The 105,062-nt window shown below is 39.0% G+C and overlaps 3 protein-coding genes and 1 long non-coding RNA gene across 8 annotated transcripts; 3 read left to right on the forward strand and 1 right to left on the reverse strand.

The window, feature by feature from the left end:
* Nucleotides 1-1,910: 1,910 nt before the first annotated feature.
* Nucleotides 1,911-53,523, forward strand: pkn1b (protein kinase N1b). 4 transcript variants are annotated; one of them, XM_055005365.1, is made up of 23 exons: nt 1,911-2,136; nt 2,261-2,407; nt 31,024-31,324; nt 33,778-33,923; nt 34,035-34,155; nt 35,384-35,529; nt 36,275-36,488; nt 36,576-36,770; nt 37,631-37,740; nt 38,286-38,429; nt 38,973-39,048; nt 40,660-40,795; nt 42,549-42,639; nt 45,333-45,424; nt 45,814-45,886; nt 46,930-47,021; nt 47,157-47,333; nt 47,474-47,536; nt 48,561-48,637; nt 48,818-48,960; nt 50,768-50,875; nt 51,771-51,851; nt 52,451-53,523. In XM_055005365.1, the coding sequence occupies exons 2-23, from the start codon at nt 2,381-2,383 to the stop codon at nt 52,652-52,654; spliced, it is 2,817 nt and encodes a 938-aa protein (XP_054861340.1). In that variant the 5' UTR covers nt 1,911-2,136; nt 2,261-2,380; the 3' UTR covers nt 52,655-53,523. The 4 variants fall into 4 exon arrangements, with proteins under 4 accessions (XP_054861340.1, XP_054861339.1, XP_054861338.1 ...); XM_055005364.1 differs by having other exon boundaries at nt 1,911-2,407; XM_055005363.1 differs by lacking the exons at nt 1,911-2,136; nt 2,261-2,407 and adding an exon at nt 22,607-22,766.
* A 4,072-nt stretch (nt 53,524-57,595) lies between these two features.
* engl (endoglin, like) lies at nt 57,596-74,826 on the forward strand. 2 transcript variants are annotated; one of them, XM_023293861.3, is made up of 17 exons: nt 57,597-57,946; nt 59,536-59,656; nt 60,117-60,289; nt 60,821-60,958; nt 62,087-62,261; nt 63,894-64,056; nt 65,302-65,446; nt 66,169-66,361; nt 66,570-66,757; nt 68,705-68,860; nt 70,198-70,278; nt 70,371-70,625; nt 70,746-71,228; nt 72,202-72,343; nt 72,414-72,515; nt 73,082-73,193; nt 74,257-74,826. In XM_023293861.3, exons 2-16 carry the CDS (start codon nt 59,587-59,589, stop codon nt 73,189-73,191), a joined length of 2,574 nt encoding a protein of 857 aa, XP_023149629.2. In that variant the 5' UTR covers nt 57,597-57,946; nt 59,536-59,586; the 3' UTR covers nt 73,192-73,193; nt 74,257-74,826. The 2 variants fall into 2 exon arrangements, with proteins under 2 accessions (XP_023149630.2, XP_023149629.2); XM_023293862.3 differs by lacking the exon at nt 70,198-70,278 and having other exon boundaries at nt 57,596-57,946.
* Nucleotides 74,827-76,982: 2,156 nt separating this feature from the next.
* Nucleotides 76,983-82,237, reverse strand: LOC111584668 (zinc finger protein Gfi-1b-like). Its single transcript, XM_035940811.2, has 5 exons — nt 81,851-82,237; nt 80,476-80,645; nt 78,627-78,776; nt 77,827-77,992; nt 76,983-77,740 (listed from the first exon to the last, which is right to left on the reverse strand). Exons 1-5 carry the CDS (start codon nt 82,092-82,094, stop codon nt 77,544-77,546), a joined length of 927 nt encoding a protein of 308 aa, XP_035796704.1. The 5' UTR covers nt 82,095-82,237; the 3' UTR covers nt 76,983-77,543.
* A 10,934-nt stretch (nt 82,238-93,171) lies between these two features.
* Nucleotides 93,172-98,003, forward strand: LOC129347535 (uncharacterized). The gene is made up of 3 exons (XR_008599675.1): nt 93,172-93,219; nt 94,107-94,207; nt 95,972-98,003. It is a non-coding gene; the product is annotated as an uncharacterized LOC129347535 (long non-coding RNA).
* Nucleotides 98,004-105,062: the final 7,059 nt, after the last annotated feature.

A 105,062-nucleotide genomic window follows, 5' to 3' on the forward strand; every position in this document is an offset into this window, starting at 1 on the left:
AGAAGTGAAATAGAAGGTCTGTGATGAAGACACAGTAGCTCAGTTTATGACAACTGAATACATTAATTTTATACGGATGATTACAGTTTATTTAACCACAAGGGCCTCAAAGTGGGTGGTGCTATTGACCATCTGCTAATTAATATTTAAAAAAGAGGAGTATTAGAGTTGATCTTACTGGTACAATGTGGGATTCGAAGCCTGAACTCCTTCTAAAGCATAATCTGCATGAATGAGCTGCACATGACTGGAATCTACACACATAATAATGAATAAATGATAGACTCCACCTCAGTGAAGCTGCCACTTCTCCCAGCAGGAATAAATACACTGACATGAGTCAGGGTGACCAACAGGTCTCAGCTTGGAGCAGGAGGGCGCTCAGCTGCCGCAGCGATCTGCGCCTGTTTCCAGCTGCGTCAAGATGCCTGAAGAAACCCGCAATAAGCTCACAGGAAGGACATGGTGGTTTCAAAATAAAAGCGCAGTATAGTTTATTGGACTAACACAGGCGTCATCAGTGACCATGTTCTCAAAATAAATACATACAAATCCGGATAAACTGAATACAAAAATACTGGTAGTTTTTGCATTAATTTGCTGATTTTATTTGAAACCCAGAAGAACTTGTTTAGTAGCTACCCGCATTTCAATAATGTGAGGCTACATAACAATGCAGACGCTTAAATTGAGCACCAGTCAAATAAGAATGCCTCTTTATGGGCATCCTGGTAGTGTCCTTTTGCTGCAGGTCCTCCCCCCATTCTTCTCCCCACTTTCCTGTCTCCCTCCTCTGCCCTATATAATAAAGCAGAAAACAGGCCAAAATATTAATAAAAATTATTTAAAAAAAAAAAAAAAAAAGAATGCTTCACTCTCAGACAAAAAGATAAAACCTGAATTTAGCAAAAACTATAGTAATTAATGACACATTTTTTCCCCCAGATATCCAATTCAGACTTTGAAAGTCCATAAATCTAATGTTTTCCAGGAACAAATGTGGTCTGATATATATATATATATATATATATATATATATATATATATATATATATATATATATATATGCACACACACTCTCTCATGGGTGTAAAAATTACAGATGAACCATGATAAGTTGTTTTGATCATGAAGAAAAATACTAGGTTATTCAGTTCCAGATACCTGCGACTAAATGTTTTATGCCTTTGTAGATAAACTGTGATCTGTAAATTGTAATGTTTAAGTGATCAACTGAGGCACAATGTTGTTGAAATTGAACTTATTTTTCTTCAGAAATTTCAGGATGATCATAATGTTTTGTATAAACATAGTTCATTAAATGTGATCATTTTCAGAATTTACATTTTGAACTAAAACAAAGGGGAAAAGTTGAAGTTGTGGTTATTTATAGGTTATTATGCTGTGATTTTACTGGTCACGAGTTCAAATTGGACTGAATGTGGCCGCCTATCTATCTATCTATCTATCTATCTATCTATCTATCTATCTATCTATCTATCTATCTATCTATCTATCTATCTATCTATCTATCTATCTATCTATCTATCTATCTATCTATCTATCTATCTATAAACTTTGTATATATACAAAGTTACTGGGGGCACGGATACTTTTGTCCTTCGAAGGGGGGTCTGACAGAAAAAGTTTGAGAGCCAGTCTTCTGGGACAATGTTTATTTGAGTGTCTAAGTCCCATCAACACTGATGCCAAAATCCAGAGTTTTCCCATCAGAACACCACATAGAACCATGATCAATAACATTCACTCCACCTGTCAGTGCTCCTCATGCTGTGGCTGATCGGTCCAAGTACAATCTGAATATGCTCGATCCATGTTTTATTGTGAAGGGCCGAAGCTGGAAGTGTGTATTTTCCCTCTGTGTGTGACTTGTCTCCTCCTCCTCCTCCCAGCAGCATCACTCCCCGGCTCTCCGCTCCTCCGCAGAGCCGAGCAGGAGCGCAGCGCCGCGGGGAGGATGGCCTCAGAGCCGCGCACTCAGCTCCCTCTGCTGCGGTGAATCTCTCTCCCCGCCGTCCTGCCTGGCGATGAGCGGCCGGCAGCTCCCTCCGTGCTACCGGACAGCCTGCACCGCGGGATGCAGACCACAGTCCCAGAGTTGACATCCTGCAGCCGGTAGGTGACGGTCCGCTCCGTCCTCTGATCACCTGCTGCTCCAGACGGCTCCATGGTAGCGCTGCTCCCCGCACCCCACTGCGCCTTTCCTCGGGCTGTTGACTCTATCTGTTGCATTTCACAGGACACCCAGCATTGGACTGTTAGTATTTACACACCGGAGCTGACATTTCTACAATGATCCGACGGCTGTGAGAGAGACCAACACTGACAGAAGTCGTATGATTGGCTGCCCGCGCTACGCATGATGGCCAACAACAACGAGCTACAAGTGAGTTCCCAACTTTTTTATTACTGTCAAAGCTGCTGTGTTCAGGTGGATGTGGATGCAAAGATCTAAGGTGGCTTTTTTTAGCTGCTGTCTAGTGGTGAGAGGGTGTCTGTGATGGAAACACTCTTACAACTTGCCCTCCTTGGATGTCTGATGAGGTTGTGTTCCTTAAAGGGCTCCTCCATTCATTTAGTGTGTGCGTCTGGGAAAATTTGGAAGAAGATAGATTGAAAATAGGTTGCAGAGGCTGATATCCTGTCATTTAGATCCTGCAGTGAGTCCAAAATGATAGATAATTCCCATTACACCTCAAACTCATATCAGTTTAACCCTTTTATGCACAACGTGCGTCAAGAGATACACGTTTTCCATTGATTGTGGGTCACTTTTGACCCATATTCTAACTCATCCAATCTGATCTCAATTGACCAGTAAAATCACAGAATAATAGCCTATAAAAAACCACAACTCCAAATATTTTAGTACAAATAAGTACATTCTGAGAATGTTCACGTTTAAGGAATTATCTTTTTACAAAACATTATGAACAACATGAAATTTCTTAAGAAAAATAAGTTCAGTTTCAACATTATGCCTCAGTTTATCATTTACACATTACAACTTCCAGATCACATTGTTTCTACAAAGGAACACAACATTCAGTCACAGTTATCTGGAAGTGAATGATGTAGTATTTTATTTTATGATCAAAATGACAAAAACCAGACAAAAAAAGATGAAAAACAAGACTAAATACTACAAAAATGAGACGCAAAGCGACAAAAAATGAGACTAACAACACGAAACAACCAACAAAGAGACAAAAATTTGACAAAAAAATTAGAAAACAACAAAGAATGGACAAATGGCAAAAAGTAGACAAAAAAATGGCAAAACCAAGAAACAAAAGACAAAAAAAATAGACAACACAAGTAAGACAAAAAAATTAATAAAGAAAAACACAAAATATCAAAAACAAGACAAAAAACACAAGTCAGAGAAAAAGGAAACACAAAACAACAAAGACAAGAAACAAAATGACAAAAGTCAAACAAAAAACAAGACAAAATATGACAAAAAAATGAGACAAAATTACAAACAAGACACAAAACGACAAAAAATGAGACAAATGACACGAAACAAAACAAAAAAGTGACAAAAAACGGACAAATGACAAAAATTTGACAACAAACAAAAACAAGACAAAATATTACAAAAACAAGACACAAAGTGACAAAAGAACAATGAACAATCTAGTATTTTACTTTAAGATCAAAACAACTTGTCATGGTCTAGAAAATATTTTAAATTTATAGTTTTACAAATTTACTAATTGCAGTCAATGTCTTCTGTGTAATTTTTACATTTTACAAAGTCGTCCCATTTCCTAATATTTAAAAGAATGTTGCCATGTGGTGTTCAGTTATACGCTGCGATATTGAAACGTCCTGCAATTATATATTGACTCAAATCATCAAAATGATATTTTCAGGACAGAAACCTGAGCTTCTACATTTTTACTGAGACTTTACAACAACTCTTTTCCAGATAAAATAACCCTGACTGCTACTGTTTCTGCTCCACTCTTGACCTACATCAGGTTTTCCAAAGTGCATGGCATGAATTCCCCTTTGTGACACAGGTTTTGAGTCAGGGCTGAGTCATGAAGGGTGTCGTGGTGTCTAATTTAGCGGCTTGGCTTACAGTCACCCAGGTGTCAGTTCAGCACAGGACCTGGTGGAGGGAAATGTTAAAAATTAAAGGCAGAGCGAGTGCAGGTTGGGCTCAGCTCCTGCCATCAGTCCGTACGGTACTTTGTGGTTAGCAGCTCCTCCTGTCATGAGGTTAAACTGCCACAGAGAGCAAGCGCAGTTTGTTTTTTAAATGTGAAATACTGTAACTCGGTACGGGTTGACACAGATGAAATAGTTACGAGAAAGACGTGTGACTGATGAGTGACAGCATGTAATCACAACCACTCATGGTTCCTGTTTGAACCTGTGTGGGTTCACTTCCACATCATTCCTGTGACCAGCAAGAAGCAAAGAAGTTTCAAAAATAGCAGAAGGTTTTCCCCAGAAATCAGCTCAGTTAGACCATTCTGTTGCACTCTGACGCTGCTGAATCATTTGTTTTGACTTAAACTTGATTCTTTCCTGGTATTTGGTCGTTTCTCTGAACAGGGCAGGTCCTTCCAGTGTTTCTTGGAAAGCTGCGCTGCTGATGTGGGCATGAGGGTCAAAAGAAACGCTACCAGGGGCATCAATCTCATTTTAGATCAGTCCAATTTGAACTCAAGTGGGCCGAACCAATTAAATCACACCAAAATAACCTATAAATCTCTTCAAATTTTTCCCTTGTTTTAGTGCAAAAAGGCACATTTTGAAAATGTTCACATTTAAGGAATTCTCTTTTTACAAAACATTATGAACAACCTGAAATTTCTTAAGAAAAATAAGTTCACTTTCAACAATATTAAGCCTCAGTTTATCATTTATACATTACAACTTCCAGATCACAGTGTCTACAAAGGAACACAACATTTAGTCACAGTTATCTGGAACTGAACGATGTAGTATTTTACTGTATGATCTAAATGACAAATGACAAAAAAAAGACAAAAGAACAACAAAAACAAGACAAAATACTACAAAAATGAGACATAAAATGAGACAAATGACACGAAACAAAATGAAAAAGAGACAAACTAACAGACAAAAGAGTTACAAAGCGACAAAAAAATGGACAAATGACACAAGAGAGACAAAAAAAACACAAAATGACAAAAACGATTCACAAAACAACTATTAAAGCGAATCAAAAAATTACAAAAATAAAACAAAAAACACAAGAGAGACGAAAAGGAAACACAAAACGACAAAAACGAGAAACACAACGCCAAAAAAAGACACAAAAATCAGACAAAAAAAAAGACCAAAAACAAGACAAAATATTACAAAAATGAGACACAAAATCACAACAGAACAATGAACGATCTAGTATTTTACTTTATGATCAAAACAACTTATCATGGTCTAGAAATTATTTGAAATTTACAGTTTTACTAATTTACAATTTGCTGTTTATGTCTTCTGTGTAACTTTTATACTCTACAAAGTCCTGGACCGGATTGGACCCTCTGGAGGGCCGGTTTTGGCCCGTGGGCCACATGTTTGACACCGCTGGGTTAAAGTAAACCATCGAGACCTGGACTGTACCAACTGGTCTGTTAGAGCAGCAGAAGACGGCTCAGAATCAGCCATTAATGTCTACCATCAGATAATTAATTGGAATTAAACTACAGACCATATAAAATAGTATTTTCTCTCATTTTTATTGTGGCCAAAAGAATTCACTATAACAACATTAATACGATATCTATCAAGTTGCTTTTCATTCTAGAGTGCATTGGGAAGCTTGCAAAGGGTAAATAACCCTGATAATGCCATTTGTGCAAATGTATAATAGATAACTTGCATTTCAGGCTGAGGCACGATGGCCTGACCCATTTTAGAGATTAGGAATCCCCATGCTGCTTCTTTTCCAATTATTATTTTAAAACATGTCCTCAACAATAAATCACTGAAGTACCACTTCAGCAACTTTTTAAAGCAAGGATCAGCCTGCTGGGGTTGTAAATGTTACATATATTCCAAGTCTAAGTTGAACTAATTTGTGGTCGTGCATGAGGATATTTGGAAACCTGAAAGTAAAATGCTGTTTAGTATTACTTCTACTGCTAGCTGTAGAGTAACAGCAGGTAAACTCTTCTGAGAAATAAAATCTCACATGGTGGAAATGCAAAGAAAGTAAAACTATCCAGATCAGCTGAAATTACTAAGTTAAACCACTAAACCACTAATCCTGCAATAAGCTCAAATCACACACAAAAAGTATTGGTTGAAAGTGTGGACTAACAGTGAGTATTACTATACTGAGATGTAGACTAATGTTGACAATAACTGAGATATTGACCTGCTCCACATGATGTCATTTCCTCCTGAAGAAAAGACTGGCCAGACTCCAAGGCTTTCTGAGTTATTTAATATAAAGTAGTCAACAGGTTTACTATAATATCTTTAGAAATAACTTTACATTTCAATTTTACTCAATTGTATATATAATATTTAGTATATAATATTTAGAAGAATCTATCGATCTCTAATAGCTCTATAGCTGGTAAATGCTGCAGTATATTCCTCATTGTCATATGTAATTTAAGTGCATCTTTTTATCTTTACATTTCATTCATCTGTGCTTGTTTTTGCTACAAACCTGTGGTCTAAACTGTTGGAATCTTGAACTTTGTTTGCTGAACAACAGAGGAGTTCAGTGCAACAACCTGATGTGTTTCTGACTGACACACTCAGACATAAGGACAGATACACAATACCACATAATAGCCTGGGATCAGGTTTAGGGTTGATTCATGTCCTGTTGCAGACAGAAGGCGTTTTGCTTTATTCGTTGTTTTGCGTGCCGTTTTGTGTTTTTTTTGTCCCGTTTTTTCGTTTATCCATTTTTTTGTTGCTTTGTAACTTGTCTGCCTAATTTTTTGTTTCATTTCGTGTCATTTTTCTCAATTTTGTAACGTTTTGTGTCTTATTCTTGCAATGTTTTGTCTTGTTTTTGTTGGTTTTTTGTCTTTTTTTTATCTGACTTTTGTCGTTTTGATCGTATAGGGTGTGGCCCACTTGAGATCAAACTGGGCTGAATGTGACCCCTGAACTAAAATGAGTCTGACACCCCTGGTTTGAACTTTTATGGCCACCACTCCTTGCTGACAGCCTGAACAGTTTCTACCCACTGTGAAGACTTCAGTGTCATTGTGTGACAGGCGGGAACTCGTCGTCATCCCTGCAGGCCTGCAGACTGGCGGGGCTGATTGAGATCAAGGGGGCAGCGCTGGTCATGATGATGGGCTGGACCTGTCACAGTGAGCCGAGGCGCATCGGTGTGATGATTGTGCTCGCTGGGTCGTGCTCTTTTTCCTTTATTTCTCTGCAATACATCATCAGGGCTGTACTCGTGCTGACACTCTTCCTGTTCAAGGTCACGTCTGCTCGTCTCACCGAGGGAAACCAGCGAAATGAATCCGTTTTCACTCCATCAGTGTAAAATGTAGCCCAACTACCAGTGCTTCTCGGCCATCTCTCATCTCGTTGCCACTCCTAATGTCATTGATTTGCAGCCTGTTGATCTGCCGTCCCGCCTCCTTCCTCGAACGGCTGTAAGGAATGCAAATCAAGCCTCCCTGCTGAGGGTGTGAGCTCTGCACCGAGCCGAGAACACGACGTACACTTTGAGGTAGCTGCACACTCTGCAGCCACCCTCTCATGAATTCTTTATTTCTGTTGGTTTCCTGTAGTTATTATCTGTAAGAGGGGAGGTCAGAGGAGTTGCTTCTTCTCTCAGTGTCGAAGGGTAAATGACTTTTCTATCGATCATCCGAGAGAGTGGAGGCAACTTCTTTAATGGCATCTGAGGACTCTGAGAACACAGTGGTCCCTCGTAATATCGCGGTCTCACTGTATTGTGGATTTTTAAATTGCATTTGGTGTCACGGATTTTTCGCTATATCGCGGGATTTTGCAGTAAATAAGTATTTTTATATATTTATTATTGTAGCAATCTGCGTTGAATGACACTAGAGAATGATATCTGGCTTTTCTGCACTCTGCAACTGGCCAGTGCTTTTATTTTGACACTACATAGCAGCAGGAAGTCATCAAACACACTCCACTTCACACTCACGGTCCTGACAACATAACACTTAACCAAACTGAAACCAACTTGGAATCTGAATATTCGGATCTCAAAATAAATATTGGGATACCACCGTAACGACCGGATATTCCAGATATTCCGGATATTCGGGTCCAGCCCCTGACCACTGACTCACAAACACATCCGGCCGAGGTAGTGTTATCATAGCCAGCGATGTGTTGCATCACACTCGCAATATGTGTGTCTCCAGCTGCCACTGCTATGGATAATAGGATTAGGAAGACTGCGGACCTCACTCTGTCTCTGACCTCCTTGGAGGAGGGTAGCATTAGTGCCCTCAGTCACCAACACAGGCTCAAAAACACATGCGACAACCCCCCCGACATCCACGGCCTCCTGCCTCAATCCAGGATTACACTGTGTATGCAGGAAAAAATGTGCCTGTCTGCAGACACATCAGTAGACGAGCTTACGACGGCAGCTTTGATGTGTTGATGGGACACCTCAATGGAAACCACTGCTAAAACCGTTGGGTGCACTAAGATCTCTCATTAGGGTGCACTCGAGCCGTCCAAAATACATTGATATCTTAAATGCCACTGCAGGAGAAAAAAAAATAAGAACGTGAAATATTCAATCAGGCTTGGATTGTGTGTTTCAGTGCAATAGCTGCCCTTCCTGACCATTCAACAGCCCAATCTCTATTCAGCTGACCAGTCTAAACACCAGCTGTTGTTGCTATATGCCACCAGCCTCTCAGAGGATTAGTTATCACTGACACCAGGCCAAAAGATAGAGAAAACAACTGCAGGCTAAAGGGAGACCGTAAACATCCTCTAGCTGCTGGTTGTATTGCTTCTGTGTGTGTTTCTAAGCTGGTTGTGTGAGTATTTTAGAGCTTTAAGGGATTGTGGTATTACATGATTGAAGAATGTGCTGCTAAGAACAAGTCAGAGAAACAGTGCGGCATGTTTTCAGAGCAGAATATCATAGTTTTCATCTGGAAATGATAATTCTGTCAGGATTGTGTGTGAATAGGAAGGTCACAAAGGAAGGGAGGCATTTAGGAGACGTGTGTTCCTCTGAGAAGTGAGCACTGATTGGTGGCTAAAGTAGTTTTGTAATGCCAGAAAGCAGTGAGGCTCAGCGGTGCTTGTGAAATGGCTTAGACTGTGATTTTTGGCCTCTGAACGAGCATTAAAGGACAAACAGAATGAGTGGAGCTGAAGCTGATGAAGACGCACGTGATATTTTGATTTAGTGAGTTCCATAATTGACTAATAAACAATAAAAAAATGAATGGATTAAGAAAGCAACTCCATTTAGTAGCTCTTCTGTAACTTTTGAGCATTTTACATTATTTCCATCAACACAGATCATGCAAATTGAATTTTTTTCCTGAGGAGTTTGAGGTTTTGTGCTGACTTGAGCTGTTTTCTCAGCTGCTGTTTCCAAAGTATAGATTTTCCTTGATTCTCACATATTTAACCCTCCTGTTGTCCTCATTTACTGGCACCAAAAATATAGTTTCCTTGTCTGAAAAAAATCCAACAATTCAGCAAAGAAATTCCCCAAATTTCTGAAAATTTGCAAAACCTTCAGGAAGAAAATTCTAATAATTCCTCAAAAGTTTCCCTTAAAAGTTTTATTTTTAAAAAATCCCCCAAATGTGGCAAGAAAATTCTTGTAAATATTTTCAAAAAATGAGTAAAAATCTTGCAAAAAATCCTAAAAATATCTAAAATGATTACATATATATCAGTAAAACTTCTATTATTTTTTTAAGAACATTCACAAAAAATCTTTGTCCTGCAGGTCAAAATTGACCCATTTTAAAGTTTGAAAATGTGGAAAAAAATATATTTTCACGGTGAAACTTGTGATGTCCACATTTTCAACATTTTTGGGAAATCTTTGAACATTTTTTGTGGAAAAAAAAAGAAATGTTAAAAAATGTTTCTTTAAGAAAATTCACAAAAAAATCAACCAAAATCCAGTGAATTTCACTGGATTTTGGTTGGTTTTTATGTGAATGTTCTTCAAGAAAATATTAGAAGTCTTACTGATATATATGGAATCACTTTAGATATTTTTACAAATTTTTTGGAAGATTTTTACTCATTTTTTGAAAATATTTACAAGAATTTTCTTGCCAAATTTGGGGGATTTTTTTTTTTTTTAAATAAAACATTTAAGGGAAACTTTTAAGGATTTGTTGGAATTTTCTTCCTGAAGGTTTTGCAAGTTTTCAGAAATTTGTGGAATTTTTTTTTGCTGAATTTTTGGATTTTTTTCAGACGAGGAAACAATATTTTTTGGTGCCCATAAATGAGGACAACAGGAGGGTTAAATAGACTTTGATGATACTGAAGGAGACCACAAAACCTGAAAAACCCACAAATACAAACTACTGTGTGTAACTACTCTGGTCTGATCAATAGAAGGCCACACATCATCCAGATGTCTTTTAACATTTATTTGCTCTTCGGTCAGCCGACACCGTGAAAACTATGAAAATTAACGACATACAAACATTTCAGAAATATACAAAGTCTCACAAAAATGTCTCTAATTAGATGGATTCCAGAAAGTCTTTCAAGCTAGTTTTCTGTAATTAGACGGATCCTGCACACTAGCTTGCGACAACACTGTATTAAACCGTCCAAACAACGCACTTCAACAAATAATGGCAACAAATATGAAACTAAATAAAACTTAGAAGTCACGGTTACTGTGTGCGCCTCTCAGACCAGGCAGAATAGTTAGGTTTTTTTATTAGTTAGGTGTCTTTTCCTCTCCTCTCTGGAAATGTTGGCGTTTTCCTCCCACAATCCCACATGTGTGGCCCTGAACTAAACCACGGTCATGTGACTTGTTTCATATTACATCATATGAACATTGCAAAACAGTGTTAGATCTTAAGTCAAACATCAGTTTTTAAAAGTGTACATTTACCTTTCTTACCATCCTATTTATTGCGTTTTTAATTAGTTTTAATTAACCTTATGAACTCAAACATTTATGAAATGAAAAACAACCAACTTGAAATCAGAAATTCCAAAATTGCTGTCTTTTGGACTGCTACACTTGTTCTGATCCCTGCTCCTGCCCCTATACTGCTTCTTCTTCCAGTCTGTCTTCTGTCTTCCTGTCTCCTGTGTCTCTCTGCTTCCTCAGTCTTCCACCTGCCTGCAGTCTGATTGCAGTAATATGAATCAGCTGCCATAATCAGCTCATTCACCTCACCTGTTCCCAGTTCCACCTCACAGTATGAAAGCCTGGTTCTTTCAGTCACACTCTACCAGATCATACACTGTTAGATCCCTGCTTCCCGCCACACTCAGATCTCTTTACGTGGACTCTATTCCCTGCTTCACCTTCAGGTGACAATACCACCCATACCTAGCTCTTCCCCCTGCATATTCCACTGTTCTCATCTTTGTCTCCAAGTCTGCTGTACCTGTTTTGTCTTCTGGTTTGCTCCCTGTTAGTCTAGTTTTCCCCCGTTGTTGTGAGTACCCTGTCTTGTTTCCTTGATTAATTATTCATGCTTTATATAGTATTATGCTGATAATATATATATATATATATACGGTTTGTCCTAATTGAATATGTCTCTGATGTGACTGTCTGAGACGAAGAAATGTTGTTTTTTATTAGCACACATCACATGCTGATGACTTCTATTCATGCCATCATGTTATACACACATGGTGAAACACAAATGCTAACACATTTTGACTCATCATGACTGTTAGAAAAGGAACGCGACCAGCCAGACAGTGCTGTAAGAAATCAGTGGACGTTTGTGAATTCTGTTAGGTGAAGTCTTCATTTCTTTAAACCATGGCAATATTTCCATCTTTGATGTGTCTAATCTCCACAAAAAATGACACATTCCCATTTCTACTGCAGACCTGCAGTCAAAAATGCTGAATTATAGAGTCAGAGCCCTTCTCTGATGCTGCAGGTCAGTATGTTTTTATAAAACGTGCATTGCACTGTTTTGCAACTAGTTGGAGATGAAAGTGATTGAATGTGTATAGAATAAAGATATGTGTCTGATATTTATATATTTTATCTAATTTTCATAACGGCTATAATGTTCAGTTTGTGTTGTAACAGTCTTAGAGACTTTTCCATTCATTTGTATGATCATTTTATTGTAATTTACTGACTGGTAGGCTGAGCTGTAAAGCAACTTTTTGAGGTCAATCAATAGATATTTAAACAACAGACAGAATAAGACGCCTTCACTCTCCTGCACTGCAAGTTCTTCTGAAACGTGGAGGGAGAGCCCAGCAATAAATTAGATCTCAGAGTCTGAATGTATATAATAACTTAATGTTGTTTGAAATGTGGACACAAAGAACTATAAAGCGACCGAACATTAAGCCCACTTCATAGAAAATATAAGTATATGTAGTCTGGATCATCATTCAGAGAGAAAATACCAGCTGAGTTTTTCTATTTTGTCAATGTGATTTAATTCAGTGAACAGAAAGACTTCACACAGTTCAACGGCACCACAGACTGCCTCTAATATGATCATAAAGTGAAATCCACACTTCTCTCTGGCAGGTACAGCAAAAAATTGAGCAGCAAAGCCTTTATGAAGGTAGGAGTTATTGCAGGAGACACAATAAATAGCTGTTTGGTTTCTGACAAACTGTCACCCGAGTGCTCAAGTTGTCTTCCTTCCACTGCAGGGTTTGATCTCATAGCTTTGGTTGACCTTTTGGTACCAACATTTTGCAGAAAAGTTAGTAACGGCTGCAACCAGTCAATCATTCAATCCATAATCTTGATTGGTGGTGTAAACTCCAGGATTTAGCACTGGGCAGCTGTGGACCACTAGTTTTAATAATGTGTCACAACCTGAGATACAGAGGAGCAGCGGTGAGGATGACATGCTGTTTGTAGAGACTGAAGTAGAGTAGAGAAACCTGGGCTGTATGACCTGATTGTGGTTCCACCTGAGGCACCGACATGAGTTATCCTGCCGCCGTTCAGAGGTCATGTGATAGCCTGCACAGAGCTGAGGCTTCATGGGAACGACGACGCACTCGGCCATGATGCCTCCCGAGACACTGGGCTATCTGTTCTTTCAGCCTAGAGGCCATAAAAGTGAGACAGACGGGAGGAAAACAGCTATTATTACCTGCTCAAGACAGAGAGACAGAAGTAGTCACAGAGTAGCCCAACGACAAGCCCTGCCTTCAAAATGTAACCTACACTGCAGCTATTGTTGTTATTAAAGTCTCTGAGGCTGGATTGCTGGAACAGTGAGAGAATAAAGCACAAATAGCAGCCAGGTGCCATTGTTAGTTTGGCTTTTTTTCACCCGGCATTAACAATGCACGGGGTACGGTGAGGGTTGTAACTGGAGGAGTATAAATAGTTGTTAATGAATAGAATGAAGCGTCTGCAGAGGGGAAATCCAGAGAAGGGAGAGTTCCAAGGAGGTGTATGGCTGCTAGTTTTGGTACTGAGGCAGTTGATGGTGACAGTTGAAGTGAAGAGCATTGATCTTCTTGTTACAATGCAGCGTTCTCCTGGGAAACTTCATGTGAAAGTTGCTGTGACACGTACCACCCACTCAGACGATGTTGCAGAACCAGCACTAGCCATGTCCCGATCCTAGTCTTTTAACCTTCGTGTCGTCCTGTGGGTCAAAATTGATCCGGTTTAAAGTTTGAAAATGTGGGAAAAAAATAAAAAAATTTCACAGTGAAACTTCTGATGTCCACATTTTCAACATTTTTGGGAAATCTTTGAACATTTTTTGGTGGAAAAAACAAATGTTAAAAATGTTTCTTAAGAACATTCACAAAAAAATCAACCAAAATCTGGCGAATTTCGCTGGATTTTGGTAGATTTTTTTTGTGAATGTTCTTAAAGAAAATATTAGAAGTTTTACTGATATATATGGAACCACTTTCGATATTTTTAGGACTTTTTGGCAGATTTTTACTCTTTGAAAATATTTACAAGAATTTTCTTGCCAAATTTGGGGGATTTTTTTTTTTTTTTTAATAAAACTTTTAAGGGAAACTTTTAAGGAACTATTTGAATTTTCTTCCTGAAGGTTTTGCAAATTTTCAGAAATTTTTAAAACTTTACAGCAAAATATGGAATGAAGCACATTTTTAAATCATAAAATCAACAGTATCAAGACATTTCTTTACCGTAAATGAAGAAAATGTTTTACCGTGATTTTATGGGAAAGTTCTGGCAACCACACCGGCCGGAATTTTATAGAAATAACAATTTTTTTCCAGTGCAGCAACCCCAGGAGGCGGTCCGTCTAACTACGGGTAGTTACGTGTTAGCAAGCATAGAGTATTGTAGGAGTTTAGCTAGCAACAGGCACCATGACAAAGACTACTGTGATGCTTAATATCATCCAGCCAGAGCTTGTGTAATTTATGGCAAATGTCCCAAAACAATTTGTGATTGATGTAAAAGATTGGCTTAGATTAGTGCTGATATTGATCACCTAAGAATGCAATGATTGATCCTGATCCCTGACATTGGCTTGGTGCACCCCTACCAAGAATACACCACACCACCCCCAGTCATAAACTGCAAAAACTGCTCAGAAACGGCTCGAGGAACACAACAAACAGGCCAAGGTATTCACCCAGTCTCCAAACTCCCCAGATTCTAATCTAATCAAGCATTGGTGGGATGTGGAGGAATAATACCAATCAATGGAGGCCCAAAGGACCACTTCCATTTCTAGTGTCCTGATCCCAGCCCAGAGGAACCCCCAGAGGTCTTGTGTCCATTTTCTGGTGGTTCAGAGCTGTTGTGACTGATCAGTGTAGCTTCTAGCTGCTGCCTCTGATCCAGCAAACTAGATTACATAGCACAGTTGCTTTCACGTCTCTAATTTTGTGCTGATTACAAAATACAGCTTGGTATTTTTTCTGTCTAAATACACAGCGACTTTCACATCAACACATATCCCTTTTTATGTTTTTCTTACCTTCAACAACTGCACAAAAATACCAACAATGAATTGATCCTGCAAATGGGCATTATGTGTGTGTCCAAAGCTTCTTTCACAAAGACCGCCGTCATTGTCCAGACTGTTGCACTGCGTGACATTCTCCTTCATTACCATGAACAAACATGCTGTCGTTTACTTTGAGTTCTACCCACGACACACATTGTGCATTAATCCACTGCTGGAAATACTCCCCAACAGATGCATTATTAACTCCTGTTTGAGCCATTTTTTCAAAATGAAATTTGTGAAATGCACCTAAGTACATTAAATAAAAGGACAGCACAGTTGCATAAATGTGTATAAGCAGCTGGACAAATCAAAAAAATCTAAAAACTCCTGGCTCTGTGCAGATGAGCAGCTTCTCTCCGTGTACTCCTATGACCTTACTAATTGTTCTCAATAGCCATTATACTGTAATTAAGGTAATGCAAACATGTAAACATGTGTGCTGCTTGCGTGTTTTTATTCCTCTTGTGAGTGCAATGCTGTCGTAATCATCAGCATCAGTAAAGAGGGATAATCATCGACATTATAGAATGGACCTCTTATCCCCCTCAGCCCTTCTGCCATAATCATTTTTAATCTTCCTCGTCCATTACCATCATGCCTGCTCAACCATTCCATCACATAGTGGGTTGTTTCCGCTCCCCGAGTCCCCTCCTAATATGCTAAGGTGACTGGTTAGCATACTGTACAGAGTGTCTGCCATCAGGCCTGTCAGAGAGATGACATCCTAATAACCACAGATTTAAACACATGGGTTTGATTTTCTGGTGAAATCTCCAGCGGACATCCGTGCATGATTTACACAACATCAGAGTTTGGATTTGTCCCAGACAGTGGGGGGAGATAGTAACGGATAAAATCCTGCTGCAGCTGTAACTCATTCATGTTTTAGGCTGTTGGGTTTTTGGTGAGATTTCTGGGCTGTAAGATGCTCAGTTATAGCATCCAAGAAGTGACACAACACTGAAACTCTTTAAAACACTCTGTCTTCAAAAAGTCATCAGAGTCTGATAAGAATCATGTTTATTCAATACAGAGGCTGTAAGAACAAACATGAGCAAAATCTCGGGATTTTAACTGAATACACAAAGCGTTAAATCGTCTTATATACTCATACAGACTTCTTCTAAACACTCCTCTTCCGTTCTGGAAGGCCACAACCCACCCTCTTATGACCAAATCAGGATGTACATGATTTATCAAAAGTTAAAGCACCTCCTCTTTTTTATTTCTGCTAGCTTAGCATTATTTCTGCTTACCTCAGTGTTACCTAGGTTTCAATTCACAAGTGCAGATGAAGAGAGGGCATACACTTCAGGTCCCATGCCTTATACGGCCTCCATGGGTTTCCGTTTGGGTTACCATTTTCCACAGGAATATTCAGTGTTCTCATAACTTCAGTTGACACGTTAGGTCTTCCAATCTTATCATTGTTAGCTCTTAAATTTGTTTCACACATCCTTTGTCTAATTTTATCATTTGTTCAATCTTAAAATGCCACAACAGCATGTGAATATAGTGAGGCTGCACAAATGCCTCAAACTGATTAAAAGTCAGTTTCTATACGTCCACATCTGCTGTCATCTGGATCAAACAGTCATTACATACAAATACACATAACTTGTAACTATGTCTGTTCATAGTAACACTAAAGTCTCTGGGCAAAGATTGGACATGAGGCTCTGGCTGAAGAATATTAGATACCAGAGTACAATGATGCAGTACATCCTGGTAACCGGAGGAGTCATACTGGCATCATTGCAAGCAGTGTGGGCTGCATGTAACTGCCATCAAAACTGACCCCTAGATAGACATAGATGCTGGCACCTTTTCACCCTATGAGCATGAAAGGTGTTTGTGCTTGATGATGGGGGTGAGGTGGATTTACGAACGATTCCTTGACATCAGGCTGACAAGAGATACCAACCTGATCACTGGCAAGATCTATCAGTCAGTCATGAATAAGGAGAGAAGGGAGATTACCTGGTCAAGACCGTGCAGGTAGTGTCCCACATCACAGATGCTATCCAGGAATGGGTTGTGAAACAGGCCTAAGGGCCAGTTGATGATGATGATGATGATGTAGAACCTCAAGTCTGTGTAATAGATCTATTACTAATTAGTAATAATATTAATATCTTTGTAGACTTTGACGTCTGCTCTGCTATTTGACCTGAAATTTTTACAAGTGTAGCAATAATATGGCACAGTTTTTGCAGGAATATTCTGTTTTCAGTCAGTGAATGACAAAACAAGCACTTTCCCCCTCTGTGTAGATAAGTCAGGTATTTATTTAGACACAACTGCACAGATTCTTCTTTGCAGTTGTTGTCCAGCAGTTTTTGGTGTTGCGGGAGTGAGCTGGTGGTTTGAGACGATCAAATTTGAATGGCATCATTTTGTCAGGAGTCTGCTGTGGGGGCTGGTTTTGACTATGACCTCCATAAACATTATCCATGTATCTTGTCCATATTTTGACCAAACGCTAGTAGATTTAAGCTGTCCAGCAGCAGTCAGAGGCACCCAACTGCACAATTACAGTCACCGTTTTACATTTTGTGTGATAGTGAGACAACAAAACAGTGCTCTCAGCAGAAGTTCCCACTAACCACTCACGATTAAATAGTGCTGAATGTTAAACTGTGGGTGTAATGGCTTCTTTTTCACCTCTGTAGAACTGGGCCTCTATGTAAAAAACGTCATTTTCAGCATCAATCCTTCAGAGATCTGTTTTCATACAGCTCAGACTACTAGGACTGGACTCCCATTAGTTCACTTCCTACCTCTGACCTTCCCGTATGTCTTTACTTTAAATTACTTTTTTATTTTTATTGCATTGCTCCTAATCTTGCATATACTCTCCATGTTTTTGCATGTACTCTATCTTGCTTTCCAACACCCACTTTCCCAATCTGGAAACACAAAGTCTGGAGCATGACAGAGGTTAAAGCAACTGCTGCCTGGAAAGCCATGAAGTGCCTCATTGGTTCTCCCCTGAGTAACACCCTTATGCAGGTTGACTGTTGTAGGTCAACAACTTTGTTTTCTACCTTTTTTATATGCAGGTGGTGCTCCGTGGAGCATTCACAGAAAAGTGGGTTATGTCTGTTGCATTCAAATCCAAAGACTTTATACACCTGAGCTGGTCAGTATCTGCTCTTCTGCCTGAATAGATGAACTTCAGATGCTCTTTTTCCCCATTTTACCAAATTGTATTTTTTTGGTTGTTTCATAATCTTTCAATCGTCTCATTTAGTTTTTTTAAAGCTTCTGCTGCGTGAATGATGAAGGCAGATTAAATGTGAGGACCGTAGAGCTTTTCTCGTTGGGGGTTTGTGTTGTCCAATTCCTCAGAAACCTGAACAGAGCCGCTGTTTGTTGCAGGAGAGTTCACAACGGACAAAGCCGGGAACACAAACACACAAGCATTTACCGAAGTCTCTTGAAAAGATAGACTCTTCTACAAAGATGCCATTCATGCTGATTTGCTCCTCCCCAGCTGTGGAGTGGACATCGCTGCAACACACACTCACACAGACAGATGTGCACTCAAGCACACACAAGACACTCTTTCTCACCTCACTTTCAGTACAGTTTCTCTCCTGTTTGCTCAGACTTGGAGAATCGTCTTTCCTTGTGCACGTGATGTTTTCGCTGAGCTCTTGTGGTGCAGCACATATACGCTACATACAGCAATGCTGCACTTTGTAAAACGGCAAAAGGAGATTTGGCAACAGAATTTCCCTGGAATATGAGGGATTTTAGGGATTAACAGGCAGCACACACACAGTCCAAGGTACATTTTCTAAGCTGTTAACTCATTCATAGAGGGCATGAGTTTGTATTGTAATACAGAACATGATAATAGCAGGGAATTTGGCTGCAATATTTTTACATTTTATTTAATTTGTCAACTCCTAATGTTAAAGTATAACTGCAGTGATTTAATATTTCAATGGACTGAGATTCCTGACTTCAGTACTACACTTCCCATAATACTTCAGGTATATTATGTGCTTGGATTGTATATAAACGATGTACAAAGCCATTGTGACAACACCCATTAGTTTTGGACTGAATCATGAGTGAGCATACAGTGCAACCTGTCAACTACAAGGTAGCCACACCCTAAAACATATCCTGCTTTATCATCCATTTAATTCTAAATGAGATCAGATCATCTGTAAAAAACATCTTGCAGTATTGAAGAAGACTTGAAACTAGCAAGTCAAACTATAAATCATTTTGGAAAATGTTTACTGAGCTTACTAATCAAATGAGAAGTCGGGTCATTTAGGACTTGTTTTTGCAACCATAGGAGTCGCCCCCTACTGACTGTCAGAAATTACCACAACTTTTGGACAAAGCAAAGTTAGCCAATTCCAATGTTGGTGTGAAGATAAGCTAATGTCAATTTTATATTTTCAATGCCTGTGGGTAAGCAAGGACCTGCTAAATTCCATATGATGTTTGTCCTCTTCCCAAGTCCCAAGAGTTCATGTGGACTCCTCCGTGTCGAACCCAAAAATTGTGTAGCGACTACACCAAACGGCAATACGTGGATACGACCTGCCGTGTATGTATGGAATGGAGCCCTCTCAGTTGACCAGTCTTATAATAGCATCAACTATGCTCTGTTGGTGACTGCAGCTGCCCATTGGTGCATCCGCAAGAAAGTATGATCAAGGCTAAACCAGTTGTTGACTGTCACCTGACATGTGAATGCTGTCAGTTGCTCAATAACAAAGCGAATAAGCTATGTCTCCAAACTCCCTAACTGTGGCTTTAACCCTCCTGTTGTCCTCATTTATGGGCACCAAAAAATATTGTTTCCTTGTCTGAAAAAAATCCAAAAATTCAGCAAAAAAATAAAATTCCCCCAATTTCAGAAAATTCGCAAAACCTTTAGGAAGAAAATTCCAATAATTCCTTAAAAGTTTCTTGTAAAAGTTTTTTTTTTTTTTTAAATCCCCCAAATTTGGCAAGAAAATTCTTGTAAATATTTTCAAAAAATGAGTAAAAATCTTCCAAAAAATGAGTAAAAATATCTAAAGTAATTACATATAAATCAGTAAAACTTCTAATATTTTCTTTAAGAACATTCACAAAAAATCAACAAAAATCCAGCGAAATTCGCTGGATTTTGATTGATTTTTTGTGAATGTTCTTAGGAAACATTTTTGACACTTCTTTTTTTCCACCAAAAAATGTTCAAAGATTTCCCAAAAATGTTGAAAATGTGGACATCAGAAGTTTCACTGTGAAAATATATATTTTTTCCCACATTTTCAAACTTTAAACCGGGTCAATTTTGACCTGCAGGACGACACGAGGGTTAAATGTAGCATTAAAGCTAATTCTTGGTAATATTCTGCTCCAGCAAGTGATGTGACCAACATCATCCTCACCCCTGCTGCTCTGGAGTGAAACTGGCCCACATGAGTCAGCTTGGTCTGCTCGCGGAGCGTAACATTGTCCTGAAGTTAACTCTGAATGCAGGTTTGATGAACTGCGTTGACATAATGAGGAGCAGCATTTTCTCCTGTTAGTACACTCAACATCCAGCTGACATTGCTTTACAATGCTGTTTTATTCATTACCGACCAGTTCCAGTACATTAGGCCTGTGTGTTTGTGTTGTGTGTGTGTGTGTGTGTGTGTGTGTGTATACATGTACGATATGAGTGTTAGTGTCTCTTCAAGCTTTTCCTCCTTTAGAGTGTATTATTTATGCCTTTCATTTGGCATCCATCTCTTTGTTTTATCTGTTTGGCAGCAGTGTGTGTGGTTGTGTGTGTGTGTGTGTGTTTGTGCATCGAGAGATTAATTGGAATCCACTGTTCACCACCACCCACCCACCCCTCCACCTCAACCACTAAACAAATCCCCCCACCCTCCCTCTTAACCCAAATCCCTGAATGAGGCTGTGTGCAGACATCAGGATGTGAGGGGAATTTAAAGTTGCGGTTCTTCTCCCAAATTCCGGCTGGTCTCGCTCTCTCTTTTACAATCTGTTTCCCCGTGTAACACACACATCATTAAAAGGATCAATGGCACTACGAGGAGAAATCTGACCTCTTAGCTGTACTTCCTCTTTTCTTTTCCTGCTCTCTCTGTCTGAGCTCAACTTTTCTGTCCTAAAAGTCATAATTAACACACAACTAAGATTCGTCGCTTCCATGAACGACCTCAGTCCAGTTCTGAACACCATTTGACACCTGCGGCATCTTTAAAACCATAAATTGCCCACGTTCACTCATATTAAAGCTCATGTCATGCCCTTGTGTTACACTGTTAGATCCACATCTTGCAGATAATAAACATATTTTCATCACCAGCAGCTTCCCCGCAAATCCCAATCCCCCTTTCACACACAAAAACACCTCTCCAGGGTGCATTTGTGAAATGATTATGATTTGTAATATGATTACAACAATCAGGTTGAAAGTCCCAGGACCTGTCGTTGTTGTGTGTGAGTTGCAGGTGTTGGTGAATGAATGAAGTTAGGGCTCACAGCTGAAGCATTCCCCCCACTGCCTGCAACAAAAAGGACTAAATCTCTATTTTTAGACGCTGCGGAGTCAAGATGAGCTGACAGGCCATTAAAACTTAATCAAAGGGATGGCTTTCTATCACCCAGCACCAGCACCGGGCCGCCATCTGTTAACCTGAAATGTGTGACAGTGGACAGTGCATGACGGACCGGCGATAAAATGTAGAAAAATAGGAAAGAGAGGGCAAAATACAAAAATATAAAGGTCTGAAGAGATGCAGGGAAAGATGGACATGGTGGCAGTTAGAGAAGACTGCAGACAGGAACAGACAGAAAATGGTTTTGTTTGTCCAACAGCACGGTGTCATCTAAAAATAGAAAGTGAGCTGACTATGGTCTGAAGATGGATAAACAGCAGACCACAATCCTAAGGACAGTATTGCTGCCTGGTGTCACATAAAGACTGTGACTAACAAGGCTACTACAGCTACCACCCATTCTTAGGCGTTTTAAACATGAATTTGGTTGATTTTTTTGTGAATGTTCTGAAGAAATATTTTTAACATTTCTTTTTTCCACCAAAAAATGTTCAAAGATTTCCCAAAAATGTTGAAAATGTGGACATCAGAAGTTGCACTGTGAAATTTTTTTTTTTTTTTTCCACATTTTCAAACTTTAAATCGGGTCGATTTTTTTCAGGCAAGGAAACAGTATTTTTTGGTGCCCGTAAATGAGGACAACAGGAGGGTTAAAGGGTGTAGCTCGATGTTAGAGAGCTTCTGTGTCCCAGTTGAATCCTAACCAGGTAAACAGGGTTACAGAGACTGTGACTTTAAGAGCTGTATGTATAAAGTGAAGTGAGCTTAGTTCCTGATAATGTGGTCAGCTTAGTTTTAGCAACTGCATCCATTTCACAGACACGGTTTCTAAGTACGGGCATCACAGCAGTTTGTGAAGAGTTTTCAGATTGAAAGTCTTTAACTCTCCTTACTTTGGAGTTAACAATGGCAGCTCAGTGACATCAGTGAAGGGGAGAGACAGTATGGATGCATGGGGGCTGCTATCTCTGCAGCCACCAGAACACATCACACAGCAAGCACTGAGAGCCACAGCTGCTCGGTAAGGACACCGTTTATCACCTGCTCACAGATAAGGGCCTCAGAGCGTTTGTGTGTTTTATGATCACAATGATTCTAAGCACGAGCGACTGCCCGTGTTTTGCATATGTTGGCTTAACTTCATGATGTTTCACTTCCTATTGCCCAACAGCAGAGTGGGTGAAGAACTGGATGTGCTTTGGTTCCACTCTGACTGTCAGGCTGTTGGTGCTCTTCTGTTGCCTGCTCTCTCTGCAAGCGTTTCTGTGGAAGCGTACGTGGTACAATAGATAGAGATGGGGAGCCAGAGAAGGCCATCTGCTGCACAGTGAGGGTTGGGAGGGTCAGTGACCCTGCACTGCTGAGTGTCTGAGTCAGATAAACCCATGACCTGCTTGTCTGTCCCTGACAGGAAGAGCACAGAAGTTAGACAGTGACGAGGCTGTCTATAGACGTCAGAGAGCCTGAGGGCTGCGTGGTCAGCCAGTGCTGCCGACTGGTGAGCTCTGCTTGTTTAGGTCTCAGAAGTGGCTTCTCAACTTGTAATCCTGCGTTTGCTGTGAATGCTGATTTTGTCCAAGCTTCCAGTTGACCTGCAGGCGAACGTCCATCTCTGTGTGCAGTTTGTCCCTGTATGGTGTTGTGTTACATCAAGAACAGAACTCACTTTTTGCAGAGATTAGCCTGTATATTTGTTATATTAAAATGCATTAATAATTATCAGGGAGACTAAAAAGTGATCTTTGGAACCAATGTACACTAACAGTCAGAAGTTTATTACTGAAGACATCAAAACTATAAAAGAATACATATGGAATTATGTTGTGAACAAAAAAGTGTTAATCATCTGTATTTATCTACAATGTAGAAGATAATACAAATAAATAAAAAGCATTGAATGAGAAGGTGTGTCCAAACTTTTGACTGGTATTGTACATTTGCAGTAAAAATGAAGATTCATGTAGAAGATAAATTTAGAAAAGCACAAATTCCCACTGTGGACTGCACAGTGGCTTGGAGGTTAGCACTTTCTCCTTGTAGCTAGAAGATCCCTGGTTCACGTCCCAGCCTTCCTGGGATCTTTCTGCATGGAGTTTCTATGTTCTCCCTGTGCATGCGTGGGTTTTCTCCAGGTTCTCCAGCTTCCTCCCACAGTCCAAAAACATGCTGAGGTTAGTTGGTGATTCTAAATCGTCCGTAGGTGTGAACGCGAGTGTGATTGTTTGTCTCTAAGTGTAGCCCTGTGATAGACTGGTGACCTGTCCTGGGTGTCCTTCGCCCTCAGCTGGGATAGACTCCAGCTTCCTGCACGACTCTTAGAAGGATTCAGCGGTTTATAGATAATAAATGGACAAATTCCAAAACAAGACTTCAGCAAAATGTTAGATTTAATTAAAAGAGAAACTCACAATATTAATTCTTCAGCTGATTATCTGTTACCAGTGATATGAATAGAATAGAATAGAATAGAATAGAATAGAATAGAATAGAATAGAATAGAATAGAATAGAATAGAATAGAATAGAATAGAATAGAATAGAACAGAATAGGCATGGTGAAAATATAAATAGCTTCAGCAGAACAGTGCATTGATAACAAGCAATAAGAAATATTAATATTAAATAATAAAATCAAATGTATATATAAAACAAGACAATATTAAAAATGACAACTTATGCAGAGGAGGCCAGATATATACAATACGTTAGGTGAATGAAATGAAATAAAAACCAATAAAATAGAATAAATATGGTCAGGAAATTGCATGTAAGCAGCATTTGAACCATCAAAAGTGACATTGTGCATTCAGGTGGACAGGTGTTTTGAGTTCAGGAGTCTGATGGATCATGGGTAGAAACTGTTTTTCAGCCTGTTTGTCCTGCAATTCAAGGATCTGTAACCAGACAGAATTACTTACCGATGATTGAAAAAAATGCTTATTATTAAATACAATAATTGGCCAGGCTAATATTCAGTTCCTCCCTAAGTTTGTGTAAAAAGCAGATAATTTATCATTTCTCAAGGATCTTTGTTAGTCGTGACTTTGCGTCCATGTGAGGAAAGTTTGTCTGGTTCACTTGTTACGAATCCTCGTCCTTGGAGCCCCATTTAAATATCAAGTACCCTCCAGTAGTAGCTCTGTGTGGCGCTTCACAATGAGAATGATTTGCATTTTGACTCCTTCTTTCAGGTTTATTTTCATAATTTAGCACTTTTTCTCACAGTTTGTTCTCATATACACACAAATGTTAGCCTGCAAGTAAATACACAGTGCTGTGCATGTATGCAGACGTGTTCAATGATGTACTTCTTTACACACACGTCCATTTATTATGACCACATTCTGTCAGAACAGCCTGTCTTGCAGCTTTGGAGCCCCAGTAGCAGGAAGCAGAGTGACTGTGAGCTCTCTCACTTACAAAACCACCCAAATGTGAGTGTGTGTGCGTGTGCATGTGCATGTGTGTGTTTCTGTGTGTGCGCGTGTGTGTGTGTCTGTACAAAGTGCATGACGCCTCAGCCTCTATCTGGCAAAGAGCAGAACAGGAAGCAGCGAGGTGGGGCTCAGTCTCTGCCGTTTTCTCTTCCTCTCCTCCGCTTCGTTCACTCGCTCCAGATTTAGACTGGCTTTTGATTCCTGGCGGGAAGGACATCCTGGACTTGGAGGAGGCAGGAATAGCGCTCGGTGTGGCCTGATTGGTGCTGCTGTCAGTGCTGAGTTGTGTGTGATAGTAGTGGGACAGAGTGGAGGGAGGGGGCCCGGGAGCGAAGCCAGAGGGAGGCCAAAGATGGCCAGTGAGGACGCAGTAGAGGACCTAGCGGGGGATCAGCAGGTCGACTGCCCGCTGCCCACCGAGCACAGTGACACAGAGTCTTCGGTAGGCAACCGCGGCCGGAGCAGGCCTCAACGCTGCCGCCCTTCTCGCTGCTTTCCTTCCATCTATCACTGTGGCCCTTCTCTTTTCTGCCAGCTTCCTCGTTCACTTCCTATAAAAACATGTCCTATCTGCCAGCGAGTCACATGCGGGTTTTCATTCCTGTCTGCTGTGGGGATTTCGCCCCGCTGTGTGAGCTGTCTTACACCTCGCTCCAGAGGTTCTTTGTTGTAAAACACCAGGGATTAAATTGTATTGTGTCAAACAGGAGTGCGTCAGTGTACAAACTCTCCCTTCCTGACGTTGGTGGCGTGTTACTGCCTCTTGCTTTCTCTTCTGCTGCTCACGCCGAGACTTCTCAGGCCTACCGCACCAAGAACGATGCACACGATGATCAAAGTTTGTCAAAATAATCACGCACTTCATGACCTTGTTCCACTGACAGTTTGTTCGATTGCGTTGCTTCATGTTCGTGCAATGATGTAACGTTGCATTAAACCTCGTGTCGTCCTGCAGGTCAAAATTGACCCGGTTTAAAGTTTGAAAATATGGGAAAAAATATATATTTTCACAGTGAAACTTCTGATGTCCACATTTTCAACATTTTTGGGAAATCTTTGAACATTTTTTGGTGGAAAAAAGAAAAAAATGTTTCTTAAGAACATTCACAAAAAAAATCAACCAAAATCCAGCAAATTTTGCTGGATTTCGGTTGATTTTTATGTGAATGTTCTTAAAGAAAATATTAGAAGTTTTACTGATATATATGTAATCACTTTAGATATTTCTAGGAATTTTCTTTGGAAGATTTTTGCTAATTTTTAAAAAATATTTACAAGAATTTTCTTGCCAAATTTGGGGGATTTTTTAAAAATAAAACTTTTAAGGGAAAATTTTAAGGAATTATTGGAATTTTCAGAAATTTGTGGATATTTTTTTGCTGAATTTTTGGATTTTTTTCAGAGAAGGAAACAATATTTTTTGGTGTCTGTAAATGAGGACAACAGGAGGGTTAAAGAAAGGGTTAAAATCCTGCAAGCACTCGGCCTGCGCCATGTGGCTGCTTGGGCCGACTGCCGTAGTGCATTGTGCTGCCGATGGATTATGGCTTTAATGAGAACAGAGCTGTAGCTCCAGCCTGCATGTAGCTGGAAGAAGTTGTAATCAGATCTGCTAAGCTGGACGGCTGGCTGCACGGTGCAGTGAAAGGCCCCGAACACCCCGTCATTATACCCCAGCAGAGGGGAGGCGACGGTCCTCGGTGTCCAAGACTGTGAGATCTGATGACGTCTAATGTCACAACAGTAAACGAACGCATGACGCCTCCCAGTTTGCTAGAAATTACAGTACTTCTAGTGAGAATATGAGCAGTTGTCTACAGTGGAAACAGCAACATGAGTCATAAATGCAACAGTATATTTCTTTCATACAGCTTTTAATGTTGCCTTCCGACTGTGTCTGGGAAGTATTGACTTACCTGCAGTATTTTTAAACCTTCAGTGTTGTTGGGGTTTGTAATGAGTTCTCATTATTTTCTCCATTGTGCTGTGTGCACTATGCAGGGCCTCCTGTTTTGGCTGCAACTGACTGACTGCAGGAAACGTTCTCATGGCCAAGAGCTATTTGCAGGCCAGCTTATGTGACTATTTTATGAACCAAATTTACTTTATTTGATAAGGATGATACAGTTCAACACAGCTCCGATCCAGAGCATGAAACTACGAGTTTGTAGCTGTTGCTGAATTTCAACTTTTGTCCGTAGCTGCACTTTTACATACACAGGACAATTAAAATGTTACCATTCTCAGGAAAACCACAACTGAAATTTGAATTCTCCTCTTGTGTTCTAGAAAGAAATATGACAAAAATTACAGCAATTGTGCGTTTTTCTATTCTTTTTCATGTTGCCGCTTTTAACGGCAGCTGTTGACTGACATTTGAGTGCTGCCGTTACTAGGAGACAGAACTCACCCTCCATGGTTCACTGCTGACTGCAGCATGTTATTACCCTGTGCAGCTTTAAGACATTGATAAAGGGTGGTTTTTTGACATTTTTTTTCAATACACAGCAAAGTTGTTGATTCTGTTCATTGTAATTTCAACCAGAACATAAATGAGACTGTACAACTTGCATAACCTTCTTGTTTTGCATAGAATACATATATAAATTGTCTCCAATCATCCAAAAGTTGTTGTATATACTATATTTATTTACTATTTATAAGATACACGTATGAACTCTGATTGAATCCAGTACAGCAGCTCTGCCATATTAAATCCTTCAATCAGTTCTGTTTTTTTCAAATTTTCTACAGATAAATGTTTCGTTTATGTTTCTACCCCATTAATATACCTGAGGGTGCAAAATATTAGGAGCACATTTAAATGAAATGATCAATTTTCCGTCAATTATTCTATTGACTGTTTAACTCTCGGTTTAAAGGGTTCCTTTTCATCCAATCAAACGCCATTTCATTTAAGTAAGTTTTTGAGTGTATTTAGCAGCAGACAACATTTACGGTCATTTTACCTCTTCTGGCAGTGCATCTTCCACATTAGCTCCTGTGTGTTTTCTTTTCAGGCGCATTGTGTTGTGCTGTTGTTTTACCGCATGTAGTCAGAGCTTTACACAGTGCACAGATCAGCTTTCTGTTCTGTGATAACTTGAAATACTTTAGCTCTTTGGAAACTTTTACAATGGATAGAATTAGACTCTCTTGCAGTCAGCGTTGTCTAAAACTGTTGTGCTGAGTTCACCTGACCAATGACTGGAGCTAAAAACTGCTGATGTTAAACAGCAAAATAATAATAGCAATCAGGTCAGAAAAAGCAGTTGTTGCATTTCAGACAAACTTGAAACCGTATTGTTTTTTGGGGTTTTCTTTGCAGTGATACCTCAGCAGCAGACTTCACATTAACACTCAGTGGTTCAATTCTGCTATTTACAAATGTGAAATAGTCAAACCAAACACATAGTTAAATAAGAAAAGCACTCAGAGAGCGCAGTACTCCTCCAAGGCTGCTCATTCCCCCATATGGCATTGTCAGAAATGCAGCCTATTTTTGTAGAAATGCAGCATTTTGTTTATTAGTTATTGATGATCAGAAATCACAGCAACATAGGATGTGTCCATTTAATATAGATGTACCAACAAACACAATGACCTTGTGCTGAGCACAGGTGTGTGTTATGCATGTGTACGTTATGTACGGATATAGAATCACATGACCTAAATATGTAGTGGTAGAAATATGTAGTTTTATTGCTATTATCATTTTTTTTTGTAAAGCGCCTTGAAACTACAGTTTTGAAAGGTACCACAGACATAAACTTCCTCATTATTCTTTTTATTATAATCTTCTTCATTAAATATTGATGTCAAGGCATTTTTAGCAGCAATGTCATCAATCAATCCAGCCATTGAATGCAGCCCAGTCCACCATCACCATCTGCTATGACTTCAATAATAAACATGAAAGAGAACAATCATTTTCTCTCAGTGTCAGCAAAACCAAAAAATGTAGAAGCTCCATAAAAGTAGAATTTCTGGCAGAACTGTTGTGTTGGACTGCAGCAGATGTACCTAATAAAGTGGTCAGTGACATCTGAGCTGTATTTGTTGTTCCCTTTAAACTGCAGGCGATCTCCTTCCAGTAGAAATGACAACAAATGGACATAATGGAGATGTGAAATCTGGTTGAAAATGATCTGCTTCTCCTGATAATTCACTGTTACGGTACATTTATATACATCTACACTCACTGCGTGTTTACTTGTGACCCATCCAGCAGGAGATGAGCCCCTGATTGATTTTGGTCTGTATTAATGCAGTTGTAATCTGCTCTAATCTGGTTAGTGTTGATCAGCAGGAGAGCTGATGTGAGCACTCAGCTGTTTACGCTCTAAAGTGGTTCCCCTGCTTTGATGCTGCTGCTCTGCCTCGGCTTGGCGGGTTTCACATGTTGACGGTTAACTCTCAGAGTCGCTGTTTTCCACCGATCGCAGTGCATCACTGTGTCAGAACCATGCATGGCGACTGTTTGCAGCTTTAACCTCAGCTCAGCACCTCTCAGTTGCAGATGTCACCCTTTGATTTTCTCTTTCGAGTCAGACTGAATAATCCCCCGCATACACAGTGGGCTAAATATAGCAGTTTCCTTTTTCATAATGGTGCTATTTACAGCTGATACATATCTTGAATTTCGCTCAGGATTAAAAAGTATCTGTCTGTCTGTCTTTAGATCGTTCTTTCTATCGTTCATTCTGTCATTCTTTCTGTCGTTCTTTCTTTCTATCTATTGTTTGTTGTAGCATTCTTTCTATTGTTCAGTCTATCTATCTATCTATCTATCTATCTATCTATCTATCTATCTATCTATCGTTCTATCGTTCTATAGTTCTATCTATGTATGTTGTTCTATCTATCTATCTATCTATCTGTCTATCTATCTATCTATCTATCTATCTATCTATCTATCTATCTATCTATCTATCTATCTATCTATCTATCTATCTATCTATCTATCTATCTATCTATCTATCTATCTATCGTTCTATCGTTCTATAGTTCTATCTATGTATGTTGTTCTATCTATCTATCTATCTATCTGTCTATCTATCTATCTATCTATCTATCTATCTATCTATCTATCGTTCTATCGTTCTATAGTTCTATCTATGTATGTTGTTCTATCTATCTATCTATCTATCTGTCTATCTATCTATCTATCTATCTATCTATCTATCTATCTATCTATCTATCTATCTATCTATCGTTCTATCTATCTATCTGTCTTTCTATCTATCTATCGTTCTATCTATCTATCTATCTATCTATCTATAGTTCTATCGTTCTACAGTTCTATCTATGTATGTTGTTCTATCTATCTATCTATCTATCTATCTATCTATCTATAGTTCTATCGTTCTATAGTTCTATCTATGTATGTTGTTCTATCTATCTATCTATCTATCTATCTATCTATCTATCTATCGTTCTATCGTTCTATAGTTCTATCTATGTATGTTGTTCTATCTATCGTTCTATCTATCTATCTATCTATCTATCATTCTATCTATCTATCTATCTATAGTTCTATCGTTCTACAGTTCTATCTATGTATGTTGTTCTATCTATCTATCTATCTATCCATCTATCTATCTATCTATCTATAGTTCTATCGTTCTATGTATGTTGTTCTATCTATCGTTCTATCTATCTATCTATCTATCGTTCTATCGTTCTACAGTTCTATCTATGTATGTTGTTCTATCTATCTATCTATCTATCTGTCGTTCTACCTGTCGTTCTGTCTGTCTTCTCATCTGCTGTGGCTTCTTCACATGGTCTGCTACCTCCTTCTCCTCCATCATTTGTCCCTCCTTCTTCTCTCCCTCCTCAGACTGATCCAGATGGGCTGTCGGTGCTCCAGCAGCTCGGTTTGGACCAAAACTCCGACTTCTCCGACTCCAGCGTGCAGCAGCGGCTGGACGAACACCGCGAGAGGATCCGCAGGGAGATCCGCAAGGAGCTGAAGATCAAGGAGGGGGCGGAGAACCTTCGCAGGGCCACCACCGACAAGAGGAATGCCCAGCAGGTGGACTCGCAGCTCCGCAGCTCCAAGCGCAAGCTGGAGTCCCTCCACAGTCAGCTGCAGGAGCTGGACGCACACATCGTGGTCAAAGGCCCTGACGACAACAAAGGTAAAGTATCCTCCATGGTGGGATGTGCCAGCTGTCCTCTTTCAAACATTTACAATTCTGAAAATAATGTAATCATAACATACATGTCAAGCCAGAAATTATTCATACCCCTAGCAAATTTTGACTTAAAATTATTTTTATTCAACCGGCAAATTTGTTTTTGATTGGAAATGACACAGGTGTTTCCCAAAAGATAATAAGATGATGTATAAGAGGCATAATTGTGGGAAAAAATATTTCTCAGCTTTTATTTACATTTAAAAGTAACTTTAAGTCAAAATTTGCTCGGGGTATGAATAATTTTGGGCTTGACTGTACATGTCGCCAGCCCCAGGTTTTGTGAAATAATCCAATGATAACTTGCTCTATTGGATCATGAAGGTATTTTTTTCTCATTACTGCACACTTTCAGCGACATCATTGACTGTCCTTCAAAAGCGTGAGTCTGTATGTCATTTCCTGCCTTCCAGGAACACATGACTTTCATTTCATTGAAAAAACCTCCATCCTAAAACCTGCTTAGACAACTGATCCATCCAGGTCACCATCAGGGCCTGCTGTTGTTGATGTGTTCATCCACATGGAAAACACTATTTAAACAGGACTGAAAGTCTAAAGCCGTCCTAGAAGCTTGTAATAGCTGCACTTAAGGACAGTTGTGCTTTGAGCTTAAATGCTACGTTAATTGTCCTGTTGTGCTCACAGTAACAGTGCTGACACGCTGATGTGAAGCAGGGACAATGTTTACCACAGCTCCTGTGTTAGTTAAGTGTGCTAGCATAGTAACATCTGGGGCTGATGGGAATATCGTTAGCTCAACATTCAAATTATAATGGAGTCTGGGGGCCACTGAAGCCCATCAAAACAGACCTGAGCTGCCTGAGAAGCAACACAGTTTCAAAATTTGGCAGAAAGACTAATTATGTTGAACAAATGGTAAAATAAATGCATAAAGTAGTTGAATTTAATTTGATGTCTTGTCATCTCTACCTTTAAATATATTTGCACAGCTGTGTCCTGATCAGTGCACGTCAGGTTATGTGCTGCTAATGATACCTGATCAGGACATGTGCAGGGCTTTTTTTATTATATTTAATTATCAAGGCTCATATGCTGCTGTCGTGTGCTGCTTTGTGTAATTACTGTGCTTGAATTTGATGTCAGATCAGTGATTCTCAGCAACTGCGAGTAGTTTCAGTTCGGCAGCCTCTTGCTCATCTCGTTATAAACCCTCCCCCAGAGGGATTTTTCCACATGATGACAATTGAATTATGAAACAATTTGGTTAAGAAAGTGGAACAGACCTACCTTTCTGTGTAAGTAGTGAATGATAACTTAATAAAGTCTGGATCTCCTCCGAAACTGGAGGTCAGATGTCATCATTGAATAATGCTGTGTGTGTTCGAAGGTCTTTTTCTGTAAAAAGTCGGGGAATCACTGAAGTTTCTGAGCTTCATTTGGGTTAAACCGATGCCCGTTAAGTGTTTATGCTTTATGATTGATTTTAACACAAGGAAATGCTTTTAAAAATGCTCCCTTGTGATGATTTACCTTCTGAAATAACAAAAACAGTTGGAATTTTTGATAAGATGTAATTTTGATGACCTACTGGCATAAAATGTGCCAAACTGATCACATTCCCACATTCTGGATGTGACCAAACTGGCAGTTTATAACTTAGAAAACCTTGATAGAGGTTGTCCTTTTCTCTGAGAACCTAGTGCACACTTTGGCCACTAGTAAGACGGATTATCATGATGTTATTCAATTCAATTTTATTTATATAGTACCAATTACAATTCAGACTATCTCGAGATGCTTTACAGAACCCAAATGACCTCAACCCCTAGAGTGATACTTTCTGGTATTCCAAAAAAAAAAGCCAGAAATCAACTAAAACATACACAAAATTCAGCTGCTCATGCACCGATCAGGACAGAATTTGACATATTAACGTGTTTTAAAATAACTGAAAATGCTACCAGTTAGTTTTGTTTATCAGTCACAGATGGTTTTAAGATATGTACCCGCTAGACCTCTCTGGTTCTCTGGTATCTTAGTTGTTCCTGAGCTCTGGTTTAAGGTGCTTAACCTTTGCCTGAGCATGTGTATCTTAAATAGAAAACTTACAGCTCACCTTTTAAGCTTTGCTTTTACTTTAACTATTCCTTGTTTTATTATTGCTATTTTTATTTGCTAATTTATTTGTGGTTTAATCCATTCTCTTTTTAACTATTTATGTTCAGGTTCATGTATGAAAATCAAAATCAAAATAGAACTGGAAATCAAAACAGACCCAAATTGTATTCTTTGGCAGCATTTTTAATATGTGCCGAAATTCCCAAATATGATCACTTGCTACCTTCAGGTTCTGTTAGAGGACAACAATGATGTTTTAACAACCGCATGGACAGTAACCTCACCTCCTGCTGTCTAAATGCTTCTTTTGCCAGATACCTGTAAGTCTCCAGGTTCGGTCAATCGGACGTCGGCCAATCAGCACCGCATTGCAGCTTTGGAGCGGCAGCTAAACATTGAGCTGAAGGTCAAACAGGGAGCAGAGAACATGATTCCAATTTACGCCAATGGAGGCACCAAGGTATGTAATGGGACAACAGCCAGCCATAACTCTTATTCACTGCAGATTGTAATGTCCAATCTGTGCTCCTCTACTCCCTCCCTCATCTTCTGCTTTCATGACTCCTCACAGGACAAGAAGCTTCTCCAGACGGCTCAGCAGATGCTGCAGGACAGCAAGACGAAGATCGACATCATCCGCATGCAGATCCGGAAGGCCATGCAGGCGACGGAGCAATCTGAGGACAACCAAAGTACCCATCATGCTTTTGTTTTTTATCCTCACTCTCCTCTTTCAGTTCCTCTTTCATCCCACCTGTCACTCTTTCAGCCAATAAACACTACATATTTTATGATGCGGGTGGTAATGGATCAATTCATGCTTCAGAACTTCACAGTGCATAGTCTTCCTGTCAAACACACACACACACACACACACACACACGTTGTCCATTACAGCCCTCTCGCTCTCTCAGGTTAGAGCCTTATTGATGTTCCTGCATCCCCTTGATGTTGCCCAACAACTAAAAGCCATGCCTCATTTAGCAGAGGTTAGAGAGGAGGCAGGACAGATGCAGGGAGCCAGGAAGGGAGTGAGACTGAAAGGACTGAGTCAGAGTTGACAATGGAGTGAAGTGGAGGGAAGGACGGAGTCAGAGATGAAAGAGAGAATGAGCAGGAATTATAAAACGAAGCACAGAGCAGGAGTGGCTCAGGAAAGGAAGAAAACTCACTGATGTAGAGCATGACTCTAATGGGAATATGTTGGCATCTAATTTTCTCTCTTTAGCGCTTTAAAGCTGTTGAAATCAATATGTTGACATGGATCACATGACGACTCGCATGTGGAAGGGGTATTTATGAAATATTACTCAACTTTGCAGTTTCCGTCAGCTCAGCAAAAACACTGTGTACCAGTGGTAGAAGAAGTACTCAGATCTTGTACTACTCAAGCAAAAGTAATGCATTTAAATGTATGTTTGAGCAAAAGTACCCAAGTATTTGCTCAAAATATACTTGAAAAGTCAAAGTACTCTTAATGTAGGATGGCATATTTCAGAATAATGTATTTGGTTATATTTTTTGATGCATAAGGTGTTGATCACTTCGAGATTAGAGCAGTTACAAGGTGATCTGGAACTTCCTCCCACCTGACATCAGAAACATCGACACGCTGGACATTTTCAAATCCCATCTCAAAACCCGTCTGTTCAAACTAGCCTACTCACTCTGACTTCCATCTTTAAGTTTTATATTGTTAATGTGAATTTCATTTAACTTTATGGACTTTGTACCGTGTCCTGGGGTGTTTTGAAAGGCGCCTATAAATAAAATGTATTGCCATTATAAAAACCCTCATAAATTACAGCTAACAGAATAATAGTAAATCTTTTCTCTCTCTGCTGTATTTTATTATTCGTCGCTGCTGCCTGTTGTTGTGTTTCCTGTTGTTCACATGTTGTTGGTGACACTGTGTTCCAGGTAAGCCGGACCTGTGTGGGGTGGAGCTGCGTGTGGAGGAGCTGTGGCATCACTACCGGGTGGAACACGCCATGGCCGAGGGAGCCAAGAACATGCTGCGACTGCTGGGAGCCGGAAAGGTCCAAGACAAGAAGGCCATAGCTGAGGTGAGAGAACAGGGAGGGGATGACTTGCTTTAAACATAATTAGTTTGACACAAACCAAGTAAAAAAAAAAACACTCTCTATTTTGTCTCCTATTTGACATATTTTCATATAAATTACACTTTTAAATAATTGCACAACTCCATGAGAACATTTAGTTTCATGTTTTAGTTACATGCAAATTTTCAAATAAATTATAGGTTTACTTTTCTACCCACAAATAAAACATATAGGTGTTCGGGACACAGTTTAAAATATTAGGAAACACACTTCTTCTCCCACTTGCTAAGAATTAGATGAGAATGTTGGTGCTACTCTCATGTCTGTTCTTAAAGAAAATATTAGAAGTTTCACTGATATATATGTAATCACTTTAGATATGTTTAGGATTTTTCTTTGGGAGATTTTTACTCATTTTTTGAAAATGTTTACACAAATTTTCTTGCCAAATTTGGGGAATTTTTTTAAAAATAATATTTTTAAGGGAAACTTTTCAGGAATTATTGGAATTTTCTTCCTGAATGTTTTACAAATTTTCAGAAATTTTGGGATTTTTTTGCTGAATTTTTGTATTTTTTTCAGACAAGGAAACAATATTTTTTGGTGCCTGTAAATGAGGACAACAGGAGGGTTAATTAAGCCGTTGTTGACCTTATCTCACAAGGTCCATACGTACATTTCTGTCAAACAATAAAACAGCAGAAATCATTGAGCTATCCATGCATAATCCTCTGCCTCCTCTCTACAGGCTCAGTGTGGTTTGAGCGAGTCCTCCCAGCGTCTGGACCTGCTCAGATGTTCTCTAGAACAGAGGCTGGTAGAACTACCAGAGGATCATCCCAAGGCCTGCCTCATCAAGGAGGAGCTGGTGCTGGCCTCTTCTTCTGCTTTCAGCTCCCGTCACAGCACTCCCTATGTCCATAACCAGTACAGCACCCTGAGCAAACCGTCGCCTCTCACAGGTAGACAGAAAACGTACGACGACGTCTCTCTTTGGACTATATAGTCAAGTAGAAAGCTAATGTTAATGGTATGTTTTTTCTCTCCAGGTACTCTCCAGGTTCGTCTTCTGGGTTGTGTGGGACTGTTGGAGGTGGTTCCAGGGCGGAGCAGGGGGACCCCAGTGGTTCTTCCTTCTTACACTCCAGCAGACGGACGCTCCTCATTTAAACTGAGCGGCCTCTATAGCCGAAGCACCAGCAGCATGAGCCTCAAGATCCCCAGCAAGAACGACGAGCTCTCCTGTAAGTAACTCCTGTCGGCCTTCCTGTTGCCCTGTAGTGTGCTTTATGTTTTGTTACCAGGTTGTATTATCCTGCACTCTAATCTGCTACATGCAGGCATGCAAATTATTCCAAGTCTAAGTGTGAACAAGCACATTCCTAACATTTAACCCTCGTGTCATCCTGTGGGTCAGAATTGACCCGTTTTAAAGTTTGAAAAATGTGGAAAAAATATATATTTTCACAGTGAAACTTCTGATGTCCACATTTTCAACATTTTTGGGAAATCTTTGAACATTTTTTGGTGGAAAAAAAGAAATGTTCAAAGATTTCCCAAATGTTTAAAATCAACCAAAATCCAGCAAATTTCGCTGGATTTTGGTTGATTTTTTTTTGTGAATGTTCTTAAAGAAAATATTAGAAGTTTTACTGATATATATGTAGTCACTTTAGATATTTTTACTCATTTTTTGGAAATATTTACAAGAATTTTCTTGCCAAATTTGGGGGATTTTTATTATTATTATTATTATTATTATTATTTATTTATTTATTTATTTATTTATTTATTTATTTATTTATTTATTTATTTATTTATTTATTTTTAAATGAAATTTTTTACAAGAAACTTTTAAGGAATTATTGGAATTTTCTTCCTGAAGGTTTTGCAAATTTTCAGAAATTTGGGGGAATTTTTTGCTGAATTTTTGGATTTTTTTCAGACAAGGAAACAATATTTTTTGGTGCCCGTGAATGAGGACAACAGGAGGGTTAATTGAGTCCCATGGGAACATTTCAGATCTCAGACGTCCATGTTTCATCTCCCTCCCACGTTATACATTTTAATAATTAAAATGAATGTTTTTTTGTGTGTTCTGCAGCGGAAGTGAGTGCGGTGCTGAAGCTGGAGAACACAGTGGTGGGCCAGACAGTGTGGAGAACAGTTGGAGAGCAGGCCTGGGACCAGACCTTCACTGTGGAGCTGGAGAGAGTAAGACACAGAACATTCTCAATGTGTTACTTTGTCACAGAACAGAGAGACTGTGATTCAGCTTAAGCGTTCACTCAACTTTTCTCTCTCTCACACAGACACACACACACATTTAATACCATATCTTTGCTTTTTTATTCATATTTTGCACTTTTTTCACAGATTTCCCTAGAAAAACACCTGGACTGTTTAAACAGAGTGCATAGGTTTACTACATATCCCAGAGTTGTTGTTTTTTCTGCTGAAAAAATACTGATCACTAACAGCATGCAGGAAAAGGTCAAACAGGCAATGAGCATCAGTTTATTATAGGAGATAAATGGAGAGAACATGCAATTGAGCTGATGATATGTAACTAAACATAAAGGAACTAGTTAAACTATCATAAAGCTGCAAATATTATTTCTGTACTTATAACCAGACAAGAGCGTAGATTCTAAAAAGGTAATCCTACAAGAACAACAACAACAACTGCTGATTTTCTGCTTTAAAATTCTTCAGTGATCAGATCTTCATGTTTCATCCTCACCGTGTTTTGTGATTAGTCCAGGGAGATGGAGATCGCGGTGCATTGGAGGGATTACCGCTCCCTGTGTGCTCTGAAGTACCTGAAGCTGGAAGAGTTCCTGGACAACCAAAGACACCAAGTCCAGCTGGAACTGGAGCCCCAGGGGCTGCTACTGGCTGAGGTACAGGACACAGATACACAGAATGTATGACCCAACCTGAGCTGCATTCATCAATGGTCGAAACAGGAGAATATTGTGATAAACGTCAGTCAGCATCTCCTTATCATATATGTTGTGTTGACACTAACTTACATAATTACTCTGTTGATACCACTTTATATAGCTGCACTTATGGACACTTTTTAAGCACCCAGGGTGCTCCTTTAGCATCTTTTTTCATAGGCTTGAGCCTATCACCTAAATTAGTGGGATTTGTGTCTCAATCATCTATTTTAATCCTTTTACTTTGATTTCATGTGCTCTTTGTTTTCAGTATATGCACCAAAACCTACTTGGATAGATTAAAAAAACTGCCAAGATTTGCATTAAGCTGGACTCTGATGTTTGCAGAGTTCTAAAGAAGCCTGTCAGACGGCTATGCATATTAAAAATTACACTAAAGGTGTATTTTATGCTTAAAAACTGATACCATAGAGATGGAGACCAAGCATGGGTCTGTGAGGAATTGGAGAGAGATATAACATGCAACTGTGCATATTTCAGGTGACCTTCTTCAACCCAGTGATAGAGAGAGGCAGACGACTCCAGAGGCAGAAGAAAGTCTTTTCTAAACAGCACGGTAAGTTTTTACACCCATCCATCCATTATCTACACACTGCTTAATCCTCACTAGGGTCACAGGGGGCTGGAGTCTATCCCAGCCAGGGGACACCTGGACAGGTAACCAGTCTGTCACAGGGATACACAGAGAGACAACAGCTATGGACAGTTTAGAGTTACCGATTAACTTCAGCATATTTTTGGACTGTGGGAGGAAGCTGAAGAACCTGGAGAAAACCCACGCAGGAACAGGGAGAACATGGAAACTCCATGCAGAAAGATCCCAGGACCATTCCAGCACATGAACCGAGGATCTTCTAGCTGCAAGGCATCAGTGCTAACCACCAAGCCACTGCGCAGCCAAAGTTTTTACACACTTTTCACAATTTTGACTTAAATGAAAGAAATCTGAAATGTTTTTTTTTTTTTTTGTTATTTATTAGTTAGTTTTTTTCCATTACCTGAAAATCATCCTGAGTATAAAGAACATTAAACTAAGGGCTTAAATGCCATAAAGTTAGTAAAACTTTTATGGCAGAATATTTATCTGACCTCGTTAAGGTGCATCAACCCTCCAGAGTCCTTAGGTCAGCTGACCAGATGCTCCTGGACGTTCCTGGATCTCTCATGAAAACCACAGGAGATGGAGCGTTTGCAGTTGTGTCTCGCCTCTCTCTGTGCAGTCTGCCAATAGCCTCTCCATTTTTACAACTCGTCTCAAGACCCTGACCTTTGGCTGAGCAGAGCCACCTTTAGTGGATCTTTTATCTGTTTTATTTTGCTGTCTTATTGTTTTGCTTATTTATTTTCATATTGCTGATGATTTATTTTACTGTAAAGCACTTTGGTTGGCCATAGACCTATTTAAGTTGCTGTATAAATAAATCTGACATTGACATTTACATATAAATAGTAATAATGCTGAGTTTCAGCTGATCTAGAATCATTTTAAAACAAAAAGGAAGTCAGTGGGATTTTAGTATTGGATGCTCTGTCACGCCATCTACTTGTGGGAGAGGAGCAACACTTAAGTTAACTTTTAACCTTTTACCCTTATAAGATCATCAGTTGGAAAGACGCATATCCTTAGAACATTTATTGAACATTAAAATAATTTCTTTTTTCGTTAAAACATTATTAGAATTTGTGGGTAAATGTTAGCCAGTGTTGTGGGAACGTTGCCATCTAGCTGAGAACTAGAGCTGAATACAGAAACCAGAAAGTACTGTATTTATGGTTAGTTATTCAGTTAATCCAAACCAGTTCAATCAGAAGAATCCTCCTCTCATGCAAATGTATCACCATTACAGCTTATTTTTTAAATCATTTTTGTTTGTATTTCTGAGTTATTTACAGCCTGACTGACAGAGCGTTTTAGCCGTTCTGCTCGCCGGCTACGTTTAAAGGGGTTACGACCCAGAGGGCCTGAGAGGAGCTGCTGCATAAAGTGTTCATGACTTCTGGTATTTTCTGGAACAGGGATTATAAACACTGCAGGAAATGCAACCGCGCAGCCGCTTCACATCACAGAAGCTTCATCATATTCTGATGTTTGCAGTGATGGATGCAGTTTTCTTTATTGCCTCAGTACAAACAGGAATGATTATAGATTGATCTGTGTGTGTTTCAGGTAAAGCTTTCCTGCGTGCCCGTCAGATGAACGTGGACATCGCTACCTGGGTCCGCCTGCTGAGGAACGCCATCCCCAGCGGAAGCAACACGCCTTCATACACGCCCAGTTTCACAAGCAACACACACAGCACAGGGTATGTAACTAATGGACCTGCAGTTTGGCAAAAACACGCTTGATTTAAATGATTTTATTCATGCATTTTATATCTGATTCATTCATTCTCCATTTGTCTTTAGAGAAAGCAATACGTCTATAGGAGTTAGATTGTGTGGAGCAATGAACAAGTAATCATCTTTTAATGTTTCTTATTAAGTCAATCAATATTTGTGATCAATTATTCATGTGTAATGTCTTTAAAGTAGCTTTTAATGTCTTTAGTAACTTTATAATGTTTGCCATTATTGTAAGGGGTGATCAAAAAGTTCACAGACTGTGCCTTTAAAAATGCAAAACCATACCTGATTTAAATTTGGCCGCCGTTCCCGTCAAAGTAGTCTCCTTGTGCGATGACACTCTGCTCCCAGCGCTCCTGTAATGCTCCCTGGAAGCACCATTATGTAAGCATGTTAAGCAATGTGTACAGTAAACAACTTACTTAATCCCTTACTGTGTCAAAATGGCAACTAGAATGCAATTTTGGCAAAGAGGAAGAAGTTACAGGGAGCCAGATCTAGCAAGTATGATGGGTTGGGATTGACAGTTCTGTTAGATATTCTGTAGATAGATAGATAGATAGATAGATAGATAGATAGATAGATAGATAGATAGATAGATAGATAGATAGATAGATAGATAGATAGATAGATAGATAGATAGATAGATAGATAGATAGATAGATAGATAGATAGATAGATAGATAGAAAACTTTATTGTCTGCCCCAAACAGTGACAGAAATTCTCCTTTGACAGGCTCCAACAATAAAATACAACATATCAAAACACACTTAAGACACAAGCTCATAACGTACAGACGTCTAAAAGAGATGTTAAAAAGAATCAGCAGCCTTTCATGTTCAGCGTCTTATTTAATTTTGCTCAGGGTGGTTATTGCAGTGGGAATGAAGGACTTTCTACAGATGTTTTTGCTGTCCAGTGGGACTTTCCTCTGTGATCAGAGTGTCTTTCCTGATCACAGAGCAGTTGTACAGTTCACAGACATGAGTTTGTGGTGAACCAGTGATTTTGCAGGCCTGATTAACAATACGGGAGAGTTTTGTCTTGTGTTTAGTGGAGACGGCTAAATGTTCTTGGTAAAACACCTGAGAACTTTACATGAGAACTCTGTCTTGACAGTTTGAGCCTGGTTGTGGAGGGCTCCTAACCTCACACATATTGTCCGATTTTGGGAACTTTGAGCTTTTCCACTGTGAAAACTGCTGTTTCTTCATACTTCATTGTAGCTGCAGACCCACTTCTCATCACCACTGATGATCCTCCACATAAAGGTTGGATTATTCTGGCTGCTGACTGACACAAAATGTGTTGTTTTCTCAGCTCCAGTTTTGTGTTGATGTAGAAATCACAAATGAGCACCTACCAGTGGTCAAAAATACATGTGAAACACCAGGCTTATTTTTGATTATTGACAGTTACATGGTTGCACATGCACTAGAAACAGTATCTAGACTTTTGGATCACCCTTCTTATAATTTTTTATGTGCATGAGTATAAATTAGGAAACATACTTTGGGTTTACTTCAATTCATTTCCTTATTAAATCCATAAAAAGATCTATGAACCGACTAAGACTGAACTGTCTGGATGTCTACTTTTCTATAATCTTTACCACAACTCCTGAGCAAAGTGCTCAGCAAAGTGCTTCTATTTGTGCCTCTTTAGCACATAATCTGATGTTTCTTTCTTTGTTTTGTGTGTTTGTATTGCAGAGAAATCTCCGTGGAGAAGCTGAACCTGGAAACTGATTCTCCTCCCAAAGCTGAAGTCAGGAAAGATGTGGTGGACGCTCCTGTTCCCCTGGTGAGTGAGACACAGAGGGACAGAATCAAAGGGAAGCAGAAAGCGGATTTTCTGATGGGGAAAGATGGCATCTTTACGCTATCATGTTACTATTTCGTTCACTTCCTACCTGCCGCCGTGGAAACAGTGCTCCAGTCATAGGCTGCTGTGTGCTGCAGTGAAATCTAAGACAGCAGTAGCCGGGCCTGGGGGGAGAGAGAGGACAGGGAATAATTAGAGGGATGAAATCTCTGGGAGACAGATTTAATGAGATGTAATTGGATGGAGGGGAGCTTTAATTTGATCAAGTCCAAATCCATGTGATTTTCTCAGTGTGAAGACGACAAAAAACATTTCACACTCAGTCTCTCTCTAGTCCAGCCTACTCTGACTCTACTAATACCAACATGCTATTCTGATCATTTGTAAAAACAGTGAATTGTATTTGTATTGTGTTTCTCTGTACGTCTGCAGTAAACACAACAAGTGATGGAGGACTTTATAATGAAGCTGAATAATGAAGTTTGTTTTCAGAACAATTTGTGTAGCATTGCAATAGACCTTGACAGCATTATTTTATAAATGATTTTCACCATAGTTCTTCTTGTAGAGGAATTGGGAGATCGATCCGTTGATTGTGTCGTAGTGTGTAGTTGTCACTGGTGAATATTTGGGTTTTTTTTTCCGGTTTAGCTGTCACCATATTCACAGCTTTCCTCAGACAGACAGGTGAGTGTCCAGTTTAGCTGCTTCAACTCCTCTATCGGACGCTCCCAAATATGTTACAGCCCCGAGAACTAGCGGATGAGGGGAGTAACAAATATAAAGAAAACCATGTAAAGAGGCAGAGAAACTGAACATGAAACAGACAAATTATTTATTTTACAAAAAAGAAAACAAAACCAAAATTCAATACAAGGCAAACTTATTAACACAAAGCCGCTCCAAAATCAAAACACCACACTTTTGATTCCAGCAGAAAGTGAGACACTAACACAGCACACTAGCCGCTGATCTGCTCCACGGCAACGATGACCAGGTTGGCTCGGCTTTTAAGCATCTCCGCTGATTGAGGTAGCTGCAGGTGCTCCTGACCACTCCCACCAGGCATAACCTGTGAGAACAAGGGAGAAAACAGGAAAAAAAACACAACCTACCCTATCTACTCACATGCACACATACCAAGGAACATAACAATATATATATATATATATATATATATATATATATATATATATATATATATATATATATATATATATATATATAGGTGAGATGAAGCGTTTTGATTGGACTCCTCAGAAACTTGAGAGGCATCTGATGAAAACATTTGAAGATCCTTCCACATGGGAGGTGACCTTCACGCCCATGGAGATCCCAACTTTCCTCCTCAGAGTCAGCCTTAGATAGCCAATCACATGATTCAGACTCTACAACAAGTTACAGATTACAAGTTACTGATAAGAAATTATCAGTGTAATGACGTTTGTGGAATTTTGCTTGAGTTGATCTAACTTCAGCATCTTTTCAGGTCATTGACTTTTACTTGTTTTATACTTGTATATATATTGGCATCAAAAACTCTTACAATTTTACTATCAGTCATTTTGAATTCGCTTTTCGAATAATATGCAGTTATAATGTCATAAATCCTTAGAACGATTTTTCCAGGTGCTGACAGGTGTGACCAATACTGTACAAAAAATTGGTCCCTCCTCTCCTTACTGTTCTGTGTCAACACAGCCTGTAGATCAGCCAGAAAGTCTCAGAACAGTCACCTGATATTTGTTGTCACGCGACTTCTGGTTGCTGCAGAGATGGTTTTGGCCATCTGTTTTTACACAATCTGGTGCAAACAGTATATTTTTGTCAATTTTTTAAATGAGCCAAGTGGAATAAAGTGAATTTGATTCACAATTTTAAGCTTAGATTTGGTTAATTTTGCCAACGCAACACCGCATCGCACATGGGTAGTTACAAAAATCTGACAATTTCTTCTGAGTTTACTGTTTCTGGCTGTGATAAATGGTATAATTATGGCAGTGCCTTTCAAACATACTAGCAGGCTTTAGGATTTACAGATACATACAATCTTCAGAAGTTTTACATCCTTACTTTGCAAAATGAACTGCACTGGGCCTAACAGTATGCCTTGAGGAACTCCAAAAATATCTTCAGTTAACATTAAATTATACATTTAGAAGAAGTGAAACAAAATATCATGTTATAATGTGTAATCTTTTACTTAAGGATTTAGTTTCTTCCTTTTGGAATCATTACATTCACATCATGGACTTGATGCTACATGGTTTTTGGCAGCGCAGTGCTTCATTACGGTTGTGCCAATAAAGCAAATGTGACTTTTAGAGGCAGACAGACAGAATTAGACAAGCAGAGAGAGTCAGAGGGGGAGAGGGCCTGTAGCAGATGGTGTGTTCAATGAGGTTGAAGTATTATGGGATTAATTACTGTGATGTTTTTAAGACAACTAATTAGCAGTGAGGAGGGGGTGGAGAGGACAGGAAGAGGGGAGGAGCCAGGCCGTCGGCTAGCAGGGGATCTGGCAGTCAGGCAGCGATGAGCATCATTGACCGTTTGTCTGCTTTTACAGATGTTAGCAATCACTCTGTCCTCATTTCTTCTTTTTTGTATGAAGCTGTCATTTCCCCTCTATGTATTCATTGTAATGGTGTTTGGCCTGCTTCGTCTCTCAGGAACAGACGCCAGTCATCGAGCCCCCGTCCACGGCGGATGTCCCGGCTCACGAGCAGCCAACCAGATCGCTGTCTGAAAACTCTTTACGCAGGTGCAGCAACACACACAACAGACAGCTTTCTTTCTCTCATGTACACACTCGCAGTGACAACACACCTGAGTGCATCTTTTTGCAATATGGCCAACACAGCGTGACACCAGGAAGACAGCCCCCGCTCACAATATGGTCCCGTGTTGTAACCTCTTTTTGTAACACCTGGTAGCAAAGCAGAGTCATCATTAAAGCGGATTGCAGCATATGTCGCCCCAGAATAAGAAACACCTCACTGTGCCGGAAGCTTAAACACAGTAAACACATTAAGAGTCATACAATGATTCTTTTTCTGTGTGAGCGCTAGTGTTGAATAAGACACTTTTAGATACGACATCATGTTTATGTTGCATTCACTGCCTGTAATCTGCCTGTAATCTCTCCCTCAGAGCCACCAGAGGCCCTCTCTGTCTGCAGGACTTCAACCTGATAGCAGTTCTTGGCAGAGGTCACTTTGGGAAGGTGCTCAAAGCTCATTTTTCATGTTAGGACAGACAAAATCCTAATACAGTGGTCCCTCGTCTCCCATGGGGGTTACATTCCAGACCCCTCCTCGTTATATTCGCAAAGTAGCGACCATATTTATTTTATTATTTATATATATTTTAAAGCTTCATAAACACACCCCACACTCTTAAACCTAGTTTTAACAACAGATAAAATTCTGTATGCGTACTCACCAGTGAATATGCTACAACTTAACTCCTTGACACCTATTGTTGTGATTTCACATCGTACCACTTTCATTCAGACTGCAGCTGAGACAGCGTATCCATTCCCCAATGCCGGTTTATGCATATTCAATACGTACCTCGGAACCTTTTACAAGCACTGGTTTCTGGTAGGACCTGTCGGAGTGGAACCTAATTATCATATATCTGTTATTATTATACATCTATTTATCTATGTTCTATGTGTAATAGATAAGTTGACAATCTCCACTTATTTTAGCATCAGCTGGAAAGCAAAAAGACACAAAAAAAGTTTTTTTTTTTAAATTCTAAACACATTCAGGCATCAAGGGGTTAAATGATGAAGATGATGATGAATTAGCTGTGCAGCACTGATGACCATGAGATGAATGTACTGCACAGTAAGACTGTACAAAACGAGACGCTGAATTCATGAGCCAATCAACGCCCAGCGCTGTACTATGCATTTTATTTCCATTTAATATTCTTTTAATGTGTTTTATTCTGATTTTTTTTATTGTTTTACATTTTTAGGCCGGAAAATGCTTATTTTACCGTAAAAATAATGTAAATAATATATAAAAATACCTATGTACTTCAAAATTCTGCAAAAAATCCGCAATACCAAATACAATTTAAAAATCCGTGATACAGTAAGACTGCAAAAAGTGAACCGTGATTTGTGGAGGGACCACTGGACAGACTGATTCATTGTAGGTCGAAATTACAATCCATTAAACGTTCCCTTATATTACTTTCCATTAGCATTTTATTATTCAAATCCCTGAAGTGAGCTTTTGTGGGACTGTTCAGGTGCTGCTGTCAGAGTACAAAAGGACCGGCAGCCTTTACGCCATCAAGGCCCTGAAGAAAGGAGACATTGTCGCTCGGGATGAAGTGGAAAGGTAACCGTGCTTCACGACGCAGGCCCCCGCTGACCATAACCAGATCTCTGCTGCACGACAACAGCTCATTCACCTCATAATTACACCTCGTACAATGACCGTCTCATACGCACCCCCTCCTCTGTCTGTCTCCAGTCTGATGTGTGAGAAGCGGATCTTTGAGACCGTCAACGGCTCCCACCACCCCTTCCTGGTCAACCTGTTTGCATGTTTCCAGACGCCAGAACATGTGTGTTTTGTCATGGAGTACACGGCGGGAGGAGACCTCATGATGCACATACATGCCGACGTCTTTGCTGAGCCTCGTGCTGTGTGAGTGTCAAAGAGAAGAAACGTGACGCGTGTTCGAAGCTCCGTGTTGTCTGTGTCTTTACACCCTCTGATGCTGGTGATCAATGACGTAGCAGCCTGTCCGTTCAACTCCGTTTTTCCGTCTGTTGTCTGTCCTTTAGGTTCTACTCTGCCTGTGTGGTTTTGGGTCTGCAGTTCCTTCATGACCATAAAATCGTGTATCGGTGAGCACTTGGATCATATCTGTCTTTGACTCCCACAAATGATATGGGTCAATATGTGATTGAGGGACTTTTGGAGTCCATGCGATATATCTTGCATACATTCTTGTTCAAAGTTATGTTCATAATGATCATATCTTTACAAATTCCTTAATTATTTATTATGGAAACAATCACTTATTAATAAAAAATGACTGGATATCACTAAAATGTCAACTCAGTAACCATCCAAATTTAATAACCACCTTCTAGTTAGCTAAACATTAATAAAATGAGCTCATTCAAAAATTGTTTTGTCATTTTGTGTCTCGTTTTTGTCATTTTGTGTCTCATTTTTGTCATTTTGTCTTGTTTTTGTCGTTTTGTGTCTTGTTTTTGTTGTTTCGTGTCTCGGTTTTGTCTTTTTGCGTCTACTAAAAAACTAAATAACCGTCTAAATTTAATAACAACCACCTTCTAATTAGCTAAACAATAATAAAATGAGCTTATTTAAAAATTGTTTTGATTGTGTTCTTTTTATTAAGTTGAGATAATCATGACAGATATTATATATCAAATTTTAATTGGAAAATAACAAATTGTATCTGTGTCCCAGAAATCACTTTCAACTAAGTTCCCATTACAAAAACACCTCTCAAGGAAATGTGTTAATTCCAGATCACATGACCTGCTCCACATGATGTCATTTCCTCCTGAAGAAAAGACTGGCCAGACTCCAAGGCTTTCTGACTTATTTAATATAAAGTAGTGTGGATTTATGGCATGTCAACAGGTTTACTACAATATCTTTATAAATAACTTTCAATTTCAGTTTTACTCAGTTGTATATATCATATTTAGAAGAATCTTTTTGTAAAAATGTCATGTGGTGTTTGGTTATAGGTTGATTTTAGGCCTGAAAACAGTAGAAATGTCAACTATGATTCAGAAAATCCCGCAATTACATATTGACCCATATGAGAAAGAGGCATACATGCTGTCTTTTCTGTCACTATAAGACATGAGTCTTTTTCCTTTTCTTCACCAGGGATCTTAAATTGGACAACCTGCTGCTTGACACGGAGGGTTTTGTGAAAATAGCAGATTTTGGGCTATGTAAAGAAGGTGAGTGTTCATCATTTATTTATCCAGTGGCCCTCTACAACACCATTTAAGAGAATATTCCCTAAGTTAAGAAATAAAAATCTGATTTTCTTACTTTCTCAAGCAGCAAAGTGCCTCTCTACTCACACTTGAATCAAACCCACTCTCACTGTTCTTCACTTGTTATTTTTTCTTCCTAAGGCATGGGTTATGGAGACAGAACCAGCACATTCTGTGGGACTCCTGAGTTTTTGGCTCCAGAGGTGCTGACGGATACGTCGTACACCAGAGCAGTGGACTGGTGGGGGCTTGGAGTGCTCATCTACGAGATGCTAGTCGGAGAGGTGAGAATAAAGACTTATTTTTAGGGCCTTTGCTACACATCGTACCCTTTTTCCCCCTCTGCCCTTGTTTCCTGTCTCGTTCTTGGCTGCTAAATAAAGGTCAAATGACATTGGCTACTACACTTTGTCGGTGGGAGTTTGATGAAAAGATCGATACCACTTTCATGTCTGTGTACTAAATATAAAACTACAGCCGGTAGCCAGTTCCCAGAGATCATTTTTCTACTGAAAAGATGTTTAAATCTGTTGGTTGAATGTTCACATTTAGACCATATTTCATAAGGATTTGCAAAAGTGGAAATTTTTGGCCTTGAATGTGCAAATTTTTTGTACAATAATTTGGAGTGTGGCCAGCAACAGCTAAAAACAGAGCAAGAGGAGGAATAAAACAGTGATCCAAGCAGGAACTGTAACCTCAGATAGATAGATAGATAGATAGATAGATAGATAGATAGATAGATAGATAGATAGATAGATAGATAGATAGATAGATAGATAGATAGATAGATAGATAGATAGATAGATAGATAATAGATAGATAGATAGATAGATAGATAGATAGATAGATAGATAGATAGATAGATAATAGATAGATAGATAGATAGATAGATAGATAGATAGATAGATAGATAGATAGATAGATAGATAGATAGATAGATATCTTGGGGAAGTTCAAGTTCATTCATTTGAATAAAGTATCGAATAGAAGATTTTTATTCTCAGTTTCTCTATATATCACACATACAGAGGAACTGAAAAGACCTTTGCATTACCGTCATACATTTAAAAAAGGATCATAATACAGTATAAATAAAACAAAGTAAGATAAATGTAATAGTGACAGCTTATTGAGATGATGGTAATGTATTTGTTGTTGTTTCTGATGTTTTTGGGATTGTTTTGTGTCTGCCTGTAGTCATTTTATGTCACTTTGTGGTCATTTTGCATCTCTTTTTGGTTGTTTTGTGTCCGTTTGCTGTATCACCCAGTTTCCAGCTAGAAAATGAATGTTAACATCCTGATTAGTGACGCTGAGTTAGGGAATACCAGCACTTCTAAAGCTCATTCATTAACATGTTACTGGCTGCTAGCTGTAGCTTCACATTTACTGGACAGCTAAGTCAGTGGTGCTGATCTTCTTCCCAAACTCCCTCCAAGAAAATGAGTAAATGTGCATCCCAAAATGTCAGGAAATGAAGTATTGATCTTGGAGATTTAACCCTCCTGTTGTCCTCATTTATGGCACCAAAAAATATTGTTCTCTGTCTGAAAAAAATCCAAAAATTCAGCAAAAAATTCACCCAATTTATGAAAATTTGCAAAATCTTTAGGAAGAAAATTCCTTAAAAGTTTCCCTTAAAAGTTTTTTTTTTTTTAATCCCCAAATTTGGCAAGAAATAAAAATTGTAAAAAATTTAAAAATAGTAAATATTTTCAGAAAATGAATAAAAATCCTCCAAAAAGTCCTAAAAATATCTAAAGTGATTCCATATATATCAGTAAAACTTCTAATATTTTCTTTAAGAACATTCACATAAAAATCAACCAAAATCCAGCAAAATTCACATTTCATTAACATTTCTTTTTTTTCCACCAAAAAATTTCCCAAAAATGTTGAAAATGTGGAAGTTTTCACTGTGAAAATATAATATTTTTTCCTACATTTTCAAACTTTAAAACAGGTCAACTTGACCCACAGGACGACACGAGGGTTAAAAGACTTCAGACGCTTCTTATACAACTTATTCATTATGAGGCAGATTTCACTGATGTATAATATGAGATTCAATGTGTCCGTTTGTTTCAGTCTCCGTTTCCAGGTGATGATGAAGAGGAGGTTTTTGACAGCATAGTGAACGATGAAGTCCGCTACCCTCGATTCCTCTCCACCGAGGCCATCGGCATCATGAGACGGGTCAGGCTGGTTTCTGTCCTGATTATCCTTTATGTTTTCTTTGTCCTGTCTTTCAATTTATTCGGTATTAAGCTGGAAATTTAAGCCTTACATGCAGTGGTGGAAAAAAGCTTTCGGACACCCCATACAGTCATGGACAAAACTATTGGCATCCCTGGAATTTTTCCAGAAAATACACCAATCAACTTTTATACATTCTACCTGGCTTCAGGTGTGAATTCTATATTGCCAGCACCTGTTACTTGCCACAGGTGACCTTAAACAAGCATCACATGCTTGAAATAAAATGATTTACCCACAGATTTAAAAGGGTGCCAACCATTTTGTCCGGCCCATTTTTTTGAGTCTTGTGTAAAATTATGTCAATTGTGGCTTTTTTCTTCAGTTTTTTGTGTTTTTCCAATGCTCATCAAGGAAATAAACACCAAAAACATTTGTAATTGCAACAATTTCTGGGAGAAATGGTGTATTTTGTGGAAGAATTCCAGGGGTGCCAGTACTTTTGTCCATGACTGTACATTTGTAAAATATTGCATTAAGAAACACTCTTCGGTCTTCTACAATCACAGCCATAACACTAAACAAATCCTTAAAAAAAAGCCATTAAAAACTAAAAAATGATTGGTTCCATAAAAATAAGACATTTTGAGTATTGGGTCATTTTGGTAGAATTTAGTTTTGTTAGTTTTTCTTGTAAACAATAAACAAAAAAAAAAATCTCATTTGTATTTGGTTGTGTCTGTCTAATGCAGCCGCACCTTTTGAAACACAAAAAAGATTTTTCCACAAATGTTTCATGATAATATTTGAGATTGTGCAAAATTTATTCATGTTTAGCTACGTATCTGTGAGGCAAAGAAAGCATTAATGTTTGTTTTTGTTTCATGGTTCCCAGTTGTTGAGAAGAAACCCTGAACGACGTCTCGGCTCTGGAGAAAAAGACGCTGAAGATGTCAAAAAACAACCTTTCTTCAGAGTGAGTGTTGAGTTTTTGTTAACCCTCGTGTCCAAATTGACCCATTTTAAAGTTTGAAAATGTGGGGGAAAAATATATTTTCACAGTGAAACTTCTGATGTCCACATTTTCAACATTTTTGGGAAAACTTTGAACATTTTTTGGTGGAAAAATAGAAATGTTAAAAATGTTACTTAAGAACATTCACATAAAAATCAACCAAAATCCAGCGACTTTCGTTGGATTTTGGTTGATTTCTATGTGAATGTTCTTAAAGAAAATATTAGAAGTTTTTCTGATATATATGTAATCACTTTAGATATTTTTAAGTTTTTTGGAAGATTTTTACTCATTTTTTGAAAATATTTACAAGAATTTTCTTGCCAAATTTGGGGGATTTTTTTTTTTTTTTTTAAATAAAACTTATAGGGAAACTTTTAGGGAATTATTGGAATTTTCTTCCTGAATGTTTTCCAAATTTTCAGAAATTTGGGGAATTTTTTTGCAGAATTTTGGGAAACAATATTTTTTGGTGCCCGTAAATGAGGACAACAGGAGGGTTAAACGTTAATGACAGAGAAACATAATTTCACGACTGACTACATGTAAATATCGTTTAGAATACCGACTGGGAGGCACTTCTTCAGAGAAAAGTCCCGCCGCCGTTCGTCCCGACGATCGGAGGAAAAGAAGACGTCAGCAACTTCGACGCCGAGTTCACCACCGAGGCTCCCACCCTGACGCCTCCCCGCGAGCGCCGCACCCTCTCCCGTAAGGAGCAGGACTACTTCAAGGATTTTGACTACGTCTCCGACCTCTGCTAGGGTCTGGGGTCGGGGGGTCACAGGGTTTTTAGCTGCCCACTGCCAGCCACAGAGAAGCTGAACTTGACGGAGACGGGAGGATCATTCACTCAGACTCTGTCCTCTCTTTCTGTGTTCATGATGGGATGGTGTAGCGGCTGCTCTGAGCGTGTGCGAATCAGTGGAATCTGATCGCGTGTCGCAAACATATGCGGTGTCACAGATCTGCTGACCCACAGACTTTGTGGAGCGGCTTCTAAATCGTGATGATAACGGAAGATAATCCAGATTATGTAACAGATGGAAGATGAGATGATGGATCCTGCTGTTTGTTTGAAACGCTCAGAGCCTCAAAATCACGGAGGCGAAGGGTGAAAAGTGATTAACCTGACAGGAAGCAGTTTGCCTCTTTCCCTCCTCGTATTTGCTCCACTCTGTCGTCCCTTTATCTCTGCTGTGTGTCGCTGCTAAGTGTGTGTTTTAGCCGTGTACAGTGTCCCAGCCTCCGTCATGAATGTATCCATGTCAGCTGCAACCATCTGTGCATCACCACTTGGGGGAGCCAGAGGAAAGAGAAAATTCTGTTCATGTTTGATCAACGCTGCCCCCTGCTGATTACGCCAAAGAAAGGCAAGTAAAAGATTTAAACAGGAGGGCAGGGGGTCGGCTGCTGTTTGTGTCTCTGTTCAATCAAAGGACGCGTCTTTGTCGTCTTTTCCTTCCACATTTCTTTGTTACACCACAGATTTTTCACTGCAGTCATTTTTCAGTGACAGAATGCTTTTACAATTTTGTGATTTACTGTCCTTTTACCCCCATCTGTGTTTCCTCCTCAGTTATTTGCTGGTGAAATGTGTTGGAACTGTGACTCAGTAAAGATGTGAACTCAACTTTGAGGCATCGATCATTTGTTGTTAGGGGTTGCTTTTTTTCTTAAATACACAAATTGTTTGGGCACACAGCCTTCAACCAGTCCTCCTTATGATGAAAAGGGGAAGTATACAGGTACAACATTTTGAGCTTCTTTGCTGAGCAGCAACTTAATGTAACTTCTCAGTCCTCTTAACATTGTGTTTACCTACTGATTGCATCTAAAAATGGGCAAACCCTCTTCATGTGACACCATCAGTAGGTTTCCTGAAGCTCAGTGTGATGAACCCAACCATTGGTAAGTGTCTGACTCCTCTTAGTTTCTTGCTTTTCCAAAAATCAGCAAAGAGGTGGAGTGTGAGTGGAGCTGAGGTGTACAATGGACCCACCTGTCACTCAAAGCAGCAGCAATAATTATGTAGAACTTAAATGACTTTAATACAATGCAACCAGGGGAGTTATATTTAAATTCACCCCTGTACACTTGTCATGAACAAGGAGTTTAATTTCAGTTTCAACTTCAGTTTTGTCATTCAGCAATGTACGTAGTACACAGTTAAAGGAAATGACGTTTCTCACATCCATTCACAGTGTGGAAATAAAAGTAATGCTATAAAAAGGTAAGAATAAATATAAGGTAAAAATAAATATGATGAATTAAAAACGACTAAATTAAATTTTAAAAAAACAAGTATACATCAGATACAATCATACTGGCTACAGGGGTGAAAATGAGTGAGATGAAATTACTTTTTATATTGTATTTATATAGCACCAAATACAGGTCAGATTGTCTCAAGACGCTTTACAGAACCCTGAACCCCCAGAGCAGCCCTAAGGGGTTCAGTGGCAAAGAAAACTCTCTTAACAGGGAAGAAATTTTGAGCAGAAGCCGGCTCTTTATGGGGGGGGACCCATCTGCTGCTGGAAGGAGGGTTGAGAGGGACAGAAGAGGTAGAGGAGGCCGGGGACAAGGAACATATAACACACAGTTGGATACATGCATGATAAGACAGATGATACATACAAAATACAAGCCAACATGTGAACTGATTCATAGTTTACTGCTATAATGTACAGCTCTGGCATTAAATATACTACATATATAGCTGGTAGTAAAATTCAAACAGTAAGCAGATGAGCATATCAGGTATAGTGAGGGCAATGCAGAGTAGACTGGTGGAAATGGGCAGCTGGAAGCACGACCCTAATAAGGATTAAGTGTTGTATAGAGAATGGATAGATGGATAATGCTGTTGTTCATTCTAAAAGATCTAAAAAGCAAATTCACATTCCCACTGTCTTCCACTGTACTTGGTATTTCGTGATAATCAGCCATAAAGTTTTTTTTTTATAAATATAAAATGCAAAAGTGCCTTAAACCTGCATTCTTTCTCACATCCAGCAGGGGGCCAATTCTGTGGTTGCAAAAGGTGCCCGATTGCATAGAAATCTGGAGAATTAATCTACTTTTCACTTGATTTATCACCTCAGCCTAATCAGTTTATAGTTTCAATTACTGGTTTGAAGTCTCCTTAAAAACAGCATTATGCTCATTTAGTAAATTATGGTCCCATTAAGAATAAAATAGATGATAAAGCAGGATATGTTTTAGGGCAGGACTTCCTTGTTACTGACCACTCACTACCTTGCATTGTGCTTGAGCTCCCAGTCAGATCCATCCATCACCAGTCACATCCAGTTTTAAAAGACTAAAATGACTACAGCAAAATTTCAAACTCAGGCCTTCAAAACAGGAGTCACACTAACTGAGGACCTCACAGTGGCAGAAAAGCTGCAGTTCCAAGCACTAATTATGTTATTCATTAATCTGAGGCACACCCAAACCAACACTGAAAGCAACTAGCTGCCTTTTATACCCTCTCTACTACATGTCATTAGCTGGAAGAGCCTGCTTTAGGGGGGGCAACACCATATGAAGCCCAGTTTACAAAGGTTTGCTCTAAGAACTCACTCGCTTGCCCTCATGCCCCGCTGAGGAGAAAACCCAAGAAGAGGTGAGAGCCATTATTTTGATTAGATGAGCATGTAATGATGCAAAAATGTTGTTTAAGCTGCAGGAAAATAATTGATTTAACCTTACAACACAACGTCCTAGGTAGAAATACAAACTGCACTAATTGGGGTTTTCTTTTCTACACAGGCAGGTCGACCAGGACTCCTCTGCTTCATCAGTCACACGCTACAGCAGGGGTGTCAAAAATGCGGCCTGCGGGCCAAAACCGGCCCTCCAGAGGGTCCAATCCGGCCCATGGGATGACTTTGTAAAGTGTCGAAATTACAGAGAAGACATTAACTGCAGATTGTAAATTTGTAAAACTATAAATTTAAAAATAATTTCAGGTTCTTCAAGCAACATCTGCTCCAATGAACAGCACAAAAAGGATGAAAGTGAGCGAGAATCACTGAAAAAAGAATAGAATTAGGAAACTACAAACTAAACAACTACAGACAATTTAGAGCTACCACTTAACCTCAGCATGTTTTTGGACTGTGGGAAGAAGCTGGAGAACCTGGAGAAAACCCACACATGCACAGGGAGAACATGGAAACTCCATGCAGGAAGATCCCAGTAAAGCCGGGACGCAAACCGGGGATCTTCTAGCTGCAAGGCTTCAGTGTTAACCACCGTTAGATCCACTGTGCAGCCCCAGCAGACAGATGTTCATGTAATTTTGTGTCTAGGTCACGCTGACAACAGAATGCTTGATGTCTTCAATCTCACAAACGCTCAGATGGATTTGGTGGATCAATCAAACAGGTAAAATGTAATTTGAGAAAAATATCCAAGCAGCTGAGGGTCCCAGGTGGTGTTATTAATAGTCCCCTGAAATGAAAATCAATTAAAATATTCTTGTAATTATTAAAAGGAATTGATGTGGGCACAGAAGAAACATGCAAACAGACACACAGTGTAAAACTGTCTCAAAAACACAGTTTTTTTTTTGTTATAAAACAATGTGCAGCAGTTTCACTCACAGTAAAAACCTGTGGAAACAGAAATGTGACCTGGAATTTGGCTACATATTTTGTTCTGTTTACAAAATGTCACAGATTACTCAGGAACTCTGTTTACTACACAGATTTTTTTTGAAGAAGGAAAAAGAGAAACCGCAGAATGGTAAATCATTTTTGGGCAAATACTCCATTTGAAATGATTAGGAATTCTTGAAGTTGGACAAACAGTGATACCAGCTAATTAGTTCAATCTGTACCCATGTTGTACAGCTGCCCAAACTGCTCTGGTGTATAAATGGAAGGAGATGGACGCACCCTGATAGTTCCTCTAATGGCTGCTTGAGTCAACTCTAATAGGTCCCCATGTTAAAAAAAAACAAAAACAACAACATCATTATGGTGCAAATAAACATGCTTACAGAATGGCACCAAAACTATTTTGGCCACTATAGCTGACTTTCTTGTTTTTTACAACTGTAGGGTGGTGAATTATTCTAGAACTGACCTGTTTAAATGGTGCTGCAGCTAAAAAGTTATTTATAGTTGAGGGTGTGGCCACTGTGAGTGACAGGTGGCTGTAAAACACTCCAGAGATGTTTGCTTGGTCTGTCTCAGCTCCACTCAACCACTCAAACGATTTTGATTTTTTTGTGAATGTTCTTAAAGAAAATATTAGAAGTTTTACTGATGTAGATGTAATCATTTTCGATATTTTTAGGATTTTTTTGGAAGATTTTTACTCTTACTCTTTTACTACACTTTAAACTGCATTGTTTGGGGGGGGGGGGTTTGCCTTTATATTATGTTTTTCTATGAAATTCAAACCCATGTGGACCTGGAGGAGACTGTGTTAAATTTGGTTTTAAACTGAGGAAAGAAACATTTAAACTCAAAGTCAGAACGATGGATAAAATGATCCGTGCCTTTAATGTCCTAAAGGCTCAGAGAAGACATAATTAGTGTGTTGTCCCTTCATCCCCTCCTCATTTCACCTGCCAATCAAACTCCAGAGGTCCAGCCTCCTCCTCCTCCTTCCCTCCTCTTCCCTCCTTCTCTCCCTCTGGTCCTCCCTCCTGTTGCCATCTACGCGCGGAGACGTTTCCAAAGCCTTTCATTCCTCTCCTCGCCATCTCTCTCTCCACTCTGTCACACCATCCCTCAGTCCCTCCCATTGCCCCTTTAATTGTGTCCTTACAACTTGCTCCCCCTCCTTCGGTCCCCCTCGGTGCGTAAAATAGGAGCAACGTTCCCCACAAGTCGCTCCTCAGCTGGATGAAGATGCGCGGCGGAGAGCGGAGAGGATTTTTGCGCGGTTGTGCATGTGGAGGGTGTGTGTGATTTCAGTGGTTGTGTGTTTAGGAAATGAGGTGGGCGTGTGTGGAGTTGTGAATCCAGCCCTCAGAGAGAAGCGTGAAGCCACAGCTGGATCAGCAGAGTCTGTCCCTCTGCGCCTCAGCGCCGCAGGTGAGTCCAACTTTTGCTCTCATGTTCGCTGCAGAAAAGTGTCAGCTGAGGGGAAGGAGAGTCAGAAATCCTGAAGTGCACTTTAGACAAATATAGAGCAACACCAGCTGGATGCCAAGTTATTTACTGGGGAAACAACGTGGTGAGAGCAATCCAAACTTTATGGTGGAATATTTTTAGTTGGGAGATTACATTATGTTCAGCATCTTACACTGTAAAAATGAAAGTTCTTCTAAAGTTTTAAACTGTACTTTTTAGTGAAAATGTGACTGTTATTATGTACTACTGCAGTTGCAGAATAACTAGAAAAATCATAAAATATGAATTTATTTGTTGTCTTTTTTAAAATAAATGTTAGCTGACATTTTTGCAGGACGTGACAAAAAAGTCATACAGTTTTAGAGTAAAATTCTGTTTAAATTATTTTACATCATTTTCACTATTTTATGCATGCATGCTTCAGTATTCTGCAGTTTTTATCACATTTTTTCTGTCTACTTGGCTGCCAGATTTTCATTTTTACTGTTGTTTTGTGTTTATTTTTTTAACAGTTTTTCTCAGTGTACATACTTTATGAAGCAAATATAGATAGATTAGATAGATAGAATAAACCTTTATTGATCCCGCAGCAGGGAAACTTACAGTGTAACAGCAGCAAACAGAAAAACAGTTTGAATCAAAAAGAGCAGCACACAGTGCATAGATACAGATATTTTCTCCTTTTAGAAGAAAAAATACAAATATTTACAGCAAAATTTCTAGGAAATATATTATGTATTTGACAAATATTCACAAAACTGTGCAGATTTGTGTCTTTTCTTTAAACTGATCATGATTTGGATTGATAATAGAACTGATATTCATGGATATTTTGACTTAAGGAAGCTCATTTCTGCTTTTAAACGAGAAAATATCTGAATATTAACAATAAATATGTAGTAAAGCAATGCTTATTTACTTTAAAGTCAAAGTTATGAGATGTAAATGTAAGATGAGAGTATATCTGTGGAGAAGCACAGTTTTTGTACTAACTGGTTGCAGGTGTGTTTCTGTTTTTGTCATTTAAAGTGTGCTGTCTGTACATAAAGGAAACATTTTGGATTTTATTTTTTGTGTGGTTTGTTTTTTGAACTTTAAAGTAAAATAAGTGACCTGAGCTGAACTGAAGTCAAAAAAAGGGTATCATTTCTTCACTAATCTACTTTTTTCATTTTTCTTCTGTATCTACAAGTTGTACTTAATATAATCAGTCAGTGTGTCTGTATAATATCAGAAAATGGTTAAAAGAAACCAAGTTAAAACCTTTGCTTTCCCTTTGTGTTGAGATGATATATTCATATTGCTTGTTTATTTCAAAATATCAGTCAGACGCTTAAAGATCATTTATTTATAATCTTATGTGACAAAGAATACCATCATTAGAGAAGCTTCGTGAACAAATAGCTGCCGATTCTTTCTTTTTTATTCATCAGCTCATGTTATGTCAAACAGTTCTTACATCTGCGTACTGTGATGAACTTATTTGTATTCATTCGTCAAAAAAGGAACTGACTGAGATGATATATCTTCATGTATGATTGTGTTTATAGGATTCTGTAAGCAGTGCGGTCACATTAAGTGAGTCCAGTAGTGAACCTTTCATGATGCCTTCACTGTCAAGGCTTGGATGGACTGTTTGCTGTCTCCTTTTGCTCTCTGGGAGTCCGTCAGGTAAGAACATCATCATCCAGCAAGAACACTACATCCATTTATACTCAGAACAACAGCAATGATGAGTTTGTAATAAAGACATTAGTATCAAATGGGATATTTCTGCTGCCTGTAAGACTTCATTCAAAGTGTCAGAATGAAACTGAAAATTGTTGAAAAATTTTGTCTGGGAATTTTTCCAGCCCCCTCAGGCAGGGATTAAAACAGCTGCAGAAACACCAGGCTACTGTGTCGCTCAAATATCACAGAGAGAAAGAGAAGAAAAACACAAAGAAAGAACGAAAGAAGACGAAATTCTTGAGGCCTGAGTCAACAGACTCTGCATGTAGAAGCAGAGGATCGTTCTCACTCATGTTGTCAGTTATTTTACACTGAGGAATATTAATGAACTTTTGTTTCAGTGCCTTCCAATGCCAGAACGTCTTGACCAGACAGTCCTGTATCTGTTGTTCCTCCTCAGCTAACAGCGTAGAGCAGCGATGTTCAGCAGCTGGTTCGGTCGGACCCCGACATCCTGTTCAGGGTCTGCTGGAGAAGTTTGAGGCAGGTCCAGGCTGCGCTGCCAGAGAACGTGGGAACAAAGAGACTCATGTAGTCGCGTTGGGAAGAGTGACAAACAGCCCCGAAAATAAGGTAACTGATGAAACCTCACTTGGCAAAGATAAAGAAAATTTCCAAACTCTTAACCCTCCTGTTGTTTTCATTTATGAGCACCAAAAAAATACCGTCTCCTTGTCTGAAAAAAATCCAAAAATTCAAAAAAATTCCCCAAATTTCTGAAAATTTGCAAAACCTTCAGGAAGAAAATTCCAATAATTCCTTAAAAATTTGGGAATGCCTCGGGATCATCCAGGAAGAGTGTTGCTGGAGGGAGGGACGTCTGGAATGAACTGCTTCATCTGCTGTCTCTGTGACCCAACCCCAGATGGATGGATGGATGGACGGATGGATGCATGGATGGATGGATGGATGGATGGATGGATGGATGGATGGATGGTTGGATGGTGAAGGAGACAGAAACTGACAAATTACGAACAAGAGAACAACAAACACTGGGGAGGCCGTTAGCAGCAGATCAGAAACACGTAGCTCTTGAATCAGAAGGATTTAATGTCTGGCTTTACATATTTACCACACTGCCTCCCTTTTCTCTCCTGTCTACAGGTGACGGTGCTGCTGAAGCCTTTGTTTCTGTCTGTTTCCTCCCTGAGAGCCGTCAACCTGCTACTCAGCTCTAAACTCCCAGTCAGCTGGAGGCTGGAGGCTGAAAGGCTGCCATCTGACCTCCCAGTGTTAGTGCAGGTCAGTTACAGCATCACTTTTAATTCTCATTTAACTAAACACACAGTTGGAGTTCCTCTCCTGGCATCAGTGAAAGCCCTAAAACTTTATGTCAAAATTATTAGACACTATTACCAAGGCTGACATGTAACTCTACACCTTTAGCTTTATGTACCTGATCGTGCACATTTCAGTAAATATGTAAATTGGTTCCCATGTGTCTCCATCCACTCCTCTGCCTCTTACCTGTACATCTATGAGTCTGTTCAAAAATTGAAGAAGAAGAAGAAAGTGGATTAAAACTGTCAATAGCAGGATCTATGTTAAAGGATAATTACATTTGGTTTTATTCACCTGTCCTGCCTTTTTATTAGAATTCAATAATAAACCTTCAATGAAGTGTACAAGTGTGTGTACAAACTGAGATTCAGAGCATAATTTAACCCTCAGAACTCAAAAATCTCCAAAATCCCAACATTTATCAGAGAATTAAACTGTAAAAACAAAAAATAATGTATGCATTTTACCACTTTCTGTGTAGCTTTCAGTTGTGTCTTGAAAATGATCTAAATCTGCCCTAAAAATCTGAATAATTCATCAAAATCACTTCATTCTACACGTAACAAGCTGTAATATGGGAATAATTTAGCCAAACATGTTGGAGCTAGAAACTGATTCTGAGTAAGAATGATAAAGAAAGTCCCACCCTGCAAGTTAACACATTGGGTTGTTTTTTTTTTAGGTTTGTTACATATGAAACTCTGTGTTTCTGGGAATGTCATCAGTACAGTGCAGTTGCAACATGGGAATACATAGTCGTTTTACTGACTGCTTATTTAGCTCATGATATTCAACTCAGTTTATGTAGCGCTAATTCAGAACATAAGTCATCTCAGGCCGCTTCACAGTAAGACAAAGACCTTAATTTGAGCACTTATTTTGGTTGGAGTGAAAGAAAAAACTGCCCTTAAAGAGGAAGGAACATCCTGCAGAACCTGCTCAGGGAGGGTGGACATCTGCCTCGACCAGCTGGGGTGAGGTAAAGAGGGGTGAGAAAAAGTACTGCACAGAGAGAAAAACAAAAACACACTATATGGACATGGTAACAGGATTAAAGAAATGTGTTGTATTTTTGTCTTCATCTGCTAGGTGTCCTCTAACTCCAGCGTAGAGTCCAACTCCCTGCATTTGCGTGTCCAGACGGTACATTCGTTACCCTTTCGTCCCCGTGTGCTGCACCGCTGGGCTCTGAAACACCACGGAAACCTGTCCTCTCTGACGCACACGACGCATGGCAATCGAGTCTACCTCCGCCTGGGAGAGGGTGAGCCACCATGAAACCAGTGTCCTTGTCATGAGAGCTCTGTGGTGTGTTAGGATGAGCGTTTTGCAGCTGGATGAAGCAGGAGGCTTGAGGCGAGATAAGGTGCAGAACAACCTGGTGTTTATTGAAACTGCCAGCCTTTTCTAGGCAGCCCCTAATCAGCCCCTACCAACATAAGGGTTAACTGGAAAAAAATCAAACAGAAATTCACAAAAATACAACGTATCTTTACTTTTAACTATAATAACAAACGTGAGTATCTGTTTCCAACAACCAACATCCTCATCAAGCAATGTATTTATTAGGGCTGTCAAAATTAACGCGTTAATGCAGATTAATCCATCATCATGATTAACCTGATTAAAAATTTTAACGCAATTAACCAATCTGCAGCACAGAATGACCCAAAATCCCAGAAACGCATTTCGGGCAGTTCGTCCAAGTAGACTTACCTTTGCACATGTGCAAATGAGCAGTTGATCCGGTAGTAGCAGAACCAAGCAACTCCACATGGAAGACGCTAAACAGCATATTAATCGCGTTTCTTATATATGTATGTATATATGTATATATATATATATATATATATATATATATATATATATATATATATATATATATATATATATATATATTTTTTTTTTTTTTATATATAGATAGATAGATAGATGAGCATCAAGATCTGAGAATGAGCCTGAGTAAGTATTCATTTTTACTAAAACTTCAATAACTACAACATCAAGTTGCATTTTTGGGGGGGGAGACATACTGTGAGATCCAGTTGTACGTTCACAAGAATAAAAAAGGCAAAGAAAAAAAAAGAAAATGAAACATTATCTCAATTTCATATGGAGATGCAACCCTGTGATGAATCTGATTCAAAATGTTAGTTGTTTCACAGCACTATTTATTTTATCACCTGAAGAGATGGCTACTCCCCCTCTCCTCACTTATATTTGGTTCCTCCCGGAACCTTTTAAAGGTGTTCCAGCCCACAGGGCCTCTTTTGGCTGGAACACCTGAGGCAAGAAAAGAGAGGTGAGTCATCTTAAACTTTTTAATTTACACATTGTTAAAATAATAACATTGTTAAATAATGCCACATACCCACTTCTATAGTCATTCAGTTATTAAGTCCAATGACTTAATCATTTACTAAAACTGTTATCTTCTTTGTCTTGTTGGCCTCACCAGGATTTTCACCCAGTGCTGTGATTAGAAGCCATCAAACAGCACATGTTAGCCCCAAAGCTGGACTCATTAAACTTATCCAACAGTCCTTGTCTTGTGTCTCATTATGTCTTTGTCCCAGAATGTGAACTCCCTTATAGGAAATGAAGCTGACTTTCATTACATGGTGGTTTTGTGTGTAAGATTTTCATCTAAAAATTTATTTGTTATACACAAAACTAAAGAGTTAAAAGTTACGATATGTCATTATGTCTTTGCTTGTGTGTATAAATGATTGTTCTAAACATCTGCACTCTCGACCCCGTGGGTTAACACTCAGGTCTTTATCTCCTCAATCATTTCCTGTCTCTGTTCCAACCAGACACAACACAAAGCTCAGCTGATGGACCGCTGAGAAAGATCTAACTTCAAAACATCTCTCGCTTTGTCTCCATATCGCAGATCCGACGTTGCCTGCTGCGTGCCGGCTGCAGTCCATGTTCCTCTCTCACAACTACATGACCTCTGACCTGCAGCAGCAGGAAGTGCAGGGCTGCAGCTACACCGGATCCAACCCTGAAGTTCACGTGATCAAACTCCATTCAGCGGGATCGGGCCTCTGTGGGTGAGAGCATGCTTCCTCTGAAAGTCCTGGCAAGAGCATAAATGTCCATCTGTTGTGTGGCCATGCAAAATTACACCCTGGTTGTCATCAAATAATCAAAAATTTTGTCTTTTCCTAAATACTTTTCCTTGGTCTCAGTAGGAAACGTTGTGACGTAAACTGGGATGTGTAATCATGTAATGGTGGATGTTGTTAATGTGATGTGACATCTCGTTTTCTCTTGGAAAGGGTGGACCAGTGTATTCTATTCTAAAGCAAATAAGAGAAGAAACAATAAAGTACTGTTAATTGCATTTGGGGGTGTAGGAGGTTGGAGCGAATTTTGCTGGATGTTGGTTAATTTTTTTGTGAATGTTCTTAAAGAAAATATTAGAAGTTTTTCTGATATATATGTAATCACTTTAGATATTTTTTAGGATTTTTTTTGGAAGATTTTTCCTCATTTTTTTGGAAAATATTTGCAAGAATTTTCTTGCCAAATTTGGGGGATTTTTTTTAAATAAAACTTTGAAGGGAAACTTTTAAGGAATTATTGGAATTTTCTTCCTAAAGGTTTTGCAAATTTTCTGAATTTTGAGAATTTTTTTTGCTGAATTTTTGGATTTTTTTTAGACAAGTAAACAATATTTTTTGGTGCCTAATGGGAGGGTTAAGGGCACACATGGAGGCTATAAACTGTGTAAATGGAAGAATGGGGCAAACTATTGTGACAGCACAGGTTTCTTGGACTCATATTTCATTTGCAGTTTGATGACATGTTCAGTTGATCTCCTGCTGTTTGTGACGTTGTGTTTTCATGTCGTTTATACGTTTAAACTACCAAAAGTCAAGGAAGCCATGAACATCTGTAAATCCTGCAGATGTTTGACTAGAACCAGGCATGGATGGTGCAGGTTACAAATACACTTCCTAGTGGATTTCTAACCTGCACCATCCACGCTTGATTTGTGTAGAAGGCAGGTAGACCACGATTATACATCACCAATTTCACCATAAAGTTTAGACAAACTCCTCAGGAAAGTTCACAGAAATGTTGACTCACAGAAGAGGTGCATAAAGCCGTTGAAAATCCCACATCAGAGCCTTCATAGACTTGATGATTTGACAGTGGGACAGCCCTAAAGTCTGTGAATCCACAAGTGTGATTGGTCCAGAGAGCTTAACCATTTCTTATCATAGCTACTACCAAGAGTCTTGGATATTGTTTAACTCAGCCCATCTTTCCTCTCTCTACGTGTCCTTCAGCTCTCTGCAGGTGGAGGTTATTGTCTCTCTTGTGCCTCCGGTGGCCAACTCAAAGTCGCACAGGGTTGTATTGATTCTCAGCAGTTCTGTTCCTGTTAACTGGGCCATCGTTGCTCATGGTGTCCGGGGTCGTATCACTGTTCACGTAAGGGAAAAACACATCACATTACCAGATATTAGTGTAGATATTTGTTCTTCAATGTACACTACTGATTAAAAGTTTGGGGTCGCTTAGAAATGTCTTTATTTTTGAAAGAAAAATGTTTTTTTTTTTCAATGAAGATGACATTAAAATAATCATAAATACTGTGTAGACATTGTTAATGTGGTAAATGACTATTGTAGCTGGAAACAGCTGATTTTTAATGGAATATCTCCATAGGGGTACAGAGGAACATTTCCAGCAACCATCACTCCTGTGTTCTAATGCTACATTGTGTTAGCTAATGGTGTTGAAAGGCTCATTGATGATTAGAAAACCCTTGTGCAGTTATGTTAGCACATGGATAAAAGTGGGAGTTTTCATGGTGACCCCAAACTTTTTGTACAGTTGTGTATATGTCAACAACTGCTGTATTTTTTAGGATACATCAAACAACTGTAAAAGGATTAGACTGTTTTCTGGCTGATACCGCAGCAAAGAAAACTAGTTTTCTTGTAAACTGGGAAATTTTGGCTCATGTGGACCCTCGTTGTTTTGCCTGATATTGTGCATACAGGCTGCATGTTTTTAAACCAAACTGAGCAGATTACCACACAGAAGACTGGGGACTGTGTAATGAAGTATAGGCATGCAGAGATCTAACATGTTGCACATCTTTTGGCTTTGATCATACTTTGATTTTGTGTTTCCGTCTGTCTCCACAGGCCTCCAACAGTGTGTCTCCATCCTACCCAGCTGAACCTGGCCTCACTGTGTCCAGCACCCTGAACTCTGACCTTTCCACCATCACTGACCTCCTAGTGTGGGCCGGTCAGAGCGGCTACTCCAAGGTGACCTCATACACCGAGGCTGATCTGGCCAATCGCTTTGTGATCCAGCTGGCCGAGGGCGGGACAGGTGAGGACTCCTGTTTGGCTTTTGAACATTTCATTTTTGAAATCAAGGCTTGTTTTTCTGTTTCCCTCGTCAGGCTTGAGAGACGAAAGCAGAATATTTCCTGCACTGCGTAATGTACACATTGAACGAAGGGTTTTTGAAGTGTAAGTGTGAGTGTTTAACGTCTCTGCATGGCTGCCTCCGTGTCTCCTGTCCGTCTGTACGTCAGAGGAGGCAGTGAATCCTGTGGTGGTGAAGCCTCCCTGGGTGGAGGAGCGCCGGCTGAGGCAGTGGCTGAACGGTGGAGGCCGAGCAGCAGCAGGAGGAGGAGGAAGAGGAGGAGGAGGTGCGGAGAGTTTCACGGTGAAGTGTGAGGACGGACGGCTCAGCGTGGCAGTGGACCAACGCATCCTGCAGGTCTTCATACCTCAGTATCAGATAGAGTGTAAACACGTTGTAAAGGAAGGAGCAGATTCCCATCTTGTCATAGTCGACCCAGAAGTCCAGCCATGTTTTAGTCGCAGCAAAAACTTTGAATATATTATTGAAACGAATCTTATAATGTTGTTAGCATTACAGGACATGAATCATACATGACATCTGTGTAAAACTATTTTAACCATCCAGCTGAGTTTGAATGATTAAAGAATTCATAGAAAATTACAGCTTGGGAAAAAATAAGCAGTATTCTTTGCAAGAAACATCTACTAAATGTGTCTTGCTTCTATCACTTTGTGTCTCATTTTTGGAATGCTTTGTCTTGTTTTTTGTCTCTTTTTTGTAATATTTTGTCCTGTCTTTGTTGCCTCCTGTCTCCTCCTGCTTGACCCTCGTCGTTTGTCTCGTGTTTTTGTCATCTTGTTTCTCGTTTTTGTCGTTTGTCCATTTTTTAATCAATTTTATGTCTCTTGTTTCATGTCGTTTGTCTCATTTTTGGACATTTAGTTTGTTGTTTTGTGTTTCCTTTTTGTCTTGCTAGTGTTTTTGGTCTTATTTTTGTCATGTGTTTTGCTTTATTCATTGTTTTGTGCATCGTTTTGTGTCTTTTTTTTGTCTCGCTTGTGTCATTTGTCTACTTTTTTGTCATTTTATAATTTTTTGGTCTCGTTTGTGTCATTTTTTTTGTCTGGTTTTTGTTGTTTGAAATTGAAAAATTGTAGAGTTGTAAAGGTGCTGATTAACACCTTCCAAAAAAGCTGGACTAACCAAGCAAATGGACCTGAATTTGTTATAACCAAACAGGTTAGATGTGAATATGCAGTATTTCAGTCACGTTTTAGCTATGGACTAAGTTAGCTACTATAATAAACTGAGCACAAAGAGAAACTTACACGTACAGTTAATGATGGCACTAAATGTTGGTAGAATGAAGACCAGAGAGTTATGGTTGGTTCAGTCCTGTTCAACAGTACTGGATTATCAGTGAATCTTTGTGTAGTCAGATGAAACTTTGTAAAATTACCTGCAGTAAAATGGTCCCTGCAGAGATGAATGTTGATGATTCTCAGCTCCTCATCAGTGTGGCTCATCAGAAAACCAATCTAAGTCCTCATCTCGTCACTCCTAGGACATTTAAATAAAGAGACTGAGCTGTTTTGCAAATGAAGGGCATCTGAGGAAGATAAATGGGCTAGATGAAGCCACACCTGGCAAACAGTAGCCTGTAGAAGATAAGTCACGATGTAGCAGGAGAACCGCTGATGCACTAGTAGCAAAATATGTCTCCAGGTATCATTGAGCGATGATTTCATTTTTGTGTGGATGATTTCTGCACACAAAATTATTTTGTTTTAATGGTCTGAATTCAGAATTCACTACTTTTATTATCTTTCAGCTCATTGTTCTGGTTTCTGGCCCATAACTGCACTGTTCTGGCTCACTCTCATCATTCCTTCTTCTAGCATCAGGCAGCTACTTTGCAATAAAAAAGAACCAACTCTGATAATGCTATTACATGCTACCCAGCCAGCAATAAATTACAAACCTAGTAGAATATTTAGCAGCAAGATGAATGTTTTCGGAGGAGTGAAAGAACAGTGAATATTAGAGTAATTTGACTGCAAATGCTTTTGTCTTATGTATAGCAACTTAAAGTGGCTTAAAAATCAATATCAGTTTATGAAAAGCAGCAGTGAAAGTCATTTCTGTGCTAAATTTAAGATGTCATTGTAGTTGAGGAAATGTTTGGTTAAAGGATTTAATGGGTTTGATGTTATTTCTCACTGTGAAGCTGCAGCCTTCTCATCTGTAGTCTGCTGTATCTGATCATTTGTAGCTCTTAAAATGTTCCTCCTACTAGTTCTTGTGTGATCGCTTTGTTCATTTGTAAGTTCCATGGCCTCATGTCAGTGCTCTCTCCTTCAGAGTTTGTCCGTCCCGGTGGCTGCTGTGACTCTGCAGGACCCGACCTGCCAGGCTCAGTCCAACGGGAGCCATTTCCTGTTAGTGTTCCCAGTGATTTCCTGTGGGACCGAGGGCCTGCTGCTGGGAGAGCCTCGAGGGGTGCAGTACACCAACATGGTGAGACAAGAAAGCCTCTGGGAACGGAGAAGGTTTTTTTGGGATTGTTTCTTAAATCCTACATATTGCTTCGTTTCTCTTATAGCTGATTTTTATCATTCAAATGAAACCGAATTACAGGAAAAGTTTAGGATTACTCTGGATATACTGCAGTTCATACTGACCAACACACACAGATGGGCTGAAAAGGAGCAAGAAAGAGCAAAACGCTTGGCACCCATTGGGGAAAATATCAGAATTTCAGATGAAGTCAGAGTCTGTCAGACAGCGGTAAAAACAAAAACGTGGTGCACAACAACAGCTTGGAATTGTACTAAGTGGAAGTTGTCCTGGTGAGACTCGTAACCTAGGTCATCATGACCAGAACGTTGCTGAATTATAAAAATGGGTCTTTGCGCAGAGGCAAATTAAGTGAGAGAAAATCTCTGCTCAGAGGCAGACCAGGAAATTGAAAGGAGGGATGAAGACAAACAACAGAGACATGACGTGTATGTGTTGCAACACTGAATTAAAAATATGTTCAAATGTTGAGAGTGAGAGAAAAATCTGGACTTGGCGAAGCTACACAATGAATTTTTTAAGAAGCCAAAAAGGTTATAAACCACTGATTTAGTCTTTAACAATATGTTATATTTTAAAAACTTTATTATGTACACTTCTTGGCCAAAAAAAAGTCGCCACTTGGATTTAACTAAGCAAATAGGTAAGATCCTTCCATTGGATAATTACTGCAGTGATGAATACGTTTCAGCTGCAACAACTTATTTAACCCTAGCTGATGCAGTGAGGAGCTTCTCATTTCTGAAACAACCATGTTGGAAGACATATCCTGTGGTCATGGAAAGGATGTTAATCTGTCTCAGAAGAGTCAAATTATTGGCCTGCATCAAGCAAAGAAAACAACTAAGGAGATTTCTGAAACTACTAAAATCTGGATAAGAACCATCCAACGTATTATTAAAACCTGGAAGGAGAGTGGAGAACCATCATCTTTGAGGAACAAATGAGGTTGAAATAAACTTTTAGATGATTGTAGGAAATCAACAGGGGAATTCACGGCTATGTTTATAGTGAAAGTAAGAGCATTACCACATGCACAATGTGAAGGGAACTCCAGATATTGGGACTAAACAGCTGTATAGCTCTAAGAAAACCACTGATCAGTGAGGCTAATCAGCAGAAACAGCTTCAATTTGCTAGGTAGCATAAAGATTGGACTCTGGAGCAATGGAAGAAGACCATGTGGTCCACATTTACACTGTTCCAAAGTGATGGGGCATCAGGGTAAGAAGAGAGGCGGATGAAGTGATGATCTTGACTTTATCCTCTCTGTCCAGGTCTTATTATGGAGACACAAACCACAGACCTCTCTGGCACTAAATGAGACAGACAAGCCTAAAAGTCCACTCGGCATACATGTAAGATATCTGTGTTTCTGTGTCTTTGGTTCTCCTTTTTCTTTCCCATCTTTTTCACCTGTAATTTCCTGTTTGTTGTTTTTCTCTCCCAGTTTAGCTGTTTGGCTGCTGTTCCCGACCCCTCCAGCCATGTCGCTGATGCCAAAGATAGTGTAAACACTCCTCAGACAGGACTGGTCCCCTGGGTGCCCGAAGGTCCAGGATCTGATCCAGGACTGAGCCGCCTCCCAACACCCAGACACAGATCTGGGCCTCTTCTTCTTCTGGAGCTTTTTATTAACGAGAGCTACGAGCAGAAGCGAATCGGACCCTGTGTCATTACTGCAGATCACCGTGTCTATGTTGAGGTCCGTGTATTTCTGCTTATTTGCCATGTTCATGCACAATAACATGCCAGTTTATTGTAAGCCAAGACTTTGTTTCTAAATTCAGTTTGTTCATCACCATTTCCTTGTGTTTAACTGCAGATTTCAGCCAAAGGGCCCCCTGCAGACGTCGTACAGCTGAACTCGTGTGTCGTGTCTCCTCTGTCAGACCCCAAAAAATCTCCTTTCTGGCCTGTAATAAGTGACGGCTGTTCCTCAGATCCCTCACTGACTCTCAGTGCAAAGAAAAAAGAGGAAGCGGAGGATGAGGCTGAAGGTGATTGTGAACTAGAAGAGGAAGAGACAGAGGAAGTGGAGAAAGTTCATCACATGACTGAAAGAAGAGGTAGAGAAGCAATGATTGGCAAGAAGACCACAAGGGCTGGGGAAGAGGAGATGCGGCCCTTAAGGTTTAGTTTCATCCTGAGGCCGGTTTATAACAACTCCATTCAGTTCCTCCACTGCAGCCTTCGAGTGTGCGTCTCTGACCCAACAAAAGGGGAACTTACAAAGGAAACCGTGAAGAATGAATGTCAGGGAAAGCTGCATATCCCTCCACTAGTATCTAAATCATCAAGACATCAGGTAAAGAAACAACTGCAGTAAAACATTAAGTACATTTCATATCACAAAACTAATACAGAATAAAGCATCTTGTCAAATTCACGTTGAAGCAGTAATTCAGTGTTTGGAAAAAATTGGCTTTTTTTACTTTCCTTTATATTTTTTCTCTTCTTAGATGAGAAGATTGTGCATCAGTGCTATTTTTTGCCCTTCTTTCTTTTTCTTTATTAGAAAAGATTGTGCATCATCATCTAATCTATGAATATTCGTCAAACCAAAACCTGCAAGAGTTATTTTTCTAAAACTGTCAAACTGTTGTAATGTAGACAGCAGTGTTTTCTGTGGGAGAATAACGAGGACATTAGACTTTGTAAGTCTGCAGACCTGTTACATGCACAAACAAGAAAAGGCTGTTCATTCCCCCATATGGCATTGTCAGAAATGTAGCATTTTTTATTAGTTATTGATGATCAAAAATCACAGCAACATAGAATGTGTCCATTTAATATAGATGTACCCAGAAACAAAATGACCTTGCGCTGAGCACAGGCGTGTGTTTTGCATGTGTATGTTATGTACGGACACCGAGTCATGTGACCTAAATAAGTAGCAGGCGGCGGGAATTGATGGGACTCGGAACAATTTAATCAACTGTTTCATGTGTAATTTCTGACGGATAAGTCCTGTCAAATATGCAGTGGTCGATTTGTATTCGGATCACAATCATGTTCACTTGTTGTCATAGTTACAGTGACACCATGCCGCTATTAAGAAATCTGTGGATCTAAACTATACATCACTGTCAAAATCTAATGAGGTGATCCTTGTGTCATTTTTGACCTCTGAAAATTTCCTCCAAATCCGTTATTCTGTTTTTGTGTAATGTTGCTAACAGACAGACAAACGCTAAACTCAAAAAATGCTCATCTGCTGGTATCGTGTCACTGCAACACTACAACCGACCTAAAGATCTTCTCCTGTGTTCCCATCTCAGTGTGAGACCAGAAACCTCTCCAGACCCATGGTGGTCACCCAGTCTATCAGTTCACTGGTACCCAAAATGCAGCCCCCAGCTGGTCCAAGAACCAAGAGGCTCAGTGTTGTCCCGGTGGTCAGTTCAGACCAGGAGCACAGCAGTGAGTATCATTCATTCATCCAGTCATTTTACTGGGTTACACTTTAACCAGTCTCACACTGTGTCTCCAGGCTCTGCGGTGCAGACCGGACCAGTGATTGGAATCATCTTTGCAGCCTTTGTGATGGGTGTCAGTCTGATGGGGGCGCTGTGGTGCATCTATAGTTACACAGGTAATGCACAGTAAGCTGCCAATGACATCATCATCTTAACCCTCGTGTCGTCCTGCGGCTCAAAATTGACCCGTTTTAAAGTTTGAAAATGTGGAAAAAATATATATTTTCACAGTGAAACTTCTGATGTCCACATTTTCAATATTTTTGGGAAATCTTTGAAAATTTTTTGGTGGAAAAAAAAAATGTTAAAAATGTTTAAGAACATTCACATAAAAATCAACCAAAATCCAGCAAAATTCGCTGGATTTTGGTTGATTTTAGAAGAAGTATTAGAAGTTTCACTGATAAATATGTAATCACTTTAGATGTTTTTAGGATTTTTTTTTTTTTTGGAAGATTTTTACTCTGTCGGTGTCACTTCTCATCAGTAAACCTGACTCACAACCAAAGTCATCTGAGTCTCCAGAGTGTCTCTCTGTCTGTCTCCTCATCCTCTCTTGACCTCACTGAAATTCCACAACACATTCGACAATAGAAAAAGAAAAATCATCATTAATCAGTGTTCTGCCTTCTGGTCTTATCTGAGAAGACATTATAAGACAACTGTATGTGTTCTTTTGAAGGGTCACGCCAAGCATCTGCAGGAGAAGGTCCTCTAACAGACCAGACTCCTGTCAGTCAGAGCATCTGGAGTCCACCTTCACCGTCCCATCAGTTCTCCAGCTCAGTGTAGAGGTAAGATCTGATGAAGGAAGCTGCAATTGTTGATTATCTTTTAAAAACTGCTTTAGCGCAAATAAACTATGTGGCTTAGTGTGGTCAGAAGGTGGCGGCATAGGCTACATTACGCAGTAGACAGCAGAGTTGTGGATGCTGGAAATAAAACTACAAAACTTTAAAGAAGAAACAAATCATATGCTTGAAAGATTAAAAAAAAAAAAAAAAAACCACTGTTTATGCAGTTAACTCTTTCTTTTTTAATTTCTACTGTGTGTAGCTCTTCCAGCAAAGATAAATGTAATTGAACTAATTCACTGCAATATCATATTTAAATACTCTATATGAACAAATAGTGGGCTAACTGCTTTTTGTGGCCTTGATTTTGGCTCCTGTTGAAGGAACACGTGGGCATTAGGTAACTAAATATACACTTCCAGTCAAAAGTTTGGGGTCACACAGACAATTCCATGTTTTCCATGAAAACTCCCACTTTTATCCATGTGCTAACATAACTGCACAAGGGTTTTCTAGTCATCAATGAGCCTTTCAACACCATTAGCTAACACAATGTAGCATTAGAACACAGGAGTGATGGTTGCTGGAAATGTTCCTCTGTACCCCTATGGAGATATTCCATTAAAAATTTCCAGCTAGAATAGTCATTTACCACGTTAACAAAGACTCTATTTCTGATTAATTTAATGTTATCTTCATTGAGAAAAACTGCTTTTCTTTCAAAAATAAGGACATTTTTAAGTGACCCCAAACTTTTGATCAGCAGTGTAGATTATTTTATGCTATTATTTTCTTGTGTTTTAGTTTTTCTTTCCCAAATGATGCTCACAAAATGCCATTAAAACATGAACAAGTATATCTGCCACTCTGCCCTTTGTTCAAATTCAACACAACAGACCTCATGTTACTCCAGCTGTCAAAGCCGTGCATTTAAAATAAGCTGAAGTGGTTACCAACTCTGCCAGCTCCAGAAAATATATCAGCATTAGTTGAGCACCTGCAGATTTTAACTGTGATGTGCCACATAGGTCTGAACAGTTTTGTTCTTTTATCTCCTTCTCAGGATTTCCTCCTGCAAATCTGAGAAACTGGAACTGGGACAGAGGTTGTAACAACTTGTGTGTGTGTGTGAGCACAGCTGCCTGTGTGTGTGTGTGCAGAGACATGTTTGTGCAACGCTCCTCATGAGTCTTTGCTTCGTAGCAGAAATGTGAGAGACCGAAAACATGTGAATACAGCAGCACTTACTCATCGCAGCATTCTGAAGGATCAGATGTTTGATGCAAAGCGAAACGTTGGTTGTTCGATGCAGCGAGCCGTTCTGCACCGAGTCGTTGCAAAACTGGCAGCGCATCGTGACATGGACAGAGCCGTTTCTGGATTCAACAGGATCTGATCATGGTTGGAGTGACTCAGACAGAAACTGCATTACCATCAGCATCGCCTTTAGAGACCGAACACGGGGTTGACGAAGAATCGAGAGGTTACAGTGTGCCCGTTTGAAGAGTCGCTGTCTTACAGTCATTTTTACTACTTGTGTGGTAACTGTGAATCAGCTGGATGTGAAAGCTACATCTGTGAATTCTGTTGTGTTTATGTGGCAAATAAGATGTTTTAAATGTGCTGAGGCCTGCGTTGGCTTGCTGTTTTACTCCAATATAATGTGACTCAAATGAAACAAAGAAAGTTCATGTGCTGAACATCATAACTGCAAGAAACAGCAAAATATTAAGAGAAATGTTGGGTTTCTCTTGATAATTTAAATGTTTCCCCTTATTGGCTATTGAAAATAAAGGCTCCAAAGTAGAAACTCAGTACAACAAAAGTGAATAACCGAGTACTGATTTCCAATCAGCCTAACTGCTTTACCATCATTATAAAATCCATGTGAACAGCAGACGTTTCTCGGTTTTCTGTGTTCATCTACACATCAGCATCATGGCTCCACATGGAAAATAATTAGTAGAGCAACGCAAATAAAAGCACTCGGAGAGCGCAGTACTCTGCCAAGGCTGCTCAGTCTTTGTATCATTTCCAACAGATAAGACCCGATAAGATTGGTAGTAGGATCGCAATCATGTGATCGTCAGCAGGCAGCTGATGTAGTGCTCACTTGTTGTCATGGTTACAGTGACGCCATGGCGCTGTCTCACAATGATACAAAAATCTTGAACAAATCCGTGGATCCAGACTATAAAGCTGCATCACTGCCAGAATCTAATCAGGTGGTCCTTGTGTCATTTCTGACCTTCCCTGAAAATTTCATCTGAATCTGTCCATTTTTGAGTAAAGTTGCACACAGACAGACAGATAGACGGAAGGACAAATGTACACCGATCGTCACATAACTCCAATGCGTTCCTTGGTGGAGTAAAAATCACCATGTTAGAATTCACAAAAAAACGATACAGGAAATCAATAACCAACTACAAATGATTACTTGCCGCAGTAATCAGAAGGTATAGAACCGTTGGTAGTAAAGAACTTAAAGCGAAGTCTGATGAATATTGGGAGCACATGCTGTGGTCAGATGAGACCAAGATAAATTAGTTCTGCTCAGGTGGGGTCCAGGTGTGACCCTGTTTAGGAGAGTGAATGCATAGTCAAGCAGTGAAGCATGGAGGTGGATGATACAGAACTGCATGAGCCAAAAGGTGTTGCACAAGATGAGGAATAATACAGCACGATAACAATGCAAAGCACACTACCAGAATCACACAAGAGTCTCTAAAGAAGTGAAAATTGTGACCAAATATATCACTTAACTTGAATCCAGTAGAGCACTTTTGGCTTGTATTTTAAAGCAAAACGTAAGGCAGCACAACCCCTCAGGCAAAGATCTACAGAAAGAAAATACAATCAGAAGAATGATAGCGCACCACTAAGAGCAATGCAATTACTGTAAGGGCATACAATTGTTGTACACTAAGTTATTGTTAGTTTATATAGTATGTGATGTGATATTAAAATAAAAGTATATACTTTTCTTTTATACAAATTGCAACTTTTATCCCAAGTGCAATGATTGTCAGAGAGCTCCTTTACCCCCTGAGAGTGTGTAATACTTTACATGGCCCATGAAGTCAGTAAGTAATTCCATCTATTAAAACTCTACAGCATTAGAAAGCATTGGAGGCTTTTGACTGAGTTCCCCAGAACACTAACATAGTGGTATTTTTAAAAAAGCACTAATGAAATCAGAAACAGAAAAACAATGATATGAAGCCATTTGATTGAGAATTAGTCCACTTCTGAATCTGTCCACTTCATGAATGTAAGTTCAGGACTCGCTCTACTTTAGCTCAGTTTTGTAAATAACTCCTTTGCAGCTCCAAGCTCCAGAGCAGCGTAGACGTTTTCTAAAAATATCTGATATATTAGAGAAGTTTAATACAATAACATTAAAGCTGCACGTTGGGAAGTGGTGAAATGCTGAGTACAGCTGTGAGGAAGTACAGAGCTGTAGATTATTATCTGTGGGTTTGTGACTGTAAGCAACAGCTTTTACATCATACAGTCATTTCACATTTGGTGTCACTTAGAAATGTCCTTATTTTTGACATTGTTAATGTGGTAAATGACTATTCTAGCTGGAAACGGCTGATTTTTAATAGAATATCTCCATAGGGGTACAGAGGAACATTTCCAGCAACCATCACTCCTGTGTTCTAATGCTACATTGTGTTAGCTAATGGTGTTGAAAGGATAATTGATGATTAGAAAACCCTTGTGTAATTATGTTAGCACATGAATAAAAGTGTGAGGTGACCCCAAACTTTTGAACAATAGTGTATGGTTTATTTAAAAGTATTGATCATTGCACCTATTAATCAGTCGTACTGTAGACGTGCTGCTGCAAATTCACAGCTATGTTTTTCTTTCGTTCTCAGAAAGTAATTTTAAAATAGACTTGCAGAAGTCAGAGTGCATCCTGTGAGTGGATCATCATCAGTCGTCTCCATCGGGATGTAATGGGGGCAATCACACACAGACACACACTGCGATCGCACAACTTTTTAAGGGAAGTAATCTCTGAAAATTACTAAACATGACCGGATATTGTTCCTTTAAGAACCCTGCTGTCTGGCACATCCTTTGAAAACATTCCCATTATTATTTGTGAATAACTTTTGTTTTCTTTTTAAAGATCATAGAGTTTCTCAACTTAACACAAGGAGGATAAAATGATGTTCCTTAAGCAAACCAGTACAGCTTTATTTATAGAAAATGCATGCTATCATTGAATTTCTGTTTTTCACTTTTACATTAATGAATGTTATTATTATTATTATTATTATTATTATTATATACAGATGCCATTTCTCCCAGCGTTGCCATCTCTTCATGTCCTCAGATTGGAGTGTACATGTGTCCATAGCCACACTGAGTCTCTTGGTGGCGCTGCAGGTCCACCCTGCGCTGGAAGCTGTGCTGACAGCGCGGGCAGCTGAACGGCCGGTAGCTGCCGTGCTTTCGGCTGTGGGTGATGAGGTTGGAGCTCTGGCTGAATCCTTTCCCGCACACCTTGCAGATGTGTGGTTTCTCCCCTGAGGCCAGAAAAGAGGGCAGGACACCAGGTTTCATATGAGGGCTTTGGAGAGGACATGTCTCTTCAAGTGTTGCGTTCACTTACCTGTGTGTATGAAGGTGTGCTTCTTCATGTCTGATTTCTGGTGGAACCTTTTGCCGCAGTACTGGCAGGGGTAGGGCCGGGTGTCCGAGTGGATGAGGAGGTGTGTGGACAGAGTGGACGAGCGCTTGAACACTTTCCCGCAAACCTTGCAGCCAAAGCTACGCTCCTGGATGCCACAGAGACAGAAAGTCTTTCAGAGGTTGTGATAATGAGTCACTTAACCCTCGTGTTGCTCTATGGGTCAAAATTGACCCGTTTTAAAGTTTGAAAATGGGGGGAAAAATATATATTTTCACAGTGAAACTTCTGATGTCCACATTTTTAACATTTTTGGGAAATCTCTGAACATTTTTTAGTGGAAAAAAAGAAATGTTAAAAATGTTTCTGAAGAACATTCACAAAAAAATCAACCAAAATCCAGCGAAATTCGCTGGGTTTTGGTTGATTTTTTTGTGAATGTTCTTAAAGAAAATATTAGAAGTTTTACTTATATACATGTAATCACTTTAGATATTTTTATGATTTTTTGGGAAGATTTTTACGAATTTTTTGTAAATATTTACAGGAATTTTCTTGCCAAATTTTGTTGATTTTTTAAATAATTTTTTAAAATAACTTTTAAGGAATTATTGGAATTTTCTTCCTGAAGGTTTTGCAAATTTTCAGAAATTTGGGGAATTTTTTTTTTGCTGAATTTTTTTTTTTTTTTTTTCAGACAAAGAAACAATATTTTTTTGGGTGCTTCTAAGTGAGGACAACAGGAGGGTTAAAAAGATGTAAATATTCTAACTGTACGATACCTTTGCTCTGCCATAGTTGCCAACCGCTCTGAAGCCGAAGCCCATGTGAGGCGTGGCTGTGGCTGTGGGTGATAATGTCAGTGGGACAGACAGGGTGTTGTAACCATGAGGCTGCAGACCACCTCCTGATAGTTGGACTTCTGAAAGAGACTGAGAGTGACAGAGAACAGATTTATTTGCTTTCTGGTGAAGACTTGGAGGACATTTTACCCATCAAATTCCAACTAATCCATGTACAAAACACTAAAACATGCAGTTGTTGTGTAAATTTACTTGTCCTGAGACTAAATACAAAAAAAAACTAGGGGAAAACAATGTTTGAAAATATAATTAAATACCAAATAAGCCTGGAGTTCCCCCTAAAATGCCATTTTTCTCTTGTCCCAGCCCAGTGATGACCAAATGGAATCTCAGATAAAACAGTTAAAATTAAATTTAAATCTCCTTTTTTGGTATTACTTTTTTCATTGATGTCTCTTGTAATTGTGGAAGCATTTTGTTTAAATCAACATAATATTTTAAATAATAATCAATATGCATGTGTCCCACAACAACCCTGTTAGCATAACCTTTTTAGCTGGTAGAAGAAGAAGAAAACAGTGAATCACACGACAGGATGGAATTAACATCATCAGACAGTTTTCCAAAAGAATGGGTAGAAAAACTATCTTTAGCTATTTTTCTGTTTTGTTTCTGCCATTTTGTGGCTTGTTTTTGTTGTGGCTTGTTTTTCTCATTTTTGGTCTTGTTTTTATCATTTTGCGTTTTCTTTATTTGCCGTTTTCTGCTTAATTTCTGTGATTTTGTGTCTAGTTTTTGTCATTTTCTGTCTGGTTTCTGTCATTTTCTGTCTAGTTTTTGTCATTTTCTCTTGTTTTTGTCATTTACATCATCAAACAGTTTTCCTAAAGAATGAGAGAGAGCAAAGCTATGTCCTCTCTTCTATTTTTCATATTTTCATAACATTGTCAGCCTTGATTGAATGTCTCACTCCTCCTCAATGTTTAATATCAAGAAGGATTTTCTTTATTTTAATGTGTAAGTTGAAGTGAGTAAAGTTAATTTTAAAAACTATCTTTATTCAAGTAAATCAGTGATAAATCTCCCTCCTGGAGTCAATAATAGCCACATTTTACACCTGATCCAGGATGATGAAGATGCAGAAGAATGGAAATAACAGCATCGATGAACCCCAAAGTTTCACAAATCATATTTCCAGCAGAGCTCACTATATGCAGAGCTAGTTTACACCCTTTCTTGCTGTTTCCAATGGTTGAGTGGCTCCAGGAAACAGCCACATAATTTATTGTACAAATTCTGTTATTCAGTCTTGTGCTTATATAGGTGGGCTTTTATTTTGGTACAGTAGGATCAAGCCAGGCTGGTATAGGGCTGTTTGAATCTATTTTCTTTATGTCTTTATGCTAAGCTAGGCTCACTGGCTGCTGGAAATGGCATTAACTCCCTGCTAGAGAGCAACATAGTTCTTTAAATATCAGAAGAACACCAACTGTTGTGAGCTAGCTGAGATATGTTGAAAGTACATTTGAGATCATTAAGAAATATTGAGACATTTTCGCACATTCTATCCAAGAGTTGTGTTTTTACATTCACTTTTAGAGACATTTTAAAACTAATATAACTACTTTTCAATGCATTGTGGTCATAACTCCTAAATGTTGAAAACTTAGAGATGCTTATCTGAGCTACGATGAAAAAAATGATCATTTATTCTTTTGAAATACGTGGTTATGTTTGGTAAATCTCCTCACTCTGGTTTCTTCTTTTTCATCCTCACAGCTGAAATGGACAGATGTCATAAGGACATGAGATAACTGAGGCCTCCTACCTTTTCACAGAGCGGACATTCGCTGACGGGGGATTTAAGGTCAGTGTGGGACGTGTGGTTGACCAACATGAAGACCAGCTTCTCCAGCTCTCGCTCTCTGTCGGACGCCTGGTGTCTGTTGGAAGACCATGGCGAGACCAGGAGAGGGGCGTCTCCTTTCTCCACTGGGACTTTGATAAAAAAAAAAAAAAAAAAAAAGAATGAATGTTGCTTTACTTTTGTGGCTTTGAGTATAGAACCGGGGTGTCAAACTCATTGTAGTGCAGGGGCCACATTCAGCCCAATTTGATCTCAAAAGGACCAGACCAGTAAAATCAGAGCAAAATATCCTATACATTACTACAACTCCAAATCTTTCCTTTGTTTTAGTGTAAAAAAGTACATTCTGAAAATGTTCACATTTAAGGAACTATCTTTTTACAAAACATGATGAACAACTTGAAATTCCTGAAAAAAAGAAATTCAATTTCAACAAAATTATTCCTCAGTTTATTATTTACACAACTTACAGATCACAGTGACTACAAAGAAACTAAACATTTAGTCATCTTGAACTGAACGATATAGTATTTTACTTTATGATCAAAATGACAAAAGTCAGACAAAAAAAGACAAAAGAACAACAACGTATTACAACAATGAGACAGAAAACGACAAAAGCAAGAAGCAAAATGACAAAAAAATGAGACAAAACGACACGAAGCACAACAAAAAAGGCAAAAAATTTGAAAAAAGAGTTACAAAGCAACAAAAAAATGGACAAAAATGAGACAGGAAGCTATACAAATGACACAAATGAGACAAAAAAGAAACAAAGAGATGAAAAAATAGATGAACACAAGCGAGACAATAAAAAACACAAAACAACACACAAAACAACGAATAAAACAAAACACAAAATGACCAAAAAAAAGACAAAAACCACGAACTAGACAAAAAGGAAACACAAAACGACAATAACATGAGATAAACGGCAAAAGTCAGAGAAGAAAAGACAAAAAATAACAGTAACAGACACAAAACGACAAAAGAACAATGAGCAACCTAGTATTTTACTTTATGATCAAAACAACTTGTCATGGTCTTGAAATCATTTTAAATTTAAAGTTTTCCAAATTTACAATCTGCACTTTATGTCTTCTTTGTAATTTTACACTGTGAGGGCCAGATTGGACCCTCTGGAGGGCCGGTTTTGGCCTGCGGGCCGCATGTTTGACACCCCTGGTATAGAATAATTAGTTTCATGTAATTTTATAAATAACTAAAGACTTCTTCTTGTCACCTCCATCACCAGTCTCTTTCACGTGCAATCAAGAGAAGACATTTTTACTGTCATAAAGTGGCACAACATTTAAAAAACAACATCATTACATACCTGAAAGATCATCCGTAGGGGTGCTATTGGAGTGGATCCCAGCCCACGATGGGCAGGCTTCAGACAGAGCCTCTTTGACCCCCAACGTGGGGCATAAAGGCTGCACAGCATCTTGACGGTTCCTGCCGTCTTGTATCACCATCGCAGGCTCCTCAGCGTCCGGTTTGGACTGCTGTCTGAAGGAGTCCTTCAATGTGCTGAGCAGATGAGTCCTTTTGCTCTTGACGAGAAACGACCGCGGCATGGCAGAGCAGTGGCTGAGAGAGCTGAGCCCTGCAGGAGCGAAAACTCGACTCTTTCATGTCACTTTTTAGAGCATCGTGCACTCAGATGGTGCACACCTGTTGTTCAGTTACAATGCCAAAAGATTGAGGTTTCCTCAGCAAATACAGCCTGCCACCTGCACAAAAGTTTCAGGGCTTTCACTGAGGATAACCCCGCTGTGGCATCAGACATCTTCTGAGCTCATGCTGCTTTTATACTCCCATTTGAACTGCTTGTGTCACATTTAGATATTTAGAAACAACAGCAGAGTGATTTTGAATTTGAAACTGTGATTTGCATATTGCCAAATTCAAACAAATGCTCGATCCGAGTATTTAACACATTAAATACTTGGTCCTAGATGCTAAATATTTGGATATCACAATTGTGAACTTTATATCAGTTTGTAAGTTAAATAAGGAAGAGGAAAGCATGAAAGAAAAACTAAGCGAGACAACTCAAGAGCTCGACACTGCATACTTGCTCTTCTAAACTTCAAACTATTCCCAGTAAATCTTCATAAAGAGTTTGTGTGTTATTGTAATATTTATTTAACCCGAAGATTCTGTAAAGCTATATCATTTACAATCTGCTATTGCACAAAAATGTGCCAAAAATTTGCATTTGTCATGTTTTAAGTGCATTACAAAATATTCAAAAAGTTATAAATTCAACATAACTATGACACAATAACAAGAAAATTCCAGCGTCTTACCTCTTTAATGCACAGCTGAATGTTGAGTGTTGCTTGCGTCCTTGTTGCTCGCAACGTCCCCTTTTCTCTTTCTCACACCCATCAACTGATGACATGATGACACCAAGAGATTTGATTTGATTTTGAGAAGCTGCTCAGGATGGTTTGATCTGAGGCTCAGGAGGACAAAAATGTCCCAAAAGTTTACTAAAGTTGCAAAACTGATCGGATTGTTAAGTAAAATACTGGTAGGAGTGTTGAAAAAAAGCATGCTTTCCAGGCAGTTTTGAGTCTTTTTACTTTCGTTGACACCCTTAAAAACATAGCATCTCCACATATTTGGTCAACTAACACTCTGGGACACACAGTGAATAAAAAGTCATGATACCAAAGTCAAGATGAACCCTTTTTACTGTGGGACTCACGCATTTGTGTCACTGTTGGATTCACAGCACAATGTCTGTTCACGTGGGAGGACTCTAAATACACCTAGCATCCTCTGGAAAGTTTGAATATCTCATCGTTCTCATGTGAACATGTGGACCTTTACTTTTAAGATGCCAGTTACACATCAACATGTCTTTAGGTTTCTCTGTGTATGTTTTTTATGTGGTATCCAGCCATCCTACACAGTTCATCTGCGAGTTGGGGCAGATTTTCTCTCTTCTTTTTTTTGTCACCTTTATTTTAAACACAGAACTTACGGTCTACAACAGTAGTGAGGACACCCCTGTGCAATATCACTGAAATGTCAGTGATGATATTGCCACTCAATATTGCATTGCTTTGAACAGTAGGGTATTTGCTCTCATGTGAAAGTAAAAATTAACAGTGTTCATTTACAAGGCACCACAGTGGAAACTCAATTCAACAAAATTTACTACACCTTTTAAGACTTAGATTTTCATGTTTTATTGTCTCAGAACTTCATATGTCTACTCAAAGATGCTCTGTTGAAGTCAGGGGACACACTTGTCCAGGTCATAGTTTTCACTTTTGTTGACTTTAGAAACCCTTGTGTCATTTTAACACTTTGGATGGTTGCCATGCAGGGTTATTCCTCCTCTGCTAAATGTCTACAGACTGGAGATGATCTTGTCAGTGAGTATTTTGGTATATCTATAGCTACTTTGTCATCTATAAATATAATTTCGCCAACACCTTTTGCATCCCACATCGCCAAACTCTTACCTTCATGCTTCACTGTGAGGACCATGCATTCACTATGATAGTCCTGATCAGGTTCACACCAAACGTGCTGGACCCCAAGTTTATCTTGGTCTCATCTGGCCAAGGAATTTCCACCCAATATTCATCAGAAAGAAAATCTCTATTCTGTACAGAGAGCAAAACTTTTGGGGGCCAGATGGTATAGCTGCAGGAGAGTCTTTACAGTCTATACTTTGCTACACTGCTAGCAGGCTCCATTTTTTAGAGGCTACTTTGTCAAAGGTAATCAAAAGCACTTAAAATCCGTCTATATGCAGATGACATACTTCTTTAGCTAATAACAAAATGCTTGCTGAGTCAGGACTACCATGTAATTTGACCATTTATCTGATTGACCTATCTGTACTACCAGTTTTTAACCATATGGAGGTTATTACTCTGCCAAGGAACACAGTGGAGTTACGTGACGATTGGCGTACGATTGTCTGTCTGTTTGTCTGTCTGTGCACAACATAACTCAAAAATGGACTCACGGATTTGGATGATATTTTCAGGGAAGGTCAGAAATGACACAAGGACCACCTGATTAGATTTTGGCAGTGATACGACTTATAATCTGGATCCATGGATTTGTTAAAGATTTCCGTATCATTGTGAGATAGCATGGCGTCACTGTAACTATGACAAGTCAACGCTACGTCAGCTGCCTGCTGACGATCACATGATTGCGATCCTCCTACAAATCCACCACTGCGGACTTATCGGGACTTATCGAAAATGATACAACGACTCAGTAGCCTTAGTGGAGTACTGCGCTCTCTGAGTGCTTTTGTTGTTAGCAAAGTGGCTACTCCTTTAAAGTTAGCTTCAAAAAAATCCCAAGATATTTACATCTCATTTATGGCAGGGGACCTCTGTTTTAATTTTACATTAATGCTGAAAGTCATAGAAAATGAGAGTCTAGTTTTCCTATCTGGAGGAACGCCAGCCATTAAAAATAAAAGTACAACATAAAAACATAGTTAAAATGAAAGTGATGAAAAAGTCAAAAAATTATTCCATAAATACATCTATTATCAAATAGTGTTAAATAACGAAGCCTGAATCTGACCTCTGATTGAAATCAAATCATCAAGGGCCGCATATAAACAGAAACCAACGCTTCTTTCTGTGTGGCTGTATTTTTGCAGGCATCTCATTTGACTCCTGGTGAGAGTAGCATAAAACAGAGTCTGAGTTTGCTTTGAAATGCATGAAGACAGGCATGTCAGAGCAGTGTGGTTGATGTGGTGGGGGGCTTGTAACCTTTTCCCAGGGACTGTCTGTGAGAGCAGGCGAGAGCAGTGCAGGGAGCCGAGACGAGCCGGTGGGTTCGGTGGGTTTCTGCCTCATTTGTTTTGGGGGGTTTCAGGGGCTTCTTGTTCCCTCAGTGGTGGAAGAAAGCTGCCTTTCTAGGAACCTGAAACCTGGGTAGGATGGGGGGAAAGAAAAGAGTGTGAATGTAGGCAGAAGCTCATTTTGTTTTTGCTCTGCTTCTGATGTTCATTTACAATGTTGGGTTTTCAAATCGTACTTTTGTATGGTAAATATGCGGGAGGAATATGGTATGAGTAGGACATGAGCTACTTTGAGTTGATGATGTTGGCATGCTGACACAAAAATCTCCTGAGAAAATCAAGTTTTTACTTAAGATTAGCTTTTCTTTTAAACCGACAAATTAGTAAGAATTAGTAAGGATGGTTTTTTCCTTGCTGACATGTTTTGACTCGTCCTCAGATGCGTCATCTGACAGGTTGATGACATGTCTTTTGTCAAGTGATTTAAGTTTTCTTGTTCGGTTTGTGTCACTGTCAAACAGCAAAGCTTAAAATCAGCCATCACGGACCACTGTAAATGGAACAACTACATCATGGACTGGGACAAGGCCTAAATTATAATATCGGACGCTAACAAATACCAACGATGGATCAAGGAGACCATTGAGATTTGTTGGTTAAAAAGAAATGCTAAACCTTGTCTGAGTTGTATTTAGTTATTTTCCAACCTGACCCATACCAGAGACTGTAAGTAAAACTATATTGAACAATACTGTTTAATTTAATCAGTCTTTTCAAAACCTGACTCATCAAAGTTCCCTAATTTTCTTTAAGCAAAACAACGATTTGCTGGAGTACATCCTTACTGAGTTAACTAGAGATAAGATGAGATACGGCAAAGTTTAACAGAGAAAACACCTGATTTAATCAACTGTGTTGTAGGATCCAACAGCTTCAACTGCAACACTAACTCCAAAACAGAGGGCAGTAGTGGCTATTGCACTTAACTCCAGTTCTTTGAGCATGTAGAAGGTTAACAATGGAAGGTTTGTTTTGTTAGAATGTCAAGACCTGCACAGTAGTTATTCAGAGTCGCTTAGAAGTACCGACACCAAGGTAGGTACATTTTTCCACAGTTTTTTCTCAATCAAAACCAACCTTGAAAGAGGTTCTACAAAGTCAGTTCTTGTGGTTTGAAGACCCACAAAGATTCGGCCTACCCTACAACAGCTAAAACAATTTAAGTTCATTCTAATTGCATTTTTTTCCAGCAGCAGGCAGTTGGCGGAGCTCAAAAACAGAGAAAATGTGAACAAATATTGCGCATACATTCACCTCAGGGACAGAACTCCAACTCCAGTTGAATGCTTTAATGGTTTTCTGATGTCAGTACAATAAGTTGGTTGGGTAAATAAATAGTCTTATGACTTATTTTTCACAGTGATGCTAAAAAGTGACAGCTTGACATTAATTCCTTCAAAGGAATGTATAGTTTAGGGTAGGTCAACAACAAAGCAGATGATGTTTCAAGATATTTGTACATGCCTAAGTATGAGCTCATCCAAGTACCTTCTCAATAGGCCTCTGGTAGCAACAGTGTAGGCACAGAGCACATTAAATAATACCGTGAATCAATGATCACAGAATGAGAAGCATCACATCATTAAGCAGCTCCACGGTCAGACCACAGATTCAGCTTTATGGTGTTTATCTGTTTAGCTGCTGTGGTTGGTTCCCTATACGGTGGTTTCAGTCAGGGGCTCTGACAACAAAGGCGCTATGCCACTTTCTCACGGCCAGCGCCTTCGCTTGTGTCTCCAGTTTACCCCCACCCACCTATGTTACACTCATTTCCTTGCAACTTCTAAACTTTCTCTCCCTTTGGTTGGCAAAAGAGCGAAGGTCATAGACAGGGCAGGACTTTCTGTGTGCTATTAGGTGAGCGCAAGGAAATCAAAAAAAGTGTAAGAGGCTAGCGAGCTTTTGAAGTTGATGTTAGAAACCTGTGGATGCACCAAATGTGTCGAGCTCTCAGAAGTAACTCATACAAGCGGGGATTAATGTTGACAGAAAAAATAAGAATAGTTTTGCAGTATTTGGTGTGTTAACAGTAAATCTATATTTATTACAGCCATGGGAACTGTAGCCTGTACCTTCTCTCAATATCACACTATATTACAGAGTCATGCACAAAAACCACAACTTCGTCAGCGAGGCCTGTGCCACCCACTGAACAGGAAACAAATATTTTGCTGAGGTATTTTTCTTTCTTTGTTACGGCTTATCACATCCTCCTACGTCTTTTCAATCAAATGCTGTCAGATTGAAAAAAATTAACAGATTCAGATTGAAACCAAATTGCGGTGTTTTCCATGCAGGAAACTACTGAAGCAAGGGGAGTTTAAGGGTAGATGAGTCGATTTCACCTCGTCAATGCAAAATTCCTTTACACTGTGGCGAAATATCTGTCACAATACCATATAGGGAGGAAATTGATGGTGATATTGATGGTGACAGCTTCACAAATTCATCCAACAAGTGGGCATTCCCACTCCCACACATGCAGCTAACTGAGATTTGTGTCATTCCCCCAATGCAGAGTTACAGAAAGGTAAGGGGGTGTGAGAACTCTAGAATGACACAGTACCCAAGGCAGCTTCTGCCTACATCTCATAGACATGTCATCAGTCTATATCTGTACCCAGAACCCTTGTTATTGTAAATAAATGTATGATTACATGTCATGTAATGTTGTATTGTAATTGTCATTTTCATCTCGATGTCATGGCAGATGTCCACATTTAGAACAACAACACTTGTGTCGACAACTAGCAGATCTGTGATGCTTTATCATTGACTTGATGTAAAAATGGATGGACCCAATTTGTGAAGATCAATGTGGTGACTCAAGGTGTCGTCATCTCGGTGCTGCCCGACTCATTCAACTTGAGTGGATGAGACGTGAGTGGATGAGTCTCCTGTCACTCAAAGCTGCCACACCCTGAAACAACTTGAACAGGAGAGTCTATAATAATTAACCCAAAAAAGCTTTCACGAACAGGCAAATTAGCTATAGAGACGCTAAACATGTATTTCTGCTGTAAAGTTGGATATTTAAATGGACTGATTCACTTTTGGAGTCAGCCTCAAGGGGCCATTTGAGGAACTGCAGTTTGTGTCACTTCATTGGTGTAATTTTTCAGCTCCAGAGGTTTTCATTCGGACTGTACCATGTAATGTGAGCAAAGAACGATGAAAAGTTTCCATACATGTGCCCTGGACTGGGCAACGTGCTGCTCTGAGCTAAATGCTGCAATCAACATGCAAACCTGATCATAACTACAAGGATGACATCCTGACTTAAATTTAATCTTTACTTTGATCTTTACATTGACCATTAGTTTGGAATATTAGCAAGCTAAAATTCACTTAAATAAAGCTGAAGCTGGTGGAAATGTCAGTAGTTTTATTTTATCTATATTTTTGGCATTTGCTATATCTAAAAACCAAGTAGTGGACACACTGGGATGACATTATTACATGAAACATGAATGAAACGGGGGATATGAATGCCTTAATGCACAACAGACATTTTATTAAGAATCAACAACACTAGGGTTGTTTAAAGATGATGAGATAGATCAGATTAAAGGAAAAATCTGAATGCTTCAAGAGTTTCAAGAGTTTCAAGACCTTTATTTGTCATAAACACAACTGTATACAGCACAACATTGTGAAATGTATTGAGCATCTGTTCCAGACCGAAACAAAAAGAATAATAAAAGAAAGAATAAAAACACACAAGGAATGAATATATAGACATAGATAGAAATAAGTAAAGTAAATAATTAAAGTGTCAAATTGTGCCAATATGCAAGGCAAAAATTAAACAGGATAGCGAACAAAATTTGCAAGTCTGATTGTCTGTTTAGGCTTTTTTTCCAGGTTCAGCAGGCAGATAGCCTGTGGGAAGAAACTCCTAGCTTGACCTCTATGTTATGTTATGGAGATATTTAACTGGCAGGGTTTGGGTGCGTTTGTCCTCTTAGAAAGAAGAGTTACTGCAGATCAGTACAATCTATGTTCTGAGCTAGCCATTATCCTATGAAACATTACTATAATGATGGGAAGTGTCTCTTCCTAGATGGTAATGCCTTCATCCACATGACACAAGGGGTCACTGAATGGTTTGATGAATCATGTGCTGTGGCCTTCAGAGACACCAAATGAGGGAATATGTTTTGGAAGCATCTCCAGTAGAGCACAGAGACTTGAAGCATCGATGCCAACGCTCGCCGAAGCTGTTGTGGCAACACATTGAGGCCCAACCCTCTACCAAGATTCTATATGTGGGGTTTTCGTTTAATTTGTCACCTGTGTTTGTATCTCTAGCATGAACAAAAAGCGGCTTCTTTTTTCAATTCTGTGAGGACTGTGTTGTAACCAGGTGAACTGTATGAACTGCTACAGGACAAAAAATAAGAAATGAAAGAGCAAACAGACTTTTTTTTCATCCGGAAACTTACTACAGTGGCCAAATCAAGTACATTTTCAAGAGAGATGACCTCGTTACCTGAAGAACTAATTCACTTGTTAACTTTAACATCATCACAGCAGAGGATAAAAATATGGCAGAGTAATTTCTCTCCTGTTCACATTTTGAGAACTGTACTTTTTCTTTCTGTGGAGTTCATTAAAAAAGTTGCATAGCACTCGTGTCTATTAAAAACATGAAAGTAAAGCCAGCAGTTAGTTATTTTAGCATAAGGACTGGAGTTGAATGGCTTAACTCTGGTTGAATCAGCCTAGTAGCACTTGCCCAGTAATTTCTTTAATCTCTGCAAAAATGGGAGTTTAACCATTTAGTCACAGCCAAACGTGCTTCTGATAATCTTAATAACTCTAGCTGTTTGGGGTTTCAGTCAGCGTTTCCCCTAAATCTTACTGATTATTTTGCAAGCCGTGTGATGGGTGTGTAAGGTCAACACTGTTAGCTTGTGATTAGCTATATTGATGTGATGTGAGAGGTCTGTGATGTTTTCTCATCGCATGGACGTGTGAAACGTGTCACAAAACACAACCCCACCCAAAACATGCCTGCTTCGGGGCACACTGGGTGTGCAGAGAAGGTGTGAAGCCACAAGGACCTTAACGGCACAACAAACCGAGGGTGTTGATAGGATATCGGCCTATACTAATGCAGATCTTGCCACACCACAACCCTGCTTTCTAATTTCGGCAAAGTTTCCCTGAACAAGATAGAAGAAGAGAAAGAATATCGTCAGGCATGCATTTCATAAACAAAACAGATCAGATCTGTTAAAGCGCTACGTGATGACTTCTAGTTATATTACTTTGTTTACCTTGTTTACTAGGTTAGACGTGGCTCCTACGAGACGTTATGAAGCGCTTACATGAAAGGAATTGTTCACTTTCTTGCTGAGAGCTAGTTGAGAATATTGAGGCCTCTCGTGTTTCTTGGCTCCTATGTGTCGAGCTACTGTCATGATGTTTTCACCAGCATGTTACCCTTTAAACTACAATTTCAGATGTAAACGCTGTTGTACAACTCATACAAAGGAAAATATTGCGTTACTTACTGTCCGATGTCAGCATTGCATCTGTGTCAAAACTCTCATTTAACACTGAATTTTACTAAATGCAACGGCTGCTTTCAGACAAAGCTCTTTAATTCCTCATAATATACTTTATAAATCACACAAACAGCAGTAAATATCTTCTATTCACATGAGATGCACAACTGAGGTCTATACATTGTGCAAATATCATTGGAATTTCCATTTTTTGATGACATAACTACATCAAGGCTAATGCTCAACAGCCATTTTTTAAAATATAGAAACACGCTTATGCCATTTATGTTTGTCTGTGCATTGTCTTTCGGCGTCATTGTGTGTTGAATGGCGATGTTACTTGTACGCGCCTCTTGACTAATTTATTTATTAGTTTTGATTTTTAGGTTGTCTCTTTGGCATTTCTAGAAATAAACCTTTGGTGTGCGGATTCTGTGCAGCAGTTGGTTAGCTTAACAGCGGCTGTGGCAACTGTGTGGGACGACTCCCAGCTAATCCAAAAATTAGGAAAGCACTGGAGTGTAAGTAGCAGCAACGTCCTTAATTATTCCAATACTTTGAGCTTTTATACATTTTAAATTAGTGAGTTACATAAAGATTCTACCCTGTATAGCTGTCATGAATTGGGGAATTAGCTCTAGAGACCATTTTTTGCACCAGCCTGTAAACATTTATTTCTGCTGTGATGTTGGACATTTTAACATGGCGGTCTATGGGGTTTGACACGTTATTGGAATTAGCCTCAAGTGGCCATTAGAGGAACTGCACGGCTTTGGCACTTCAATGTTGGCTTTAGGGGGCTGCACAGTGGCTCGGTGGTTAGCACTTTTGCTCTGCTAGAACGAGAGAACTGATTGCAGTCAGTCATGCTATTAGTGCAACTACACTGTGACACTTATCGACAGCAGGTGTCGTCTGTTTGCTGATTTTAGATTGAGTCAAAGATTGGGAATCTAGTAAATTATATAATGGGACTGACTGTGTATGTAGTAGTGTAGTAAAGAACTGCCTTCGTGCTGCACAGTTACATACGTTATCTAAACATTTTTCTCTGTGGCATCACTAAGTCTAGACGCCAGTTGCACTCACACATTCAGTTTTACAACACTACTGCAACTTCCACAATACACACACAAACACACATTTTTCACTCTCTCACATACAGCACAGACACATAGAAGACACACACACACACACATGCACGCACACATGCACACACACGCCAGCTGTGTAGAGCAGATCTTGTTGTGGTTTGTTGTCAGTTTGAGTTTTTGCTCCAGATTCTTTGTGGCCCAAATACAAAAGAAACAACACACTTAGGAACACGCAGTAAGGCCTCCAGTGTGCGCACACATGGACAGATACAAATATTTAATAACTTTGATTGACAAAGTTCTGTAACTTCTTTGGAAAAACCTTGTGTCTCTCCATAAGCAAACATTCATTGAATAACAAGGTGAGTGTGAGATCATTTTGTGATAGGAGGCCTATCGGGAGCAGCTGGTACCGGATTAAACCTGTGGAGTCAAATACTGCTCACAGTACAGTAACTTTAGCAACCTCTGCTGGATAATACTGGAACACATAGAATAGAAAAGAATATCCTTTATTAGTTCCCCAAGGGGAAATTGGAAATATGAACGACGACATACATTCCGACACCCACAATTATGTATAAGCAGAATAAATTAAAAATAGGGCATGTGATAGAACTTTATGTGAAGAGAATGTGATTTAATTTTCAATTTCTAGAGTCCCTATACAGATTTGACATGTGATAAAAATGTGTTTTTCAGTCTATCCAAAACAGTGTGAAAGTTACATTACAGGAGTTAGAGGTGGGTCCGTGTACGGATCTGGTAATTGGATTTTCCTTTCTGAAACTGGTATTGAAAAACAAAAAACGAGTGGTTGTTTGATTTTTGTTTTAAAATACAAACATTAAAATTGAAATACGAGGCGTTTTTCCTTTTCATGATCAAAAGGGGATATACAAAATTTTGAAAATGCTTTGATTTTCATTTTATATTTAGAATAACAAAAAAATAAAATCAGTAAGAGACAGAAACGAAAAAAAGTCCGTTTTTTCATTTTCTGAGACCGGAAGTGGTCAAAAGCAAGTGTGAAGCCAAGCGACAAGATTCTCAGAGGGCGGAGCCAGAGAGCAGCGATTGGTCAGACTGACTGAGAGCCAGAGAGCAGTGATTGGTCAGACCATAGATACGCGAGAAGACAGCGCGCTGGCGTATCTAGTCTTCTATATATGTCTATGGTCGGAACGTCTGGTAGCATCTCTGGCTGCTGTTGACCTTGTTTTTGAAGTAAAACACGGTAAGAAGATAAATACTTCTAACCAGTAGCGTTATTTTGTTGTACGTTAAGTCTGCGACTTGTGAAGAGTTGTGTTTTGTCGTGTTTGAGCAGTTGGTCCGGACGCGTTAGCTAGCTAAGCGGCTAAGTTAGCTAGCGGGCTAATTAACACAGGTGGCTAACTTACCGCTGAACACCTGTGTTAGTTGCTGCAGCAGCTGTCCGTCTTTAGAATGAACTTCTCAACCTGTTTTTCTCTGCTGTTTATTTTAGCTTTTAAAAAAGTTATTTTACTTTAAGGTTAACTGAAACCCGTTCAGCTGCACTGAAGTTTAACATTCAGCTGGTTTCAATTAACTTAACATTGCAACATTACCTCTCTGAATCTCCATAATTTCATTAAATTCCTTCTCTCTTCCATTGCTCAAGTTCAATCCAGTATATAAAGTGACATTAATAGTGAATAAACTAACAACCATACATTGTATTTATTTATTTTTGCATGTATTTGTAGTAAAACATGAGATGAAACATCCTACTTTTGGATCTAGAACTGCACAAGCCGTTCATTTTCAGTCACATGACGAGTTAAACTCCCGTTTTTATGTGAGGTTGAAGCAGAAAGTCTGAGTTAACAAAGAAAGTTGTTAATAATTTGCAATACCTGTTATCTGTGACTGGGGCGTTAGTTTTTGTTGAGCTGATTTACACGTAGAAACTTTGTTCAGGAAAATTTCTCAGTAGCTCAGAGGACAGGCTGCTTTTTACACAACCTTGTAAGAGAATGTCTGTCAATGCTTTCAGCAGAATTTAGAAACACAACACTTCCTAAATAGATATTTTGAGGCTGTGAGGTTGAACGTTTGAGAGTATATCAGTGTGTTTGTTTGTGGTCTTTCTGTTTCTAGGTGGAAGCTGAATTAGTGAGGATGACTCCTGCTCCTGTCATCTCTAAGCTCCTCCCACATCTTTACCTGCACATGAGGAAAATCACTCCTGTAGAATGCAGGTATGTTTGTCATTATTATAAAAAGGTGTTGCCTGGTGACCTGTCAGAAACCCATTATACAGAGTCAGCCAAAATAATGTTTACACACATCAGGAAAAGAAAAACTTGCATAAATATTTCAATACCAAATTTATTCAGACATCACCAGATTAATAAAAGTTGTCTTTGGCCTCTACAATTACAAGAGGTGCTCAAAGTGGTGGCCACTGGCTTCCAGACATTTCTGTTGTGTTGTAGACGTCACTTGTTGATGCTCCATTCACGAGGGTAGCGCCATCTGTTGGGAAAACATCGTAAAACAGGACACAGAGTTATCGTGATTTGATCAAACTTAGAAAGAGGAATCTATATGTACAGAAGTACTTATACAAATGAAATATTTATAAAAGTTTTTCTTTTCCTGATGTGTGTCTACATTATTTTGGCTGACTCTGACTCTGTGAACTTAATGAGAACAAAACTGTGATTTAATTGTTGCTCTGAAAGCTTCTTTAGTGAAAACCAGCTGGTGTTCTGCTTTGAAACAAACTGCTGTTGAGGTCTGTGTTTTTAGGTTTAACCCCACAGTTTCTGAATGAACTGATAGTTTTGTTTTTTTTCCTGATCAATGTGGACGTTGTAATTGATGGTAACATTTACTGATCATATAATCAGCATGACAATATAACAATATAACATTCTGACCACCTGACTAATACTGTGTTGGTCCCTTTATGCTGCTAAAACTCCTCTGACCCAGTGGTTCATCAGAACCTCTGGGGATGTCCTGTGGATTCTGTGGATCCTGTGGGTTGCAGGGTGGGTCCTACCTAGACCAGGCTGATCCTGGACCATCCCACAGATGCTCCATCAGATGTGGATGTGGGGAGTGTGGAACCCAGGTAAACAGCTTAGCTCTGTCGTGTTCCTCGGACCACTCCTGAGCAGTTTGAGTTTGTCCTGCTGAGGAAGGCAGCTGGCATCAAGGACTGCTGTTGCTATGGAGACTAGGGGGTTGTTTGTCCTGCAGTGTTTAGGTGGTGGTACATGTCAAACATCCACATGAATGTCAAGGTTTCCCAGCAGAACGTTGCATTAGAACAAGATGATGGATGTTGTTCTCTTCAGCTGTCAGTGGTCAGAATGTTGTAGCTGATCGGTGGATCTGTCTGCTTTACTCTGACATCCAGAGTTATAGAAAAGTGGAGTATGTGTGCAGTGCAGAAGAGATTTACTTTATTGTATGCAGTTTTAGTGGTTCCATCAGAGAAAATCATATCCATATACAGATTTTTATTAATTCCAGGGCTGGTTCAGTAAAGATTATAATAATAACTACATCAGATAATTCTTTGTCGCAGTTGGAATTTTGTAGACTGAGAGATGGTTGAAAAGGTTTGCAGTTCTTGTTTTAGCAAAATAAGTTATAATAGAAGATCTTTATTGTCATTGTACATGAAATTATCTGCAAACCAGCAAAGTACATCAGTCTGAGGTATCTAAAAATAAATAAGTAAAGAAAAATGCTTCTAAAGCCAATAATAAGCTGAATATTTTGAGGGAATATTCTAAAAAGGAAAGAAATGCTCCATTCTTACTCCTCTCAGGATAAACTGTCATTAAAATTTACTTAAAATTTAGCTTCAACACGAGATAAAAACATTTACTTTCATTACTGATGTCAAGTTTTAATAAAGTTCATGCTACTTTTATAAAATGATGAAAGTGAAAAAATTGTATTTCTGTGATCTGTGTTTGATTTCTGTCTTTTCTCCCGTCATCCAGATGTTCAGAGGGAGATGATGCCACATCTGGTCCAGCTGATGGAAGGTCTTGAAGTTCTCTGACTGGCCTGGACTGAAGATGGTCGTCTCACTGGATTTAAGGTTCAGATGCTCAGTAACAAACTCCACCAATGAGCCAACAGGGAAGCTTTAGGTTTATTAAATGTTGCTATGAAGGTTTCGCTGTTTTTCTTTGAATGCAATGTGCTCCAACTGAAACTTGAATTAGAACTTAGAAGTAAATCCTTCCATCTGAAAGGATTTAGTTGCATTAATAACCTCATAACATTCTAATTTTTATTCCAGTCTTAGTTGGAAATAGAATCTCTGTATTGATTCAGGTAAAAACTGAACTTCACAGCATGTTGGAGCAAAACAACCAGATGAAAACTGTGATGGTGTTGGATTGTCAGACCGTAATGTTGCAGCTCAAAGCAGCTTTTCTATCTCAGTTCATTCTGACATTCAGCTATGAATCAACACAGCAGATGGTGATCCATGCTGTGGAAGTCTCACATCTCCTGATTTAATGGAGCTGCTTTGCACTTTTTACACTGTTTATTCACCAACACTTTATTTAATAAAAGTCCCATCTAGTTTTTATGAGGAATGTGATGTTTTAATTTCTCTGTGAATAACTGCAGTCTAATGTTAGAGCTGGAATTGTAACATCTGTCCTGATGTTGATCATGAAGTATTGATCAGAATACTTATGGTCAGCAGTCATCCCTGAAGTTTTACATTAAAATCTTTACTTGTGTTGTGAACTTTGGTAAGAAGCAGAAACATTAGCGTTGCCATGGATACATGAGTATTAAATTCTGTCTATGTTTCCATTTTGGGAAATTCAGTCCAGTTGCAGAATGTGGAGGAATTTAGTCTCACAATCACAGACAACAAATATTATCTGAAAGTCGGGTTATTGTTGTTTATCAGCACAATACAAAAAGATTAATGTTAGAAATATTCCAGTTAAGACTCTGGAATATCATGATTTATGAAAATTTACCTCAATAATATGAATGTTAAGGTTAAGATTGTACAGTGATATTTATTATGTAAGTTTAGCTGATTAAAGTTTATGACTCTGCACTAAAACATCATTTAAGTTGACATCATTATTATAATATTTAGGGTCAGACCCTACAGTATTGAGATTAAGAAATCAAATATTCTATAAAATGTAAATACACTGAACTCATTTGGATATATTTAAGTGAGACTCTACAATATTATTTGACACAAATCTATCTAAATCAAAATTTTAATAATTTTCATGCCAAACATTTACTGCACTGATTTAAATATTAAAATCACTCCTTTCTAATCCTCTGCTGTACATTCAAACCTGAGGCCTTAAATAGAAACACACAAGTATCTGTTTGAAGGAACTTCTGCAGAGTCCTGGTTCCAGAACATGATGATAGATTTATAGACAAACTTTAACAAAAGCTGCCTGAGAGTCTACAGGTTTTTTATGTTAGATTTCTTCACTAATTTAATGAGTTATCAGCAAAAATCAAGTGTTTATTTGATGAACTTCATTTCCTAAAACATCCAGAATTGGAGCTCGTATCTTTGGCAGCTGTAAAGTTTCTGCTCCTTCAAAGTTCACAACACAATGAATGAATTCCTGAAACACTCTCAATGCTGGAGAGCGTTTGATGCTGAAGCAGTGATCAGTTTTTCTGTTTCTTCTCTGGAGATGCACAATGAGGGACGTCTGCAGCGACTGAGAAAGAATCTCACCACATCCTGACATGAGGAAAAAGACTTTATTGAAGACTACAATGAGAAAAACTATCAGACAGCAGACGGCTGCATTCAAGGTGAGATCTGAACATTTGATCTGGAACAGGAATTCAATAACGGCAGCATGAGCTTCATTTCAGTCTGTAGCTGCTGAATTCATGGATGAATCATCTGGCACTAGAGAGGAAGACTATCAAACATCCACGTCAGCTGATGGAGGTCCAAGAGTCTCACCAAACAAACAACCTACAGAGTGAAGACCTCGAATCTGATTGGACGGCCTCCTAGCCACACGTGTGAACAAATGTCTCTAAGCTGATTTGTTTTCTAAAATAAATCTAGTTTGAGTCCTAATCTATGCCTGTGTGTTTGCTTCTTTACACCGCTGTTAACAGTTTAGGCTGTTAGATTGTTCCAGATAAGACAAGTAAAAGATTCTTCAGAGCCGTTCTACCACGAGTCTGACAGGAAGAACTCCAACAGCTACTGAATGTTCCTGTGGTCCCCTCAAGGCTACAGGAGGAGTCCTACGAGGACAAGCCGGTCCACCTGATGGCGGCCAGTCGCTGCGGTTCAAAGCCAACACCGACTACGTGGACTTCTACTGGACCACATGGAGGCCTTCAAACCGGACCAACAAGTTCAGCGACTCCCCGACTCGTGGGTCTGAGGACGCCGCCGAGCCTCGGTCCAGCCGGCCTCCTGTCTGTGGGTGTTTGAGTGCTGAGAGGTTTGTGGATGCATGTGAACGTTCTGTGTTGAAACAGCAGCTTTGGACTAACGCCAGGAAAAACCAAGAGCTCCTTTATTTGTGACTTCCACTAAAAAAACTGATGAAAATAAGTTTGCCAGGGTTCTGACTGATAACAGATTATTAAATAATGAAAATAATAGTTTAAATATTCCTTTAAACAATCCTTTTAGGTCTACATTTCCTTTACACTGACTTCTTGGTATATGTACAAGTATTTTGGGTGGAATATACCATTAAGCCCAATGTTCAAGGGTTTTTCTGGGAATATACCATTAAACCAACCTTTTAGGTAAATGTTCCAGGATGTTGGGTAGAATATACCATCAGATCAACCTTTTAGGTCTATATTGGAAGATTTTAGAGTAGAATATTACTCCAAACCATCCTTTAGATCTACATTTAAGGTGGAATACTCCTTTAAACCAAGATTTTGTGGTCTAGGATTTTGGATGGAATACTCGGTTCAAGCAACATTTTAGGTGCATGTCCAAGGATTTTTGGTGGAATGTTCCTTTAAGGTGGATGCGTGAGGACCTTGTCGGTGGAGTACTTCCTGAAACCAACCTTTTAGGTCAACATTCAAAGATTAAAGGTGAAGTATTCCTTTAAACCAACCTAAATTTCATGTTTTGATCATTATCAAGTGAGAAACCTCAATCCAGACTCCTCATAATGACATTTGAGATTTATGCTGCTGTTATTTGTTTAGTCCAGACTAAATGACAGAAATCCACAACTGTAATTTTATTTCAGGACTCGGGTATTAAATGTCAAAACAATCCATGTGACTCTAAAAACTCAACAGCTTTACAAACTCTAAGATTAAACTCTCCACAAGGATCCAAAATAAGTTGGACTTCTACAAGAGAGCTTTAATTATTCTTCATCTACTTCCTAAAAAGTTTGGTCAATAAAAAAGACAAAAACTAATATTTTCAGCTGAACTAAAGACTTTGTGATTTTTCTGCTCACATGTGTTGTTGTAAACTTCCTCTTTCAAATAAATATCCTCCTAACCCCCTGGAAACCAGCGTTTGCCCTGTTTTTGTGTTGCTCCTCGGCGACCCTAGACAGCCGGGTCCTAATGTTTTTTGAGCAACACACCATACTATGACATTTTTACAATGAGGGTTCTACTATGGAACCAGTTTGACATGTTCAGGTGTTCTTTGTGTGAAAACTCAGAGATTTCAGGTATCAGAAGGTGGTTTTCAACTTTCTTTGTTAACTTTCTGCTTCAAATTTAAACTAAATTTCCTTGACTAAGCCAGCCCTCTGGACTTTCAGTAAGCTGTGTTCCTATTGGCTGTCAAGGTGGCTGTGTTCCTATTGGCTGTCCAGGTGGCTGTGTTCCTATTGGCTGTCCAGGTGGCTGCTTGGTGTTATCAGGAACACCTGAGCAGCTCACTGTCTTCCTTCTTTATTTAGCTGCAGACAAACATTTCCTCTGCTTCTGTTCACCACTGAACTGAGATTGGCTCTATTGCTTTAGTTTGTTCTTTAGGCGTTGGCTTGCAGCTTCCAGCAGTAAAATCGTCTTTAATGTGTTTCTTGGTGTGTTTTAGGGCTTTGTACTGGATAGTTGTCTTGGTAAATGTGGTTCTTTAGCCACAGTTAGCACATGCTGCTAATGTGTGCAGTGATTAGTGGATTTGGTGCAGCTGAGTTGTGTCTTTATCTTGGCTGTAGTGAGTCTTCAGAGGTTTCTGGTCAGACACATTCTGTATTCTTGTTTGAGAACCAGCGTTGGTTGTCCAGAAGGTAAGAGTTCCTGTCCTGATTCTCTGTTCTCAGAGGTTCTCTGGTAGGCTGTAGGAGACTTTAGCATTTGGGTTGTGCTAGTTTGGTTTTTGTATGGTTTCATTTGGACGACTATCTTGAGGCCCCTCCATGTGGTTTAGTGAGGTTTTCTGGAACAGTTCTACAAAGCAACCTGCAGCAGAAGAGACTTTGAGAGTTTTTAGGAAGTTCTGGAGACCAGACTTTAGAGCAGCAGAAACATTTGTCAGCAGTTTGAGCAGGAGAAGGTGATCTTCAGAGTAGAAATGAGACAGAAACCTTCTTGACCCGTGTGGTGAGGTCCTGTACCAAGAGTTTGAGCAGGTTGTGAAGAGTCTGTAGTTCTTTGGTCTGAAAGCACAAGAAGAGTCGACTCATTGAAGGAGAAAACAGGAGATATTGTTGGTTCTTCTGTCGCTCTGCAGTTTCCTTAGACTGAATATCAAGTTTATATTTTAAATGATTTACTATTTGACCCCAAGAAGACTTCAATAAACTCCCTCCATCCCCTGGACACAACAGATTTTATTACAATGTTAAATCTTTTTTTTAAAATATGTTTTTGAGTTTTAATCACAGTTTTAACAGTTTTTTCTCTTTGCTTGTTTAATTTTGTCATCTGTGTGAAAGGTGCTAAACAAATAAAGTTGAATTGATAAACTGAATAATTGATTAACTCATGATTGTGACAACAGAAGTATTTTCATTGTGATTTAAGAGTTTGTTTCGTTTCTAAGGTTGGGATTAAAATCTTGACAGAAAAAAAGATTAAAGAAATAAACTACATTAAAAAATGCAATTAAATCAAAGGAAAAAACATTTAATACAATAAAACTTTTAAAAAGAAAATTAAATATGAAATACAATTAAATGATATTAAACAGACAAAATACTTAATTAGATAATTAAACAGAAGATACAAAACATGTAATTATGAAATTAAACAAATTTTATTAAACAAAATATTAAACAGTAAAGATGAAATATTTTAGATAATTAAACATTTAAAAAATACAATTAAACAAGAAGAACATTAAACATTTAAAAAAACAAAACATTTAATTAAAAAAATAAATGTTTAATTAGAAAATTAAATCTTAAAGACAAAACTTTAAATAGGAATTAAACAGAGAATACAATGAAGCATTTAAAAAGAAAATTAAACATTAAAAGGTGGTAAAACATTTAAAAAGAAAAACCTTAAATATTTAATCGAAAAATTAAACATTGGGAAAGAAAAGGAAATTTTTCAAACAAGCCAATAAAACATTTGAAAAAACAAATAAACATTAAAAAGACAAAACATTTGGAAATCAAATCAGACATTAGAAAAGAATAAAAGGTGAGAAAAGAGCAAAACTCAACATTGAAGAAGAATCAAACTAAAGACAAAACATTTGAAAAGACACCAGTTAAACTTTAGAAGATCAAATTAAATAGAAGAGACAATAAAACGATGAAAAAGAGCAAAAACTGATAAAAGTCTTAAAGTGTTTTCTAGTCTGAAATGAAAACAACAAGTTGTTTCTTCAAACATTTCCTCTTTCTATGTTCTTGGTTTGATTGTGGACAGACTTACTAAGAACTCATTTAAGGAAACTGCTTTCCAGATAAAGTCTACTAGTAGTTGAAGGCATCGATCAAACTAATGTTACCTTCTGATCTCCACAAACTTTGCTGTTCATGGAAGAGAATCAAAGTTTGTTGAGGATTTCTAAAAAACCCACAGGTGAAGGTCTGAGAAGAACCCAGATGGATGGTCTAAATGTGAAATCAAGACTCATGGTCACAAGTTTTAAGGCTTCTGTTAACCAGAAAGTTCAAACTAACAGAGAAGTACTGAGAAACTTTTAAGATTTCAGTCCTCAGACTGTCTAAAGGTTCAAACGAACAGAGAACTACTCAAGAAGTTTTAGGTTTTCAGTCCTCAGACTGTCTGAAGGTTCAAACTAACAGAGAACTACTCAGGAACTTAGAGGATATCAGTCCTTGGACTGTCTGAAAGTTAAATCTAACAGAGAACTACTGTGGGACTTAGAAAATTTCAGCCCTCAGACTGTGTTTAAGCTCAGGTCCTGAGGACTCGGGAGGTGTGGAGGCTTTGGAAAGTCTTGGAACTGAGGGTTCAACCCTCTAGCACAAAGGCTGAAGTCCAGCCTCCTGAGAAAAACGGTCGAGTCGAGACTCGAGTTAAAAAAAAACTCGAAAACGACAAAAAATAGATGATAAATGCGCAAAAAAAAGAAGAATTAGTATCTGAGCGAGTAGCTCAGGAGGATAAGAGGATAGACTACCAACTGGAAGGTCGCAGGTTCAAGACCTGCCACCGGCAATGTTCTTTCTTTGTCTTTGTCAGGATTTTGATGAAAATTTAAGAAGTGTCTGGTCTTGAACCGGCGACCTGCAGCTCCATAGGCAAATCCTTAACTCACTGAGCTACAGATCAGATAAAAAGAAATAAATTCGTCGTCCCTTTGGCATCGTAGTTTCCGAAGTGACCACATGGGTGGAGCCAGGGCGGAGTCTGGGTGGAGTCAGGGCGGAGAGTAGGCGGGGAGGTGGGTGGCGGCCTCCCCCCTCTACTCCCCCACCGACCCCCACTGCCCACCACACCTTCCCCCGCCCGACGAGTTTTTCGAGTCTCCACGAGTTCCTCGAGTCTCGCCAGGTTTTCCCGAGTTTCTGGAGTTTCCACCAGGTTGGAGGCAGAACAAGTTGTCATGAAGAGGTGTTGAAGTCGGCCAGGATGGACTGACTTTTTACAGCGACTAGAAGGAAGACCACTAGAAGAGCAGGTCTTTAACCACCATCCAGAAAATCCATGGAGTCGGCTACCGAGAAATGAAGGGAGGTCAACTTTTATCAACCTCCATCCAGATGTTCAACTTGATATCTTCACTTTGACATTTTTAGCACCACAAACCTTTAGTATCACAGCAGATTCAGTTTTTGTTGACAAACTATTCTTGTCGTCGTGGGACTGCAGTATTTAAAACTCTTCCTTCTATTTGACCTCATGTTTATTAGTTTTAGTTTAGAAAGTTATTTTAGTTGTCCATTAGTCTCTTAAAAACTAAATAATAAATTGAATTAGTCAAGAGGTTTCAATTTCTTACTGTCATATTTTAGATATGACAAAAAAAAATAAAAATAAAGCGTCTTGAGACAATTTGACCTGTAATTGGCGTCATATAAATAAAATTGAATTAAAATTGTATATATCTTGTAATGTTGGAGTAATTCAGCCATATATGTTGGAAAACACATTTTCTTTGTCCATTAATCTGTTGTTTTCTCCAGTAATTCATTTCTTGTTTTGGTTTATAAAATGTCAAACCCAAATATATTCAGTTTACTGTCATAAAAACCAAAAAGATTTACATTCATGATGCAGGAATCAGGCAGTTTTTCACTTTTTATCTTAGTTTAGTCAGAAAGATAGTTGATAATGTGTGAATTGTTGCAGCTTGTGAGCCGTAGAAGGTTTTAATCTTTGGGGCCGAGTGTCAAAAAACATTTAGAAACCAACATCAACAAAACACTCAACAAAGATTTGAACATCATTTGCATGACAATGTCAAATTAAAGGACATTTATTTCCAATGTAAATGTGTGATATTCATCCTCTGGAGCTTTCTCTTCACATCGTCTTCCACCTGGACTGGTTTGGTCGGGAGCATGTGCAACAAACATTTGAAAAACTGCACTTTAACATCAATGAATGACACTGAAGTTTAATCTCTACATAAATGAGACTGAGTCTGGATGTGCTGCTCTGTCATTAACTCCTAAGTTTAGGGAAAGTTCAAACAAAAGAGGACAGTTCAGATAATACTTGAGAATGAGCTTATTTTGAACAAACATCTCAGACTTTCTGAGCTTCAGCACCTCTAGCAAGATATTTTAACAAGCAACTCAAGAGATCCACAAGTTGGAGAGAGTTAGCTTTAGCTGAGCCAAAGAACATGTGGGACGCTAACCTAGCAAACATTTCAGACTTTTCTCTGTGAATTCTGAGAAATTATTTCCTATTTAATGACAGAGCTACACATCTTAACTCAGTCTCATTAAAACAGACTCTAATTCAGTGTCATCCATCCATATTAAAGTGCAGTTACCCAAAATGTTTGTTGCATGAGCTCCAACAAAACCCGTCCAGGTAGAAGGCCACTTTGACAAACAGGAAGTGGAAGATTCCAAGCAGATTTATAGAAGGGGGAACCGGACTGTACTAAGTGTGGTCAAGTATAGAGGGGTGTTTTGTCGGTTTTTAAGGCTGATAATGATTATTACTGAGACATTTGGAGTATATTCATTTGGATATTCATTTGCAGTAAATGAAAGTATTTATAATGTTGGAGTTAAACTTACAAGAACACAAACTTTAACAGAAAACTTTGTTGATACGTTTTTGTTTTGTTTACAGATGTTAAGTTAAAGGAGTTTTATTCGTGACGTATAACCAATCAAATCACTCCAGAAGACAGAGCGACCACAGGTAGATTAAGGTTCAGAGCCAAAGTAGCGCCATTTTTAAATGTATTTATTACCGTAAATCAGCAAAAAATAAAATACTGATAATCAGTAAATCAGTCAGCCCACAATTACTACAATTCTACAATGTATGTCTCTTTCCTTTGACTTGTTATTTGTACAATATACGATGTATATGATGGCGTTTTTTCATACCAAAGGCTAAACTATGATGTTTTCTAAGAGACATATGATGCTACTCTGGTTGTTCTGGCTCTGGGTCACTGCACTCCTGCTCTGTTGTTTTCTGGATTGTACTCAGCTGCATGCCTTC

The sequence above is a fragment of the Amphiprion ocellaris genome, chromosome 19 (genome assembly GCF_022539595.1).
Source record: "Amphiprion ocellaris isolate individual 3 ecotype Okinawa chromosome 19, ASM2253959v1, whole genome shotgun sequence".
NCBI classification, from domain to species: domain Eukaryota; kingdom Metazoa; phylum Chordata; class Actinopteri; family Pomacentridae; genus Amphiprion; species Amphiprion ocellaris.

Excerpts from the sequence above, each read along its gene's own strand:
- pkn1b (XM_023293860.3), top strand. The coding sequence starts at position 25,534 with ATGGCCAGTGAGGACGCAGTAGAGGACCTAGCGGGGGATCAGCAGGTC. Across the intron at positions 35,530-36,274 it reads ACAAGAAGGCCATAGCTGAG|GCTCAGTGTGGTTTGAGCGA; the intron begins GTGAGAGAACAG and ends TCCTCTCTACAG. Across the intron at positions 37,741-38,285 it reads TCACTGTGGAGCTGGAGAGA|TCCAGGGAGATGGAGATCGC; the intron begins GTAAGACACAGA and ends TTTTGTGATTAG.
- engl (XM_023293861.3), top strand. The coding sequence starts at position 59,587 with ATGATGCCTTCACTGTCAAGGCTTGGATGGACTGTTTGCTGTCTCCTT. Across the intron at positions 64,057-65,301 it reads GCGGGATCGGGCCTCTGTGG|CTCTCTGCAGGTGGAGGTTA; the intron begins GTGAGAGCATGC and ends CGTGTCCTTCAG. Across the intron at positions 65,447-66,168 it reads GGGGTCGTATCACTGTTCAC|GCCTCCAACAGTGTGTCTCC; the intron begins GTAAGGGAAAAA and ends CTGTCTCCACAG.
- LOC111584668 (XM_035940811.2), bottom strand. The coding sequence starts at position 82,094 with ATGCCGCGGTCGTTTCTCGTCAAGAGCAAAAGGACTCATCTGCTCAGC. Across the intron at positions 77,993-78,626 it reads GCAACTATGGCAGAGCAAAG|GAGCGTAGCTTTGGCTGCAA; the intron begins GTATCGTACAGT and ends TGTGGCATCCAG. Across the intron at positions 77,741-77,826 it reads GCACACCTTCATACACACAG|GGGAGAAACCACACATCTGC; the intron begins GTAAGTGAACGC and ends TTCTGGCCTCAG.